The following is a 140302-nucleotide window of genomic DNA, read 5'->3' on the forward strand; positions in this document are numbered from 1 at the left end:
CATGGCACAGTGCTCTGAGCCTAGCGTATGGGCTAACTCTAGTCTACAGTTCAGAATGTAAAAAAAGTATTCCCTGCACTCAATACAAAAGTGTTCATGCAGACATTCAAATCAAATATCACTGGGTTCACAAATAAATTCAGTTCTCCCACAAGAATCTCACTTGCTGCCATAACAGAAACATCCAGGCAACCAAAACCTTGTGCGGTCAAGCAACTCGCAGTGATGCTGAAGCTGATGTCTGTGGAACACTGTTCAGGTGACACCCTCCTTTGGTTGAATCCTAAATTGAAAACGTTTGCCTTACCTATTTACCAGAAAGTGGGAATGAGTAGGTCCTTAGATGCACATCTAAATAAAGGTATAAAGTGTACTTCTCCAAAGCTGTGACTAGACTCCTTCCCTATCAGCCCTTTTTACTCTGTGGCTTTGCTAGATCAGGAGAGCAGACAAGTAGGCAGTAAATCCAGTCTACTAACTTTAAACAGAACTGATCATCTGAATATGACAAGCCTTTAAAAACTCAAATATGGTTATCAAAATTTGGACTTCTGCATATAAATATCCACAGAAAGCTTTGATGTTTAGATCAAGATAAATTTTCTTACATTGCACTCCATAAATAAGAAACTCATCAGTTAGCTATAATCACTGCCTGCCAAGATTGCCCTCACAGTGCCAGAAAATATCCAGCCTCTCTGCCTATTTACGGTCTTTGGCAAATAGAGATCATTACAGGTACATTTAGTCAGATGATGAATTCGAACCAGTTATAAATAAAACTGAAAATTGATAAATCCTATTTAGTAACTTTGATAAATGGATTTCAGACATTTTCTCCTGAGATTTTTATTTTTTAATCATGGAATCTTATAGCCATATTCGGATCATGTCACAGTAAATTCAAGTATTCATCTGCAACATCATATGTTAAAAATAAAGCCAAATAAAAACTGAAACAACAGTTTTGTAAAGTAAATACAAACCCTAAATCTTGTAGAATAGCTCCACAAAAACTTTGCAAGTGTGTTTATGTTGCTAATGTTGGTAATCAGTATTGGATCTCGATCACTATACCCCTATAACCCCCTGCTTGAGGAGGATGATGAGGTTAGTGTACTTTGTTGCGCTTTTCTGGTTAACCTTTGACTTGTCCTGCGCTCTGTGAATAGGATTCACCTGAAAAAATATAGTGTCTAGCATAAGTAGACCTCAGCATCTGAGATAAAAGTATAGATTTTCTGTCTAGTTATGGAGATAAATAGGTCTCCTAGGGTACAAATCACCTCCATCTAAAGTAGAAATCTAAAACAGGCCAGATGAACTGTGTCCAAAAAAGTCTGTTTCTTCCCACACCTTACAGATAATCCAGGGTAACTTAAAAAGACACAGATGTCAATACCATGAAAGTTCATCTTACATGAGATGAATCTCCTGTCAAAGGTGTAAACCTGCTTGCATTCAAGCCCAAAGGGACTTCAGAATTGTCCTCCTCCCGTAGAAAGACCCAAGTTCATTCAAATTATTGTCACTGGAACATCCCTGGCAATAAAAGATTCCACTAACAGACTTGTTCACCTGCACATGCAGCAAGTCTCGAGCAAGGAGTGACCTTTCCCATGCACTGAAACCTTCTCAGTTCTAGGTTTCATGTGAAATAGTTATACCCTGCCCTATACCTGGCATCTCTTACTGGGTTTTTCAAATACCCAGTGGCCTGTGCTGACAAACATCTGGAAATCTGGTAAATCACCACCTACAGCAGCAGGGCAAATAAATTACTATGACAATGACTATTAATCACCTAAAACAGTAAAATTAGGTCAGCAGTAAACATAAGATAAAGCCATACACCTGTAGTATGCCATACAGGAGATAAAAATACATGTACCTTGACAAGCTGTTTTTTAGAATTCTTTTTTGAATGTCTGGGGTTTTTTTCTATGGTAAGGCATCCAAGTGCCCAGGCAACAAATTTTACGCACAAAATTCTATGCAATATGATAAATGGTGTTTCTGTAAGCAAGTGAACACACATCCTTATACAGGAATTAAATAAAATCTAAAACAAGAATGAGTGTGTAAGTTTATGAATAAGTGAAAGTACACAAAGTAAGGCATATGTAAACTTATCTTGTGTTATATGAATCATTCCTGACATACGACTATAACGGTAGCGTTCATTAGAAAGGGGAACAGCAAAAACTTCTAAGAAATGAAGTAGGAATGCTTCCTAACGTTCAGTGGTTTGGCATTCTTTGTTAAGAAGGTGAAGAAAGCATAAACAGAGCCTGCATGCATTTCATGAGTCACTTCAGAAATTAAAAGTTTTGCACATGAAGCTATGTCACTTGGAAAAGAAGATACGATATTTATGTGATGGGCATGAAACTACTGGATACATTTCTTGTTGTTAGTTGTGGGCTCTGCTTTATAAATTCTTGTCTTTCAAAGGATGAAATTTCAGAGAAACAAGTAATATTTGATACCTAAAGGTTTACATTTTGTGCTGGAGTATAGATACATTATATAGAAAGGAAGTTGCCATTGGAGTTTTAGGGACTCAGGAAATAAGAGAGAGTGTGTGTGTGTGTGTGGTATAGCCATGTATGTATTCTTGGATCATAAATTAATTTACAAATCCACTGATCCTCCAGCTGATGTTGTTTTATCTTTCCTGAAAATCATTCATAGATATGTTTAGTATTCTGAGAAGTGCCCATATGGCACGCAGTCATCTAGTGGCCTACTGCAAACACTGCCATGAGCTGGGGCGGAGAGGGGAGGGACATATCCATAGGCATGTACACACTTAAAACAATCTCATTCAAACCTCCAACAGCAGACTGATCTACATCTTTATAGTGAAAGTCCCAGAAGAAATGGACTGTTATTTGCAATCAGCCTCCTCATCCCCAACTAACTTCCCTCAGGTTGAGGGGTTTTACAGGTACTGGTCTGTCTCATCTCCTCCAGCTAGATCTTCCATTTTCATCTCATCAGCATTGCTTTGGCAGCAAACTTTCTAGCCAGATGGGTGCTATTTTGCACACTGAAAAGAACTGGAAAAATATGAACTGGTCTTTCAGCCTCTCAGATAAATTTGCTACTTTGAGATCCCCTAAGACATGAAAGTATCTTTCCAAAATGGTTTCTTTCATTGAGAAACATTTTTTAATTTTATTTTTTTTCAGTTTTGGAACATTGGAAACATGACTGATTATTCATAGCAATTTATCTCTTTGTGAGCATCGAATACACAGCAACATAGTTGTTTGATGTTTTAAATGATTAGAAGGGAATATTTCCCTCCTAAGTTTCACTTTGTGCTCAGTTGTCAACTACTACATGGAGCTAAAGTGACAAGGAGAAATGTTTTGACTGATACCAAATCTTCCTTGCTCTACTCTGCCGCCTGTTCTTCCTGCAGGATAGGAGAATATAGGGAAAGGGAGTACAAGCTGAAAGACTGAAGTTATACGGTGGCTACACTTTGCTGAAGTGTTGGGATATTAGGTGTTTTTCTTAGCAAACTCAGACTCAAGAATTCTGCAGTAACATCATACTTCCAGTTTTCACTCAGGGAAGCTTGCAACCCCTCCCAGTTGCACCCAAACACACTTGAAAACATGATCCTAAGATGCAGAACACATGAAGGAACAGGAAAACCAGTTTTACCACTTCTAAATCAATGTGCTGGTATTCTGCTTCTGTCTTCAGCTCTTTGCACTTGGAGACACCACATAGAGTTAGTGAAGAATCCTGCAACGTAGTGCAATTTTATGATGACCATAAGCTTCGTGGAAACATTTCTGTTTGAAAAGACTTTCACTCAATAATGAGCAGCATTCCCCCTAGTTTCCTTCCAGCTCATCTCTCCACTGTGAGAACTGATCACTGAGGCTTGTGGCCCCAGAGTACCACTTCCCTCCCACTAGGGCTGCCTTGGGACCAAACTGTCCCAAATTAAAGCGGGACTTTTAGGATGCCTTAGCAAACACTTCAGCAGCTCTGGAGGGCAGGAGAACCTTGATTGCAGAGGGCTTTCACATTACCCTCTATGCAGAGATGCATGGAGTTTTTTCTGAAGCAGGACTTTCTCTGGCTCCTGGGCTTTGCACTTGATAGCAGAGATGTGCCCTGAGGGACTTTCCAACCACCCCTGTGTGCCAGAGACTCCCTGGGAGTCCAAACACCTACCCACAGTCTGCCAGCTGCTGGGAGCAGCCCTCGATTAGCCCAGACCTCCAACAGCATCGCACTTGCCGAATCTCACCTCCAGCTTCACTTTGCAGGGGGGGCAATCGTGTGTGCCTGTGTTAGCCATGCTTGGGCTGATGAGGTAACTTGGACATATAACGGATCATTCACAGAACCAAGACCTACGAGGATACAGATATAGTCTGCTGCATTGTCACACTGTTAACCATATTGTTAGATATAATGCTACTTCCCTGTTCGTGTGTTTGTTATTGAGTCAGGCTCTGGTTTGGGGTATTTTTCTTTGTTTTTCTCCAGTTCCGGAAATGTAGGAGGAAGAGATGGTCCAGATCCTACAGTTAACAGACACAAGTGTAATCTTATTTAACCCAACAACAGGACTGGTCACCTGAGGAAGTGCTCCTCACCTGGAAAAAACCACAGGGTATCCAGTCCTCAGTGCTACAATGTCCTTTAAAAACAGAGCATGCTGTTACAAATGCAGCTGTATCTTTTTCTCGGTGTGGGATTGTGTTGCTCTCTTTGAAACAAGACAGATACATCCCTTCATTCCTCCCTCTGATGGAGAAGAAATCAGTTGAGGCTGTGACTCAAAGTAAAACTGTTGGCCCCACATTGAAGGCCACAGCTTCTCCTTTGAAGGCTATGTTAGATGTGACTTAATAACATTATTTTTAGGCACATTATTACTAATTGGTTTTTCAAGACAACCTGATGCTGGTAACACAGACCCTCGAGGCTTGATTATTCTAATTGTCCCATTGCCACTTACAGAAAGTTGTGAGTAGGAGCCCTAGGGCTCCTCATGGCACTGAAACACCCTCATATATAGCCTTCCCTGCAGCCACTTTCAGGGTGTCAGCCTGGAGAATGGTAGACTCCATTTTTTCTTTTTTTAAAAAAGCTAAATAGAAGTATAGTTATAGTGATATTGGCTATAGTGAGGTCTTTCCTAATGAGTTTCTGCTTTCAGCTACAACTTACTTTTAAGTGTGACACTGTTCCACGTAAAGTCCTTTCTCAGAGGTGAAACCTCACGTGAAACCAGCCCTCTCCACTTGTTTTATTTATGTGTTGCTTTTTTTTATTTACTTATTCATACATTTCTTGAATGGAGAGTGCTTATAATTGATGAGAATTTCTATTTACTCTTATTCAGTAAATGAGTTATGAATTAAATTATTAATTGTTGTTACTATTGTTGCTGCTGCTACTGTTATTAATAAACCTTATTGACATTTATTAATAAATCTTACTGACATTTAAAGAGAAAATGCAATTGTGTAATCATGCTTACAATATGTTTAGCAGATTTATATTTATATTCAGTTTTCCTAGGAACATACAAGAGCACAGAAGACATCCAAACATGTAATTTTTCACTCAACATCTCTCTCTCTGTATCATAAAGATACTTATTACCATATTACCAGGCAATCTTTTTTCTTTTTTTAATCCCATATCTCTGTAGTAACAACCAGTGTTGTCATTAAGGGGATTCTGGGAAGGAAATATTCACCACTGAAAAAAGCACAAAATCCCATGTACTTTACAGAAAGAAAGATCATTGATTGAAGACTGACTTCTTCAGAAATTTCTGAGCTTGTGCGTAGCTTGTAAAAATTCCCCACCCACATTATTCTCTTTGAAGCACACTCTCTCAGAGCTGCTCCTTCCATTTCTTGCCATAAAACTGTCAGCTGAGTGTTTCATGTTGTGATACAGCCCTCTTTGTTACAGGAAATCAACCTAAGTAGTTTTCCTGTGAGTATAAAAGAAGCAGATAAAATCCATTAACCCTTTCAATACATGATATATTTACACACTTGTAGTCTTGCAGGTCTTTCAACAAAGATAAACAGTCTCAATGGGAAACAGCAATGATTGTGGCCAGGGTTTTTTTCTTTAAGAATCTTTTTTCTACTCATTGGGTATTCTTTTTTTTTTATTTATCCACAAAAGATATTTATGACTGTTTTAATGAGTGTCCCTTCTTTACAACGTTGCTGTTTCTAACAGCCACAAAATAATTTTTTTCATACTCAACATTAGCATGCTCTCTCAGCCTAGAAAATAAACATCTGTTTTTCTTCTTGATTTGACGGCCTAATATGTGGCTGAAACAGAGCAGTACCCTGAGCTCTGAATTTTCAACATGTGGTAGATATTTCTGATTTAGTTCTTGCTGAAACCTCTTGCTGGATTGTTAGAGATCTGCAGACCTGCAAGAGGTTAGGATCTTTGAATAAGGCTATACAAATTCATAATCATTATCTAGATCTCCCTAGACATCCAGACAAAGAGAAAGTCTGGAACTGTAATAAGGATATCTTGCACTGTGGAATTCTTAATAATTCTTAATGTCCTGCAGATGATGGTTTATCAAAACACCCACACACTTAAAAATATCCTAATATTTTTACATGAATAAAATTTACTTTGCAGTCCAAACTGGACAAGACAGCACAGAGGCCCTCAGCTTAAAGCATAATGAGGTGATCAGAAATCTTAAACTCAAGATCCAAAACCAAAATGTATACCATTAACTCCAACTATCAGAATTTTTTGTTTACTACCTATGAATTCTGCATTCTTCTCCAAGAAATCCTGTATCTGTGCTATATTCTACAGTGAGCTGAACTCTGCTGTCAGAACCACTGAATAATATCAGGTTGGAAGGAACTTCATGCTACACGACCACATTATCGCACTGCATCTGACTATACTGGAAAGCAACTAAACAAAATCATTGAACAGGTACATAGATGCAGCTGAGAAAGGAACAGCGTGAGAATCATCTTCAAAAATAAAATAGGTCATATTTGAGGGAAAGGATTTTTGACCTTCAAGTGATGCTCACAAATAGCAGCAGACAGCCCCTAATTCATATAAAATATTGCCAACTCTTGTCTTGTGAGGAAACATGAGGCTCGCCTAGCCTTTTTTTTGCTTTGTACTCAGTCTTACATTCTCATAAATTCTGAACTGCCACTTCTCACTGTTCTACTTCCCACTCTCTTACTGAGGATATGCCTCCATGTACCTTTGGTATGTAGTTGTAATTTTTCAATAAGTTCAAACAGTTAACGGTTATTGTCAAAGTCAGCTGACCCTTAGTCCAATTTCACATTTAAAACTATTTATCTTGGGAAAGGCAGGAATAAAAGAACACACAATTTCTTTTACAGCACCAACCTGGCTTATGCCAAAAAAAAAAAAAAAAATGTTTATCACACTCAGAAATATAATAGAACTTCAGAAATAATAAATTCCACAGACTGGCAGTTTTTTTCAGCCTATAAAAATGTTACTCTGATTCTCAAAAATTTAATTCTGATTTTTCAGAAGGAAGTAAAAGCTGAAGAATTTTATATCTGCTCTGTGCTTGGGGCACTTCTGTGTGTATGATCTACACATTTTTCTGTGCAGCTTATATAAAAATCATACAAGTGCTGCTCTGACTATTCAGGGTACTTATAATAAGGAATACAGTAGTTCTCAAATGCCATGTAAGAAAGGTGTATACATATAACTTGCAGGTAGAAGGAGGTTCCATAACACTGTAGGCACTCAGAGTTTTCTCCATGACTCTGATTTCTTTTCCCATTCTCCGTGAAAGTGCAAGTGCAACAGTTGGGTTAGGATGGGAGAAAAATTTCTCTTTTAGTTATAGGTCTAAGCTTATCTCTGGCTCCCACCTAAGACATCTACAGGATGTTTTAGCTTAGTGAGGGACCTAAGCGATTTGTGAAAATTGTTTCTCCAAGCAGGAGTCATGTTAGTCTCTTCAGCCTATGCCTACCAAGACTGAGGGGAAAAAAAGTAGAAACATAAAACTTTCCTGCATAAGGTTACACATGTATTTCTGTAGTCCAGTTTAAACATAGACTAAACACACTTCTATGGTGATTAACTTCCTCAGTCAGATTTTCAATGGCTACCTTTTTCTAATGTAATTGCAGACTATAATACATAGCTGAACAGGAAAGCTCCAAGAAGTTCTTAAGAAGCCATGAGGAGATACACGTGAATTCAATTTTTCTGAACTCTGCTACGAAAGCATCTTTTATTATTTTATCATTTAGTGACTGCACCCATCCCCCCACTCCCTTTTCCTCCTGCCAAACCCAGCAGAGATTTCTCTTCTACTTGTCATATACTTCCCTTAACTGGAACCTCCTAAGAAAGAGAGTCTGAAGGTTTATGGATGCCATGCTGGCAAGGAGCATTGCCAGCCGACATACATACACCTTCGTTCCTCAGCATCTCCTCCCCATGGCAGAGACCCAGGGGGCTGCCCCTGGCCCCTGCCCCTGGCAAGGCCCTGAGGGGAGCACAGGGGCTGCACTATAAAGCACCTCTGCATGTCCAGGGCTGCTCTCCATCAAGTGGTGGCTCTGCGTACCAGGAGTGCTGCCTGGCACCACTTGTGGTGTGAGGAACTAGTCTGTCTGAGGAAACAGAAGATGCCTACAGGAGATTTCCACAAACCAGAACCATGGGCAGAATCCATCTGAGCAAAAGGGTAGCAAAAATCCAACCAGCTGCTGTTCATACACAGAAATCACATATGAATGTAATGAGCAAAAAATGTTGCATTCCCCCATGATGTTGGTGAGATTTGAGAATTACAGAAGCGCACTGGATGGAAGAGTATGGGCATCAGACTACCTTGTTCTCTGGCCCCGTGGTTTGCAGCAATATTCATATTCGCTCTGGTTTTCCATATTTGAAAGGATGACAACAGTTTTTACCATGAACAAAGTAATGGGAAGGGGCTTCCAGTACATCTAAATTATTTCCAATTCATATTTTATTGCCTTCCTTCCTAGAATCAAAGTGGACAAAACATGGATGCTAAACATAATAAAAAATAAAGGACTATCTCAAGACTGCTAGAAATTAAAATTACTGAAAGTCTGGGAATAAAAGGTATCAGTTCTCCTCCAAGAATAAAAGGCTATAATAAAGAAAATATCCAGAAACTATCAGAGCTCCAACTGTAAATTGAGAACACTGTTAGAAGAAATGCCATTAGGATACAAACCTAAACATTATTCTTTGATTTCTGGATACAACTCAAAACACTTAGAGATTACACACAGTCTTTTGGCATTATTAAACATACTTTTAATTACACCTGAATTCTATTCAGCCACACTTAGACTTATCCAGGATTCATTAAAATGTGTATTTTATAAACATAGCCCATTCTGCCGTGTAAAGATAATCTCAAGCGCGGTTCACAGTAACATCCATTCCTTTTTTGTATTAGATCCTTCCTTACTAGTTCCAGTTATCATTGCTTTACAGGACCGAGCCTTTTCCCTTCCTTAAAGAAGTAGAAGGAACCTGTTTTCCCTAAGATGTGGCTTTTAAAGCAGCTTTCTCCGTCACTGCTGTCTCCTTCCAGGGCCTTGAGCACATGGGCTCTGGAGTTCATGTTCAAAGCCTGATCTCCCGCTTCTTCACTGGAACAGCCTCCAAGCTGCACTCGAATGTCTGTGCATCTTACTGCTCTGGCACATCCTCCTGGATTTCTCACTGTCAGTTTTGACACGAGTGGAGGAGGACCACAAGCAGCTCATCTGCTTTTCCTGAGCCTCCCCACCTCCTGGGGTACTGGCTTTAGCCCTGGGTCCTCAGGTAACACCACAAGTTCCACTGGAAAGTAGGTCCCCCAGATCATCTTCCTTGCATGGCAGCTTTAGAAAGCAGCATCCCCATTGCATGGACAGGAGAGACTGTAAAGAAAGGGAAGGCACTCTTCATCAGTGTTTAAAGCTGCATCTAGGACTTACGGGCTTTGAATCAGAAAAGGAAGAAAGATCTGAGCAATCGCATTCTGTCTCCTCTATGGCTCACCGGTAGGATTTCAGTATCACAGAAGTGATAGGCACTTAAAGAGTAACTTGGGCAGAATTTGGGTGCCCACAAGAAAAGATTGTTTTCCTGTAAAAGCAACTCAGTTGTCATTAAGACCCAGGACTGCACAGGTTGAAATGCCAGAGGCTGCTGCTACAAAGGGATAGCAGAGAACAAGGCGAGTCGGTTTGAAAAAGCTTCAAACATCCACCTCAAATTATATTTTAGACACTTCACTAGTAAGTGTGACAAGAACTGATAAATCATATAGAGTAATTTTTGGCTAATTGAAATGTTACCTTTTAAAGAACTTTTGTTCAAAAATATCTTGTCTAATCAATGTCACAATTTCCATAAAAGTATTAAAAGTGTACTCGAGATAAAAATTTACAGTCAGCTTTTATGGCAAAGATTAATTTTAGCAACTTTGGAATTTTCAACTCAAAAACCTCACTAGAGAAATAAAATAATTTCTTTTCAAAAAGGAGGAGAAAATGAGTCTGGAAAGTCTGAAGAAATCTGCAGTTAATTAAAAGAGAAGTTCGCTGCCTCTAGATTGTTATTACCTTTTCTAGTGACCCGTACTTTAAACCCCTGCAGTTACTCATGAACAAGCTCTATTTGAAGATGGTGCTTCTGTCATTAAACAGTTTTAATTAAATCTGGCATTTCCACCTTTTTCATTGTTTATTTTCTAATAGAGCTCAAATGGCAATCTGCTTCTGTCTCTGATAGATGTCATTAGGAGTCTTAACCACTATCTCAAGTGAAATTAGTATTGAGAGTTATGGTTCTGACCAGTGTCATACTACGCTGAAACACTCCTTGATTTCCACAAGTTTTGGACAAGAGCCTATTGCTTGTATGAATGTATTGCCCTCTGTTGGTCACGCATATCTCATAGAGTATCACAGAAGACAGGAAACCTAACCATCTTTACCACGTCTGTTAGGAAATTTACGTTTCTGTGTATGCTGGACAACCAGAAAGCCTCCAGGAATTTAAAAATATATGCCATACTTTTAGAGACTAATTTTTTCTTAATGACCCAAACAGTCCTTTTTGACATTCTTGCAAGTCATTATTGCTTTGCATCTCTTGGTGTAGCCCCTGAAATCATATTCACACACTTAAAAATACAAAGGGCATTTATGCTTCTCCCAGGAAATTATGCTACAGTTCTGAGCCATGATCAAGTGCAGAACCACAGTGATAACTGCTGTAAGGTGCAAAAAAGAGTTTAGGGAGTGAAACTCAAGAGGAGCAGGAAGAGAGCATGGGACAGCCTCAGCAGTGCCCTGGACCACGGCAATGCCACCAGACCACCTCATGGCACCCCTCAGTCTGGGCATTTGAAGCTGATTGCCTGCCTGCCTTCAAACACAAATGCACACACGTAATCCTTATCAGGCTACCCCTAATTAGGCATCAATGCATAATTGACAGTTTTCCTGTTAAATTACTCATGTATATTGTTCTTGGCAACATTAGGTTTTTATTTGCTCTTTATCAAAAATTTTTTATTGATCAATGTGTTAACTGGTGTTTCATGCATTTGACATAATCCCTTACAAACCAGGTCATTTTGTGAGTGGCAAAATGAAAAAAATCTGGTTGCCTATGGACTCATAATTGAGTTCCCATGTGGACTTTGTAATATTTAATGAGTTGAACTTCAGTTACTGTCTTTTCCACAAATGGGAATTTTAATAAGGTGTTTCCTGATCTGCTCACTTGTTTTCACAAAAATCGTAAGAGCTTCATATACTTGAGATATCACTCTGTCATCGTGGGTTCAAATTAACCTATGGTTTCAAGTCATTAGAGAGAAGATCAACAGATACATACACAAACATACACATGCCAAGAGTGATTCTATAAATCTCATCTTCTTAGGAATACAGGTTTCCAATTTACACTGAAATCAAGTAAAAATGCAAGTTAAAAAAAGAATTTGAGGTAAAAATTAAGATTTTTGTGTTGGAGACAATCCCAGGGTCTAATCTCACTGAAATGGAGCCTCCCTCTTCTTCCTCATAAAAGCTGACCCCAAGTTTTGGCCCTACATCAAGTACCAAGTAAGAGAAGACATTAGGGGAGAAGACAAAGTATCTCAGTGTTTTTTCTTTTTCCTGGGTAAAGGCCCAAGAGAAACCCAGTCTCCTTCCAACCCACAGGCATAGGAATAAAACAGAAAGGTGACTGCCATAACATCCCCACCCATCCAGAAGCATGAGCATTAGAGCACAGCCAGGCTTACTGCCCTCTTCTCCTCGAGCAGCGTGGGCAGTGGCAATGTCCCCAGAGCGGGGGACCTTGGAGATAAAATTAATTGTGTTTCTCAGAGCTGCTTCACCTGGGATGTGTCAGAGAAACATCACTGCTCCAGCCACAGCTTCAAACTTTTCTCTATAACCACGAGAGCCAAAATACATCTTATTGTTAATGATGTGTGAGGGTCTGATGTAATCATATAAGTGCAGATCTGTGGACAAGCACCCAAAACTTATGTGGGCTCAACGGGGAAAATTAAGACGTTTCTAATTACACATCTAAAACAAAGAGAAGAACAGTGTGTGTAAGATAGAATTTTATAGGATTTTTTTATTTCCTTATGTTTCGTTGGTTGGCACACAGAACAACTGTCTTTCAGCCCTCTTAATGAGTTCTGAAAATATTTTTTTTTAAACATCACTGAACTTCCAGAGCACGAGGCAAAAGAAATTATGTTATTCTTAGTGAAAAGGTAGTATTTTGAGAGCATACAACCGTCAATGTCTGAGGAATATCAGGAGGTAGCAGCCACACCTTTCCTCGCTGGAAAATCACATAAACTGGATTTTTCTGAGAATATGTTCAGAACCTAAGAACTGTATAAATTTATATCTCCTGCTCCTTTAGACCAACCAATCTTTCCAGTCAACTGCAGTGGTCTTTCAAGAATGTTAAAAATGCCATAAACAGTCTTCCACAATCCACTGTTTTGCAGTCTTCCAAAAACACCCTAACTTGTCTAGAGCTTGTCCCTAGTTTTAGAGGTTTGCAACAGTTACAGCTACAGGTGTCTGCACATTTCTTGAGAACAGGGAGAATTTTATTCATCTCTGATTATTTTTTTCTGCCTGGATCTCCCAGGGTTAATTATAACATGAAAAGTCTGTGCAGAACAGCTCTGGATGAAAAAGTAATACAGAGAAAAGTAAGAAACAGCTCACCACAGTGAACTCCCTCTCCAGTTAGATCTCTGAAGATACTGGCATGAACTCTCTCTCACACGACATACCCTAACTTGTTTAAGTGTACTGTCACTACTAAACAATCATTTGCATTTATTATTATTACTCAGTTCAAAGGCTGATGCCAAGCTGTCTGAAGGAAGGAAAGTACATAGTGCATTTTTAAAAAATCCTCAGTTTAATTGGAGTTTTCTGTTTTCCTTGGGTTTCTCTTTTTTTTTTCTTTTCTCTTTTTTTTTAAGCTCTGTTCTAAGAAAAGGAAGGCAGGGGATTTACTAAAGGCAAGGCAAGTCGGTTAGTTATGAGTCACCTTCATGACTTATAAAGGGTCTCCAGTTGTTTGGAGCAGGCTTTCTTCACCTAACTTGTGCTGCAGGGATATCAGGCGATCAGCCAGACCAACAGACCTCTGTGGCAACTGCTCCTGCCTCAGTTGCTTTTTTCATTTTTTGTTTGCCTTATTTCTCTCTCTCTCTCTCTCACTCTCCCTCTCTCTCTTTAGAAGAAAAAAAAAAAAACACAGCCCAAGCTCAGTGATCATGGTTAACCTGTGAGATGGAACAAAGGAAGTCTGTGGCCTTCTTGCTGCATTGGTTTTGCTTGCATCTCTGTGTAAAGAAACTGCCTCATAGCAGGTAGGTTTTTCAGTTTGGTTCTTTGGCTTTTTTGTTTATTTTTGCGTGTGCTCTATTTTTTTAAATGAGAAGCTTGTATGTTACAGGAGATGGGATCAGGCCAAGGGAAGGGGCCATAGGGCAGGGTTTAGAAACCTCAAGAGTCAGAGAGGCTAAACTTCAAACATTTGCACACATGCAGAAATACTCAGGTAGGTATCCCTACGGAAATATGCCTTCAGCCATCCAGAATCCCTGCGGAAATATGCCTTCAGCCATCCAGAATCACACACAGACTACCAGTCTCAAGTGAATACAAACCCAGTCCCCTTGCTGTCTTTGCACTGACTTTTGTAGGTGACCTCATATAACTGATGGGACAGCACACATGAGAAAGTTGTCTGTAGACAACTAAGAGGACACAGGGGATGCACGCTGATTTTTAGCTCCTGCATCCCTCCTTTTTTTCTTTTGAGATTAATACTTTAGAAGATCATGCAATATGGAATATAATTTCTACAGTGTTTCAGTTATCTATCTGAAAAAGGTTTATGACTAATCTGCAGTTCTTCTCTTGCTTACAGCTTGCCAGAGACATTTTGAGGTGGGGAAAAGTAACTGCACAGACTAGCTTGACTTATTTAATTTTGGCCATACAAGTAGTTTGGGACATGGGACAAGTTCTAGTCCTCATTTCATAAATAAGCAACAGAGAAATGCCTTCTTTAAAGTATACCCATTAGACTTGCATCATTTAGTTATGGTTTCTTTTAATTCATTTTAAAATGAAGATGCTTAAAATGCCCATGTAAAAACTTCATATAACTTCCTTGAAATGCATACCCACACTGACAAAACAGGAGCTCCATGCTCAACATTAATACCTGTCTGGTGAAAACTCTAAGGTTTAATTTGGTCATAAAAATTTGCTCTGAACTCAAATTTGGCAGCCAATATCTAAGATTAATCATTTCTTTTATTAGCTTTTTAATATGGCGATTTTTAATTTACAAAGAAACAAGCAAAATAGCTAGAACATAGTATTAAAGAAAAAAATCCAGCTACTTGATCCACGAAGTGAAATATAGGCACATTTTATTTTAGAGGGAAGTTTTCAGCAGAGAAAGGCCTCTTTTATCCACATACACATCTTTGGAGCTCTTCCAGTGTCTTAAGTAAGAGACTTGAATTCAATATTTTTCTAAGTGTTTTAAAAAGAATAGCTTTACTTTCTGAGAAATTAGAGGACAATAGAAGACTTAAAATCCTCATGAAAATGTAAACAGGGTACCTGAAAATGGATGTCTGGTGTACTGTTTATGTGTAACGACCTTTTGTAGATGATTAAAAGCATTATAGAATGTGCTAATTGTATTAACCCTAATTCTTTTTCAGTCAAAATTAGATTTCTGCTATTCAAGGGTAAAAACACCTCTGAAACTGGTACATTTCATTTTGGTCTTATTTTTTACGAAAAAGATTTTTTCATGACTGCAAAAGACACATTCAAAAGCTACTCTCATATACTACACCAAATTTTAGTTTTGACAAATAAAAGGAAACAGGCATCTCCAGAGGGCACTTTGCAACATTCCGAGAAAGGTATAAAATAGGTGAAGCATGTTACTCTTTGGCCAGTGTCCACTTCTCTATCTCTCTGGTGAATGTTAAGGGAGTATATGCAGATAGACAGCATAGACTAAAGACCTAATATTTCTATAGATGCAGTTGGGTGATGTGAGTCCCAGCTCATGTCCCCCGCAAAGCTATTCACACAATTGTCTTGCTGGCACATCTCTTTCAAGACCCCAAAGCCCCTTGAATTTTTTTCCCCCCAGAATCAGGTAATGTGATGTTATGCTTGTGAGCTCTGTCTTGTTTATATGCAGGTAAATGGAAATAAAAGACTGGGGCTCACTAAGTCTGTTTCAAAGGCTGTTGCGGTCAGTGTGGGTCTCTATTCTTTAACTTCAAAGAATAACTCTTTGGGTCCATCACAATCCGATTCTTCCAACATGATTGTGAGTGTACCTACTCATGTGCATGAGTACTGCAGATTTCTGGCCTTGGTGAGCAGCCTTTTCTCCCTTGCACCCTCCTACTGAAAAGGGGTTTTGTAACAGAGGTGATTGTACAGCCTTAAGCACCTTCAGATGAGGTTCCCCAAATGGCAAAGTTCTACTTTTTTTTTTTTTGCTGTTTGGAGAACACCTTTTATCTTTTCTAAATTGGTTACCAAATTTTTGCAGAGCCAGAATGACTTTCCTAACCTGCATGTGGCTTTCACAAAAAATTTATATTGGGAAGTATATCAAAGCTGGCATGTCCTCTTGCTACCAATCCAAAGACAAAAGGTTGAGTTTTACCCCAAATTTATCACAAAGGATCCCCTCTAGTTGACCAATAGGTAAATAAGAATTTGGTCATTTGGACTGGAGAGGCAAAACTGGCTAATAATCACATAACTAGACTAACATGCTGGATGCTTCTAGTCCATCAGTGGAGCAGCGTAAGTCCACTCAGACCCTTGAGGTACCATACAATGATGTACAAATATACAGGTGGTGAAATGAGCACTTGTCAGATTTAAACAAAACAGTTTGAACTGTACTTGTGGTACTCCTTCTGAAGGGAAACTGAATATAGACTATGATATGGATGAACTGATTAACCACTGATATTTCATTGACCAAAGTAAATCCTAGGTTAGGGAACAATGAGCTACCTACACTTGAGCTGACTTTTTAAGTGCCTCAATCACTCATAGATTATTTTTTTTAAATATATGAGATACAAAAATAGCTATGAGTATGATGTCCATTCTCACACATTTTGGAAGACAGATTGCAAAGTAAAATTACTGTTGTCTGTAAAATCACTAGTCAATATTTATTTTTCTGTAATGCCGTAGGTCTCAGTAAGGTCTCAATCAGTTGCATTAATATTGCAACAGAAATTAAGATAAACATTTTCACAACATACTGAGGTAATTACTAAGAGAAGAAATTAAATATATGTGCATATGTGTATACAAGAGCAGAGAAAATCTTGTCAATGTTTACTAATTTTACTTCTATTGTTTATAGTTCAAACTAGGTCATCCAGCCTCTCACTCTAACCCAACTGCCTCACAGGCTCTTCAGAAAGCACTAGGAGATTTCTTGAAGCTGTCACAGCAGAAGTTAACCTTTAGGAGGTATTTGAAACAGGAGAAAGGAACTGTGGAGAAAAAAATGTTTGTCTGAAGGAAAGTGGTCTGTAAAACAGTATGAGGAGAAGTAGAATAGAATAGAACATTTCAGTTGGAAGGGAGCAAAAATGATCATGTAGTCCAACTGCCTGACAACTTCAGGGCTGACCAAAAGTTACAGGATGTTATTAAGGGCATTGTCCAAATGCTTCTTAAACACTGACAGGCTTGGGGCATTGACCACCTCTCCAGGAAGCCTCTTCCAAGTAGATGAAGTACCATAAGAAACATGGTTTGGTGGAATAGATCACTTCTGTATAGTAATGACAGAAAAGACAGTGGTAAGAATTGAATGTGAATGGAGAATAACTGAAGCACAGATGACACTGGAGGAAAAATTATTTGTTGCAGTTTATATGTCTTAAGTTAAATGTTGCTACTAAGAAATCCAGAGGGACATCTCAGAGGAATAGGCAAAGTCTATATGATTAAATGAAGGCTAAAAATATGGAGACAGGTCTGTGGCCACAGAGGCAGGAGGAGAACCGAGAAAGAACGGTCACAAAAAGGCAAGGTGGGACAACATTTTCAGGTATGTTTGACTGTCAAACAGGGATAAAATGATCAAAGGGTAGAAAATCTAGCCTAAGATATCAATTCTGATATGGACAGCTTCTGTGAAGGCAATAGCAATGAATGCAGATATGAAGTTTGAAAACTGAATTAAAACACACACCTATCTGAGGTCACTACAGCAGACGAAGGAAGAGAAGAGCAGATGAGTGGATGAGACCTGATGACCAGAGATCAGCAGATAAGATAGGAAGAATAAATGTGTTATTCTGACCTTAGTGACTGAAGGAAGAGAGTGCTGGAAAGAGGAAGAAGGAAATCACACCAGACCTTATGAGCTTTCTCTTTTTTAACATTGCAAGGGAAATAATAGGGGATTTTATTTTATTATATTTAAGCACGAGTAGATGGTCATCATTTCCACTGATGGCGAGGCCACATTTTTAGAGCTCTGTGAGAAGACAGGCAGCAATATATGTATTTGTTCATGTAATGGAAATCTGACAGCTGTACAAAAGGCTGTTACAAAGGTTCAGCAAGAGGAAACACGTGTCATTTCTCACCACTTCCTGATAAAGCATGATTCTTTTTTTTTTTTTGCCTTTAGCACACAGAAGCAAAACAGTTTGCAGCATTGGAGATGTTATGCAGCTTTTAAACCCAAAATTAAAATGCTAGGGTGCCAGCCTAGGCAAAACTATTCCATTACATAAATTCAAGATCATGAGAGTAGAAGAGCACCAGACAAAGGCTTGTCTGTGGTTATAGCTACCAGCTTACCCACTTAAGCTTAGAAGGGCTGGTTCTGGAGTAAAGCTGCAGAGAGAAAATGCTGCCTGAAGTCTCTTGTTTCCCTCACTGCTCAACAGTAATGTTGGAAGTAGGCATGGGCAAGCACAGCACTCATTCAGCTTCTTTAGAGAAACAATTATTAGATCTATTCAAGTGATCAATTTCAAAACCACCCCTTCTCCAAGACTGAATGCAGGAGAAGGCAGACTGGAGAGGAAAGTGCCATCAACCACAAATGACTGCTGCAAACCACAGATAAAAATATTCTCTATTTCAGCAAAACCCATAGGAATCTCTGGCAAACCCTAAAAATATGTGAAAGAATTACAGTTTGGGAAGCATGGTGTAAAGAATAGCAACCTGGAATACATTTAAGAGAATGCAAATTTACAAACACGTTCTACAAATACTCTTGGGGCAACAGACTTGGAGGTGACAGAAGATTCTTGTAGCAAATCTCTTGGCCTACAGCCTTGTATGATCTTTATCCAAAGCTTAATGAAGCCAAATTTAGTGTTTCCATAAAAGAAACAGATGTTTTGCATCATAAAGATGTATGCCCACTGGGTGACAGCAAGTGAATAAGGAGCCAGGGACTTAGAGACATTAGAAGTACAATAATTGAATCAGAGAATAATTTAGATTGGAAGGGATCTCTGAAGGTCATCAAATCCAAATCTCTGCTCAAAGCAGGTTCAATCCACAATAAATTCAGATAAGACAATAGTCTTTTATTGACAGAATTTGTTTGCTTTCTTAAAAAAAAAAAAAAAAAAGAAAGAAAATTAATACCTTAACTTGCATCTCTCATCCTCCTCCCCTGACCTGCACCCCTCACCCTCCACACACATACCACATATGCACACACACAACAATTAGGAGTACTGATGTATAGGTTTAGAAACTGTTCACTTCATTGCCCACAAATGCAAATGTTACACCACAGGTCTCAGTGTCTGGCTTTAGTAGGAGTTTAGCCTGAGCACTCAACAGAGCTCTGAATCATCATTTTAAATTGAGGTTTGGAAATTTCTAAACCACTTTTTTTCTGCCTACCAAAATTTTATATTCATCTTGGAATTTTTGTTTGCCACTTACATATCACAACCATATACTTGGCTGGTTTCATTTAGAGTGGCACAAAGTGAAAGGTAATTTCCCTAAAATCTCTAAATTAGATCACAGTCTTACTATGACATTTTAACTTCCTCTTAAAACATGTGTTAGTAAGAGTAGGGAAGTTATAAAAGTACATAAGTTTCTTTAAATTTACATACAAAAAAGATCTCCAAAATCACGTCTTATATATAATGTCTCCTTTCCCATACTGTTTTTCTTGCTACTTTTTTCTTAAACAACAGTAAATGGGTTTTTTGAAAGTGGTTACTGGGAGACCAAACAGAAAGCAAACAAGATTCAACCATTTCAGAACTCTGCCCAGGAGCCGATACTTTATTTTAGAAGGATGGAGAAAGGAAAATGTATTTCAATCAAGACATACTTAGCAGAGAACTAACTGGGCATTATTTAGGCCTTTTTACACCTCCTTGGAATGACTGTCTCAACTATTGCATCTTTATTGCTGATGTAAGTAACTGAAAATTATAAAAAAATTTCAGATAATTGGATATATAATGAAGATTCTCTAACCTTTCTTCTACTGAGTGCATTTCTGCTTCATTATGCAATTTCTTTGCAGATTTTTGAAATACTTTGTAGAATTACTGATTTCTAAAACTGTGTTTTCCATGTTAGTTTTCAGGAGAAAGCTCATAACAGGCTGAAAGAAGTTAAAAAAAAAAAAAAAAAAATGAAAAATGTTCAACTTTGTTCAAAAAAATTCAGCACTTACTAATTTTATGGTCAAAGCATCAGTGACTGGTTAATATTAAGAAGCAATTAACAAACTACGTACTGTTCAACACAGACAATTATAATCATTAATCTCATTCTAGCCTACAGGAACGAGGGTGTAGGAGCCCTGTAGACCAGCAACTAAATCTGTCCAACAGGTTTTCTCTCTGCTAAGCGCTCATTTATTCCAGAATCCAAACGAATATTTGTTGCTTAATCACAAGCACCACATATTGACGAAACTATGATTATTTCTTAGCTCTGTTTCTTACATGCTGTTAAACAGTCAGCTCTCCTGATAGACATTTTGTCTTATTTAAGTAAAAATAAAACCCAAGTCATTTTTGCTTTTGTTTACATTGGGTTCTTAACATTTCGAGGAACCTGACTGATATTACAAGTCTTCATTAACTGACACCTAAAGGGTTACAAAATTAGGCAAGATCATGCTACAATCTATATTCCTTCTGCTCAATGCAAGTAAAGCAGCACAAAAAAATGCAATAAGCAGAATGATGGAAGTCCTTCAGACGTGAAGAATTGTGAAGGTACTCTGTTTCTCTTATAAAAGTAACTAAAACAATTGCAGGTTTGACTGTTTTTAAATGTACAGCAGGTAGTTCTTGTGTATTTAACTAACTACAATCCTTTTTCCTCTCATGTCTGTCCTTTCTCTGACATAATTTTTTTATATGCATTTCTTTTTTTTTTTTTTTAGGTATACCAAGGGGAAAACCCAGTGGTTTCAGTTCTTTATGTCTCATACTCCAGTCTCTGGAGTTCTTCTGTAGGCTGTATGTTGTTAATGCTAATCGTGATAGGGGTTTTTACCTCTGACTGACTCCTACATATTAGCATTAACACTGTATCATGCCTCTTACCAGAATTCACATGGAACAAACTACTGCTGTGGGAGGAGAACAGAAATTGTGAATCAGTCAGTGCTATGCTGGGAAAACCTCCATTCTACGTGTAAAAAGACTAGTTGTTCTGCATACAGGGACACTTGCTAGAATGTTTGCTACGTTTAGAGTCACTGGAAAAAGCAGGAAAAAAAGCAGCTTTGTGTATCAGTAAGTCCTTACTAGGATGTAGAACATGTAACATTGAGCGCAACACCCTGGTTTTTTGTTTTATTGTTTTTCAGCTCTTCTGGCTTTACTTCCCACAGAAGTATTTCTTCATTTTATTTAGGAAAGAAAAATGATGAATTAAACTTTTGGCATGTGCAACTGTGCATTTTATTCATTTCTATAAATTTTTATTATATGTAGGAGAAAAACTGACAGAAAATGTTTCTCTGAGATTTTATTGTCAGCTCATTAAGACAAATGTGTCAATGTGTCATTAGGAGAAAATGAAAAAATATTTATTTTACTTTAGATTACCAGTGCATTCCAAACTTTCCAAATAAGTCTCAGAAAATTGCAGAGAAATAGGGAAGTATTGTCATATTCATTTTATGGAAGGTCAAAATAGATATTGAATACTCACAGTCACAAAACTGAGTGACAGATCCAGACTTTAAAAATCTCTCTCTTATGCTCTCATTAAATCTCCTTAATGAATAGTTTAGTTATGAAACATTAATTTGATGGGGGAGCAGAAGACGAAACAAAAAACCTCAAGGTACTCACCATTAATTAAGAAATAAGGTTAATATTTGTGCTATATAAATATGTATACCCTTTTCTGTTCGCAGTGTTTTGACTGTGAACCCCCAGCATGAAGTATGATTACAGAGCACCTCAAGACCGCAGACACTTATGAATCAATGTTCTCACATATAAAACAGTCTCACATATGAACAGTCTCACTGAATGTAATTTTTCCACTCAGACAGAACAGCTACAGGGTGTATATGTTTTACAAATTAGGCTGTAAGTTCAGTGCCTCCCCTGGAGATGCATACAGCCAGGGGCCACTACCACCAAGAAGCAAAAGCCAGCTTCATCCCTTCCAAAATCAGAGCTATAGCTCCGAGGGGGATTCTCAATGTGGTGAAGCACATTTTGTTAAAAAAAAGCTTATTCCTATTCATTTTGCAGGAAAAATAGCTTTGAAAGTGGGTAGGAAACTGTGGTGAAAGAGAGGAGGAGAATCAATAGAAATTCTCATTTCTTGGAACTAGGGTGAAACAGTGACTTCCTTGCTTCACCCTACCTTTCCACTCCCCATCCTGGACTTCCCATTTCTATCCTAAGTAGACACATGCGAATAGAAGGTATATTAAGGGAGAAACTGGTCTTGCCACTCACCATTCAGATTCACAGTAATGCTTTAAAAATCAAATGTATGTTCCTTTACATTTTCTCTCTTTAAAAATGTAACTTGAGTAACCTGCAAACTTAAGAAATAGAAAGCAAATATAAATATGGTCATTAGACCATTTATGTGTATTTTTTTCTGCATAGCTGATTCCCCAGGAAAGCAGGTGTACTAGGTTGCAGATATTATATTAGCAGATATTTTAAAAATAGGTTTTATTTTTACTCTGAAAAAATGTTAATGCTGTCCATGACTGGGGTTAAATCTTGTGAAAGACCACAGCATGACAGCATTACCATTTTCAGATGGTTGGTGTTCTTCAAGAAATATCCACTGCCAACTCTTCATATCGAATGCCTCTGTGATATTGAGTTCCTGCATCTGGATTCCTTAAAAAACTAATAAAATAAATGTAGCTGCACTAGCAAGTTCACTGGCTTCAAATATAACAAGTATTGAGATAAGCAGAGTGGTATAGCATTAGATAAGTTACCAAACAGCAGTAAGAGATTACTTCTTGACAGAGGTTATAGTGGAAAGGGAAGCTCATTCTGGCTGCTGTCACAAAAGGACTTGATGTCTACTAATGACTGAGCGTTTTCATCACTTGCATGTGTTCAATTTCCCAGGGAAGAGCTTCACTTCCTTGGTAAAAAAAAAAAACCAACTCTCTCTTGAGATTTAATTCCTCCTGTTATGAAGGAAGTCAAACTACATCATAACTGACTTTCTATCTCCAAAATCCATGATAACATGAATTACAGAATATTACTCTGGAAAAAAATACCTGTTGGTCAGATAACATGTATACAAAACTGGAACTGACTCAGCTCAACCTTTCTACTGCCACCTCTTAGGATCAAGACACCATGTAGCTTGGTACAGAGATTCCTTTTTGGACAAAATCAATAAATAAAAAAGGGAAGGCTAAAGAGTCCTAAACTCAGAGCAAAAATTCTGCAATTTAGAAAAGTTTCAACTCTCTTTCAAACAAGAGGTAGAAGGAGGAACAACTTGAATGTGAGAAGCCATGGAGCTACTACTGAGATGTGCAACAAGGAAGAAGGCTTCAGCTCCTGTCTCTTCCTCTGTTACCATAGAATGGTTTGGGTTGGATGGGGCCTTAAAGCTCATCTAGCTCCAACCCTCCTGCCATAAGCAGGGACACCTTCCGCTAGACCAGGTTGTTCAAAGCCCCGTCCAACCTGGCCTTGAACTCTGCCAGGGAGGGGGCAGCCACAGCTTCTCTGGGCAACATGTTCCAGTGTCTCACCACCTTCACCATAAAAAAAAAAAAAAAGTCTTCCTTATTTATTCCTTATCAGAATCTGGCCAGTGTCTTCTGCTCATGTGTGTTAGCCTAAATCACCCTACCCTCCCCTTTCTCCATCATCTGTATTTTGCAGTACGGCGTCTTCCTAGATTCTTCCTTACCTTTAGCTGTCTCTGCATTTCTTTCATTGAACAGATACAGTAAAAACTGCCTCTTTACACTGAAGAGCAATTTAATAAAGAGGAGAAATGGCCAAGGAGGGGACTAGGTTTAATTCTGCAGTCTCTTTTGTCCACCTGCCCTCCCCTAATCCCTGTAGTTTCTGGGATCTGTAGCATTCAGTATAGAGAAATAACTCTACTTTCCACTGTCTTTTTGAAGTGACCTACAGTGGTCTCTTTTGGCTTCCAGTGGAGAAGATTGGGCCAGGCCCCATGGTAGGCAGGACAGTGCACACACATGTAGAATCACACGCAGACAGAGCTTTACCATACCCATGGCTTTAAGTTTGGTATACAGCTGTAGTTCCAGGTGTATGTCAGAGCAGAGCCCCAAATAGCCAGCCAGGCTGGTACCACCCTGCAGTTCAGCAATTCTTAAGCCAAAAAGAGAAAGGAAGCATTACTCTAGCTAGCTGCTGTAACATTCTTCTAGGTAGACAATTTCAGCATTTTATATGCCACCAATTAATGATAAAGTACAGAAACAACCCTGAGCTCAGGGACCTGATCTCCCTGTTGCTGTGGCTGCTGTGAGCACTGTTTCTGTTTGTTCTCATGCTCATCTAGGAAATCTTCAGGACTTTTTTTCTAGTAGTGTCATCACTTCATACAGATTGGGTGGGGAATACTCGAAGTACCTTATGATCCATCCCTCCCAAAAAAATCCCACAGATGTCTCCCCCTGCAAGTGTAGCTCCAAATCCCTCTCTAGCAGAAGAGGGAATTGAATCTACATCTCCTACTTCAAAAAGTGCTGTGACCACCATATTGGTGGTAAGAAAGAAGTGGACTCTACGTTCTATAACCCAGCTCTCTTAACTGCTACTGTCCTTTGTGAGAATCCTGATAACTTTTCAAAAACATCCCCCAGCCCCATCACTCCCAAAGGAAGACCTGCCTTCTGGAGCCCACGTAAGACAAGATGTGAGCTAGAACCAAGTGCTGCAGAAGTTTGAGCTTCCACCTTTTTACACAAAGACCTCCACAGACACAGGGAGGAAGTTGAATCTCATGTAAACTTCAGCTGGCAGCCCTCAACAGCATTTTGAGTAACATAGTTCTGCACTTGCAGAAGTCCCTTCCATGGGGATTCACACGTGTCCCCACAGCTCCTGTCCCAGCAGTAAGGCAGCACCTCTCCTCTTGTGGCCGCTGCTCCCACCTACCGGCGGCAGCTCTGGGGGCTCCCCAGGCCCTGTGGCAAATTCCCCTGCCCGTCCCACACCTGCTTGGCTTTGACCCAATAAAGGTCAGGAAAGGGAAATACCCTCTCCAGACTTTTCAGCCCAGCTATAAACCTTTCAGTTTCTTACACTGTAAAACACAGGTTCCCTCCCCCTCCAAAAAAAACCCAGAAAAGCTCTGAAACATGAAATTCCACCTAAGGTTAAAAAATTTCCTAAGGGGAAGCAGCATTCTCACCTGCCTCTGCAGGTGGTGGAATCCAGGAGGAATTCTCAACTGGATTCCCAAAATACAGAGCAGACATCAGGAGACTCTGTGGGTTGGTGATGTAACTGGCTTAAGATTCAAAACACACCACCTAAATCAGACCCCACTGGCATAATTTCACTATGGTCTTGCGTTAATCAGAGATGGCAGACACCTCCAAAAAAGAACACAAACAAAAACCCCAGCAAATTTTGTGTCCCTCAAGACAGGAACCAATGCCTGCTTCTTCAGTAGCATCAGAGCAACAGGTTCAAAGCCAAAGGATACCCTGGAAGGTTAGGTTTAAAAGAAACACAAATATTTGAAGTTCTGTACAAAGATCATTTATAGTCTTAAGAAAACATATAGAACGTGTGTGTGTACTCTTAAGGTAAACCTTGAATCAGGAATCTTATTTAAAACAATAAGCATCTGATACCATCATTAAGTCCTCTGCAACATTAATCACAAGGAAAAAAACAGTTTTTCAAGTACTCTGAGAAGGCATGGGCTATACTTTAAAGATGTGTTGTATTACACAGGAAACTAAATCAGAGGTCATAGACTGTCAGCATACTGACAGACTTCAAACATCACTGTATGCCAGTAACTCTGAATAGCTAAAGATTGCACCAAGCACAGAAATGCATGGGAACAAACACATTTTAACACATACCTTAAGCAGATTTCTGCAGTTTCACCAAAAACTACTTTTACCACTTGCATGTCATCTTCTGTGCTCAACACACTCAGCATTTATTTATTGTTTAGTTGGATTAAGCTAGGTAAGATTTCCTTACTTAAATGTACTTTACTGAACTGCTACCCTGCTCTTACAAAACCATAGTAGCAATTATTAGAAAGCAAGTGACACAGTTAATGGTAAAGACAGTAACTGGGATAAAATTCAAAGAAAATATTTGTACTTCAAATAGTAATAAAAATCTCTTCTGGCATAACGAGAACAGCTCCAATGAGCTAGGGATGAAAATACAAACGTCAGAAAACATCATCTAACAAAAACCCTTTGTGAAATTTAATCGAATTCACCATATTTAAGTATCAAAGCATGAAAATGCTTAATAATTCTTATTACACTGGGGATGAAAGTAATAGACTACACTCCTGGTACTATTCTGGAAAACAATCTTTAACTGCACTTGTACAGCAGAAGATACTTAAACTCAAAGAACTTCTCCGCTTTTACATTCTGCTACTTTTGTATTAGTAAAGCAATGGCAATTACACAGTTGTCTACTGAATGCAGTCTTTTGAACCAGAAACACACAGAGTATATAGTTTCAATTCTGACGGGAAATCAAAATTGGTAAAATAATATTTGGTAACTTTTTAAGGGCTTCTGAAAGGGCATCTTTTTCCTTTTTTCATTTTTTAAGATTCTATTTGTCTCAACTTTCTATTGCAGCAGGCAAAGCACTCAGTGGAATTTCATCAGGAAGTTCCAGCAAGAAACACACACATCAGGTCATAAATTAGAAGCACTTCCTTCACAGAAGACCTAACAAGGGGTCTTGAAATTATATCACAATAAAGAGGATGGCCTTTTCAGCTGCCAGTTCAACTACAGTCTGTAGGCCACGCTGCATTAATCACAGAGGACAACACAGGGACACATACAATTGCTGTCAAGATAAGGACAAGGGTAACTTGCAAGATGAATTAGCGCAAATAAAACAAAAAAAAGGGGAGAAAGTAATGTTTTAAGTGAAATTTTTAAAGTGGACTGAAATGGCTGATAATGGCTTGATATCTATCTGTGATTTAGGTCCACAGAATTCAAATTAATTACCAAAGACATTTCTATATGAAGCAAGTAAGTCATGTAAAAATACACATTTTATTATGTACATTTAGTGGTTAAAGTTAATTTGATACAGTTTTTCCTTCTTCTGTTCCATCTTTTGCCTCATGACATTCTGCTGCTGCTTCCAAATATTTTTCTTCAGTGACCTGCAGAAATGTATCAATTTTGTTATATTTTTTAAAATTATTTCATTCTCCTTTACCCTGGAAATCCTCCCCTCATACTGTCACTGCAACAAGAAAGGATAGCCTACAAAGGCAATTATTGTCTCCAAAATGAAACAACCTGAATGACAAGCATCTTCAAACTGATTTCAGAGAAAGTGTCATGGGCTCTGAGCACATCCTTGGCTAACAAGTTTCAGTAGACATACAGCACATTTTCTCTCTCTTGCCACACAAATAGTAAAGTCTTTGATCTGAAGGCTCCAAAACATCTGCTGTTTAATTCTTATGAAGATTTCCTACGTTAAAGCATGCCTTGATAGTGAGTCTCTGGTTATATACAGCTTATGTTATTTTATAGTTCCATTTATCATAAAAACTTGCCTTTTGCATTTATTCAGTCATTGTAAAGCCTGTCTTGGATAAATAAGTACATTTCAACTTTGAAACACTGGTTGTTGAACAGAAAAATGTTTGCAAGAAACTTATTTTCCATGTAGGTTTTAAACAGGCAAAAAAATACTCAAACTAGTGCATTTATGCAGTTTAGTGACATAGCATTTGCTTTCACCTCCAGTAACTTTCACCTAGGTTCGCTCAGTGGTATTAGATTTTATCACTGCATTTACTTATAGAAATATGTTTGCATGTGTTCTCTCAAACCTGTGGCAGAAAACTTATTACCTAAAATCTAGGTAAGTGTAAAAACATTATTCCAATTTTACTTTTCTTATTTCATGTTCATGATTAAAACAGGAAAAAATAATTTTAAATTTTACATACATGTGATACCAATATTAATTCTGGAGATTAATTTGAAAAATACTAATTGTGGTGGTGCAATTCTTACCCCCCCCCCACCCCTCTTTGTTGGGCTGCTTGGTGTTAGGTGCGATTCCACCCACAACCCCCCAGCTATACACCAGTCTGTGGAGATAAGGACTGACAATGTTAACGAGCCTGGCTCCTGCCCCTCCCGATTGCTCGGAAATGGTTAAAATGGCCCATCAACTCCTAAGGGCCTGGCACACCTGTGCCTGGGATGTGGTCAAATGGGAACAATAACAGAGTTGCACATTCATCAAATTCTTTTGTAACTGCTGGAAGACACCAGAAGGTATTTGACAAAAGTCAATTATCTTGGACCCTATAAATGGCAACCACCAGGGAGACCCTTTGAGCTCTCCTGGATCGAAGAGGGCCTGTGACCAGCATCTCCCCTGAACTGGGACGCCTCTCAGGTACCAAACCCTTAAGGTGTCTTCTGCTCCAGACGGAAGGCCAGGGCGAAGTCCCCTGCTCGAGTCTCAGTTATCGCCCGTTGAGGAATGCCAAGGCATTGGGAGTATTTGCTCTAAACTCGAGAGGGAAATTTTCTTTGAGCTAGCTTCTCTTTACTCTGTGTGTGTGTGGGTACGTACCCTTGTTTCTGTGTGTGTATGTCCGTTCTGTGTTCATTCTACTGAATCCAAACACCTTTGTTTCTGTATGTTTGTCCATTTTGTTATGTGCATGCATGTGTATGTATATATATAGGTACCGTTAAGTAAGTTAGTGTGAATCTTGTCATTTTAGAATCTGAATAAGTCGCTTTTCTTTCTTTTAGTATTTCTGAATTATTTTATAATCATAAATTGCTGTTAGTTATTAATAAACCTAGATTTCTTACTAAATATTACCGTGTCAATACTTTCATCTGCGACACTAATATAGTTTAAAGTTAACAACACCTTAGAGAGATTATTACAAAAAGCATGTGGGATTCTCAGAAGCAGACAGCTTCAGAGCCACAAATGGAAAGTCTGATATAATCTGCTCCAGGGTTGGTTTTTTTTTTTAATAGTACAAATTATATCAGTTGAATAGTATTTTTTTAAAACAGTACAGTGCATTTTAATAACCAGAAACTTCAGTACTAGCACACCCTCTGCTACACAGCTGTTAGATTTCCTGTGCCTCCAATTTTTCACCTGTGAACATTTCCATTCCTAAAGATAAGTTCCTGAATATATTACCTATATCATTCAAATTCTACTCTATCACAGCATATCTTTATATTTGGTAAGATGTACTTCACCACTGAAACTTACCAGCCTCTTTGATCTTTCCAGCAGTTTGTCCCACACGATGTGGTAAGCCTGCATTAAATGTCATTAAATTATGTTAGTGGAGGGTGGTGGTGGGGGAAATCTTATCATAGAATAGATTCTGATAAATGTATAGAAATGCTGGCACAAAACCATAGCAATCCCTAATTTAGATGTTACATCTTATAATTTCAGTGTCCAATTTGCCCACATGGGGGACTTGAATAAATGTCTGCTGATCACACACATTCATTGTGTGGAATCATTGAGGGGGTAATGGGCAAAAACGGGAATTAAAATCTTATGAGGAGGAAGGGAACACAGAGATGAAGTGAGGAACCCAGTGCCCACTTGTCTCTTGAAAACTTCCCCAACTGAGAGAATAGCACATGTGCTAGACCACAGGTCAAAATCATGTAAGTCAACAGGAATGGGAAGAAAGACTCCTGCCTCTACCTACAGTGGTGCGTGTTTAATAACAAAAAAAGTCCTAGCACTAATGAGTCTTAAGTTTTACTTTAGTGTCCTAAAAGACTTTAAAATGGTATCCTTTATCTTGAGAATAAATTCAAAGTTCTGCTCTTTCCTGAATCTGAATAAACACTGTCAGCAGCCTCTATTTCAGAAGATTAGCATGCACAACTAAGGCAAGGCGAATGAAATATCCATGCAGAAACTGAACAACTGAAACAACACTTTCAGTACTGGAAAATAACATCAAGCGCCCTCTGATGCAAACTTTTCTAGATGACTTCACATCCACAATAGTTCCAGGAAAACTAACCCCAAATAGCCAACATAGTTATCACCATGGGCCTTCCCCTTCTGCTACTGTTCCCACCTCTGAATTTCATTTGGCTACCAGCACAGCATATAATAAAGATCAGAAAGTAAGACAAATGCCCTAAGTTAAAGAAGGAAAACATGTACATGATGGATTAGTTACCTTCAGATGCACTGGCAGGGACACACCCTGGAACCTCCTTATCAATTCAGATTGGTTAGTCTGAAGATTATGGGCTGCCGTTATCTCATACTGGAAACAGAAACTTGTTCTTGGAATATGAGGGCCTTCACTAACATCTACAAAGTCACCAAACCTGACGGGAGAAAAAAAAACCCCTATGTCAAATGTATTTGGAGAGAAGTGCAAGCCTTTTTTTTTTATTTTTGATTAGCAAATTCCTATCCACAGAACAGATGAAAGAAAATCCACACAAATCCCAAACCAAATCTAAACAAATCCCCAGTTCAGCATTTCTAGGTGTCCTGAAGCAAAAGTACAAGTCACAAAGTTTCCTAAAATTAACTTATGAAATTTAAACCGCAAGTCTAGACAGAGGATCCTAGGTTTAACAAATCTTTGAAGCCATCTTGGCTTTAAAAGTGGGATAACTCTGTCGTTCACCAGAAGAAGATTTGTCTCCAACAGCACGTATTTTCCACAGTACAGTGTTTAAAACCTGCACAGGTATTTCCCTTTCAGGTCTGGGAAAACTGCAAATCAATTAAGAAAAGTGCGAGACAGAAAAAAAAGTACAGCAAAAGAATACTCGGAACAAATGTCTCCCAGAAATCAATAGGTAAGCCTGTTTTCCCTCTTACTGAGCAAACTGGAGAGTGTGAGGAAGGAGAGAACAGACACAGCATTGTTTTAAAATTCCAAGAACCATCACTTGCAAAGCCATCTGTTCCTTTAGAGAGATGCGGACTCCAAAATCAAATGCAGCAAAATTTAGACATCTAGAAAACTGAATATCCTACACCAGCCTAAGCTAGTCTCAAATTCTTCTCTATGGCTGAGATACAACACAAGCTTCCTGCTTCCAGACTAAGAACTTTTATATCTTAACACTCTATCCCAGGAGCCATTCTCATCTCCACCACTACAAGGCAGCAGCTTGCCAGTTAGGAAGATCTTGACAACTTTGGAAAAAAAATCCACTATACAATGCTAACTCCTGTTTGCAGACAAGTATTTGGTTTGTATTTTGTTTAACCTGTCAAACTCCAGAGAATTATTTAGATTTTATGTAAAAGCATTTAAAGCAGTAAGACTTCTCTGGCACTTACCACCTTTAACATAACAAGAAATAAAAATGTAGTGAGATCCACCAAGTGCTAAGTATCACAAAACAATGGTTGTATTTAAAAAAAAAAAAAACAAAAACAACATCTTAAGAAAGACTACAGACAGCAATGAATACAAGTGATTTTTAAATTGAAAACTATCACAGGTTACTCCACACCTGTGGAAAGTACTTGCAATATAATCAAATCTTTCAGTGAATCATTACAAAATGAGAGTTCAGATTTGCTCACCTATGTAACGTTACAATTCCTTCTGCATTCTGAGAAGCTTTTCGTTCTATCATCTCCATTTTGTATCTGAACAAGACAAAAAAAGAAGATTAAAAAAATCCTCACCTTTAACACCTAGTTCTTATAAGAATACTTAAGAGATAGATTTAAGGAGCATTCTTAAAAATCATGCTCATATTTATGTGAGCTTTGAAACAGGTTTGAATTCTTAATTTTATATGACATGTTTCATAAAGCTTGTCATGCAGACCTGTTAGTCTAACCTCAGTTCCCAGAAAAATTATGGAGAAGATTATACTGAATACTACAGAAAGGCACTCAAAAAACAATGCAATCATTGGGCACAGTCAACACGTGTTCACAAAGGGAAAGACCTGCTTAACTAATTCCATATTCTTCTATAAGGTCACCCGCCTAGTTGATGAAGGGAAGGAGGTGAATGTAGTTTTTCTGGACTTTAGTAAGGCTTTTGATACTGTGCCTCATGGCATCCTTCTGGACAAGTTGTCCAGCTGTGGGGTAAGTAGGTTCATGGTGCACTGGGTGAAGAACTGGCAGAAGGGCAGAGCAAAAAGGGTTGTAGTGAATGGGGCTACATCTGGCTGGCAGCCAGTCACCAGTGGTGCTCCTCAGGGCCCCATTCTAAGGCCAGTTCTGTTCAATACATTTATCAACGATCTGGATGCAGGAGTTGAATGTACCATTAGCAAGTTTGCTGATGATATCAAACTGGGAAGTGTTGTTGACTTGTAGGACAAGAAGCCTTGCAGAGGGACCTAGATAGATTGGAGCACTGAACAATCATCAATGGCATGAAATTTAACAAGTTCAAATGCCAATTCTACACCTGCGAGGGATTAACGCTGGGCACAAGTATAAACTGGGAGAGGAGTGGCTGGAGAGCAGCCCTGCAGAAAGGGATCTGGGAGAGCTGGTCGACAGCAGGGCTCAGTATGAGTCAGTAGTGTGTGCCCTGACAGCTCAGAGGGCAAAACACATCCTGGGGTGCATCAAACACTGCAAAACCAACCCGTCAGGAGAGATTATTATCCCACTGTATTCAGCACTGGTGCAGCCTCACTTTGAGTCCTCTGTGCAGTTCTGGGCGCCACAATTTAAGACGGATGTGAAGGTTCTTGAATGCATCCAGCGGAGGGCAACAAAGCTGGTGAAAGGGCTGGAAGCCATGTCCTGTGAGGAGTGGCTGAGGACTTTGGGCTTGTCTAGTTTCGAGAAAAGGAGGCTGAGGGGTGACCTCATTGCTCTCTACAGCTTCCTGAGGAAGGGAAGGGGAGAGGGAGGTGCTGAGCTCTTCTCCCTGGGATCCAGGGATAGGATGTGTGGGAATGGTTCAAAGCTGCACCAGGGGAGGTTCAGACTGACATTAGGAAACATTCCTTTACCAAGAGGGTGCTCAAACACTGGAACAGGCTTCCTGGAGAGGTGGTCGATGCCCCAAGCCTGTCAGTGTTTAAGACACATTTGGACAATGCCCTTAATAACACACCTTAACTTTTGGTCAGCCCTGTTGGATTAGATGATCATTGTAGGTCCCTTGCTACTATAATATTCTATTCTAGTCTATTCTATTCTACGTATATGTTATAGGAGGGCCATGCTCTCTCAGCGGAAAAATAAAATGAACCTACTACTTCAAATAAAAATAAGAGTTTTTCAAGTCACAGGTAAGACTAGAAGACGCTATCAGATCACCTAAACTGATTTTATGCAATCTGTGGTCCTCAACAGCTGGCCATCTGCAAGACAGCCAAGTGTTCTCTGCTCTTTCTACAGACACACAGACTAAAGCTATTATCAAAAGTCAGCTCCCACCTGCTGTCAATGCTTGCCAGCCAACATAGCAAAGAGATGTTAGTCTGTACGTCACATTAATATCATCATCATTAAGCTAAAAAACTAATTATTTTTGCAACTTCAGTTTTAACATAATTTCATTTTGGTTCACAAAATGATAAATTATTTATTATTTGCCCCCAACCTCTCTCCAACTGCTAAAAAGCTGTGGACCAGAGAATTTTTTTCCCCTAAAACATTGCTTAAGTGTTTTTTCAGTGAAGAAGGCTAGAGTGTTCTGAACAAGCTTTCTTTCATAGCACAGGCCACAGTATTTTATCCATTTTTGCTCTGCAGAGCTAAAAAGCTGTATTTCATCAAAACTTCATTTGAAGATACCAAGATATGAAAAATCTACATTCCTCTGAACATGAAAGCTTTTCAGCAAAGGCTGAGAGTAACTAGCACTCCAAGTCTAACCACCAGAGCTTCAATTTAAAAGCAGTGAAATCTTAAAGCTCACTATTAAACTAAGAAGTCCACAGCCTTTCCATTTGCCACAAAACTACATCCCGTAAAGTGTTGGCCTCTGGAGAGAACATTAAAAATAATATAAGGTTGTGTGACAAAGAGAATGGAGGCAGGCTCATTCGAAGTAGCGGGAGAACTACCTTCTTACCTCATCTGTCACATCTTATTTTAGATTTACAAAACCAAACAGAGATCTAAATAAATTCCTGATTGCCTTTCTAAAAGAAAGGCAAATTTCGGCACTTACCTGTTATGCTGAAACATTTCATGTGCTACTTTTGCTTCAACATGCAGTGTTTCAAATGGCAAGTCTTTATGAATTAGCTTTGTGGCATCCCTCGTAAGAGAACGGAAGTTGTCCTAAAAAACAGTCGATACATACAAAAGTGTCACCACTGTTTCACAGCTGTAGTGAATAGACAAAGCATAGGAAACACTACATATTAGCCAAAACAACAAGGATCATCTACTATAAACCCAAAATATAAGAATATTGCTGCAGGAACGTAACTCTTACTATGTATCAGCAAGAGATTGCTACAGATCATCACTGTTTAAATGGACTGATTCACTGCCCAGTCAAATCAACAGGCATGTTTCCACCAGAAACAACATGTTAATTGGAGTTAAACTTCTCAGGTTTTCCCTACATGATATATACACAGTCTTGCTACTGTGTATTTTTTTTCCCAGAATCGTGACTCCACTTATACATGACCTCTATTGTGATGGAATCAAAGGGAAAAAAAGTACTGATTAATAAATAGAAATTGATCACCTTGGTCCAGAAATCAAAGCTCTGCATACTCAGACTTGTTGATAAATAAGAAATTTTTATTATGAGAAATTACATTTATAATGTCACATAGAAAATATTTCCTACTAAGTTATTTCAACCACAAGATCATATCGAAGAAAAAACCTGCATTGTACCAATACTGCTTTGTTAGCCATACACACCTCTGCTGGTATTTGGGCATGAGAACAAGAATAGGCACCAGATGATTAAAACAATTGTAATCAGACCAGCTACCAAATGAGGTTTTACGTTATTAGATTTACTGAAGAGAACGAAATACAAGCAAGCTATTAAGGAGAGCTTCAGCTGAACATGCTCATAGTTCTTTTGCAACAATAAACTGATTATGCTGTAAACCACTAAGTGAAAATCTGCATATTACACACATTTTTATTTTCAGAGGGCTCTACTCACACAAAAACTGTGGTTTCATCCACATTACCAGGCAAGAGCAGGTGAGTAGGAGCAGATCTGTATAGTAACAAAGATGGTACCAAGGTCCCAACAGCCACATCAACGCTCTTTAATTGTATTTCAGACTAGAACTTACTCTAGTCCCACAGACCTAAAACCTGTAAGCATCTGGAGGACAGCTCAAGGTTTAGTTGCATCTGAAAGGAACACAGTCTGTGTGCTCTGAGAGCACTCTGCAGTGACAGCCAGTATGTGGTAAATACAGAGATTAGTTTCCAAAGACTACTCCTAACCTAAAAAACCACTAGTGTAGATATACCCAACAAAAAGAAAAAAAACTCACTGACCCCTCTCCCTCATTAAAAAAGAACCACTGGACAAGGATACAAGCTCTACAACTTTCCAGGCAAGAAGTTATTGTGCTTACGTTTGTTGGTGTCCAGTCATTCAGTCTATTGTCCAAAATTACATCATAACAAAAAGCTCCAGAGATCACTGCAATTCCAATTGCAAAGAGAAGAATATTCACGTTTGTAACAAAATATGTATTTCATTGTCATAATATATTCTTGTATCAAAATGAATGAGAAAAACAAATGATCTCAAGAAATCCATAAAATATAAGTTTTCAGCTGTGATTATACAAATGGAAGATCAAACCTGTATCATTTTCATTTAATTTCAATGAATAAGTAATTTGAAATGAGTTTTAATGTAATGTCAGTATAATACAACCCCATTAAAGAGAAAAAAAAAATTAGTGCTTCCAAACACTGCATCTAACATTGAAAGAAAAACACTTTGAAAACATTTCACATTTTCCCTGTGTATGCATTGTACACTAAAAGTAAACTTGCACTATTAAGCTAAAGAGGAATTTATTGCTTAGAGAAATCAGACAATCTTAGAGCTGAACTAAAATGTTTATCCGTGACACAAGCATGGCACAAATTTATTATAAAGACAACACAAATTTCTGTGATAGTCATCAGAACACTCTTTGTGTATATTTATTCAATTATTGCCATCTTAGAAAACAAGCTTATGAACTCAGTAAGCTCACACTATTTCTATACATACAGTATAAAGATACAGCTCAGTATTTGCAAGAATACTCCAAATCCTGGTGGAACTGAAATATCCACTCTACACATACCAATCAAGACAAATGCTGGAATTGCTAAAAAGTGAATCAAGCGTAGGAGGACTCCACATAACCGGCAATCAACCTTCTTGTATATCAAATGCATAATCACGCAGGCTTTGTTATTTAAATAAGCTCCCCTCACATATTTTCTCACTTTTGGAAATCTTAGATCAGGTCACAGATGAGCAAAAGTTGTTACTAACCCTGTTTGTACTTCAATAATCTTCCACCTTAATGTATACATCATAACTTTTAGTAACTCAAGTGCTCACAAGGTTATGTAGTTACTAGAGCAAATTTCACAGAAACACATCACATCTTCTAAATACCTTACTCATGTAACTTCACAATAAAAAGCTTATGTCCATAAGTTACTAACTTAACCCGTGAAATCCTAAGTGGTCTGAAAAGCAGTTATCACACAGACCAATCTTCTGTACTTTGATAACAAAATTGCTTTCAGTGCAATTACTATAAATTAAAGGCAACAACAACAGCACATAAAACACATATCAATGCTAAGTACCTTCACTTACTGAAAAAGGAGCCTCTGCTTTTTTTGGTAACACTATTAGACACTCACTTAAGAAGCAGGAAAAGACAAGACAACCAATATAAAACACTTATATCACCTGGCACTTCTGGAGATTTAATCAGATTCACTGAGTACTCATCTTTGAATGCCCGCTTTAACACACATGCCATGATCATGGCACAGGAACGCCAATAGGCCTGTAAAGAGAATTTCAGAACACAGATGTATCACCTAGAAGCGAACAACCCATACCAGATGATTATCAGCTATTTATTCCAAAAGAATACCAACATCCAACTGAGTAATACAAACCTAGCTGTCAACCCAATCATTACTTTCTTTAGTATTTAATCTTCTATTTGGAGATGATTCTCCATATAAAATCAATTAAAAAAAAAAAATCAAAACTGCACTTGAAATGCAAGCCAGATGTTTCCCTAGAGATATTTAAATCTGAAATCATAGATTAATACAACAATATCAGTTGAAAGGGACGCCCACACATCACCTAGCCCACATGCTGATCCAGCTAATGATAATCATGATGCGTCAACCACCTATTAAAAATATCTGAACTTCCACGACCACAAAGTTCAAGAAAGATGGACACAGAACTGCAAGGGGCAAACAGAATCAAGTGGTCATAATCAGGGTCACCTACAATGGGACAAGATACAGATTTACCTTGTTTACTTCCTCTGGATCTTCATCTTTGAAAGTAAGGAACTGAATTTCACATGATTTGGTCAAGGGTTTGTACATATCCCAGACTTCACCATCCACAAGAGCTAGAACAGATTTCTTGCAATGCCACTCACTTAAGTCTAAAGAAAGTAAAACAAGTAGTACACAGTTATTAGCCATATTTCTCAGAGTCAGCAGTTTAGACCCCTACATTTGTAACAACAAACTGCAAGTTTCATTTTTGTAAATGACTTGGAAGGACGAGCTGTTTACAGAGACTCCAACAATTAGCTCAGTTTCTGCTGATGTATTTTAGTACAAATGTATTTTAAACTTACCAAACACAAATATTCTGAATGCATGCCTGTGGCATTGGTCATTAAAATGTCAATAACACTAACTTTTCAAATTGAGATAATAAGTACTTCAACTGGCAGCACGATTTTCAACATCAGTAGCGCAACGTTAGTTTAAGAGTCCATTCACTTACGCATGGCACAATTGTACGGAGTAGACAAGGCTTTGTTCATTACAAACACGGTGCCGGGGTGCGATTTCCCAGTGTATTTTACTTCAATTTTCTCAATTCGTGGATAAAGAGACAACTGCCTCTCTTTCTCTTTGTTGAAGAGTTCATTACGCATCAGAATCACTTCATCTGATGTCAGTCGAGAAACTGTTGGTGTGGACATGAACCCTGGTAAAAGGAAAGATCTAAAATAAGCAATAAGGAGTTTTTAAAGCCTCTTTATAAGAGGTTCGTTTCTAAAGAAAAGGAGACATGCCACCGCACTGCTAATCCCTGTGCCCGTCTCAATACGCATCAGGTGAGCGCTTCAGCAGCTCCTACAGCCCGTCCGCTCTCGGTCCCCGCAGCGCCTGCAGGAAGTCACAGCCGAGCACTCCGAGCCAACGGAGGCTTAAGGAGGTGCTCTGGCTGCAGAAGCCCTTCCCTCAGACAGGCCAACCGCCCCCGACACACCGCAGACCTCCCCGGCCCGCCTCGGCCCTGCGCGGGGAAAGGGGTCGGCAGCGCCTCCCGCCCACGGCAGCCGCGCCCGCAGCGGCCTCCTCAGCCCGGCGGGCCGGGCACCCGAGCCGGGCCGAGCCGAGCCGCCCCGCCCCGCACGGCACGGCCAGGCCCGGCCGCCCCAGGCCGGGCCTCTCAAAGCCCCGGCGCAGGACGAGCCCGAAGCCGGCCCGGCGCACACCCAGCGCCTCGCCGCGCCCGGCCCGCCGCCACTCACGGCGCCGCTCCCGCCCGCCCCGCAGGCAACGGGCAGCCCAGCGCGCCGCCATGCTCCGGCCGCGTCCCGCCGCCCCGCTCCGGCCCCGTCCCTCCTTCCCCTGGCTCCGCCGGAAACAGCGGCGGTGGCAGCGCGGTTCCGCCCCGCGCTCGGCCCGCGGCCGCCGGGCGGCGCCGGGGGATCAGGACCGGGGCTCGAGGCGCGGGGCGGGGGTCGGTCCCTCCTCCCATCCCGCAGCCGCCCGCGCTCTCTCCAGAGGCCCCGGGAGGTCTGTATTAGTTCCAGAACGCTGAGGGCGTGGGGCGTGGCCCCCTCCCTCCCTTTGCCTCTGCAGTGCTACCCTGGGCAGTAATGTCATCCTCGAAACCAGCATCTTTTGGATGGCCCTAAGGTATATGTTCAGCCTCCCGGTAGTGAGGATCACAAATATGCCGTACGGGGGCTACAACATTCACATTAACGGCCCGGTGGCTGTTGGAAAAGGGTCTTTGGTGCTCAGCTCCCTGCTGTAGCAGAGCCGTGGCTGGGCCGCACCACACACAGGCTGCCAAGTTTCCCTGTAACTCCAGCTCCCCACCACCAGCTCCCCTTCGCCGTCACTGACCCCCTGTATTGGGTTTGCATGGCAAGGTTTTGGTAGTGGGGGAGCTGCAGGGGTGGCTTCTGTGAGGAGATGCCAGAAGCTTCCCCCATGTCCGACAGAGCCAGTGCCAGCCAGCTCCAAGATGGACCCACCGCTGGCCAAGGCCACATCAGTGACGGTGGTAGAACCTCTGTGATAACATACTCAAGAAGGGGGAAAAGAAAATTGTGCTACAGCCAGAGACAGGAGTGAGAATATGTGAGAGAAACAGCTCCACAGACACCAAGGTCAGTGAAGAAGGAGGGGAGGAGGTGCTCCAGGTGCCAGAGCAGAGATTCCCCTGCAGCCCATGGTGCAGCCCATGGTGAGGCAGCTGTGCCCTGCACCCATGGAGGTCCACGGTGGAGCAGATACCCCCCTGCAGCCTGTGGGGGACCCCATGTCAGAGCAGGTGGATGCGTCTGAAAGAGGCTGTGACCCCGTGGGAAGCCCACGCTGGAGCAGGCTCCTGGCAGGACCTGTGGACCTGTGGAGAGAGAGGAGCCCACACTGGAGCAGGTTTTCTGGCAGGACTTGATACAAGGAAATGATCACCTACTTTGCAACTTATTTACTTATAGCAACTTATAATGATTTCTGAATATTGCTTAATAATCCTGCTTGTCCTGACTGTTCTGTGGAAGCTTACCAAGGACTATTGTGTTCATCAAAACAAAGCAGTTTTCTGTGTACCAAGAATTACTATGTTCGGCAAAAATAAGAGACATGTCCTTGGAAAGCAGATGTGTTCTAGCAAGTTTATGGATAGATAGCCATATATGGGCACTAGAAATTAATAGACTGGTGCTTTTAGATAAGATAGAGGTGCTAAACCAGTGGGAACCACTCTTTATTCAAGAAATTGGCTAAGAGAATCTGCGCATGCTCCAAGGAAAAGTACAAGGTGAGAAAGACTGTGAGCCTTCCTCCAAAAGACCCCCGAAGACGCCCACCCGGAGGCAATGCACAGGTGCAAAGATAACATAAACTGCTGACACCAGCCTTTTGAACTAACCCAGCCTTACTCATGCATATGGATATTTGTATTATGTAATCCAATGAATATGTATAACCACATTCTATAAGTTTTTGGTAAAATGTGCTGTGGGGGTGCAAGCTTTGTGGAGAAATCCCCTTGCACCCCAGCGCTGGAGTAAACATACCTGCTTTATAACTCTCTCTGAGTTGTAGAGTCTGTTTTCCGCAAGTGTCCTGGTTTAACCAGGATAGGGTTAAGTTTCCCCAGCAGTGGGGGGGAGCTCTAGCCGGGTTATTCAGATACCATGCGGACATCACATCCTGGCAGGTCACATTTTTCCTGGCGCGGGAGCGCGGTGCACTCGTGGTTTTGTACATCGTGCCTAAAACTGCTGTATTTGGTAGCTATTTTGCTCTGTTCATTGCTATCACTATTACTGTTATTGTTATTGTTGTTGTTTGTTGTGTTGCTATTGCATTATTGTATTAAACCTTTCCTTATTTCAGTCTTGGGGCTTTGTATTTCACTCCCTTTGTTGGGGAGGGGCAGCGGCCGCGTGGTCTCAGACCCCGGCAGGGGCTAAACCACCACAGCAAGTCAGACTAGTGACCCCATGGGGGACCCATGCTGGAGCAGTCTGTTCTTGAAGGACTGCACCCCGTGGCAGGAACCCACGCTGGAGCAGTTCTTGAAGAGCTGCAGCCTGTGGGAAGGATTCACGTGGGAGAAGTTCATGGAGGACTGTCTCCAGTGTGGAGCAGGGGAAGAGTGTGAGGAGTCCTCCCCTGAGGAGGAAGGAGCAGCAGAAACAACGTGTGATGAACTGACCACAACGCCCATTCCCCGTCCCCCTGTGCTGCTGGTGGGGAGGAGATAGAGAAATCAGGAGTGAAGTTGAGCCTGGGAAGAGGGGAGGGGTGGGGGAAGGGTTTTTCAGATTTAATTTCTCATTACCCTGCTCTGATTTGATCGGTAATAAATTAAGCTAATTTCCCCAAGTCGAATCTGTTTTGCCCGTGATGGAAGTAGACACTTTGGAAGGGAGAGCCACCCTGCAGGAAGACCTGGATAGGCTGGAAGGGTGGGCTAATAAGAACCTTATGAAGTTCAGCAAGGACAAGTGAAAGGTTTTGCGCCTGGGAAAACATAATCCAGGAGGGCAGCACTGGCTGGGATCTACCTGACTGGAGAACAGGTCTGTGGAAAGGGACCTGGGGATCCTGGTGGACAACAAGCTCAATATGAATGAACAGTGTGCTCCTGCAGCAAAGCAAGCCCACAGGGTACTGGATTGCATCAACAAGGGCATCACCAGCAGAGATAAAGAAGTCATTACCTCACTCTACTCAGTGCTTCAGGCCACACCTGGAATACTGTGTTTGATTTTGGTCCCTGCTATACAGAAAAGATGTGGACAGACTGGAGAGGGTCCAGGAGAGGGCCACAAATATGGTCAGGGGACTGGGAAGCCTGGCACATGAGGGAAGGCTGAGAGAATTGGGTTTGTTCAGCCTTGAGAAAAGAATGCTTAGGGGAGACCTTATCACCATGTTCTAGTATTTAAAGGGTGGCTGCAAAGAAGATGGAGACTCTCTTTCTACAAGGAGCCACATGGAAAAGACGAGGGGTAATGAGTACAAGTTACACCTGGGGAGATTCCGATAGGACACAAGAGAAAAAATTTTCACAATGAGAACAATCAGCCACTGGAATAATCTCCCTGGGGAAGTGGTGGATTCCCCAACATCGGACACTGTTAAGATTCAGCTGGGCCACCTTGTCTAGACTGTGCTTTTGCCAAGAAAGGTTGGACCAGGTGATCCTTGAGGTGCCTTCTGTCATGGTTTGAGCCCAGAGGGAAACAGAGCGTGATGCAGCTGTTCACTCACCCCTTGCACCCCAGCGCTGGGAAGGAGAAAAAGAATCAAAAGGCTTAGAAATTGAGGTAAGGACAGAGAGGGGTGGCTCACCCATTATGGTCACAGGCAAAAGAGACTTGTTAGGGGAAGGAAAAGAACATCACTTTAATTGAAACACTAACAAAACCAACACTTAACAGACAGAGTGGGACAGTGAGAAATGTTATGACATCTTAAAACACTTCCCCTCACCCCTCCTTTCTTCCCTGGCTCACTTTGTTCCCAATATCTTTACCTCCTCCCCACAGTGACGCGGGGGCAGAGAATGGGGGGGTTTCAGTCAGTCCACTGCTCCTTCCTCCTGGGGGGTGGGGAGCACTCTTCTGCATTTTCTCCCCCTGCTTCACGTGGCTCCCCTCTCACAGGAGACAGTCCTCCATGAACTTTCTTTGGCATGAGTTCTTCCCACAGGCTGCAGCTGTTCCCAAGCTGCACCAGCGTGGGTCACCCCCCACGTGTTGCAGTCCTCCCAGCTCCAAACTACAACAGTGGGGGCTGCTTCTCCTCTCAGAGTCCTGGCCTCCTTTAAGCACAGTCACCTGCTCTGTTGTGGGGTCCTCCACAGTATTTCTACTCCACCGTAGACCTCCATGGGTGGCAGCGGGGGTGGCCCTGCTGTCTCACCATTGGATACAGGGGGGCTCTCTGCTCTGGTGCACCTCCCCCCCTTCCTCCTCCTTCCTTCCACAGACCTTGGTGTTCACATAGGTGTCCTTCTCATAACTCCTCTTAACAAGTCCTTAACCCCATCTCAGGTTCCCCTTCTTAAATAAGTTATCGCAGAGGTGCAGCCACTGTTGCTAACTGGCTCTGCCTTGGCCAGAGGCGGGTCCAACTTGGAGCTGAGGGAGCTTTGAGAAGCTTCTCACAGGGGGTCACCACTGTAGCCCCCTCCCCCACTACCAAACTTATCACACATTCCCACCTGGTATTCTGTGATTCATCCCAGTCCCCAGTTGGCAAAGATATAACAGTCATCCGGAATACCAATGTCAAACAGTTACACTGAATTAGTGCCATTAAGAGCTAAAGGATGTAATTAAACTCAGCATCAAAAAAATAAATGTGTTAATGCTGGCAAGGGCCAGTAACAGACAGAGAATTTTCCATTGTGGAAACATGTCTGCAGAGCAGCGGGACAGTTGGGTCCTCTTCGTTTGGTACTTGGCACTGGCTTTCCTGCTCACCTGGGCTCTCATCCAGTAAACCAGGTGTGCGAGTACAGTAGCTACTCGTGCCCTTCATTACATTATTTGATAGACTAAGAATTCCAGCAAGTCAATCATCCTGCTTCCTCATTTTTTAAAATGAGTTAAATACAAGTTATTTTTTAGTGCAGCAGGTTTACTGTAGCCTACATACTTGTGTGTCTAAAACAGTTTATAGCCTTGAGGTGAAACGTCCTGAGGAAACACAAAGATGCTATTAATATTTATGTCATTATAGCTCAACTACACCATTTCTTCTATTAACTTTTTATTCTATGGCTTGAGGAATTGTACGCGGTCAACGATCACATCACATAATCGCTTTGGTTTAAAAAATAAAAAATCCCAAAGAAAACAAAGTTCACAATGAAAGGTATAAAAAGAGCATTTTTACTCTATGAGGAGATAAATTCGAAATGTTCAGAGAATGAAAGACAGAAACAAACCATATTCTGTCATTTTGAGGAAGTCTTGAATAACAAGAATAAAATCCTCTTTGATGCTGCACACTTTATTATCTTTCTGTTTTAAATTGCTACTTTCTAATCTCTAAGTCTTCTTTTGTATGAGTATTTGAAACTTTTTATTCAGCTTAATCATCAGAAAAATTGTGGTAGAATATCTGGTCCCTCCTTCTACTTGTTTGGTGTCGCCCTGGAAGGACAATGCAGATAAAAAGCCACCTGGGACTTGTAACACACTAAAGACTACAGGAGGAGCATGGCTGTAGCCCTCTGTTTTTTGGTAATCCTCGATCAACAGAGTGACAGTGCAAAGCTTTACCCCCCACACTGGAAATCAAAAGATATCCAAAGCTGCTGGAAATTTCACCCAGTGTTCAGCTGACATCTCTACAGCCCCTGGACAAAAGCAGGAAAGAGATACAACATTCGCATAGATTTGGGTTTAATTTAAAAATTCAGACTTCAAGCTTACTTTTGATTCATGCTGGCACAACTGGCTCACAACTGTAATATAATTTATCTGTTTACTACAGTATATTTACTTGAGGCTTCTGTGAGAGAGTAAAAACCCCTGGGTCTACTCAAACCCCATGAACTGAGCCAAGTGCCAGCTGGGGGTTACTCTCAGCTGCCAAACACGGCCCTGTCAGCAGCCTGGGGGGAACGTACAGGCCTGCTTTAATCCCCCAGCTATTGATCCCTCAATGCCAAAGGACAAAAGCCTTCCAACTGAGAACTCTGGGAAGGGTTTGGCTGAAATCCAGTGGCTTAAAAGCAGCATGTTACAACACCGAGCATGTCTGTGGTACAGAGAAGAGATGGGTAACAAAACTGTACAAAAATAATTACAAGGTATCAGTCTTCATAAAGCCCTTTGACTTTCAGGAAAACTGTGGATGTTATTTTATCATGGGCAGAAAATGAGAGGTTGCTCCATGAGGCAACAGGAACCCCATAATTGCTCCTACGCCATAATATGTGACCCAACAGTAATTCTTAAGTGACAAACCGTGACGGCTTATCACCCTCATGGTCCCAAAGCCAGCTCTGAGCTCATTTACAGATTGCTTCAAAAGCAAAACTGGCACAAAAATTCCTGCCCCTCCCTTTGCCATTCTTGGCTGTTTCTCACCGATTACCCTCTAGGTAGACAACTCTAGCAGTGCTGTACAAGGCGCTGAGCACAAGATCACTGAAGTGATACAAATTGCAGGATCAGTATTGCTGAAAGATTATGTTTTATTCACATTATTTCAGTGAGTTGTCTTACAGTACAGCTTTGTATACTTGTTTCTGTTCACAAATGAAGCGGTAGCAGTAATCCATGGCCAGAGGCAGCAGTTGCCTTCAAGACAACACAGTGTGTAACTACATCCTAAGAGCCGTATTCTTCATGCCACCATGGAGTAGCAAAACATTTTAAACACTGTGGTAAAATAATTCTGACTCTACCACCACCAGCGTTGTGGCTAACGCATTGCTGACTGTTACTCAGGTTGAATCAGGAAGCATCCTACAATGCCATCCAATTTGGTGATCTTTTTTAGAAATGTACCTTTGACTGCTACTGAGCTGTCTACTCAGTGGCAGTAATCTCATAAATTCAGTTGAAAAAAAAATTGCATTAATACTGTACTTTGCAAGTCAAAGATAAAATTATACAAGACATTCCAGAAAATTGAGCTGGGGGATTCACAGAAAAAAGCTACTGAGATCAAGTAATTTCTATTACTGTTATCTTGTTCTACTCTCACATTTTGTGGCTTTCCTGGTTCAAATGTGGCTGACACGTTAGATACGAGATATTTTAACAGTCTAATAGAGATATAGTGTTCTATCACAGCACTCCAGCCCATTTCATTATAGAAAGGCAACTAATCTATGGCATACTCTGTCTTTAAAGAGCCATCAACAACAGGTTGGTAAAAAAAAAGAGTATCTGAATTTAATTTTTTTTGCTTCTTTTCTCAAAACTATACTTGTTCACAGTTTTCAGATTCAAAGTACTAAACAAACAGATAACTTGCCAGCTAAATCAGATTTATTTCCCCAGACAGGAGCTAAAACAATTACCACGAAGCAGCAAAACAAAATAACAAGATGCCAAAGAAGCAGAAAGGAGACAAGGTCTACTGTAACTAGGGACTGGATAGCCATTAAAGCAATACCCCAGAACATTATAAAAACTAGGTGTCATGATATTAAAAATTGCAAAAGAAAAAAATTATCCCTTAAATTGTAGATATCAGCCTCTCCACATGGCTGCTGATAACTCTTCACACTAAAGAGCAGGCTTTCAAGCTGACAGATTCAATGTACTCAGGCTGGTAGTATGGGCACAACAAAAAATACATAGCACATCAATCAATGAGTTTCAGAAAAAAGATTTGCAACACAGAACATGACATATGTATTCTGGGGATTAAACTAGTTAATTAAACGGAATCTGGTTTAGCAGTTTTGCAAAATAGATTTCTATCAATTTGTCCCATTGTCATGCCCAGAATCACAACAGAACAGTCACTCTACAGCTATGTGCTCCCATCTTCAGCACTTACTAGAACAAACAATTCAGTGTGCTTGGAAAAAAGATGTGTACAGAGATTTAACCCACAGGCTATGGCACCAAGTCCCAAATGGCATCTCTGACCATCTCAAACATAACATTTCTCTTTTTAGAAATATGAAGAAATCTGTTTCTTCTTCTTTGAATATGGAAAAATATTCAAAGATGTCTTCTTGATCAAAACCTAAACAATGCAAATTCCAATAACAATCAGCCTTCCAACTCTCCATATAAATAAATATATGGGCATGCTTATGCACAGGAGTGCTTTTTTCCTATGTCTTTTACTTTCTCCCTCGGTGGCTCCAGATTCTAAATCCTCTCCCCTGCTCCTCTCAACTAGGCAGTTATCAGCAACCTTGCCGGGTTACCTGCTGTTATAGGTCAGCTAAGAGACATTAAAAAGTTTAACGAACAATTAACTTCGGAAACCACAGCAAGAAGAGGGAAAAGTAGTGCAGAACTGTAATCTTTGATGCTTTCACTGACATTTCACTCTGCAAACAAGAGATGAGCTACTCACAGATCATCACACATCCATAGTACCTGCTTATCAACAGAATAAAAAATATTTACTTGCTTACATGAAACTAGGGTTACACTACTTGGTCTACTTAAATTCAATGAGTAAACTTGAGATATATCAGGTCTATGCCTGAATGGGATATACTAGGGAAGCATTGCCTTTCATTAAACTTTTTTTTTTTTAATGGTGGTGCAAGGATGAATATTCATTAGCTCTCCCATGACTGTCTTCTAATTTGGTATGTGTAAGCCGTGACAGATGAGTGAATTAACATCCTACTCTTCTAAGTGCTAATTAAACAGCCAGTTCTCTTCTTGTAGCGCACTACTTTTCCCGCTATCCTACGCATGTTTTTGAGAAGAGGACTTGTAATCATCTTCCCCTCTTACCTATCTGTAATTTACATCGCAACACCTTTGTAACCAAATTTAGCAGTTCTAATTTGTTGTACTGGTTTTTTTTATTATTATACCTCAAAGTTATTCTAGGAATCAGCATGAAAGGGACAGAAAATAAATCAGGGGCGATTTGGTTTTGTTCCCCCTGCAAAATAAAACCTAATTGGAGTGGAGAAATCACCAAAAGGAGTATTTTCTTAATATAGGTTAATTTCTCTGTATTCATTTTTATCATCTTATAGCTAAGAAAAATTAAACATTCCCAAACTGAAGAGCCAGAGTTTCAGCTTATAGTGTTTCACAGAATTTTAACAAATTATTTTTCAAAACTGTTTTTTCACAGAGCTCTTTAACAGAGTGATGGTACCATAATAAAGAGGTAAACTTGTATTGTTAGAACAGATTATCATCGGCACTCCACATTTGCAATAAAAAGTTTCATTAAAAGGAGAAAGAATTCCACTGCAATTTAAGGATGTATATTTATCTAAAATATCATCTAATGAAATGGTGGTAATCTTTGGTTTATGAATTACTGAGATCATTAAGAAGCATCCAAGTCTTGAAATCATGTTGCATTCCACACAATTCTTAAAGGCCTTTCTATTCCAAGAACTTGACTAGAATAGTTACTACAAAACAAGATAGATATTCTTGACCAGCATTCTGTGTGCAGATGTTAATTATAGACTATTTATATTATTCTAAAAAGGAGTTTCTATGGAAAGCTCTCCAAGAATAACTGTTAAACTGAGCATCTCAAACAAATTCTTCCATGTTGGGCTCTATGTGCTCTTTAATGAAAATATTTTTACTACATTTAACTTAAAAAGATTAAAAATAAGGATAGCAGTCTTGTGCTCTTCTAACAAAGTACTTAACAGTATTTTTAAGAACACCATTGTTCAGCAAAGTACATACAGAATAAGTATATGTCATAAATGAACTATATGCACTACAACCACTTTTCCAGTAATTCTGTAAATGCATTCAGAATGCCCACATTTAATTGCTGGTGTTTTCTGGAGTTGTATAAAGCAAGCAGAGAAACTGTGATCTAGTTGTTGCTGAAATAAAAGAGGGGAATGTAAAGAAACTGTGAAAATACCATGAAACCGTACTAGAAAATGTCAGAGAAATGTCGGGGAGGCAACCCTGTACACTGTGTATTTGCTTCACTCGCAGAAGAAGCAAAACAGTGAACAGGAAAAAAAAGGAACTTTACTCTGACCTCATGCTTATATAAACCCTATGCATTTAAGTGGATTTGCTGTGGTGTAAGAGTCACGTTAATGAAATCCAAATTAAACCCTGTATGTGAGCCTATGTATTTGGGCAGTTAGAACCGAATGTTTACTGTGGTGGAAAGGCTCTGTACAAGCCCATCGACTAATGGGATACCTTTGCCTTGCAATTAATCTCTTCATTCCCCTCATTGATTCATTGTCATTACATCAGCTTTAGTAGTCACCCTACGAGCTAACCCTTAATTTAATTCTGTAGTGCTGTTTCTTAACGTTCTCCACCTCTGTACCTTTTCCACCAGGCTCCTCCCATATATTTAAATTTTATATCAACACGGTGTTTCTATCACCGTGTGGCTTTAAACAGTAAGGCAGTCCTACTGAAATCAGTGAAACTTTGTGTATGCTTAAAGTTATGATGTGCTGGGCCACACAAAATAAAGAACTTCTCTGTTGTCTATGCAGTAGTTTTGATTTTATTAAAAGCATGTGTCACCATTATACTGTAAGATATACTGGATATACTGGACATATATATGTGCATATATTTTGCAGAAATATTTCTTGCATTCTATATACATTTTTGCCTGTGAAAAACTAGGAAGATTTTGATATGAAGAGCATCATGGCATCCTACTTCTTTGGTCTCCGTTAAAACAGCTGCTAGAGATTTTATTTATAAATAATCTTTCCTCATTTTGCTCCAGTCTAACACAATATAGCCAACATTGCTGTTCTGATTATCAAAGAAATGCTTATGATACTTTTCTTGTTATAGAACCGTATTACATCTGTGGCAATGTATTTTTAAGATGTCATTAGAAACTACTCAGATGCACTATTAACTGTCACGATGAGTAATTTTCCTCGATTCAAAAATTTAAAGGGCCACTACACCTCCTGTATATTTCATCAAGAATCTCCCAGGCTGCTGTAAACCAGTAACAAGAAAGGCCCCGAAGGTGCCGGCGTGGTCCACCTTCGGCTGGTTAACGTGCCCGACGGCGGGTGGCATTCGCCCAGCCCAGCCGCACAGGCACAAGGGGTCACACGGGGACTTCGTCCAAAGCCTGAAGCTTAAAAAACCCCGCGCCCCATCGGCACATCGCGCTCCCTTCATCCGGAACATCGGAACTGTTGTTTCATGATTTCAGCCCATACGCCAGCTTCCCCGCCGGTCTGACTTCGGGAAGTGCACCAGCAGGGACTCTCTGGTCTTCTCTGAGAAGCTGGAGCCTCTCGTCATGAAAAGTTTATTCCGTTGCAACAAACGTCCTTGAGCTGACGAAGGTCTCGGAGTTTCAAAAGGAGTAGATACATGGGAGGGAAGAGCCACTGGCTACGACACGGTGCAGCCCCGGGTTGCGCGGGGGCATGGCGCTGGCGGGGCCGGGGCGAGCGGCGCTGCTGCCCGCCCCGAGCAGCCCCCGGGCAGCCCCCGGCAGGGCGGGCGCCGGGCCAGGGCGCGGCCCCGCAGCCGGCCGCGGCTCCCGGAGCCAGCGCCAGGCGGGGCGGCGCCTCCTCGGACGCGTTAGAAGTTCTGGGGCGGCTCCGCCGGCGCGGAGGCAGAGCCCGGCGGGTGCGGGCGTTGCGCCCCAGCTGCCGCACCTGCCCCCAGCTGCCTCCCAGGGCGCCCCGGCCCGCCAGGCCCCGCCCCGCCCCGCTCCGCTCCCCCGGGCCGGGCTGAGGCGAGGCTGGGCCGGGCCGCCCCTCACGCCCCGCCGGCGTCGCCCGGCGGTTATTAACCGCTGCCGCCGGGGGGGAGCGGCCGTTGCCGCGAAGATGGCGAGCTGCAGCCTCCGCCTGCTGCTCCTCGGTTCCTTGGGGGTCCTGAGCTGTAAGTGGCCGCGTCCCTTCCCCGCGGAGCCGGCGTGGGGCCGTCGCGTCCCGCTCCCTCCGGCGGCGCCCCCAGGCGCACGGTCCCCCCCGAAGCCCGCGTGTGCCGGGGAGGGCGGGAGGCTCGGCCCCGGCCGCCGCCCTGCCCGTCCCGTCCCGGGGAGCCTGCGGGCAGGGCGAGGGTGAGGGCGTTGGCGGTGGGGCGGTGCCCGCCCTCCCTCCGTCCCTCGGCCCCGGAGCCAGCGGAGCCGAGTCCCGGATCCAACAGCGGAGGAAGAGCGGGGGCCCCTCCGCGGGGGGCGGGGGGTGCGCGCTCCCTGTGTCCGTGCCCCTCTCGCTGCCACGCAGCTGTCACCTGGTGAAGCCGGGCGCGTTTCAGCGCAAGCCGGTGGTTCTCCGCAGTGATGCAAACTTTGGGATGCGGGCTGCGTAGTTCGCTGTTTCTGCGGGCCTTTGCGAGAGGAATGAGCGAGTGACGGGAGCGTGTTTGCTGTTGCCAGCACTGGATGTTGCAGCTCCAGAACAGACTCTGTTTCTAATATCGTTGTGGTCCTATTGTCTAACTCCTTAAAAACAAAAGGGGGGATGTTAAAATGAGTTGACAAAAGCTGCCCCACCCAGAAAGCACATAGAAATAAGAAAAAGATTGTGGGGCCACATACCGGTGAAGAAGCAGTGAATTAATATACAGTGTTAACAGTGCCAGTCGTGTGCTAAGGCTGTCGCTTTCAGATCATGTCTTACTGTGCTCCTGTTGTATGCTTCTTGTGTCTTGCTGGTATTTTAGGGAAAGAGGCTGTATGTGTTTTGAAGAGAATTATGTAGCACAGTCTTGCCAGGAAGCGCCCACCTGGGACCTGCCAGAGATGGGGTCTCAGTCCCTTGTGGATGTGGGACATGCGTGGTGCTGATGTTTTGTAGTTTACTTCTCATTCCTCCTCACCTAACTGAAACTTGTCTGTGTGGAAACTCCTTTTTTGCAGAGGAGGGATCTGCCCTGTAGAGGAGAGACTTGGCAGTGATGCATGTCTGTTAGGTCTTTGGTTTGGTGGCAGGTTTTTTTTCCTCTCTGTTTCTATGAGACCTTATGGAAATTTTGCATTGTTAGATGAGCAGCTAGCGCAGGCTTTCTCTTTCATACAGGAAATAATAATAAAAATTATTTTCTTCCATCTTTTTTATTTCGTTTGCTGTTATTGGCATGGGTATATCTGAGCAGATGAGGCTGCTGTGGTTTTCTTGGTGACAGGTTTCAGTGTGTTCAGGCTGCTCAGCCTTCTGGTTTAGTTGTGTCTGTTGGCAGTGCTGGCTTTGACCAGTGAGGAAATGATAGAGGGTGGTTTGGAAGCAGTACAGTGGATCAAAGTCTGGTGCCTACATTGTTGTCAGACTTGTGTTTTTTGGGGTTTTTTTTCCTCTTCCTGTCCCAATTACCAAGAAATGCCAGGTGGGGAGAAAGTTTACTAGCATGGTGCTAATAAGAAGTTGTGGCATGAAGAAAGTGAGTGTTGGTGGGTGTGCAAATGCTGATTGTGTGAGCCAGAGGAAGTCCAGGCAATCAGGAGTCTGCTGCTGCTCCTGTGGCTGGAGTATGTTCACATGAACAATAAGGCTGAGTAATACTGGCATCCATGTCAGACGTACGGGCTGAGCGGTCTCTTATGTGGGACCCACATGCTCTGGAGACAGTGGGGAATGGGCAGAAACTACTGAGGAAAAGAAGTAGTGGTTGATAACTGAAGTGCTTGAGCATTATATTGTGGAACAGGTATAGAGAGCTTGCTTGGTAGCTCAGCTGCAGAAATGACAAGCTGTATAAGTTTGTCACAGGATGTCAGCATAGCCAAGAGCAGTGCCGAAGTAGATGAGATTTGGATTGCTTTTCAGTGAGAACCTACTAAGAAGTATTAATGACCTGCAGAAATAGTGATTAGTCTGAGTTAAATCTTCTTTCACCTTTAATTTAGGGGAAAGTAAAAGAGTTGGAGGTCTTCAATCATATCCCCTGTCAGCATGAGCTTCTGAAACTGATGTTCTCTGGAAAGTTTTAAAAGGTGTCAACAGAGTAAGACTTGTGAGCTCTGTTAGCAGGGCAGGTAGAAGATTTACAGACATGATTGTTATTAATCATAATGGCTACTCTGGAGGAGATAGTACATACTGATAAACTGGCCTTTTTGTGAAACTTATAGGTGTGATTTTTCTTTCATTAATGTGCATTTGAAATAAAACTTAAGCTGGTGATGCTGGAAGCAAATCCAGTACAATGTGTCTGTGTGAGGGCAATGCAGAGGCAATAAATAATAGTACTCTTATATAAACATTTGATGGAGCTTAATGGGGTAGTTTGAGCAATAAATAAGGTGAGGGCTTGTTTGTCTGTTTGTTTTTGGCTTTAAAACAAACAGTCCTTAGTGCTCAGGAATCTTTCATCTAGATACAGAGGTTCTAGCTTTGTGTCTTCCTCCCCACCCCCAACAAGAAATCATAAAGCATGACTGCATTGACTGTAGGAATTGACAGTGGAAGTCTTTAAACTATGCTTTCCTGATTATATGTGATGTACAACTGATGTACTCAGAGTTGAGAATATTGTCAACCTGCAGTCTTCTGTTGAACTCTGTTTGCTGCATTAACTTGGTAAGGACTTACTCTGATTTCTAAATCAGAGTCCGTATCAGGTGCGATGGGATTTCTTAAATTTGTAGGACTACATACTTTTCTAGTAATATCTGTACAACATAATATTATAAACCAGACTACCTATTTTTTCGAGAGGAGTTGGGGAAAGAGACAGCAAAGGAAGGTTCCTTCTCTTGCTGTTGAGAAGCAGTATTTCTTTGTTGTAGACTGCTAGTGATCTACAAACCTGCACTGACCCTTACGCACCATAGCATAGGCTGTGAGATGAGAGTAAGCTTCTTAAATACAAACAAGCAAATGAAAATTAACTACAGAAAAGCAATACTTGTTTCTAATGGTCAGTCTAACTTTTTTCATTTATGACTGTGGTGACACTGCACAAGATACCTGAATGCTTCTAAAATGGATAAAATTTGAGGATTTAGTTGGAAGACCTTCCTGTCTTTAAAAGAGAGACACGCTTCTCTCTAGCTTCTGTTAGAACCTTCACAATTTCACCCTCTTGGTTGGATCCTCAGGGTGCAGAAGAAACTTTGGCTCTGAGTTATTGGCATGTCTCTCAGAAATCATGGCCTTTGCTGCATTTGAGCAAGTCACGCTATTTCCTTTAAACCTTGCCATGCCACTTGGAAGGGGCTCTCTTTTTCTGAGGCCTCAGCCAGAAGCAGTGCTGTTCTGTGGTAAGGGCTTTGTCTCTTTCCTCTCTCTCCCCAGCAGAGAGAGCTGGTCCTTGGCTGGCCCTGCAGTATCCTTAGTTCAAGTTACTGGCCCTACAGCCTGCTATTGGATGTGCAAAAGAAAAAATGAGGGTGACTGTCTTCCCTCACTGCATACAGGAGGCAGGAAATGTACCTGGAAATGTCACATCAAGACAATCGCAATTCCTCTTGTTTTCTCGTGTTTAAGGTGGGTGTATGCAAGTGAAAGACTTGGGTTTGCTGTTGCTTGGCCTTTGAGGTCCTGTTTTCTCAACTTTAACATTGCAACGATTCTTTGTTAATGTCGTAGGACATGTATTTCTGGTAATTGTGAGTACTGTAGGGCATCTGGCATTAATAATGAGAGCTAAAATTACCACTGTGATTAGCAGATCTAATTGAGCCTGGATGAGGTCTTCTCATTGGCTATTTAACTGAATTACACAAAGATATTTTTGTGACTGTTTCCTGTATTATACCTATATTTCCTGCTGCCAAAACAGTCTGCTGTAACACAGTGGCTGCCAGGTTCTGCTGCAGAAACTGGCTGATGACATCATGAATGATTAGGTAAGAACTTGCAAGTAGTTGAACTTTGACTTTACCTTTTCTCTTTAGGTGACTGACTTAACAAAAGATATGGGATCATCTTTCATGACCTTGTCTGCATCCACTGACTAACCCCAAATGTTATTGGGGGTGTGTGCTGACTTGTGTTTTTTTAAGAAGTGAGCTAAAAATGCTAGAGAAGGCTTTTACCCTTCCTCAAAGGATGCCCCAAGTGCTTTAGCTTCTTCTCAAGTGCTGGTGGTCATAAGAGAAGTCCTCTTCTTAAGTATGGGAGAATCTTCTTGTACAACTGGTTATTAAAAAAAAAATCCATTTTTCTCATAATTTCACATGAGTAAATAATAGTGATATTTCTTCACTGAAGATGGACAGTGACATGCATGTGAATCTTCTGCAGTAGCAGTAAGCAAGCTTCCCTTGTTGGGGGGGTGAGGGCGTGTGTAGGTTTGGGTTGTCCGTGCTTTTGGAGGGGCAAGAACAACTATTAATTTAGATCTGAAATTCTGATTTAAAAGGCCACATATGGTGTGATCTACTTTGAGTCCATCATCACTCAAAATGTCATCTTTCTGCTGGAGCAATTCTGAAGACAGTCTGTTTGTCATTGGTTCCCTGCAGCTGGTGATCCCTTTTAGGAATACTTTTTTCAAAGTAAGGCTTAGTGTCATACTTTTACACTGGAGTCACCTCTAGCATTGGTAAGAAAATGCTTATGTAAAGCAAGACTACTAAGAGATGTTCACACAGTCAGAAATACTGACATTGCAATATAAATATCTTGTATATCAAAACAATTGAAGCACAAGGTAGACATTTGTATTTGTCATTGCAGACTATTTGCCAGGGCCATATGGAATGGCTAAATTAAGGTTCCCTTGAAGTTATACAGAGATATTAAACAAAAAAAAATGCTTAAAATGGTGTCCCTGTGGATGTGTACAATAAACTATCTTACTGCTGTTTTTTCTTGTTTGGCTGGGTTTTTTTTCCCTCCACTGTGATAACTTTGTGGCACTGTTGCATCTATGTGGGGAAAATAGATGGTTTATAAGTTCTTACTTTCTAGTTTAGTGGCTAACTTACAATGGGGTAATCACTTTAATGGAAATGTTATGTGGAAGCTGAAAGGCAATTCATTTACCAGTAGTTCTATTCTGGTTAGCTCACCTTTGTCCCCCTCCAAATTTTGTAAAGCTAGCTTTGTTACAGTTTTACTTTCTGGCATGTCTTTTCCCATCCTGAGTACTTTTCAAAGAACTACCAGTTTTAACAAAACATTTCTGCAGAAAAGCCTGTCACATCTCCCACAAAGCGTTGTACGTGATTATGCTGTAATTCCGCTGCAGGAAGCTTAAAGCAAATATTATGATGTCTTGTAGTCAAGACAAATTATTTGTTTCCTTCATCTAAAGACCTTTTTTGGGGGGAAATGAATATGTATTTCAAAGAATGAGACAGCAAACAAGGCTGGAGGAGCATTTGGATGACTGCCAGTGCTTGTGCTCACCTGTATTTCCAAAGCCACTTTTTTTCTGGAGGGCTCCAATGAGTTATGTCACCTCTATGCTCACAGTATATCATTGAGCACTCAAGCGCTTATATAAAATTCCTTAAACCAGACAGAAGGTGAACTTGGCAGCTGAACATCTGGTCCTGTTCACTTGTCGGTTTCTAACATATGCTGGGAGGTGAAGGAGCTTTTGGAGAACAAAGAAGGGGAAAATAGCCATTTCTGAACAACAGCAAGTAATACAACAGCAGTAGTTGTTGAAGCGCTAGTAAGTCTGTAACCCCTCTGGTTAGTAGGAAGTAAAGCAGGCATCCACTTTCTCTCAGATTATTTGTAGGGGAAGACATGATGGAAAAATCTGGTAATAAGCCTTTTTGAATGCTTGCTTTTTACAATTCAAAACTTAGCAGTTTTCAGCAAGAGATGGGAAGATCAAACTTACATTGAAGTAGCCACAATTTGATCCTGGATGTTTAAAATGGTAAGAAATGGTCAGACTTGAGCTGGAAAGAACAGACCCTATAGGTTTGCAGTTTCAATAGATATATTTACATTGCTTTTGTTTGGATTAACTTCTTAAGGGTTGACCATGCTCTCAAGCCTGTCCAAACCGCTGGATCAGACTCAAAGGGAAACAAAACATTATTGTCTGGATGAAAGGTGATGTATTATAGGGTTGTTTTCGTACCAGATAATGTTAACAATAGGGACTATATTTGCTGTTCACAATCTGTTAGCATAGTACTCGGAGGTAATGTTGGAACATGCATTCTTGAGAAGTTACTTTTGCTCAAATTAATAAAGAAACCAAAATGATTATGTATTGTATGTCATACTGCAGAAGGTGCCCAGTATTAATTGGGAGAAATTCTTGGGGGTGGTATGCTAAGGACTTGTGGCTAGAGCTGGGTTAGAGTTGGAGAAGTGTTTGTACTTGGCATACTTGTAAACATATGAGGAAACAATATGCATAAAACCAGAGTTTGAATACATATTATGTGAGTTAGATAGCAGCTTACTTCTTGAATGTATAGACAGTACTTATCTCTGGGATGCCTTGGTTCATAACTGAAGCCTTCTAGCAGCTGTACTAGCAAAAAAGGAGTAAAAGTGCATCATCAGGAATATCTGTAGAATTCATAGGTGTCTTTAGGTGCATGTTATGGCTAGCTTTTGTGCTCCAGTAATATTTCTGTTTCTATAAAATGGTCTTTAAAATTGATTCTTTGCCCTTTGACTATTGGGCCACCTGAACTGATTTTCTACCCCTCCTCTAGTCTTTAAGCTAGTCATCCACAAAGGTGAGAACTTCTCTTGTAAACTCCTGGCTTGTTGTCTGTAGCTCTTGTTTTATGTATCCTTGTGACAGAAGGACTGGGATTTCGAGGAGTGTGACACGACTTTGATGCAGCTTTGACACTGTTCAGACTGGTGGTAGTGATCACTTTTGACACCGGGATTGAAGCAAGCCGTCCCATGTATTTAATAACAAAGGGCTATACCTCTGTGTTTGGGGAGGCTGCTTCCCTGGCTAAATACAGAAAAATCTGAGAGGGCACAGCAACTTGGGATGAGAAGTGTGGGCTTTGGTGTGCCAAGACCTGTGGAAGGCTGCTGGCTCGCAGCCCCTGCAACTCTGGCTTGAAGCGTGACTCAGTGGTATTGGCTGGGGTGTTCTGAGCTACAGAGCTCTGCTGGGTCCAGTTGGCTGGTGTTAAGGTGTTGAGCTGGCTTGAGAGCCTGAACATTTTTAAAGTGTAAATTGCGACAAAGTCGGGCCCAGCTGAGCTTAGCTGACCCATGCTATATGAAAGGTGTGTGCATTAACTCTTTAAGTTGTGCAAGTTAATTCTAAACAGAAATATGTGCTTTCTGTAATAAATGTGAGGTGCATGAAGACTCTTTAAATGTTGCTGCTGAATTAAACAAATTTTAATGTGATGTCTTGCTAATTAAGTTATTGTATGTCAAGATTTGGAAAAGTGTAAATTTTTAGTAACTTCCAACAGATAAATGTGTATATTTGATTGCTTGAAACTGGGAAGATTATAACTAATCAGTAACTTATACTTTACATAAACAACTCAAGCTTGTTTCAGATGTTTGCAACTCCTAACTGTAGGAATAATTAAATAGGGGATTATTACCGAAGTAGTGTCTGCCTTTGATATTCCACTACGGGTATTTGCTTAGCACTGTTCAGAAACAAAAATATGTGATAAATGTTGCTGCATTGGGTTCTTTTGTTGTGTGTTGTTGGTTTGTTGGGTTTTTTGTGACTCTGTTCATCCACCCTGCTTTCCTTTAAAGAACAGGTTTCTCCTTGGAAGGAGGGAAAGGGATGTGTCTCTATTTTTTTTTTTTTTTTCCCCCCCTCCTCTACTGTCCACATAAAGTCCAATTAAAAGATCATTAATAGCAACATTTAGATGTTGGAAGAGTTTGTGCAGAAACGGTCTTTAGCCTCTGAGAAGACTTAGTAGCTTTCCATTTAAATGTCAGTAAATATTTTTATGAGAAAGGTAAATGTTTTATTTTTGTCAGTATTTGAGTCTTCTTTGTATCTTGCAATGAATGGGGCTGTTCCCTTCTGTTCACCAACGTAATGGTCCTCCCTGGTGTAATGTGATTCACTGACACACAAGAATGTCATAATCATTTGAGAGGCTCCTGAAAGGAAAATCAATATTTCAATATTGGAATAGAGAAGTACAGCATCTGAAAATGTAAAAGATGAAGGGATGGGACAGCCAGGCAGTAGTAAGGGCTTATAAGATTTTTAAGATGATGCTGTTGTAGTACTGGAGTGACTAGTAAAGCAAACAAATTCAGACACTCCAAATTTACTGGCAACATCAAGGTTGGTGCCTGGGAGAGGAGGTACGAGAGAAGGAAGCAGATGCATCCATAGTGGAAGTATGCTTAGACATCAAGAAGCGACCCTTTGGGCTGCATTCTTGCCATACAGTCTAAGAGGTCTTCACATAATTCCATTTGTAAGTTAATTGCTTTAATTTTTTTTTCCATTTTCTAAATAAGACCTACGTCCTGGACATCATCTAGTGCTGTATCACTAATCAAGTGATACAGAAGTCTTCAGAAATGTTTTAGGCATGAAAAGTAAATGTGATTCTTCTCTTTCTACATGTTCAGTTTAAGTGTTGTTTAAGTGATGGCTCAGGGGTACTCTCAGAAGTTAATGTACTTACAGCACTTGTCTGAGCCTTTCGATAATGTTCTAGGGGATAAAAGTATCTGGGGAAGCTGTTTATCAACAGGAAATCAGCACCATATGTAGAGAGACTTAACTAAAAAATTCAGCTCTGCTTTTCCCCTGTCACTGCATACTCTGTTTCTTATTTCATTTATGTTCCAGTTGTATCTCTAGCTGAGTCCTCAAGACTGTAACAATCCACACACAGTTGCTGTCACTTTCTAGCTGTGTTCCAGTTCTTAGCCACCTCTTTTAGGGAGAAGGGAGGGAAAACAGTGCTACAAAGGCCCAGTTGCCAAAGAGTGCGATGGCTTTCTAACATAAATAGCTGTTGGGAGAATGCACTGATTTTTTGAGAGAAGGAAGTGATGTGTCTCTAAGTATTTAAACTTATTTGAAGTTTATTCAAAGCTTTTGAAAGCTGTATAAACAGAAGTGGCCGTCCCCCTCCTCTTTCTCTTATATGTACAGACTTTCAGGTGCAGAACATCTTTCCTGAGTTAAAGCAAACTTAATGTCTTCTACAGAATGTCAAAGCTGTGCAGAAGTTTTTTCTCTTTTTAAGATAGTCTTCAGTCTAACAAAAAAGTCACAGAAAACTCATATTTTCTTATGAAAATCATAGAATAATCTAGGTTGGGAAAAAACCTTGAAGATCATCTAGTCCAACCATTAACCTAACACTGACCGTTCTCAAAAATGTCATAGAACTTTAAGACAGATACTTTGTCTTCTAGTAAAATAATAGAACCTAAAAGAATATCTGTGTGACAAAATCTACTAAACCCAAAAGATTGTTTTACACTTCACTTTGGAAAGCTGGCAATAAGTCAGTATTTAGGATCAGCCTAGCATTTGATAAACTCTGAACACAACTGGTTTTAACTTCATCTGATTTGGGGGGGGGGGGGGGGGCAAAGTTGTACCTGTATCTTATTGGCATCTTTAACAATTGATTGTATGCATCAGTGTATGCTCCCCCTGCCCCTAAAGCAAAAGCGCAGCTTTGCAGTTAGAACAGGGTGGGCAAGGAACGGAGCTGCTGTTTGTTACTGAAGCGGTGCTGTACCTGTGGACTCAGCAGAAGTTACATGTTACAAGCAGTTAAGAAAATATTGGGATGAGGTAAGGAGGAATTTGCCCTTCTTTCGAAGGTGAATTAGCTCATATTGCATGAATACAAAGAGAAGGAGAGGGACAAATCATAGCTAGAGATAATATCAGTTGAACTAAGAGTGTAGCTTGTGTGTCCAATACGTACATAAAGAAGTTGACTGGAGTACTAGTAACCTTATTTACAGGCATACTATTTAAAATATGTCCAATATATCTATATGTCCAATATAGATACATTAGTAGCTTAAACACTTTCAGTTTTGGGGTGGGACTAATCATGTGAAAACTAGAAAAATTATTTACCGCATCATGTTGCTGTTAAGGCTGCAGTCCTGCACCTATATGCTGCATTTGAATCCCATATAACTTTATGGACCCATGCTGAAATCTTGTACTGAAAATACGGTATGAAATCTGATTATTTTAGACTGTCAGCTGTGGTGACTAAAGGGTAGACAGTCCATGTTCTTTAGCTGCCTCTGCCTTTGGATGGGAATAGTGTGCTGGGTGGACAGATAACATCCAAGGAAGCTCCTATGGCTAGATGTGGCAAGGACCTTAGTTAAGAAATCAGACTGTGTAAGTAGAAGATATGTGTAGACTTGGCTACGAAGAGTTGCATATCTCTAAGCTCTGAAGTGGATGCTCTTTCACAGGAAAGAGTAAGAACCTGTTCCTTATCTGCCCTAAAACAATACCTGGCACTCATAAACATAAACAATAACTTTATGGGTTTATTTTACAAATGTGCTTTCAGCAGGACTGTTGAACTTTTACTTATTTGGTGATAAGTTCCTCTTCTAGAAGAGAAATGCTGGTAGCAATTTATTATTCAACAAGCCATATTGTTGTCCTTCTTGATTTCTTCACCACTCATTGCTGATGCCTGCTCTGTACCAGGCTCATTGCAGGCAGGTCAGCTCTGCAACAACAGGGGATTGCCTGTTCTTTGGTCGTCTTTCTCAAAAAGAGATCCTTAAACTGAAATTAGTTGACCTGAGTTGAAGGAGCACAAGCACCTTCAAAGTGGTATTTAGTCTTATTTCTAAAGGAAACTTCAGTTTAAGCAATAATAGTGTCACACAAGTTTCTAGAGTATCAGTATCTCATGAGCAGTCGGTTACAAACAGAATACTGGCAGAAGCAGGCAAAGGAGATGGCAAAACAGTAGTTTACAGCGTATATGCCTATCTGAGAGTCATGGTTTCATGAAATGGGTTGATCTAGTGACTCTAACAAGTATTCTAGAAATTTAGCACGTTTATTTTGATGATATTGAATCTTGTGTGCTGCAGAGTATTCCAGATACAGACATGCTAACCACCAGACTTTTAACCACAAAGTTGTCCTTGAGAAGGTAGTGACCCAGTGGGCCAAATCCTTAATCAGATATGGTTTATTCTAAACAAACAAACAAAATCTAATGGCTTAAAAAAAAAATTTCCAGCTCTACATGTTCCTGCTACTATTTCTGACTCTGAACTGTGACTAGTTTGGCTATTTAATTCTGACAAGATTATTTGTCTTCCATACAAATCATTCTGTCTCCTGGATTATTTTTTTTGTTGCAGTTTTACAGCATTGCAGAATTGTTGATGTAATTTTTCTTTCATTTTTGCAGGTGTGAAACAGCTGGTACTTTCTTAGTTTAAGTACCTGCAGACAAGATCATCAAATCCTATTACATGAAGCAGCAAAGCCGTCAATTGTGAATGCTAGCTCACATACTGAGCTTTCCCTTCTTCTGACGCAAAGCAGCAGAGTGTTTCATTAGTGAACCTTACCCAAATATTCTGAGGGTGTGGCTCCTAACACATCTCTTCTGTTGAAAAGCTGTAATGAGCACCAAGTTAACATTTATGCTTGATTTAAAAATAAATAAACAAAGCACAGAGTTACCCTATTATGTTTATTCCTGTTCCGTGTTCAGATTTCTAATCTGAATACCCATACCTTGTTTTGCTTGTGTAGCTTTTAATGTGATGAAGACTGTAGTGGTTTTGTTTTGTTTTTTTACCCTCTTCATCCCCTTTAAGGAAAACTTGGCAGCTATTATACTGTGACCTATTGTTCCTAGCTCTACCTTCCGGAGGATTTCTTCTAATCACCCTTCTCCTTTAAGTGTGCAAAACATCTTCTGTTTGTTCTAGCTCCCCTCCATACATATCAGCCTTAACTGAAGGAGTGGCTTCAGTCTTGTTCAAATGTGGTGGAAGATGCTTCTTTTAAAATTTGATATTTAAAGAACTAAATTGTCTATTAAAGGCCTGTAGAATTAAGGCTAAAGATATGCATTTGCACTGTAAACTATGATGTTGATTGAATGTAATAGTCATCAAACATGACCATTGGATGCTTCTGGCAGGAGGAGACTATTGAGCAAACTTGTCAGTGTAAGAAATAATGTGTGAGTGGAAATGGATGTGCTAATTTGGCAATTCCATTTGGATTATTAGGAAGGGTCCACCATATTCTTTTGGCCAGGAGAGAAGTGGTCATGTTCCCAGCTCATATTAACAAAGAATCTGGTCTGTAGTCTGGAGGAAAAAAGTTAAAGAGCTAAGTTCAGTGCTGTTTATCACTAATAGGATGCAGTCCTAAAATCCATGGTTCGAGTAAAATTTGCTGAAGTGAAAACACCACCACCATCCCCAGCTGTTGGAAACATCTCCTCAGAAAGCCCAAATTCACAAAGCATTGCACAAGGCTCTTGCTGAGTATTTGTATTTAAAGAACTTCCTAGGGTTTTTGAAAAGACACTGGCTCAGTTTTTTTAATAGACGTGCTAGCTAGAATGAAGTCATGGTATGTCCCAAAGTCATGAAAAATTGAATGAGAGAAAGCGTCTGGAAAGCCCTCTTTAAAAACTCACCACAAGGAGTTATTCTTGCATCTGTTGCGTTTTAGTATAGAAGTATATTCTAGGTCAATAGCTGCTTCAGGGAGAGCAACTTTTTTTTTAAATGAATGTTTTTCAGATGTATCATCCCCTTCAGTGGGGGACATAAGGTGACAATGCTGACTTGGCTTTGATTATTACACATTGCTGAAAATGAGACATTTGGGCATAGTCGGTGAAATTAGCTATCCTACCTGCTACTTCGGATCTGTTTGCAATGCACCATTATGGTTAGTTAGCTACTTCTATACCTTTAGAAGCCAGAGCTTAATACATATTCATACGTACTCATCCTCTGCAGTGAAAGCACTATGTAGAAATGCTTAGATAATCAAAAAGGGTTTGAGAAGACCTACTGGGGGAAAAACTGCTATAAACTTGAGAAGGGACTGAGGATGCACAGGAAATTTGGTTCCAGTTTACATGAGTAAGACTGACTATGGGAAGAGACATTTCTTCACTATAGCAATGTATTTACTTACAGCGATTTAAAATTGTAGAGTCTTGATGTTCTTCCTAGCATCTGGAAACATGATCCTACAGAGAGGGAGCTTGAATGACTTCACTGGTTCTGAATGAGCAGGGACTCCAGTTTCATGTAGTGTCTACTGGAATTGTAACTAATGTGGTTAGCACAGTTGGAAAGTAAACTAAATTTGTGTTCAGGGGTTTTAGATAAGTAATGTCTGTATTTGTAGGTGTATAAATGATGCAACTTCTTGAAAGTGTTTATCCTTTTCAAATTGCTTGGCAATTCTGGCAGAAGTCACTTAAAAGTTGTAGGAGATTTCAAAGATCTTTTTCTCAAGATTTTATCAGAGATTTTATCTCAAATTACGGGCGAGAATGGTTGTGTGGGTCTTGGAGGGGGGTTGTTTATTTCTTCCAGTTTCCCAACTCTGTTGTGTTTCAGGGCAGATCTTACAGTTGATGTAGATTAGTACTACTGACTTCAGAGGAACATGCCAGTTTGCACTGGGTACCTAGCTTTGTTTTGTAAATTTAATAATAGTTCTGCAACAGTGTCTCTAGGTATTTGCACAGGCAAGTGTTTTGCTGAATAGTTACACCTCGTAATTCAACTGGTGGAGATGTGTTTCTTCAGATCACTGCGGTAGTGTGTGATACGAGGTGGGTGGGACAGCAGTAGCAGGGAGTTTCTACTCCCGTGGCCTGTTCTCATGGTCTTTTGAAGGATGATGGTACTAGATACAAGTCATCAGCATCCTGATGCATTTTAAAACAAGCAAGAGCTGAAGCAGCTCTAGGCTTGTTCTGCAGTTACAAGCTGTCTTTGAGCTGCTGCTGAGTTGCCATGGAAACCAGTGTTGAGCAGGACTGGGAGAGGGCTGGAAAATAGGCTTTTTTGTGAGAGCCTGACTAGTTTAAAACCCCATCCCCCGTTTTCAGAAGCTCCCTCTGAATTGCCATGGAGACAAAAAGAGTAGTGGAGTTTTGAGTCTTGTAAAAGTGCGAGCTATAAATATTTATTTGGTTAATAGCATATGCTTTCTGGATTGTCACTCTGTTGGAATAAACTCCACGCTAGATTGAACCTTTGCGAGCCATGAATTCAAACTGTTCCTCTCTTCTGTGTGAGCAGAAAAAGAGAAGGTAAAAAAAAACCCCAAACTTCAAAGGGAATTGAATGTTACATTTTTATTGGTAATTATATAAAAATTAATTGGAAATTTATTTTCTTCTCAGAATTTCTCACACCATCTCATGTAGTAATCTTTCAGTGTTGTGAGTGCTGAAAGCACTTAGAAGGCTGTTCAGTTTATCTGGAGTTGTTGTGCTTTGGTGTTCAGTTTCTTCAGAAAGGCTGACCTAAATCTCCTCCTTTCTTGTCCCATGCCACTTGATTTTTATTCCCTACTTTCTCCTCTACAAGCACTCCAGTTTTGTGTTTCCAGAGCCAACCGTCCTTGGGGCTCTGCTCTGAAATGAATCATTAACATGATCTTAAACTCTTAGGACCGTTACTGATAACTTTAGATAATTTGCTCTGAAACTTCAGTCTCTTACTACTTTCAGGATTTTTTTTTTTTTTGCTTAACTTGAAAGTTGAGAGTAAAAGCACCATCAGCTGGTGTGCTAGCCTTCCAGATTGCACTAAACAGCGCACACAAAGCGGAGGCTTAACTCATTCTTAGGTTGTCATTATAAATGAAGACATCTTTGCTAGTCTGCTCTGTAGTTGAGGCATTTAACATAAGAACTTCTTTCCCCTGTGAGACTGAGAGCTCCTCAGATCATCCAATACCAGCTTTTAATACAGGTAGAAATCCTACTATTAGTCACTTTCTGGCAAAGCTTCTCTTCCCCTGTTTAAATAACTCCTGGCTGGATGAAAATGCAGTTCTGCATTCTGTTCCTCATGTGATTTCCATTACGAAGGCAGAGTTACTGAAGCTGATTAAAACCTACTTTCTGTAACAGATGAGTGTGAAAGATTGTTTTTATTTTTATGCTACATCTAAATAAAAGCACTTTTTTTGTATTAGGTTCTAGACCTCTGGATATGTAATAAGTAGTAAATCCATATACCGTTGCTGTTTGCTTTCCAACTGTTTTCAAATTCCTAGCCGCCTTTTTTTAGGGGGGAGAAGGGAGGGAAAATGGTGCTACAAAGGTTTTGCCCAGTTGCCAAAGAGTGCAGTGGCTTTCAAACAGACCTACCATCTGGATGCTGGCCTTGTTATCAGCTTCAAATTTATAGCTCTGCTCAGGAGAGCAAACGGAGTGGAGGATTACTCCATTGTGCATGGCTCTGAGCCTGGGCTGGAAGAGGGGGAAAATGCCTTTGGGTTTTGGGGAAATTCTTTTGGTTTTGCTGGGGGTGGGGGGAAGGTCAATTTTTTGTATCAGACTCAGCTGTAGAGATGGAATTCTAATTTTGTAATAGCTGCTCTTCCAAACGAGAAGCCAAACCAAATACTGGATTTAGCTCTTTTCTTCCCACTGCCCCTGCTCTTCCCTTGCTCCAAAAACCTAGTCCATTTTTCCATGAATAAAAAAATTTGTCAGGAGAGGGCTTGTATAAAACAAGGGGAGAGGAAGTGAGCAGATATCTATCCGCACAAATTGCGGTTCATTACAAGGCTTTTCATGAGGTTTTTATTAAATCTCCTTACGGAAAAGGCACTGCTTACAACACAGAAGGTAAGGTCTGTTACTCTGCCAGTGAGCTTTTTTCCCTGCATCCCTCTATTCTTTGAACCTGATGAGTATCTAAAAGCCTGCTGCTTCTGCTGTATCTGTCATTCCCAAGAGTCAAGACCAAGATACTGCAGCTCTTGTACTGTCTAAGGATTGAAAATAACTAGCCGTATTTTTTTCCTGATGCTTGAAACACTACCAGCACAGATACACTAGGACAACTTCTTCGTAGTGTCAGGAAACCAGAACTGCATCTGCTTGTATCGAGGAATCGTTTTCCTTATAGTTGTAAGGACTGAAGACTTAACTTCTTCGTTAAAAGCACTTTCTTCAAGCTGCTAGAAAAACTTCTCATCTGCCACTGATACAGAGATAGCACATGTGTACATAGTGTGGAATCCCTACATTTTTTCCTTGATTAAAAACATCTGCAAGGTCTGTGTCCTAATTAACCAGTAAGAGTGTTGAAAATCTTGCCATGTATTTCACAGCATGTTAAACTACTCTCAAGACCTGTATGCGTTACCACCAGGTCTCAGAGTTGCAGCAGCTCTGGGGTCTGAATGACTAAAACTTGCTGTGTTTAAGTCTAGCAGTTTCCAAAACACAACAGAAGCACTGCTGACAGCTATCACATAAGTGAAGGGGTGGCTGAGAAGCTCTTTAAGCTCCTTTTGTGTTTTAGACCCCTTTAGCTGGTCTGCCAGAAAATGTGCCTTCTCTCTTAGGTTACCATCCTTTATGCAGTCACACCATGCCTATTAAAATACAAACTTGCTCTCCTCGTATGGGCTTATTATTCCCACCCTGCAGGCCCCCTGTTCAGACTACTCCCTTATTTGTTTTCTGTGGCTGAAGATATGCAGGCTTGGTTTTTTGTGATTCGGATAAACTCTGCCCAGAGTAAATCCTGTTCTATTATTATTCTTTAAGACTCAAGATAACTGAAGTTGAGCTTCTTTCTCCTTTTTTTTTCCCATGACATGGGATAATTTCTTCTAGCACTTGTTCAACGTTTGAAGTGTTAATGCCATGTTTGGTATGTTTACTTAAGCTGGGTTTACTCCAGTTATTTCAGGCTACATTTTGGTGCCTAAATCGTCAATTTCAGAGATCAGTTAAGAACTCTGACCAACACAGGAGACTCCTGCAGAGGCTATGAATACTCCCAATCTCTCTCCAGCATGTTTGATAGAGGTTAGCATTCACCAAGCAGAACTGGTGGGAGACAAAGGCTGTTTAAACACTGACTGACAGCAATGTGGCTGGGAAGAGTGGTGGGTCTGAGCCCTGGCTGGTGGCTGTTAACTGTCAGAGTTAACATAGTCTAGCCTGCCAGTGCCACCATGAGCAGGGTTGATAGCCTTTTGGTTGTAGCAACTGTCTCTTAGACTACAAAGAATGGGAGTTAGGCTTTTATTTTTTTTTTTTTTTAGGTGATTCACAACTAATTCTGTCCAAAGGCAGATAGCTTCTCCTCCCCCTCCCCCATTTATGGACTATGTAATCTATGGACTACTTCTCTTAAGAAAAAATATGGCAACAGGAGAACCAAAATAGACATGAGTGTTTAAATGATGTGACTGTGGCAAAATTCTAGGTATCATTTGAGTACATCATGGTAGGTAGTTACATAGCTGAGAAGTCTGCATCAGCATCTAAGCATGTTGCTGATGGTTTATCCTAAGGTGGTCACGTGTCTGAAGGATGCTAACACCAAACAGATGTCTGGTTTCCTATTCTCTTCGGGGATTTCAGTAAGAGAGTTGGCTTCGTTACTGCTTTATTCTTGGGACATCGGACTTCCTAAACTTACTGTATCCTCTCACATCCTTTGTTAAGCTTTGCTCTAGACCACCTGCCATTTAGAACTTGGCAAAACAAATACCACAAGACTGCTTTTTCTCTTTACTTTGTTTTGATTGTGTTCTCATGTAACTTCCTCCAGGCACACTGTTTCCTTTGATTTGGTTTGACTAATATGCTCTTCCTTAATGACTCCTCCAGCTAGTAGTATCAGTTTACAGCTGTGTGAGTGATTATCAAATGGAAAGTGTGTATTTTTGGGCTTTGCTTCTAAACAAGTGAACTTACTGACACATACAAGTAGGGTTTTTTTCAGTCTGTATAAAAGTGTTTGATGAACAAGAAGTTTACTGGTACAGTAATAAGTCATCTTTTTCACTATTGCTTTTTATATGGTGAATTAAAACCCAAAGATTAAATCTGGGATTCTAAATAATTGGTGGAGGCATTTCTATAAGGATATTTTAAGGAAGACATGCTTTAGCTTTGAAGAGCTCTTCTGTCTTTCTGCTTGTTCAGAATATATAATGGTTTTAATCCGGTTACCTATCTCTGTACCACATTAAGTCACCATTCAGACTGTACTGCATCTTGAAGAGGGTCATGTATATGTGTAGTTTGTGTGTGTGAGGAGAAGGGCTGTGTTTATGTTGAACTTCTTTTTTTCTGACGTATCTTGAACTTACCGCATAATAGGTTCTTCATGTATTCTATAAATCCCTTGATACAAGGAGAAATATGGAGACTTTGTGCAATTGCAAGCTCCCAATAAGAAGTATGTAATTTCCTGATAACTTCCATAATGAGAAGTACCATGATCCTGCCCCAGAAGTCATACAACCTGTTTTCTTATTCTGACTTCTAGCTTATGAATACCTAGACTGTGACAGTGAGCTGTGTGACATGTGTTAAAAAGAAGGAGAGATCTATGGGTCCATGAAACAGTGTAATGTAATAAAGTGGCGAACTGCATGTATTTGGTTTGGGTCCAGACAGAGAAGGTTGATGTGCCAGTAATTTATAAATGGCTTTACCCACACGCCAGAGACCTAGAAATGCTTCCTAAGTGTTAGCAAGCATTAGCTGCTCTCAGAGCCTCAACAAAATGTTCCTCCCCGTCCTGAACACATGAAGGAAAATGTTATTTCAATAAAGATGATTTTTTTTTTTTTAAATCTATTGGCATATAGATGGGTGACAGGGTGTTTATTGTTCTAGAAACAACATAGTTTGGTGAAAGTCAAAAGCTGATTTTCTTTCCACAAATCTAAGTAGGGCTTAATGGGTTAAAAGGAAAATTACTTAATGATTTCGGGCTTTATTCTAGACCAAGTTGGAACAAAAACAAGGAGATGGGCTCTGTGTGGACATGCAAGAGAAACGGTTACTTTGGGAGGTGCTGGAGAAGTGGTTGTCTCCTCTGGCTTCAGCAGGGTGTGTGTGGGGTCATTTGGGGTTTTTTATTTCTTTTTTTAAAGTCCAACAGGAAAGTTTCCTTTCTTGATAAGGTGGAAAAAATTTCCAAGCGCTATTTGTAATGCAAATATTTTTTGCTATTTCAGTGTTCTAAGGGGACATAAATGGCATTGCTGGAATTGTCGTCATCTTATTTTTGTATTAAAAACTTCTGCTTTAACTATTTTGGGGTAACACAAAGGTGGTGATAAAATTAAAACATATTAAGGACAGGATAGTTACACAAAAATTTGGATCTTTTGGTGATGTGCACATATGAAAATTCACTTTACGTTGCCAAGTGTGAAGCTGTATTCTCTTAGAAATAAGAAATGTTGGACGTACTATCTCCTTCCCCTCTTCCAAATGTGAGAGATCTAGAAAGCAGCAACTCTGAAGAGTAATACAGGGGTACCAGGTGTGGGTGCCCCGCGCTGGCAGGGGGCTGCAGTTGGGCGGCTGTGAGGGGAGGACACGGTTCCAGCCGGCTCCAGCCGACCCACCGCAGGGCACGGCTGAGCCCCACAGACACGATGGCGGCGCCTCGGGGAAAGCCTGGGTAAGGAAGGGCAAAACGCTGCCCCACAGCCAGAGGTGAGGGGAAAAGTGTGAGAAACAGCCCTGAGAGCCCCGAGGGGAGAGTGAGAGGATCCCCTGCTGCCCGTGGAGAAACCACAGTGGAGCAGGTATTGCCCTGCAGCCCGTGGAGGACCATGCTGGAGCAGATATCCACAGTGCAGCCTGTGGAGGATCGCACACCAGAGCAAGTGGATATGCTTTGAAGGAAGCTGAAGTGTGTGGAGGATCCGTGCTGGAGCAGGCTTCTGGCAGTAACTGCAGTCCATGGAGAGGAGCCCACACTGGAGCAGGGGAGAAGTGTGTGGAGGAAGGAGCAGCAGAGAGGAGCTGCTATGGACTGACCACAGCCATCATTCCCCACAACCTTACTCTGTTTTAAATTTGCAATAAACTAATTTTGCCGAAGCTGAGTCTGTTTTGCCTGTGATGGTAATTGCTAAGTGATCTCCCTTTCTCTTGACCCATGGGCTTTTTAATTTTATTTTCTCCCCTGTCATGTTGAAGAGGGAAAGTGAGAGAGTGGCTGGGTGGGCATCTGGCAGCTGGCCCAGGGCAACCCGCCACAACAGGATACAGTGAACGAGTAACAACTTCTGCTACAGTGCTGGGACTCAAATATCAACTCTGTTGCTTCATGACTCGCAGAGGCAATGGTTATAGATACAGCTAGAACCTCAATCTGTATTTTTAAAGGATGCTGGAAAAAAAAACTATAAAATTATGAGGGAATAGGCTGTAGGAACAGTTTGGATGGAGAATTCCCTCTGTAGTGCCAGACTTGAACAATAAGGAATGATCTTTAATTAAGAAAACCATGATGGTGTGTGGGACCAGTACTGTAATATCTTCATTAATGGACATAGTGGGATTGAGTGCACCCTCAGAAAGTTTGCAGATGACACCAAGCTGAGTGGTGCATTTGACATGCCCAAGGGACAGGATGTCATCCAGAGGGACCTGGACAAGCTCCAGAAGTGGGCCTACAGGAACCTCATGAGGTTCAACAAGGGCAACTGCAAGGTCGTGCACCTAGGCTGGGGCAGCCCCCAGTGTCAATACAGGCTGCAGGATGAAGAGACTGAGAGCAGCCCTGCAGAGAAGGACTTGGCAGTACTGGTGGATGAAAAGCTGGACATGAGTCGACAATGTGCTCTCGCAGCCCAGAAAGCCAACTGTGTCCTAGGCTGCATCAAAAACAGTGTGGCCAGCAGGTTGAGAGAGGTGATTCTCCTCCTCTAGTCTGCTCTTGTGAGACTCCACCTGGAGTACTGTGTGGAACTCTGGGCTCCTCAGCACAGGAAAGACATGGACCTGTTGAGGAGGGTCCAGAGGAAGGCCACAGAAATGGTCAGAGAGATGGAACACCTTTCTTATGAGAAAAGGCTGAGAGAGTGGGGGTTGTTCAGCCTGGAGAAGAGAGGGCTCTGGGGAGACCTTATTGCAGCCCTTCAGTACTTAAAGGGGACTTATAAGAAAGACAGGAACAAACTTTTTAGTAGGGCCTGTTGCAGTAGGACAGGGGATAATGGTTGTAAACTAAAAGAGGGTGGATTTAGTCTAGATACTAGGAAGAAATTTTTTACAATGAGGGTGATGAAACACTGGAACAGGTTGCCCAGAGAGGTGGTAGATGCCCCATCCCTGGAAACATTCAAGGTCAGGCTGGATGGGGCTCTGAGCAACCTGATCTAGCTGAAGATGTCTCTGCTTATTGCAGGGAGGGGTGTGTGGAGGTTTGAACTCAGCCGGCAGCCAGACCCCACGTGGCCGGCCGTTCACCTCCCCCTCCCCCCAAAATAGGGGAGGGACGAAAGAAGAGAATTCGTGGGTTGAATAAAAAAGAAAGAATTTACTAAATATAACAAGAGAATAACAGTAACAATAGTGAGTTCAAAAAGAAAACGGGTAAGATGCAGCAGTGGCTTACCGAGCACGACGACCGCACCCCCCCAGCAACAATACCGCCCGACGAGCAGACGGCGCCCGTGCCAACCCCCAGCGAAAAGCCAAGAGAGAGCAAGCGAGAGAGCCCGCCCACCTGGGCATGACATCACATGGTATGAAATACTCCAATGGAAATTAACTCTATCCTGGTCGAAACCAGGACAGGGTGGAATATATGACCTTTAAAGGTCCCTTCCAACTCAAACCATTCTATGATTCAGTGATGGTACCTTCATACAAAGAAAACAATATGCTCACTCAGAGCTGTGAGAACCCATAGCTGAAAGCCCAAATGGACTCGCTCAAGTGAGAAATGAGGCACATGCTTCAGTAGAAGTAATCAGCTGTCAAAACGGTAACAAGCAAAAGATTCTTGGTCTGCTCATGTCTTGATCAAGACTGGATACCTGTCTGCTAGGTTGTATGCAACTCTTTTCCTGGGCAGGGGAAATGGAAATTAATTATTTGGGGGTGAAGAAGGAGGGGTGTGTGCATGAGCGGTAAATAGCAAGATTAGACTAAAAGGAGTAAAGCAAGACTAGTTTCTATCAGTCAGAACATTATGCTCTTAAACAAGCCATGTTTCTCAGTATTGTTGATGGGGACAGGGGCTCAATTCTTGTTCATACCCTCTGTAGCAATTGTTCAGTTGTCTGATGCGGATGGAGGAAATGGACTGTGCTGCATTAGGAGTGTGCATGCTGTCTTCAAGACTGGTCCAAAACCCAAGGGAACTTGAGATGCTTTTGGAAAAAAAAGTTAATGTAAACCCATGTACAGAACTGTGTTTAGCTGTTCTTAAGCACTTAGTAGACTTGTAGCCTGCCATGGAGTATATGGAGAATAACTGTGACTGACTCTTGGGCCTTGCAGGAATGCTTCTGAATCGTGAGGGAACAAGGTGGAGTCCTTTCCTGGGAGGAGAGCAGCTCTTAAGGGAGGATTTGTAGTCAGGTGCAGTGAGGCAGGAAGTGGCTGGGTGGGGGTTGACGTAGGGGTAGTAGTTATTTCACTTGTTCTCTCTGGAATTTTGATATTCCTGATACAAGAGATATCCAAGAATATATGGGGGGTTTTCCCTCTTTGATATAAAACTATAGAAATGTTGACTAATGTTTTCCTTATCATTTCAACAAGAATTTGAGGTAACTGCTGATTACCACACACATATTTTTATGCAATGGAAGCTGTATATGGTATTCTTCAGTAAACATGCCTGCCTTGTAACAGGAATACAATGGAAAATACACTTACGGATTAATACAAGTCTCCCCAGTTAGAAATAGACTGAGACATTACCCCAGTATAAAACAATGCCTACTGTTTATATAGAACTTCTCACATGTAAATATTATCATGCTACTGTAAAAGAGAAATATCACTGTTTTTTACAGGTGCCAGGGCCTGGAGAGGAAAAGATTAATTGTTCAAGGCCACCTACATGGCCAGCCCTGGTCTAGGTCTTAGTCCCATGCTGTCTCTAGTAGACAGAGCTAATCTGTCCAGTGTAAGGAGTCTCAAAAATATTGCTTGTAGCTGTTGAAGCACATACGAAATTGTGATTGTTTATTGCTGAATTATCTTTATTTTTTTTCTGTCCCCTTGCAGATCATAACGTGTCTGGAATTTCCATTGAAACGGATAACAAAAACGTAAAAGCAGAGGAGTTTAAGGGTACAGTATGGGCACTGCTGTGATTATTTTCAATATATACACAATGCATGCAAGCTATGTATACAGAAGTTGTGCAGCTGTTAAGATTGTCTTCCTCTTTCCTGAGGGGTCCTGATGCTACTCTTTCCATTGACTCTTTGTGTAATCTTGGTCTTGTCCCCATTTTCTCTTAGTTGATGTGGGATTGGACTAAACGCTCCACAGATGTCCTTTTCAGCCTCATCTATTCTGTGATTGTCTGACTTGTTTGTCAGTCCTGGTAGCTCACTCTCTAACTTCTGCATGGTTTCCCTCCACCAAAAATGATGAGAACTGATAGAAAGGAGAAGCATTAATTATCTTACAAGATAGACAAGTGAGGCACTAGAGAGAGAACAACTGTAAGTCAGCTAATTGTCGGTAACTGTAATTCAATGGCTTTTTTTAATTGTCAGCAACTATAATGGCTATTTATGTATTTATATATGTATGTCGTATGTAAAATGACAATTGGCTTCCAGTAATGTGCTAGAGAAGTTAAGGAGGCAGGGAGGAAAACCTGATGTTTGCTGGATAGATGAGAAAGGGATCCTAGTAGTGTGCATGTGAGGTTTGTGGGTTATGTGAGGTATTTTTTGTTTGGTTGGTTGGTTTTTGCATTTGGTTGGAATGGAGAGAGATGGGCATTTAGGAAGTGAAAGAACTATTTGAGCTTTAGGCTTTATTCATCTGTTTGAGCTAATACTCAAATGAGGTCTCTCAAACTGTTGGCTGGGCTCCTGTCAAATATTCTTGTCACTTTTGGGGAAGAAAAACTTAATACATTTAGAGCTCAGGACAGGCAAGAAGAGAGAGAAACAATTCAGGTAATATTAAAGCTTGATTAGGTTCTGTCTTTTTATGATATATGGCTTGCATTTTGTTCTTTTGTTATTTGTATGATAGAGTGAGATCAGTTTAGCATGGCTCAGATGCCATGCCGAGTTCTTTTTGTGTAGCCACACCAAGGGAGTGGCAGGGGCTGATAGATGTAGCTATTCAACTGAATGCAGCTGTCTGAAATATATTTTTCTTTTCTCCTCTAACTCTTGTTACTGTAGAGGAAGGTGGTTGGTCACTGGAACAGACTCCCCAGGAAGGTGGTCATGGCACCAAGCCTGTCAGAGTTCAGGGAGTGTCTGGATGATGCTTTTAGTCATATGGTTTAGTTTTAGATAGTCCTGCAAGGAGCAGGGAGTTGGATTTGATGATTCTTATGGGTCCCTTTCAACTTCAGATATTCTATGATTCATTCTATAACCAAATAATAGCCTCCAGACCAGATGAAATCCAAATTAAACACTGTCCAGACCTCTCCAAGATCCCAGAAGGTTCTTCCAGGCCTGGCAGAGGCTGTGTTGATGCACAGCATCCTGTGGGCCTACCTTAATGCAAGTCAAGTAGACCTGTTCTGGAAAATCTCTCTCGCTGACTCCATTAGTATGAGAAGAAGTGGGAGAGGAACTATAACTAAGGAGGGCTTTATTATGTTTTCTCTGTTCTGCATGCGCTCCCTTTCTCTGGATAATATTAGTGGGAGGGCATCAATGCTAGCTTTTCCTGAAATGAAAAAATGTAGCATGCAAGAAAGGGGCAGCTCATTCAAGATGGAGGTGACTTGTTCAGCTGAGAACGCTTCAGCTGAGCTGTCTCTGTCAACTAGTATAGACCAGCTCATGAGACCAGCCAACTGTCACAAGGTCAGTAGCAAAAGCAAGCTGAGCTTGAATGATGGTTTTTCTTTGTTAGAAGGATACAAAAACAAAATGGAAAGGAAACTTTAGCAAATCTTAAGAATCAGGAAGCCTCCACCCATACACTCAACCTGAAGTCAGGAACCTCAGGCTTCCTGAGTGTACAGCATGTTTTTCGAAGCGGCCAGTGTGTGTGTAACATGTTTCTGGCAAAGAATGCCCTCCTGCTGCAATTTTTCTTTCAAGTCTGGACATTTTTTTTCCCTGTGAGAGATCACCAAGGCTACCAGTCTGGCCTCTTGGAAGCTTTCGGTTTCTCTACAGAACAGACCTGGGAAGTCAGACTCTAAAGGATGAGTGAGTAGGCCTGTCGGTAGCTCTTAATTGCCCTCCAGCCTAGTTTGCTGAGATTGGAAACGAGGGTGCCACTTAATGCAGATTGACTGCATGTTTGAGCAGTGGATGTTTGTTCCTGAAAGCTACAGTCATTGCCAAAACTATAAAGGCTTTTGATCCTTGATACTCTGGCCTATATTGGAAGATGAGGAGTCTAAAGGTGGCAAGACCAATGTTGTATTTGTTTCTTCTATGGAAGTTTCTGGGAGATACTAAATTTTACTTTATTAATAGATTTGGAGCCAGTCAGATGCATGGTTGGATTCTTGCATCTGATGTTGTTTCTCAACAATTCTTATTAATACGTTGATTTAAGAGTTATTTACCGGGGAAAAAAATACATATATTTCAGCATGCTGTTCCACAGAGAATGGAAGTACAGAGACACTGAGTTTGTGTCAGTAACTCACCTATACAGTTTGTCATGTCTTCTCTCCCTCTTTAGTTCCCCCATAATAACTATAGGCTTGACCATAGACCAGAATTACTATGATGCAACTACATGTTAGTGATGACATATGCTGATGCCCAGCTGTGAGGGAGGAAAAAAATAACAGTAGAGCTGTTTCTCATTAGGAGCACTAATTTTGATTTGTTTCCTACCCATATACCCTATATATATATATGGGTATATATATATAGCAATAATCAGTAACTTGAAACCTCAGACTCTCTGTGAAATTTGGTTGGTGATGCTTACTACACATAAGTCAGGGAAACTTGAGTGGACAGACAAAAAGATGAACAATTGTATGAACCTTTTCTTGAATTCAAGAAAAATAAGAGGTAACTGCCAAGGAATGTTGGGAGCAGCCTCTGCCACCAGCAGCTCTGGGGGCCTGGGGGTTCCTCCCAACGCACCTGGAAGCCTTAGGGGTCTTTGTCCCAGGCCAATGGACACAGCTGCTGCTTTCCCATTTGCAGGTTCAACCAGTAGCAAGGCTGCGTGTGTGTCTTAGGGATGCATGCGTGTGTGCACACACCCACACATACACACACTCGTGACACTGGCACTGCCAGCTACACAGACTGCCACAGACAAAGCATTGCCTTCAACAGCCCCCACACAGACCACTGCCTGGGGTCATATAAATCATTATAAGTACAGACAGCTGAGCCTCCTTCCTCCTCTCTGGCTGGTGGAGATTGAAGTTCGGTGGTGAAAGCCCTCACAGAACACTCTCTAGATGCACAAACACATGCATGTTCTTGCATCCCCTGCACAGTCCCTCTGCCCATCCGCTACCCCTGCCCTACTCACCAGCTCACCCAGCTTGTGAATTACACACAGACCTCCAGGTACACCAGGTCTAGAGAAGACACTGTGCGCACATCACACACCCCCTCTGCCAGAAGCCAGCACCACAAGCCCAGGGGTGTCTACACCCCCAGTATGAACCCAGTTGCTGGCCCTAAATTTACTCAAGCCACTGCTCTCTGCCCTGATAACTAGCACTCCAGGCATGTGTGCTTTGAGACTCACCAACACACACTCCCAACATCTCTGGCCCCTCCAACTACTGATGCAGAGACCCTCACTTGCTCCAGTTGCCCACACCACCGTCCCATCAGTTTGTTTGGAGACTGATAGTCTTTGTCACCATCTCTGTTAGTCCCTGTCTGTCATGCTTGTGTCTCTGTGTTTTTGTTTGTTGCTGCCCCCTTTACTTGTTATCACTTTTGCATTGAAAAGGTCCTTGATTGGGAAACCTTAATGAAGCAGACTCACCTTCCACATACCCTTACAATAACCAATGTGAAATTGTAACTAAATACGTAAGTTACTTAAGAGAATATTTAACGACCTTACTGGTATGTTTTCCATCTGCATTGTTATACATTTAAACAGTTAAACTACTGATACTGAATTCAGAATGGTAACTCACAAAATACTGTTGATAACAGTGTCAGAGTCCTTTTTTAATGGTGGTATGCTCACTGACAAAAATATTTAAACCTAAAATGAGGGTAGTAATACAGAATCTCTGCCCATCCAACATGGAAATATCTAGTCCCCAACATCTGAAGTTTGATCCAAGACCACTGAAGTATGGGAAAATTACTAGTTTCTGTTTCCCCATTGTGTTTGAGTAAATCTGGAGAGGGTCTGATGGCATCACACTGAGAAGTAGATTTGGCCCTTGCTGACTGCTCAAGTTCTTTTGAAGGGGGAACATTAATTTCATGGAGCTGAATGCGCAACACACACAGTGCTAAAGTCTCTAATTTTCCCTTTTGTGTTAATTTTTTTTTCCCCCTTCTAGAGGCTATTCTTAGTTGCAAGCACAAATTTTCAAAAGGAATGAGCTTAAGAATAGAATGGAAGAAAATCCAGTCTCAAGGAGTCTCATTTGTCTACTACAATGGTGAATTTACAGGTACAGTACTACAGACTTGGACTGATAGTTTAACATGTCATTCTCTAGCAGAGACATCGACTCTTTCTTGTGGAATAACATTAGGAAAATGACTGAAAGAGAATGCTTTTGACTCTGCATACTGAACAGCTGTCCTTTTGAGGAAAAGAATTCTTCCCCATGAGGAAAAAAAAAGCATTTCTTAATAAAATCATCAATAATTAGTTATCTTTTAAATTAAATATAATAAAACTCAAGACTAAGAAAAAATGGCACTGCACATTCCTTGACATTTTTCAAAAATGCGTTTACATGCAGATATAAACTCCCCAAAACTACTGCAAGCTCTTCCCTGCTATCCTACAAAGAGGTTTCTGAAGCTTCCTGTAGAGCTGGAGGCTTAGATATGAATAATGCAGCAATTTTTATATACATAAAATATAAACTCAGCTGTATATTTTAAATTATTCGTATTCTTTTCAGAAGTGGAATTTCTGTTTATTTGTTCTGACAAGGACTTACCTCAGCTTTATGTGTATGGGTCTTTGGTACCTTGTACACAATAAATGAAGGTTGAGGAGTAAAATAAAAGCACAGCAATTTTGTTAGTTTGTAGAGCTTGCAAGTTGTGCTCATCTTGTTAATGAACTTGGTTTTGTTTGCATATATTTCATTTAGAGAAACACTGGAATTCATGGTTCTGTGTGTGCATGTAAATTTAATTTCATAACAAGCTGTAGAATGAAAAACCCCTCATTGTAAGAAGTCTGATGGCCATACCTTTGCTAAATGCATCAAGTTTTTCTTGCAAAGTTAAAATGTCAAATACTTTGCTGTGGTCTCGCTCACAATTCTTTTTGTAAGGTAATTAAGTTACTGATTGCCATCCCTGTAGTGGAAAATTATGTCTTTTTTGTCACCTGACTACTGCTATACATGTTTTCTTGAAATATCTGAAGAAAAAAAGCATTCCATCTTCCAGCTAGAAATGTATGACAGATGTAGGTTTTTCAAACTGAGGGGTTTTTAAACTAAATGGACAAGTTGTGGAAGGTTCTTACTGTCTTGGGAGGGGGGTTACATTTTGCTCCTTGGTGATAGATAACTAATACTGAACAAATGAGCAGTACTTCATACATTGTACGTGATTTCAGAACAAGCCAATGAGATGTAGACATTTGCTATAAGCGAAGAGCAGAAACCTCTCTGTCTGTTCTCCCTTAAAGGTGATCTTCGAGGCCGAGCAGAGATGCTGAATACAGGAATCCGTATTAGAAATGTGACCAGAAAGGATTCTGGGACCTACCGCTGTGAAATCAGTGCAAAGAGTGAAGAGGGGCAACACCTGGGAGAGGCTACTATTACTCTCACAGTACTGGGTACAAACTTTATTACTTGGACTTCTGTAAAAAAACTGAATGATGGCAAGGGGTGTTCAAAGTAGGGTTGTCCATATGGTGTGTGACTGATGGGTTTTTGGGTCTTCTTTGGGGTAGGTTTATAAACACATGTGCACATGTACATTCTACAACGTACTTTAGAAAAGAGCTTCTCAAAATGCACACTTGTGTTAGAAAGGAATATAACTAGGGTTTTGTTGATATAAATGTGGGTTTCAGTTCTCAAAACTTAGCAAATATGCTGATTTATGTGATGGTGAAACTTCCATTTCTACTAAAACTGAAGTCACTCAGTGTCCAAGAATCTGGATAAGCTGATCATGGTGTTTGGCACTGGAAAGTCAGCATCTGTCAACACTTATCAAATATTCCTAAGCAGCAGTTCATTCCAATATGTTACAGTCTCCTCCTGTTTTTGGAAGGAGAAACTGCTGCAGTGTCTGTGCAGTGCCAGCCAGCGAGCTAGCAACCTGTGCAGTTTATTTACAGGAGAGATGGTGTTGTCTTGGGGGGTGCTTGATCTTTGCGGTTTTTTGTTTGTTTTCTTTCCCAGCTGGGGAGAGGAGGGAAAAGTGAATACTGAGCACATTCTCCTTACGTTGTTGCTGGTGTTTTTCCCAGTCAATGAATAGTAGAGGCTGGTAGTTTTCTTCTTTTTTCCATATAGGGAGAAAATATTTGCTTTTGTAGTTTCTATATTGGTTTTTTCTATACAAAAATAATTGATCTTTTAAAATTAGAAATAAAGGCTCAAAGTTCTACATAAAGGATGATAAATTCATGAACTTCTGATTAGCTCAAACAATGAGATAACCTCATTTATTACTTTTCTTCCACTCTCTCAACAGCTTTCCTGTTTTAAGTGTGGCTTCTTAATTTGAAGTTGAAATCTTAGACCCCAAAGGAGAGAGAGTGTGTGTGTTGCTCACAAACCTTTTTGAAAGCTGATGTGAATTAGTTAGTATTTGACTTGGTTTTCTTTATTTTTGCATTTTATTTTAAAATCAGCCAAGAAAAAGCTGTGAATACGTGTTAAGGTGTCACTTGTGCTTTTAATGTTCCATGCATGCCTTTTCATCCTTCATTTTCATCTACCTATCTTCAAGTTACCAAAAAAAAAAGTTCCTTTTCTGTTCACATAATAAAAATCGGAAAGGGGACGTTCATCTTCATGGCAGACAGAACAATCAGTTCTCCTGAAAATGTTTTTAATTTAAAATGAAATTTAGTAGCCAGTTGGTTTTGGTCTTCAACCTGGGATTTACACAATGGCTGTGATGATGTCCAGTCTTGGTAATTCTTTCTGACATAATTTTTCAAAAACCAGTTGACAAATTTTAATAGAAAAAATATTTTTCCTCTTTCTCACTTCTGTTTTTAAATACTGGGGCAGGGAAGTGGGGAATTCCTGGACTACAGATTCCCTGAATTATCCCTCCTCTGACTGTGAGCAAGAGTCCCCAAACAAGAAACGAGGTGAAACAAACTCTCAGGGGTTGGATGAGGGTGTATAGATTGGAGACAGGATGACACAGCACGTTGTGGAGGAGGCTGGGAGCAAACCTCTCCTCCATTTTTAGAGACTCATAAATTTTACTGTGCTCTCCAGTAGCAGGACTCTCTCTGCCTTCAACCTCTTATCCAACACCTCATTTCATTAACGTGGTAGTTTCTAAGCATGTACACAAGTGCTCACCCCCTCACCAGTGACTGTCAAACTGTTGTCACATAGACAATACTGATAAGACTGTGTAACAAGTGCAATTTCATTGTCCAGTTGCTCCGACTACTCCAGTATGTGAGGTACCCAGCTCCGCAATGACGGGAACAGTAGTGGAACTGAGCTGTAAGGAGACTGAGGGGTCTCCTCCGTCTGAGTACCAGTGGTACAAGAATGGTGTTGCCTTACTGGAAAAGACAGGAACAGGCAGTGCTAGAGCAGCAAACATAACTTACACCATGAATAAAAAATCTGGCACTCTGGTAAGTGTAATAACCAACTCTGTCATAACCAGCTGTCAAGAAGACCAAATTTACTGTTTAGTACAACGATGCACAGGGGTCTTAATCCAAAAATGCGCAAGGTCTTTGTCAGAGATCAATGTCATGCTGAAATAAGTGCTAACAAATGTAAAAGGTGATTTCTGCCTCACTCCACATCTATGGCTTGTCATTAGTCTGAGACAGACAAATTGGGTGAGTTGCAAGACTGCATTAATGATAAATGAGCAGAATCTAGAAAATATGTGAGAAATTTCACCTTGTCAGCTAACTAGTGCCAGGTGAGAATGATCTCTCAGTATGTCAACAGAGTTATATTTCATAGTACCTTAAAATCTGAAAAACCAACTTCACACACTTCGGTGGGAGTGCAGCACTAAGGGGGGTCCAGGATCTGTGCAATCCAGTGGCATTTACAATTTTTCAGTCCAGTACCTGTGAAGTCAGTGGGAATGAGTGGGGACTGTAAGTAAGCTTAGTGGTTTTTTGTTTTAGTTGTAGTTCGGAGTATTTTTTTGGGAGGGTGGAGGAGTGGTGTTCCTCTCAGAACTGACTGTCTCTTTCTCATCCCTCCCTCATTAGCTGATCCTTCTAAAAAAATTGATAAATACTAAAATGCATTGTCAGCTGCGACTTTTCAGAAGTAAAGAGTTGTTCTAGGAACATGCTACTCTTGGGCATGGTCAAATGTGGAAATTGAAATGTGACTAAGCCTTCAGAGGTGCTGTGGGTCTTTCAGCACACTGGAAATGGGTGGACTACTCAAAACTACTAATCACTTCTGAAAATTTATTTTTAAAGTATGGCGTATATTAAAGGGAAAAAAGTTAACAAGTCTAATGATTTTAAAAAATAAATACAGAGAAACACTGAAATCGACATAAGGTCAGTCTCTGTCCGTCTACTGCTCCTCATTTTAATTTTTACAGTAATAGTATTTGATAAGTAGTGCAGTTTAGCATTTCTCCATTGGAAGAAGAGAGAAAATGCCATTTCTGGTCGGGAGGGTTGAGGGAAACAACCCGCAAGTTTTCTGTGGGAAATATTTTTTGTAGTATGTGATTTTTTTTTTTTAGTTTGTTGTTTTTTGGTAAAATGAACAAAATGTTCTGATTTCAGGGATTCTGAAATTAGAACATGTCTAAGAAAATGCTTTTTTTTTTTTTTTGAGAAAGTACTCATCCACTGAAAAATAATGTCCTTGTAGATACATTCCATCTAGCTAAAATGTCAGCCTAAAAGACCATCTTAGACCAGAAGCTGAAGTTAAGGACCAGGGAATGTGACTAGGGAACTGAATTATGAAGTTGAACTGTAGTAGAATTTCTCACTTCCTTTCAGTTTTTTTTTTGTTTAAAAAAACAACCAAATGAAAAAACCCTGTTGACATGTCAAAATTTCTATCCCACAGGAAATTCTGAATTTTTTGCATTCTCATAATGGTTTTGGACTCTGTCTTAACAGCTATTTAACACGGTTACAAAGAATGACACTGGAGAGTATTTCTGTGAAGCCTCCAATGGGGTTGGATTATCTCAGAAATGCTCAGTGAAGCGAATGCAAGTAGGTATGTGTCAAAGAAAAAAAGGGTGGGAAACAGTCTTGCCATAGGAATGATTTTATTGCATGATGCAACTGAAAAGCTAAGATGAATTATATCTTTTTGTTTGATTATAGCATTTTAGGGGAGCAATAATAATAATATATAAGTTCTTTATACATAGTTGCTGTGGCTACTTAAAGCATTCCTTTCTTACAGCACAACCATATCTCACTGCATTCCACAGAAAAGCAGCTAGTTTAGTACCTTAAAATTATTGCAGAAGGCAGCCTTTTAAGTTGCTGAACACTGAACTTTACAGAACAGCAGTATCCATGTGAAAGCCTAAATATTTCAGAATTCTTTTGTGGGAGGTGTACAGGATAATGTGCCTGTCCACTGGGTTATTTTCTTTATGAAAAGCTTCCCTTTTGAGATGCATTCATGTGAGATCTGAATATAGCAGATCAGAAGTTTGACTGAATGAGTCATTCATACCTGCCAGAGAAACACTGTATCTTAAAAAGAAAAAAAATTTTTAAAAAATCCTGCTGCCTGTTTTTCTACTTGCACAGTGTAAGTGAAGTGTAACATTGGTTAGCTAGTAAAGAATTTAGCAAAGGCTGGAAGGGGAGATTCTGTAATAACCCAAAATGTATGAATGTTTTTGAAAAATATAAAACTAGATCTTGCAGATGTGATAGGAAAGCAGATGGTAACAAATTCTAACAAATACTGCACAGAAATTAATATCCAAGTATTCCGTAAAGCAATTGTCTGGTGCTTTCTTGGAACTTAACTGAAAATCACTGTATCATGGCTTTTAATGCATTCCTGGTTGATTATGAGCAAGTGTTCCACAAGCTACCAAGATAGAACCCCTCTGTTGTGGAAATATTCACCGAAGTCCTAAATTGCTGTCAACTAATGCACAGAAACTGATAGGTCTGGGGGTAAAATTCTCGACCATATATTTATGTATGCTTAAAGTCAGGATCCAGATAAGTAATTGGATGTATAACAGAAACCTATGAAAACGTTTCTGCTGTTGATGTTTTTGTTTTTCCTAATATAGATGATTGTGGGAAGGTCTTAGTCATTATGTCAGGAAATGGGCATGGGTTCAAATAAAATAAAAATAAAAAACCCCTTCAAAATAAATATGGCTAGATGTTTCAGTAGCCCAGTGTAGAGTTTAAGTTAAGGCATTGGGGCTAAAATATTTGTTGGGCTTTATTGTGTTGAATTTTAAAAGCCTTACTCTTTAAAAATAAAAAAGCATTGAATTTTAAATAACTTGCCTGAAGAGTTCTGATGTTGGCATCAGCTGTTTCAGTTATTTTAGGCAAACTAACTAGATCAAAACGCTTGCTTTAAGACTTTTAAAGATTTCAAGATATTTTCCCTTGGAGACTTGAATAGTAATACTTACTGGGAATAGGTATAATGAGGAGTGTGTATCCCTCGACCCCTCTTATTCTTTCCCTCCTTTTGACCCAAACTAAGCAGTTCAGGTGTATCAGGCACTCTTGTTACTGTGGCTGTGATGCAGTAGTGCTTTTGGACTTCTTATCTACATCTGAGTGTTGCTAATTAACTTATGCAGCTTGTGACAAAGACCACCTATAGATACAAAAGGTGCCTGTAGTAATTAGGGGAAAACAGCCAATGGAAATTTTTACAACTCCCAACACTGGACTTATGTTTTATGATTACAGATGACCTTAATGTAAGTGGTATCATCGCTGCTGTAGTATTTGTGGCTCTGGTAATGGCATTGTGTGGCCTTGGAGTATTTTATGCCCAAAAAAAGGGCTACTTTACAAGTAAGTGAAATAAAATCACTCCTTCCTTGTGTCAAAAAGTCTGTACTTCTGTCCTCCTTTCAGTGGGGCTCTAACTCCATGGTACTAAAGCTAAAGAGCTTTACAACAGCAACTTTTTTGGTGTAGACATTTTTATTCTGCCAACTTCTACTGCAAACGATACCTTAAAAATGGCATGGAGAAGTTTGCAGTTGCATAAGGCTACCAAACAGCAACCTGGGGAAAGCAACGAGCTGAACCCTGGTTCCTGGAGCCTGTCCGCTCTAGTTTTGAGCGGGAATGGTAAAGAAAGGCAACAAAATCCGTGCCTGTTCACTTTTAGTCTGAAAGGTCCGAGCGACTGAGTTCTGATGAAGGGAAAACTAACTGGCTCCCTCTTCTGGTCCTGGAGAAAGTTTGCTTCTAGAGGTTGCTGCAAAAAGCTCGACACCCTCTCCGTAGTCTTTCCATTAGTGCCGTTAGAGTTCAGCACAGCAAGAAGGGATGCCAGATATCGGGGTCTGGGAAGGTCTGCTGCCTCAAAGTAACAGTTAACAGAGCTGCTGTTAAGAGTTCATGCTCACTTCGAAGTTCGTTTACCTTTGAAAGCAACATAATCTTTTTTCTGTTAAACTCACTACGCTAAAAAGAGACATTTGATCCAGAAACTCCTTCTAGAAACTAAAGAGCTGAATAAGCTATGAATAACTATTTCAAAGAACTTTAAATCAGCTGAGGAAACTGTTCTTGTGCTAATTCTTTTTTTTTTTTTTTTTTTTTTTTTTTTTCCAGAGGAAAGCTCTTCCCAGTAAGTATCTTGATGCAAGCAGAACACAAATCGCTGCAAACTTTATTTACATTTCTGCTGATTTAGTAACTGTGATGATTGATTAAGGCCTTTCTTACATGATCCTTGTACAGTGACTTTTTTGAACACTGAAATAAACCTGATCCTACACACCAGCTGGTTCCCTTATTAGAACCAGTGTGCTGGTCAGAAAATGAATTAAGCATTATTACTGTCATAAATGTGCAGAGATGCGTCTTTTTACATAGTTATGGTTTACACCCCTAACTCAGTTACAGGCATGCATTTGTTTCCTCTTCAAACTAGACAAAACATGATCAGAACCAAATTGAACTGTCCTCATATCCATGTCTACAGATTATTTCAGGAAACGTTTTGTAAAAATATAACTGGTGGAAACTTCAGTGTTCAGAAAGGGTGTCTGGTCTACTCCTTTGATATGAATGCATTTCATGCACTTAAATGTCTTAGTAGCAAGTCAGAATTCCTCAAGCTATTTTAGTGCTCCCACACAAGGCTAAAATTGTATGCTTCAATGGAGGCTGGCCTCCAATTTTTTTTTCTTTTAAAAGTTTATTGTTGCACTTTAGATAATAGCAGGTTAAAAAAAATAGTAATGTACTAAAGAGAAATATAAATATTACTTTAAAATACTGTGTGATTTATACTGGCCATGAACTAGACAAAAAGCATAACTGGAAGACTTGAAAAAACAAGCTAGGGAAGGTAGTTTGACAGTGCTTCATGAGATAATGACAGCTATCTAAAAGCATTCAATGAATGTGTTATTGTAACTTTTTTCTAAGAGGGGGGGAAAAAACTCTAAGGATTGCTGGAAATCTGGAAGAATGCATTCATAAATAATGTTCTCAAAGGGTTAATGCTAACACCAGAAAAGTGACTTATTTAACCTATGTTCCTTTCCTGTTCTGTTAACAGAAAGAAGACCAACTATCAATCTACAAGTGAAAAGGCAAGTATTTTGCATTCAATAGTGTGTTTTAAAAGTTTTAGATGTCTTCAGAATTCCTTAGATATTTGATGATTTTGCACACATACACCCCCACACACACACCTGCCAACCCATACATGCCACCAATACCTGGAGATACCTTCTGTTTGCTTTTATAGCTTCCTTACTCACTTGTAAGTGCCATACAACTACAGTACCTTGCTCCATACTTTACTTTTTACCACACTAACCAGATTTTTACCCAGTTGTCTTTTACCTACCTCTTCCTACCTTTCCCTGTTCTATTAGCTTTCATTTTTTTTCTTCCCCATTTTCATGATTATTTTCTATCAGAAAGAGGCAACACCCTTACACTGTTTGGTAGTATCATCTCTGTACTGTCCACTTAATAATGCCATTTCTTGTGAAGAATTCCACTCTGCCTTGCTTGTACGTATTAGTTAACCAAGGAAACTAACTGAGACACAGTCCAGGGCAGCAGTGAGAGGAAGGGCCTTAATTTCTCAGAGTAATGTGGGTCAAAATGCTTGACTAAATATGGAAGATAAACTTACTAGTTTTTTCCCCCTTCCTCACTGGGAGGGCTCAAGAGCTTTAACTGCACGTCCATTGTTCAGATGGGTGCAAAAAGAATGGAGCGCCAGCTAAAGCTTCAACTAGAAGCAACGTAATTTCACTATGTATAGTGCTACATTAGTAGCCTTAAAAGCTCACTGAATGCCACTCATTTCTTTAATCAAAACAGAATGTACTAAATAGCATAAGCTTATTCCTTCACCTAGTATGTATAAAAGAAACATCCAGAGGCCAACTACCTGATTGCTCTGAGTTGGAAGGAACAAACTTTGAAGTGGTATCTGTTTATCAGTATTAATGCACTTAACCAGATGCTCAGAGCTGTTTGCTTGTAAACATTAACCAACAGTGCTTCAGGCATGCTTCTTTTCAATCTTGATGCTTTAGTTTCTTCTGAAATGTACACTAAATGTCAATCTGGTTAAAATCTTTGAACTGTTACTTATGTAACCTTGTCTGCTTCATTTAGGATTTCAAGCATACCAAGTCCTTTGTTATTTAGAAGATTTCTGCCTCTGTGAGGGACATCAAATGACTACTTGTTATACAAAAGTATCAAAGGGATCTTTTGACCTCTACTCTGTAAATACTGTTTCCATGTGCTCCATGCTGAAGATAGAAACTGCCAATGTTTCAATCTAGTCAACCTAACTGTGATGGCTTTTTAAAAAAACAAAACCCAAAAAAACTTCACTTAAAAATAGAACTAAATTGAATGTACAAGTCAATTTGTGTGAAGCCTTCTCATTTTGTTCATGTATATATGCAATAATACAGGATTCACTCTTACAGCTTGGAACAATCTATTCAAGTAACTTTCATAGATGACCTTCATCACTACTTGTACTACTTACATTGTTGTCAAGGGCTCAAACTCTCCTGCAATTCTGACTTACTGGTACCTTGACATTGTATTAGATTTGCCAAAGCCATCTATAAGTGCGTAAGTAGTCACACAGACTTAAACTCACTATCCTGACAGAATAAAGCTTCCTGTAATTGAGGGTCAAGCAGTGGTTTATTGTCTAATATAAAATTCCTCCAGCTTCTCTTCCACAAGGAAGTATATCTCTCTCTGTAGACTGCATATGTAATTTAATTCTGAAGAAAAATCATGCCAGTACAACTCAAGTTGTAGTATCCGGACCCTAACTGTTAAGTGTCACAAATAAATAGTTCCTCAGAACCTGAAGTGTTTGTCTCAATAGTCCAGTTACTGAAATTTAAATCTCACAGCCTCATTAACAGGTTCCAGTTGCTTCTATAAGAGTAACACTTCCATCACTTGTGTGTTTATTGATCAAGTGTAAAATTAGTATATTTGTGCCTCTGCTTTTGGCTGTACAGGTCTATTACTACCCTAGAGCTTTGATACAGATTTAGGGTTCATGGGGTTTTTTTTCTGTAGAAGCTTTTTGGATGTAACAGACTCAAAACCACGTAGTTCCTTGGTGTATCATTATTGGTGTTACAACTTCTCAGCACTAAGATGTAGCTTGGCAAAGGAGTTTTGCAGCTGACATTGAGAAACACTGATCAGATGCCTCAGTCACTTAAAGAGTTGATGATCATAGCTATCTCTGCTCACCATACAGTTAAGAACTTATTCACACTTCTGAAGTCAAACTGAAATGCTACATTTATTAAGTTACAACTGGTTCCATGTTCAGCAACTCCACTGGTGTACACTGCTGTTTGGTGTACAACCTGCAGGTATCACTTTGGAGTCTCCTCAAAGTTGGGCTCTACAGGAAGAAGGGGAGAGAGAAAAAAAGCTCCATTAATCTCTTTTTATACCAGCCTCAAACGCCGCAATTCATCTGTTATTCAAAGAAAACTGAACATTAAGTTGGCAAGCTAAAGCAAGCTCTTGTATGTTACAGTCTGTATCACCACTTACTTTGTTTGGACCAGGGTATGATTGGATGTGGGCAGCACTAAAGAATAAACTATACCAAAGACAGGTCTCTTCCATCTTGGAGGAGTTGTGCGTAAGGTTTAGACAGACGTTGCTAAAAGCTGTTTTGGCAGAATGTTACCAAAGTGCACATGTGGCGCAGGGGAGAAGGCAACAGAGAAACTGAAGAAGTCAACCAGAATGTTACTGGATGTGACACTAGTATTTCCAACGTAGCTCTGATATAAGAACAAGTACCCAAGCTCTTCTTTCCTCTTGATTAGCATCTTCTAGTTGATGAACAGAATGGATTGCACAATTTCAGCTCTACTCCGCAAAAGATATTCTTCACATACAAACACTGAGGAAGGAGTTCTTGGTGTCAAAGGTACAAACTCAGAAGGGTTAGGACTTTTGACAGGTGGGCTACTAATGCCTGTTCTTGCTAAGAGTCTGAGAGGTAAGACTCAGCTTATAGTAGGCTGCACTAACAAAAAAAAAAGTTTCTACCCATCTAGCCACTTAGCTTTGAAAACTTACTGAAATTAGATTAAGTATAGGCAACAGTGGTAAAAGAACATGGTCTCCCCCCCCACACACACACGCTTTGTTCTGTTCCTATGGTCACACAAATTAAACTTTAATAGGTATTGTTTCACATATTACATAGAAATAAAACTGAATATAAAGAAACCACATCCCTAAAACTGGGGGGGGAGGGAGGGGAAGAAACACCATAGATCCTACTTTACAGACGCTCTGTTTTATTTGCATCAGTAATAATCTGACACCAAGTTGCTCCTTAATCCATCTGAAATACCACCCAAATATTTTTAGGTGCGTTCCTAGCCTAAATTAGAATTTCCAGTTAGCCTGATCAGAATTACGAGTCACAGACTATAGTGGCTTGACCTTGACTGGCTGCCAGATGGACACCCAGCCTCGAGCTCTCTCGCTCTTTCGCTCGCTCCCTCCCTCCACAGAAAGGTTGAGAATAGACACAGCGTTTTTCACCCTTTGTAAAATGCATTGTCACAGAGGCACCACCAGCATTGCTGACTGGTTCAGCTGTGTCCTGCAGTGGGTCCATTGTGGAGCCAGATGGAACTGGCTCTGTCTGATGTGTGGACACCCCCGGCCTCTCCTGATAGAGGCCACTCCTGCAGCCCCCCACTACCAAAACCTCACCACATAAACCAAATACACTGGTACATTCAAAAGACTGCTGAATGCCAGCTACCAGCTGCTTACAGATTATAAGAAAGACAGCTTACCTCCTGCAAAACCTGACTTTAGTAAACCTGCTTGTGAGCAACAAAGACTTAAGAGCTGTACTTAGAAAAGCAAGCAAAAGAAATGAAAAAGTATAGAAATGAGCCTGTCTAAGAAAATTAAGTTGCCTTTATGTCTTAAGGCAGACAGAGGCTGTGCAGTTTCTTTGCATTCTTGACAAACCAGTCCTCACAAGCATTCTTGTCATAATCAATCTGGGTAATATGAAAACATCCTAACACAAACTTAGAGCAGTTAAACAAAAGTTATATCCAAATAACTGAAGAAAAAGGTTTAATATAATTTAGTCACAAAGTAATCATAAGTAACAAAGTTAAGTTCCATGTTTGTTTTCTGAAATCACTGATTTTCCACACAGGCTTACAAAATTTACAAACTGCAGTTTGGATGACATTGACAACTGTTTTTCAAATTATAGTCCGCTGACCCCTTTGGAAGGATGAGAAAAAAAAATATAATAGGCCAGGGTTACTTTTATATTTGGGCTATTTCTTTAGGGTCTGTGAAGGGTAATTAAGATAGCCTGATCTGATTGCAAGCTTTGTTAAGCATCAGGGTAAGTCTACATCTTTACTGGAAAAGGCAAGTAATCAAAAAAAGAAGTCAGGTGAATTCAGATGTGAACTGTGCAAAAGCAAGGAGATTCACTGAGGGCATCTTACATGAAATTAATGGTCCAAATGAAAACTAAATGGGAATTAAGAAAACCAATCAGTGAACAAGTCCTTACTTTCAATTAGAAATTTAGTAAGATTGTTTACTCACCCTCAAATTTAAATTCTGGAAACTTGGTTAGATCTCCCTCACCATATGCCCGTTGAAGTCTAGCAAGGGATTCATCCAGGTCTTTCTGAAATTCAGCACCTGCATCAACAGGTCCTCCAGTTTGCCTAAAAAACATGAGACGTTCTGATTAACAGTTCAGTTCTGAAATTTCATGTGGAAGTTCTACATTCGCATGGCCATTTATGAATTAAAAATCCTTTTGACAACAACTAAAGCAAACCATTTAAAATATTTCCAAAGTTGAGATATGACACACCTCAGGGCCTACATACACATAAACAAGGTTCTCAAGGTGAAGTACAGGCTTTCTACTATCATTGATGAAAATCCAAGCTACAGAGGTAGCCTTCTGAGACATAAAACTATGCTGACTATCCAGGCTTTCAGGGCTCTTAGTTTCACTTGTTCTAGGTGCGATTTTCTAACAAAATTGGGATTTGTACCTCTGCTATTTCTGAATTAGTGACCTTGGTTAGTAAAGCTTAATTGTTCTTGCAAAAATAACATGTTTTGAACACTAAACAAGAAAAAAAAAAACAAGAGATGGGGCACCTTATGTTCATGTAGATTCAGACAGGAATTTCTTGGGATACAAATAGAAAATAATTAAAACAGTAACTCCTTAGATTACCAATGTTCAGTTGTACCAACACAGGTGTCACTTATGACTGGTAAAGTCACCAAAAATATGCCTCCCTACACAGGCTAGCTTGTAGGTGTGGAAACACACATCTTCCTCCACTAGAACTAAGTTGTTCTTACTTCCTTCCCAAGAATAAATTATGCAGCATTACTACAGTTTTAGTTTCCTGTTAAATAGTTCATTCAAACATTACAAGAATCTAAGATTCCATTTGAATTTAAATCAGCCTCACAGTGCCATTAATTCTCAATTGCTTTTGGAGGCTATTTCCATTCAGGTTCTGGAAACAAGACTGAAGAATAACCATTTTTCTCAGACAAAAAAAAGGTGCTTTTATTTTTTTTTTTCTACTTACAGAGCACACAGATGGGTAAAAATTAACATACTGGTATGTTCACATAGTGTGCAAAAAACCTTAATTGAGTGCCTAACTCCCCAAGAAGAATAACATCAGCCTTATTGTTAAGGGGAAAAAAATAGACATTTTCTATCAGCTATGCAAGAACAAACCTTCTCACTTGTGACGTTATCAGTAAGCGTTGCAGGAAAACATACCTTAAATGCTTAGAGACCAACCTACAAAGCTAGCATATTTTAGCATTTGTCAAAATCAGAATTCTTCCCTCTTTTGCTATCAGCCTTAAGATAATTTCCTTTACTTACTTGCTCTTTGTGTTGTATTCTCTGATCTTGTCCAAGAAGAGCTTCTGAACTGGATCGAGTTCTTTTGCCTTATTGAAGACAATAGCAGAAAGCCCTATGTTTCTGCGCAAGTGAACGGAAACAGCAGAGCGGAAAATGGAAGAAAGTCGCAGAATCTGATGCAGAATCATGATGACACTAACGTTTTAGCTAAAAAAAAAAAAAAAAAAAAGTCAAAACGGAATCGCAGAATTAGGTAGCTCTTTCAGCAATGTAAATGCGTAGAAAAGCAAAAAATTTAGATCAGGGATGAACCTTAAACCAGAAAAAATACTTAAAACGAGCATGCAGTCCGGGGCCAGAACTCGAGCACCACGACACCCCGCACGCCGCTACCGTTCCGTTCAACCGCGCAGCGCGACCGAGACAACAGGGAAATTCAGGTTTTGATTTGTTTACAAAAAGAAGTAACAATTTCAACCCAGCCAAAGCCAGCAGCAGCACCGGCCCTACTGTTCCCCCCGTCTGTCTCCACCTCACCCGGCCCGGGAACCCCCCGCAGGCAGCGGGGCCGGGAGGTGACGTTAGCCCCGCGGCCCGGATGCCCCAAACATAAACCGAGGTAGGAGGAGCCGCCCCCCGGCACCCACCGGCGCCGCGGGAGGAAGGGTACAGGGGCTTCCCGGGGCCGCCCCGGCCCAGCACCGGTCACCTTGGGAGCCGCCGCTACCGCCGCCACCGCCGCCAGCGCTCCAGGTCCGCCCCGCCCCCCGCGCAATGCACGCCGGGAAAGCTGCCCCGTCCGCGCGGCCTGGTGGCGCCACAGCGCTAAACCCCGCGGCCGCGCACACGGGACCCCCGCGAGTGGGGGAGGGGTGGCGGCGGCACCCGCCCCACCGCACGGCCCCGCTCAGCTGCCCACCGCGGGGAGAGGGAGCACGGAAGAGCCTGGCACCGACCGCCGCCGCCGGAAGCAGGCGATACGCTTCCGGGTGTGCGTGGGGCGGGTGACAGGGATCGGAGTGACAGGTGTCCCCAGCTCCGCCCCCGCCCGCCGATTGGCGCCGCGCGGGGGCCGCCGGGAGCTGTAGTTCCCGCCCCTGCGCGGGGGGTGGCGGTGTTGGCGCACCCTCCCCGCGCGGGCCCGCGCTGCCCAATCCCGAGCGCGCGACGGCCCCCTCAGGGCGGCGGCGGCGGGACCCGCTGGAGCTGCGAGGGCCGCGACCGGCGGGAGGTGTCGTGCGGCCGCTCCCCTCGGGGCCGGCACGGCGGGCGGCGGCGGCGGTGGCAGCAGCGGGTGAGCGCGGCGTGGCCTGGCGGCCCGGCCCGTGTTTTGTTTCCGTTTCTCCCCGGCGCCGCGAGTCTCATTTCCGTTTCGGGTTCAAACAACGACGAGGCGCCGCGGGGAGGAGGAGGGGGGGAAGCGGGCGGGGTGGCGGGGGGAGAACCGGGGCCTGCGGGGAGGAGCGGCCTCGCCCAGCCGCGGATCTGCGCCGGCCTGGCTGCGGCGCCGCCCGCCCGCGGGAGGGCCGGTGGCGGCGGCCTCGCGGCCGGAGGAGCGGGCTGGGGCGCCGCGTCCCCAGGGGCCTCGGCGCCGCCGGGTCAGGCCGCGGGCGGGAAATGGAGCCGGCGGCGGGGCGCGGGGAAGGGCCCCCGGGCAGCGCGGCGGAGCGGGCGGGCGGGCGGGGGCGGGTGAAGCCCTTCCCGCCGCAGGTCCTACGGCCCGGAGCGCGGTCCGCGAGTCTTCTCTGGGGCGTAAGAACTTCCCTCCACTTGTAAAAACTTACTTATCTTGGGTGAAAACGTAAGAGGGTATTTGGCACCTTACTGCGTTTGCTTCCTGGTGTTCCGCCAGGTACGTGCTGCACGTCCACTTCTCCCAGTTCGGATTTATTTTCTAACGTCTGACTGTTGATAAGGAAGAAAACCACTTGAAATCTGGCGTGACTCCACCCCGTTTGGTGGTCCGCTGTCTTTGTCTTAAATCCGAACTGGCTGATAACTTGTAAAAGCTGATCTGGAAGGGATAGGTTGTCTGCTTTGTTACCTAGTTTGTGTTGGTATTTACAATTCGAATAATAATAGGGATGGATAGTACCGAATGCTCCACGAACACCGGAGCTTCTCGGGAGCACAAGTATCTCCAGTGATTGGGTTTCAGTATCAGTTGATAATGCATGTGGGCTCCAGCAGTTGCCCCCACTTCACAATTACCTGGTAGGATAACAAACGCTAATTCTACTAGTGGAGTTTGTGCCTGTATCATGATGGGCTTGTTACTTGCTTAATTCCTTGTGTTCTAGAGAAAAGAAAAGATAGATCTTAACAGAACAGTGGGACTTCTCACCTGACTGCAAAAAGTGAAACTGTAAAAAATACTGGAGTAGCACTGGGCTGTTGTGCAGGGGCAAAACAGGCTCTGTTGACAAGTGCCTTCTCTTGCTTAAGTTAGTGGAGGTCTGTGTCGGGCATTACGGTCAGATTCCTTCTTGGATAACAGGTAAGTCTTAGGGCTTTTTAGGTTGAAGGGAAATTAAAAACTAACAGATCAGTTGGCCATACCTTCCACAAATCAAGCACAGTTTTATATGTTCCTCCGAACAAATGCATCCTGTAGCAACAAATTTCTCCAGACTTTGTGTGAAGTGTTTATATCATCGGGAATCTCTCTATTTCAGTATAGGAAACACTGAATAATTTTTCCCCATTAGGTTTCTCTGAACTGTTAATGACTTTTACAAGTTTTCATAATGTTACTCTTTCTCTTTCCACCTGTCATCTCCTTTCTTGCCATCCTTCATTCTGTGCCTGTGCTCCCCCCTCCCACCTCCCCAGGGTAACCAGAAACGTGGAGCCTGGAAGAGGCAACCACAAACTGTCTTTGAAGAGTGAGTGAACAGTTACTAGTCCAGCTGCCAATTTGGAGTCCAATCCATAGGGACTTCAAAATGTCTTACCTACTTCTACACAGCAACTATGCTGTTCTAATGTTTATTCACTGTGCATCACTTTGTATTTACCAATATTGAGTATTTTCTGCCAGAAATAATTCAAAATGGTGAGTCCCTGCAGGTCTGTGCAGTTCTCAATAAATAACTTACGAGTACGTCAAGGAACAGAAATCTCCTCACAAAACTCCTTTCGTCACAGAAAAAATGATAACTTACTCTTGTTGTTTTGGGTTTTTAATCTGATTGCTAATACAGGAAAGAATTTCCCCCCTTTTTCATGATACCAGTTAGCTTCTTTGGGAGTATTCAGTGAGGGACTTTGCTCAAACCTTAGTTTCGAAAAATCTTCTAACAGTCAACCAGATCACCTGTAACCATGCAGGTGTCAGTTCTTTCAGATACTTAATTAAGCTTCTCTGCATTCTTCAGAAATGGTGTTTCATTCTTCCCCATTTATCATGAAGATGATATACGAGATTAAGCGATACAGGAATTGGACTTCCAGGGCCCTGTCAGTGGGCACTACCACTGCAGTTCAGTGGACCCTACCCTGGCAGTTCGGGGATTTTCACAGAGCCAGGTCTGTGAGCAGAAAAGATCCTGGTTTTGCTTCTAGTGGTGAGATACTTAATGAGGTGCCCTTTGCTTCCTGTCTAGCTGTGGTAGCTTCTTACAGATTGATATCACATGCAGGACTTGATTTCTTCAAAACTAGTTTTAGATAATAGTTTTTGAAGGAGATAATAAGATGAGTAGTTTGAATTTCTTTACACATTTTCTCTAACAACTGTACAACTTAGTTGGCTATTATTCCTTTTGAGAAATGTTAAAGTTTAATGAGTTCCCTTATTAAGTTGTCTTTAATAAATTGTTCTAGTAGCAGTTGGGTTTGCAATAGAGTAGTCCCTGGGAAAGAATGATTCCAGGATGGAAACCTTGCTAATCTCTTCTGTTGTGGATATTTACATAGTAGCATGTTTGCTTTTTCTACTGCGACTTTTTTTTCCTCTGTACTCCTACTTCCTACTCCTTTTCCTATGAGTTGGTTGTGTTATTTATTGTAAACTGTTAATATAATTTGGCCCAGTTCTTTATCTTGTGTATTTCATACTTACGATATATGGGATGGTTAGTGAAACATGATAATATTATACAAATTATGTATTTACAGATCAAATGCTGTAATTCTTTCTTACCCATTACGTTCCAGCAGACTCCAGTATTCTACAGGGTGTGAAAATCTGCAGTGTCAATGAGAATATCATCACAGGATAGCTTTCCTTTTAATTGCTAACATACTGCATTGGTTTGGGACTTAACGAGATGTGTTCGTTATGCATCCCGTGAGAGGGATGCATGGAAAGATGGGACTGTCAATAAATGCTTTATTGTTGAGTTTATTTACTTATGAGGAAATCATGGATCTTCTGTCTAGCTTCCTGTTGCAGCATTTTATGTAAAATGCTGCTTAAATTCATAAGCAGCATCTTGCAGCCATGCTAGGAAAGTGATATGTAGCTTAATCTAGATGGCAAAAATACACATAACTTTCAAAGAATTTTCAGAAGTTCTCTGTAACCAGCCAGTAAAAGCTGTAGCTGGCCCATAACAAAAACATTTGGTAAATTTGGATGCCTCCAAGAAAATCAGGCTTTGGACTCAGTGCTAATGTCCATTTGTGGTCCTGGATTTGCACCTAGAACGTTTGTTTGAGGAACAAGTATTGTCATGTCATCTATTTTGTGAAACCTGTAGTAGATTTTGGCTTTATTTTTTAGGTGAATTCTTGTCTTTAAAAAGCTATCTTGGTATTTGTTTTAAAAAATGTTTGATAGGACACAGCCCATCATCTAGTTTTGTTGTTCTGTGACTTACAAACAAAAAATTCTTTTCTGTTCATAGCTCTGTTCTTAAGACATTTTAGCCATGACTAAGAGGGAGGCAGAGGAGCTGATAGAAATAGAAATTGATGGAACTGAGAAACAGGAATGCACTGAAGAAAGGTATGTACCGTCTTTGCTTTTTGGGGTCCTTAGGCTGCAATTGATTTATTTATTTGTTTTCTTTAATTGGTTTCAGATTTGTGGCTGCACACACTAAGTTTGGTTATTCAGATTCATTATTGGGTATTGTGTAATGCTTCTGAGATGGCCATGAATGGTTAGGAAATAAGTGTTTTCTAGCTAGGCAAAAGAAGTAACTTTAAACTGGTGGATGTAACTCGCTCAATATGATCTCTGTAATCCTGCTGTTGATTGTTTCCACAGTTTTTCAGCTTTCTTGCTGGATACAAAGTTCATGGTTTTGCTTGTGCTCTCTTCAGTTTTTCTGTTTCTTATCTAAATAAACAGTGGCTTTCTTCAAGTGGAGCTGTAGCTACTATAGGAAAACCAGTATAGTGCTATCATGTTCTTCAGTCTTAATTCCCAAACCATTTTGTTTATCTCTTGCTGCGTTCTTAGTAGTCCTCTTCGCCTAATTTCATGTCTGTAGGAATATATCTACACGTACATGCTGCAAACCTCTCAGCTTCGATGTATCCTTCTGTACTTGAGATGAACCTTTCAGTTTCTTCAGTCCCTTGCTTTACTGTTACACAGGGTCGTTTGTTTTCAACAGGGCAGAAATGATGTTCTGTATCGATTGACTATATTGTTGCTAGGGCCATTGAAACCATAGATACTGAAGTCTGATACCTCAGCCTGTTTTTTTCTTCCTAATGCTTCCCTCCTAAGTTTTACAACTGTTTTTGAAAGTACAGAGAGACAATTAATGTTTTGGATAGAAATAGCTGAGGCTGCTGGGTGACCTGCTTTTTAAGAACCTGTTTTGGAGAACTGATTCGAAGCCACTTACTAGTTTCTTCTTATTCTGAGCTCCTTGTATATTTTACTACTTCCAAACTATGTCTGTATACTTTCTGATTTCCTTCTAACTGTAGAGACACCAACTGTCTGAGGTCATTGTTAAGACAGGTGTCTCGTAACATTGAGGTTTCTGAATGGCTACACTGATACTGTCATCATTTTAGTGCAGGACAGCCCTGACACATGACTAATGTTTCCTTCAAGGCTCCATGTTTCTGTAGTTCCTTCCGATTGTTTCTTGTATGCATTAAGTCCTTGTGCTGACTGGTGAAAAGATATGGACAATTAATTCCTCTGTATGAGAGTGGACATTTTTTCCTTCTTTTTTCCCTATCTGTTAAGTTTCTGTGTGTGTTTTTAACTTGAATATCCTTTAAATGCAGTCTAGGCAAGGTAAATAGGATTAGTTTACTCTATATGCAAGCTAATAATGTGTAACATACTAATCATGACTTAGTCTCTTGAAAACGGTGATCTGAAAATAATCTTGGTATTTGACTTAGCTTTTTAATGGCAACAGGGCGAAAGAAGAGTTGCACAACTGTAACATCAATAGGACCAAATTTAGTAATTCACTCTACTCAAGCTAAGGGGTTTTCTGCATGGCATTAAGATTTCAGAGTCAGTATTACCTCTTCTGTAGTTTACTTCTAACTTTTTTTTCCTATGCCTATGTATGAACATGTAGGTAATGATTTGTTGTATTAATTTGGTATTTAAGCATTGTTGAGCAAACCTACACCACAGCAGAATTTGTGAGTCAAGCTATAGACATCAATGAACCGATTGGAAATCTTAAGAAGTTGCTGGAACCCAGACTGCAGTGTTCCTTGGATGCACATGAAATTTGCCTGCAAGATATCCAGGTAAATTGAAAGGCTGTGAAAGATTTAACCTCTTAATGGAGAAGCATTTTACATACTTCGTCACTTTCTTCTATTGTTCATAGAATTCATGCTTCATTTGATACATTAATTACAATTAAGAGTTTAATTTTATGTCTGGTTTGTTATCATCAGACCATTTAATATGTACACACTATTTCAGTGTGAATAAAATCAAAATACTTTTGGGGTTCCTGAGGTGAGGGTAAGAAAGCAAAAAATTGCCACCTTGCAAGTGAAAGAAGAATGAGGGCAACGACAATGCTATCTTCTCTTGAGGTAGCCCACGTAATTTGTTGCTGCCTGTACTTCCGTGAGCCTAATCTTGTTTTGAATCTGAATAAAGCAAGAGGGTTTTTATACTATTCAGTTGCATAGATAGTAAAACATTACTTAAGAAACCCACACGCACACTATTTTTACAGGCATGGCCACATGTTAGACAATGTAACTGTTTCACATGTGTTCAGCTGCATGTTTTACTTATAGTTGTAATCAGACATCTGCGGCTTCTCCAGAAACAACAGGGAGAATACTGCTTTAAAGACTGGAATTTTTATGAATGTGTTAAAAACTGAGAAAAGGAACTGTAGATACTTTTCACAAAGTGAAGGTAATTCCAGGTATTGCATTGCATTTTTTTAGGTTAAAAAATGTAAGTGAAACTACCTGTAAGTGAAACTACCTTAAACAGAGCAGAGTGGCGAGTTTCAAATTCCAGTCGAATTCTTTGTCTTGTACTATGTCTGCATAGTACTAAAAATATTTACATGCTTCTTCAGAAAATTTGCTGCAGACACTAAGTGTTTCTAAAGTTTAAAGGAGCATTGTTTCTTATAACTGTGACTAATACATATTTTTAATCTTTTTTTGCTTTTATCAAGCTGGACCCAGATCGAAGCCTTTTTGATCAAGGAGTAAAAACAGATGGAACAGTGCAACTCAGTGTGCAAGTAATATCTAGGCAAGGTAAGTAGTTATGTTCATCTGTTGTACAGACAAATTAATATTGTAGAAGTGCTTGTGAGCAAATCTAATCCCCTACTATTTCTAGCTGTAAAATTGAGAAAATCACTGAATGGTCACATAGCTTCAGAATGTCTCTTTCATTGTGTACTGTGGTTATAAGTAGTAGTAATTAAAATAAATGTCATGGACTGATGCTATTTGAAATGTTTGTCTATAGTAACTTCATATCAATTTTTGAGGTAAAAAAAACCCAAAAAACCCCAGACAAACTTGGGTCAAATAATGACAGTTACAGCATGAGACTTTTGTTAAGGGTGAGTAGTTGCTCATACCAAGCCAAGTATCTAAGCAGGCGAAAGATTTTTGTCTAGGTAGGTGACAATTTCATCTTTGTGAGGTGAGTGAACTTGTGTGCTTCATGAATGATTTGATTATGAGAGTATATGTAGCTAACCGAAAATTGGTATGAAAAGCTAGGATCACTGTCTATTGTCTGTTTTCTTTGGATGAGGAGTCAGAGTAAACCGTTGTGACAGAGGAGCATTAACCAGGTGGGTAGGGATTTGTTGATGCATAGTTTTTATTCATATTATCAGGTATGACAGGATTTTCCTGTGTTGAATCCTCAGGAATTAGTAGCTTCATTGTTTTGCTTTTTGTCTTATTCTTCTCCTTTACCCCCTCCATATGTTTTGAGTGGAAGGACTGCCACCACTCACTGAAGACAGTGTTCATGTTGGGCTCTGGGAACAGCTACAGATGTTTGTTGCCATATTTTCAAACAAACAGTGACAACAAGTTCCTACTGGAGTGTACGGTATCTTTGATTATCTGTTTTGAGTTATGTCAGCAAAGCAGATTAGCAAAATTTGGGGACCATGTTTTGTTTTCTTGTGGCTTGAGTGTATATTAGACAGAAGAAAGCCTTTCTGTTTTGTATTGTCAGTCTTACTTAATACTGTTAATTTGCAGTTGATGCTGAATGTCAGGTGACTAGTACTAGGTTGAATTGTGTTCCCTGTATGTAGTGGGGATTGAGCTACCTTTCTGGTTTTAAAAATAGCGTAGAAATATCCTTCAGGGAGCTAGAATAACTACTCTTAATTCATGCCCAGTAACTTGTAGTATGCAATGCTCAGACTTCCATTTTCAAAAGGATGCAAGTGATAAATATCTTCACTATTATCTTCCATTTTCTTTCTTTAGGTTTTTTTTTCTTTAATCTAAAACTGAGGTGCATGACTATATAGCACAAGGAGCATTTTTTTTCCCCCCTGCTCTCTCTGTTTCTCTCTCCTTAAAAGAAACACCTGAGTATTAAGCATTTTTGTATAACTTCAGCACAATCCTCAGTGTTGTTTTTCAGGCCATGATACTTGACACTTAACTGTCTGAAGGCAAGTAAAATATGGCAAGACAGAATATCAGAAAACAAACAGCAGGGATATAAATAATAAAAGGAAGATATTTGGATCACTAACAGGGAAATGGACTTGTTACTCTGACTGCAGTGCCCCTTTGAGACAGAGGGGGAAAAAACAGGTTCTTACGGCATCCGCATATTTTTCTTGTATGGATGAGGTATTGAAAGATTCTCGATGTACTTATTTTTATTTTTCCCCAACTTGTATAATATATAGAATTCAGCTAGCAGTAATAAGTGATGCTAATCCTTGTGATGGATTTGACTTTCTTAAGAGAAAAGCTGTTATGTCAGTTCAAGTGTTCTGTCAAATTTTGATTAGCCATCTGTAAATTCAGAAGAATAAACACCAGCTGAAATATAGTCCATTGTAGTTCTTTTATAGCAGTTCATGTAAAGATATCTTAATGTAAGTTACAGCAGATAAAATATTGGTCCTGTTTATTCTTTTTACTAGAAAGACCATTCTGTCACTCCACCTTGCGTTAACGCTTTTCTTCTGTTTTGAAGAATGGAGATGTATATGGTTTTCCTGTCATTGTGAGAACAGCAATTTTGGGTGCAGCCCTGTTCTGTATTGCTCTGAACTAAGACTCTTGCAAGTTTGTGGAGATCTGAGTAACTGTGTTGCATGGTATGTCAAAAAAACTTGAAAAAACTTTAATTTTTAAGACCTCCATAGCAAATATTTTGGTCTCTTTTTTTTGTTTTTAATCCAGACACAAGTTATATCTGATCAAGGCTTTTCCTGCCTGTCTGACTGTAGATAATACCAGATTAACATTTGCCATCCTTAAACTCTTAAGGTTGATAGGTGTTTTTTTGCTTGAGATATGATAAAATGAATTCTGACCCTATCTTTAGTTGCTAACTTTCCTTTTTGGTTGTTTCTTTTTTTTGGGGGGGGGGCGGTGGTGGAGCTGTTTGGTTTTTTTTTTTAAAGAAAAGAAACAGGTAGTGGGGGAGAGAAGATAAACTTTTCAGGTTGTAAACTCCAGTGCTAGGTGTATGGCATAGACAAATATTTTGGGGGAAACTTCAGAGGTGGAAGATCTGGCTGGCAGCCTGTCCCCTGAAGGAATCTTTTTGTGCTTTTTCTACTTCCTTAATCAACAGAGTAGAGGCAAGCTTGACTGGAGGTACTTGCCACACTTTTTTCATATGAACTGTGGGAGACAGAGATACGAGATTGAAAGGGCTAGAATGAGAACAGTGATCTCTGACAGTCATTGGTTAGGAGGCAGAAAATGTAGTTTTGCTTCTATTTTTTGTTGTTTGCAAAGTATATGGACTTTAGGGAGTCCAGTTAACCTGCCATTGAGGTCGTTGACATACCATGTACACAAACCAGTCAAAGCTGTGTTTGTGAATGAAAGTGTAGCTGCTGTTTGTGGTGAGCTCGGTTTTCTCTGTTAATGCACACCCAGAGCACACCTGCAAGCTTAACATTTTTCCAAATAGATGCTGTTCCACCTACTTTTTAAATGCTTGACTGACATAAGAAGTTAATGTTTAACTGTTTTGAAAATTTCTGAGCATGTGTATGTAGCGGTACTATAGATACTTACACAGTTTTTGAGACTAAGTGGTGGTCAAGCACAAAAGGTTTTTTTGGATTTAGGTAGCTGAAGTCCAAATCCTGTTTTAAGTGTGTAACTCCTCATTTGACTGTGGTTTCTAAACTGTTTTTTGCAATAACTAGGTTTTTATTATTTTAGTATGTAAAGGAATGATTCATAAATGTAATGAAACATAATGATTCAGATTGAAAGTGCAGTTTGACTAATGTCCTGTCTCTGGCTGTGGTTAATACTAGACATTTCAAGGAGAGAAAAAAAAAAGCCACATTGCTTGTTAGGTCAGTCTTAACCCTAGTACATTCTCCAGCTTCAGACAATTAGTAGTGAAGGGGCTTGTACTGGCAGCATCTGGACACGTCCTTGAATTTTTGTACTTTTGTACCAGTTGATACTGCTGTGGTGTGTGAGACTGATACACTGTGTTCCACAACTTATGTGCTGTCCAAGGAAGACAGAACATCTGTTTTCTTGTGCACTAGGTAAAGGGAGAGATGTGAGAAGAGATGCAGACAAACCCAGTAAATTAATGTTGATCTAATGTTGCAGTATGTTAGGTGGCAGACTGTTCACAGTATTTTTACTTATAAGCTGATTCCTCTACAGAGACTCATGACTTTGATCTCCCTGTTTGCATTATGGATAACACAGTAGACTCACAGTTCTTTTGACATATAGTTATTTGACAGACAGTGAATTATTTTGTTGAGCAATAGTGAACTGTTCTCTCTAGAAGCTTTTTTCTTTTTTTTTTTTAAGATCAAAACCAGAATCTTAACCCTTAGTGTTTTTCCTTACCCATTTCTATCTGACTTTAAAACAAGCCTAGATAAAGCACTTACTCTCCTAAGTAAGGTACTTGTTTGCTTTTTCTTCATGTTTGATTCTTCATCTAGTCAGCCACTTACTGATTGTCTACATCTATTTCACTTCCTTAATTTCATATTGCTGCATGTTGCACTTATGGTCTTTGTAGTGTTCCTTTTCTCATATTTTTCTCAAGCTGAATTTCTTTTAAAGTTTAGAGGAATATTTTTCTGAAAAAGACTTGGTTTGTTCTTACTTGTACTACAGGTAAGTATTCCATTTGTTTTCCCTTATAAACTGTGAATATTTTACTTTTTAAGACAGTCACCTACAGAACCTACCATCTTACATTGAGATTTAATATAGATTAGATGGGAGGGACGTAAAGTAATACCTTATGGCACAAGATACTGAAGTTATTCTGGCCATGTGATGTCCTGTGAATCCTACTTTCAACTGCCTGACCCTAGCCAAGGTTTTCCAAGTCATAGAAAATGGAATTTTTTTTTAATGTGCAGTTTTGTTTGATAAAAATCTCTTAAAGAAGTGTGGTTGTTATTTTTATCCATTATTATTATTATAATGGAAATTATGGGTCTCAAAAATTGAAAGAATTTTTTCTGTTTAGTGTATTATAATGACAAGGAAAATCTTCTATACAATATCAGAAATTTGGTGAGGCACCAGTTGGACAAAATACGTTCTCAGAAGGTGGTGATACAAAGCATTAGTAGCATTAGTGAATGTGGTCTTTATTGCCGCAGAACAGGTACAGATGGTCCAGCTCCATGATCTAGTATCTTAAATGACAGACGTAAAGCCAAAACATGAATAGCTGATGAAGCTTAAAACATGTTTCCTTTAACTTGTGTTGAACACATTGCCTCTTGCAAGGTACTGAAAGAAAATGTTAAATTCCTCTGTGTAGACCCCAGAAACATCTGGGCAATACTGTAAAGGCTGAAAGAAGTGCCTCTTGATTGGGGGAAAGAGGTGGATGCTCGTTCTGTTTTTTGGGGTTTGCTTTTTTTTTTTACTTTGATTCAATATATTTCTTACAGACCGAAATACTTGTTATGCCCACATGGTGAACATTCTGTTCAAGATATGTGAAATCTGAATAGAACAGGAAGCTGTAATACTGAGGGGGGCAAGGAGGGACAGCTTTGTATTTGCCTTACTGAAGTATATTCTGTATAATAGAATATGTCATTCTAATTTAGGACACTTGCAGAAATTTGATGATGCTGTTGTGTCATGCTTCTTTCCTAAGCATGCTAACACCTAGTAATCAGAAAGCTTTAAAACAATGTTTTTGCTGTATTTGCATTGCTGTCTTTAAGTTTTCTGTTTGTTCTTTTTGTACCTAGGGATAGAGCCCAAATTAAACATCCTTGAAATTGTGAAGCCTGTGGAGACTGTGGAGGTAGTGATTGATCCAGATGCTCATCATGCAGAGGCTGAAGCTCACCTTGTTGAGGAAGCTCAAGTGATAACCTTGGATGGAACAAAACATATTACAACAATTTCAGACGAAACCTCCGAACAAGTGACACGATGGGCTGCAGCGCTGGAAGGCTACCGAAAGGAGCAGGAGCGCCTTGGAATACCCTATGGTAATAATACTCTGGGTGTGCATGTGTGTGCATGTGTGTGTTCAGGTGAGGGCTGGGTTCTTCTGTTTGTTTGGGGGATTGGTGTATTTTCATAAATGATAATTTATTTTGGTTATATAATTAAAGTGCTCCAATACATCAGAGAAGGCTTCTTATGGTATGGGTAAGTACAGTGCAAATATCTGCATAAGAGAAGCCTAAAGAGAAGTAGGATCAAAGCTTGTAATAGTTTTATTAAAATAGTGCTTTTTGCTCTATAACCTTATTGCATTTTTTAGAAAGCAGTTTTCTTCTTCTTCCCCTCCTTAATAATGTGTATGTTAATGATAAAGCTCTTTTTCATGTGTGTCTGAATATGAACTAGAATCAGTACTTGGTGGGGGTTGCCTCTAAAGATTCTGAAACAAATTGTTCACAGATTGTAGGATGCTGACTATAGTATTAAATCAGATTTTGCATGGAAAGCCATACTTCAACATACTGGAAAAAGATGATTCAGAACTGAATATAAGTATTCTTGTTGGTCATCATCTCTTTTGAATTAATGTTGTTACTTAGCAGACTGCTAATTTAATGTTAGCTTAGAAAAAGCATCTTTGAATGTCTGTTTAGGATTGAACTGAAACTGTGGGTTTGAAACCTACATTACATTCAGAAAATTATCCAAGTTGCTTGTGACTTGCAGATACATACTGTGAAGTCATATTCAGCACATGAAGCTGTAGTATCTAAGCAGACCTGCAAAATTGGAATATATTTGGCAAGTGGGATATTTGGAAGTGTTTAAGAGTTCCATTTGGAATTGTTTAAGAGTTCCAGTGAAATCGCACATCTTTGCAGATTGCCAGTATTTTGAACATATTTTTGATAACTAAAGCAGTGGCTTTTTCATGCTTTTTTGTTGTTCTCATTGCCAAACACCTCCAAAATAGTTTTCATCATGCTATGTCTGTTGATTATCAGGGATTTGATGCAGAATGTTTGAAAAAAAAATCTTGAGACGTTAACAGGAGCAGACTGATATTTTTCACCCTGCTCTCCCATTAATATAAAAAGAAAATTACTTAAAATGTTAATGATGCAGTCAGGAGTTTCTGAGAATAAAGAATGTTCTTAAGGTTCTTACGCAGTCCCCCAAAAAGCCCCCCCCCCCCCCATTTATAAATATACATATTAAAAAATAAAGAGGTGAGTTTCCTTCAGAGTTGTGAGACTTGGTTCTGTAAAATTCTGTGACATTATTCCTTGAATCTTTTCAAAAGACAGGATATGTTGGTATTAAAAGTCAAGTCCAGCCAGTAAATAATCATCCAGAAGGGTAGAGGTTCTGTATCTTCATCCTTACAGGTTTCTCTGTTTTGCTGCAAATGGAAAAATAGCTTTTAGCAGGTCTTTAAAATGTTGTGGGTTTCTCTTTGTTTTATGGGTTTTGGTGGGTTATACTAGAGATCACAGATTCTTAGCTGTTAAAGGTATTTCTTCTAATAGAATCCAAAAATTTGGTACCATGGCAGGGAAGGAAGGAAGGAAAATGTTAATTGGTATGAGAAATAGAACCAGAAGAGGGAGCAGCAGAAAGCTTGGAAACCATGGAACTGGTTAGAGAAAGTAATGATTCATGTTACTTTGAAGATTGTGTTCTGTCAATGAGAGCAAATTAGCAGCTTTTTAATGAAAATTAACTGCTGATAACGTTTTAAAGACCAAAACCCCTTTTGGTGTGGCTTTTCCCAAACAATTACATTGCATAGTTTTAGGTAGCATCACTGAAAAATGATGCAGTGTTACTGTTCTTTATTAAGCAAAGTGGAATTTGTGGCTCTTAAATGAAGTTTATAGATTTAGAAAGCTTTGTTTTCTTTTTAATTCTTAAAATAAAAACTTCTCAAGGTGACATCTGTTTGGGGTATAATTCAAAAATACATAATTGTTCTGCTCCTGGTTTTTGCCCTTCAGACAGTTAAAGTAAATATTCCTGCTTTAGTTTCCATTTCCAGTTCATACTTGTTGACATGTTTTAATATATTGCATATATTAAGCTTTGAAGTTTTTATATTGAAGTTTTGAAGATGATGCTTAGATTTACCCATTCCATTTCTAGCTTGTTCACACTATTGCTGTTTGAAACAACAGACTTTTTATGTTAAAATGTCTCAAGTCAACAAAGCATGTATTGCACTTGTCTTGAGTTGATTATTTATTACCGTTTCTATGTGTTCCTCTGCTGTGTGAATTGTCTGTACTTCTGTGTGTTTGGCACTGGCATTTAAATGATGTGTGTGTTGTGTTCTGGTGAAGTGTCAGATAGGCATCCCAACACTTGATGCTGTGGCTTGTTTGATTCAAATACAGGCATGCATTGGGTCCTACTGTACCAAATGTTCGTTTAATGGTTTATTTAATGTGGTCTTTCTAAATGTGGTGTATTACACTTACTGTTTTATATTTTTATATATATTGTGCATGTTTATTAGCCCACCCATGTGGTGGGTTGACCCCAGCTGACAGGTGAGCCTCCACCCAGTCACTTGCTCACTTCCCCTCCAGAGGCATGAGGAAAAGAATCAAAAGGGACAAAGCCAGTTTAAACAAAAAAAAAAAAATCATGGGTCAATATAAAGACAATTTAATAAGCTGTCCTGGCTCTGTCCCCTCCCAGTTTCTTGTGCACCCCCAGCCTACTCGCTGGGGTGGACGAGTGGGAAACAGAGAAGGCCTTGTTGGAATCCAGTACTCTCTGACCAGTCTCTTTTAGATACTCCATGCGTGGAGGGTGTAATGTTTAATATCAAATTTACTTGAAGATGGTTGATGTTACATGGGATTTCTGATTTAGCAGAGTAATACAAATTATACTAAAAACACAGTACAGAGGTAAGTTACACATAGAAAAATACAGCAGTTGCAATACACTGTTCAGTCACAGTACCAATGTGACTCCCACAACTGGTCTCTATATAATATGCTCACCATCACGACATTGGGTGTCCCCAGTTGCCAGGAAGGAATACGTGGGTTGAAACCAGCCCAAGCCTATTGCTCTCTTTGATATTCTTTTGCTAGGCGTCTGGTTTGTGTACTCTGTGTTGGGCTGAGCAGCATATTCACTCCTCCCATGCTGGTCTGTCTGACTCAGGGAGACATTTACACCAGTTGATCCACTTAGCTGTTGATAGGCCTTTGTCTAAAACAAAGGCCACCCTCCACCTCCTTTTTGTTGAGCTAAAGTCAGCTGCTCTGCATTATTCTGAGCTGCTTAGGCACTTCACCCTTGCCCATCTCCTCAGCCTTCTTCCATTGTCATGTTCCACCCCTCAGGCTTTAGTCAGTCACACCTTGACTCTGTGCAAGCACAGCTCAGCAGTAACTAAAACATGCGTGCTACCAACACTGTTTTGGTCACCAACCTAAAACACAGGACCACATGGGCTGCTATAAAGAATATTAACTCCATCCCAGCCAAACCCAGTATGACGATGATTTTAAATAGTTTAGAAACTGGGATAATGTGAATGTATTGAGAATGTAGTATTTAGTCATAATCACATGCTGATCAACATATTTGAGGAAGAGCATTGTGGTGTGAGACTACTCTTTTTTTGGAACTACAGACCTATGGAAAAAGAAAAGTAATTATTTTCTGTGTTTGAGAAATGTCAGGTGTAGTTCTGATGTAAAAGGTTTTGCTAAAGAAAATCCTTCTTTTGCTCTTTCCATCTCCCCACCAAGCAACACCACTCCATCAGCATTTTAAGGAGTCAGCTTTCCATCCAGTCAGATTTGGTCATGGTAACTACACTTCTCAGTGCTGTGTATTTTCTTTCATGGAAGTTATTGTATAGTTGAAAACATACTATCATTGGACTTTAACTGAATAGCAGCACTGACTGGCCTGGAAGCAGGCCCTTTTTTAAAAATAAATAGATAAGAACCACCCCCCTAAATAAAGTTTCTTAAAAGGCCTTCAGAAATGGTCATACAAAAAAGTGAACTCTAGGTTACACTCGTTTGAAAGCTCTGGATCAGAAGCCACTTGTATTTCATTCTTATTGTCAGTTACAGTAAGGACTAGCTCTGTATCCTCAGCAAGCAGCAGCCTTGCAGTATATAATGGGATGATTTGCAGTTTTGTCTCTCTTTTCCCAGACCCGGTGCAGTGGTCGACAGACCAGGTGCTCCACTGGGTGGTGTGGGTGATGAAGGAGTTCAGCATGACTGACATTGACCTCAATGCCCTCAGCATTCCTGGGCGGGAGCTCTGCAACCTCAGTCAGGAAGACTTCTTCCAGCGTGTCCCGAGGGGAGAAATCCTCTGGAGCCATTTGGAGCTTCTTCGAAAGTGTATGGGAGATTTTACTTTTACTTATTCCCTGTCCCCGCTTCTTTCTTTATTTTTTTTTTCTTTAAAGCTGAAGCCAATTGTGAACAGTTGTTTATCCTCTGTTTGATATTGGCAGTAAAAATGAGGGCATTAATACAAGATAACAGGAGGTATTAGTGAGAATGTCTGCTGTTATGAAACATGTCTGCATACTAAACACTGCATGTCTTTCATCAAACTTGATAACTAATAGGGAGGAATAGTGACTGATGAGTCCTCCTTTGTTTTAATAAAGATTTTTAGTTTGTGCATCTCCTGATTTTGACAGTTTTATAATTAAATATTGATTGTGAGTTATTTAATGTACATCTCTCTCATATAGAAGTGAAGATTATTAAGCACAGGCAATTAAATCCTTAGATTGTACACAACCAATAAGTGATGAGTTTTATGTATGTAATACAATAATGTATATGTGCATTTCAGATTTACCGTGCTTGGCAGAATAAAAACTATTTCCATTTACGTGGTATAGCTAGAGGTGTTAGGGGATGGAGAATGCATAAGATACTTGAAATTCACCATGTACATCCTTATTTCTAAAAATTGAATGACAGATATTAAGTGTCTCTATTCATAAGACCATGAGCTATGCATGTCTCTTGAAAACTGATACCAAATTTTCACTTTTTTCCTCCTTGAAGCATGAAAGTTTTTGATCTTTGGGTGACTTGAAATTTGTGGGTTAAATAAAAACTCGCTTTTTCTTTTCTCCTAATTTGCAGATGTGTTGGCTAGCCAAGAACACTCTGGAGAAATAGCAACTGTTACTATTGATCAGCGTAAGTACTTCTGTCAGCAGTTAATTCACACAATTAACTGTTTGCAGGTTTAGCACTGTACTTTGGTTCAGTGCTATACTAGTACAACATTTAGAAAATCACTTGAGAGAGGGTAGTTTTCCTTGATGAGGGGAAGAGGGCATATTTTAAACTTCAAAGCAGAATGTTGGATTTCTTGATATTTTGTTACTGGCTAAAAGGTGGTGTATGATCTGAACTCTGAAAGTTTCTAACTCTCACTTTGGATGGTAGGTTTTCCACTGTCTTGAAATAAGCTGCCTAGGATACATATTTGAGGTCTTGAGTTGTTCTGTTTTTTTAGGTTATATATTGCATTAATGAATAGATACATTAAAATGTTATGATTTCAAAAGAGTGTTTCAAAAAGCTGAACAGGAGTGTGGAAGACAGGATTTACTTAGAAACCAGTACTAGGAAAAATACATTGAAATAACTTTCCGCTTATTTGAAACTCATTCTTGCAGCTGAAGCAGTGTCTTCAATTATTAACATAAATCAATTTTCAGAAGACTTGTAAGCAGCTTATATGTTAAATAGATAGACCATGTATTGCATCCTCTTATACCATTGCAATAGAAGGGTATTTAATTGCTGTTTGAATAGCAGCTGTGGTGGGTTGTACAGTGACTATAGAGAAAAGTGCATTAGGGCAGACCATATGGGAACAGCATAAAGATGAAAACAAAGGCATGAGAGGGTTTTTTTTTTTAATGGAAACATGTAATACACATGATAGTAAACTAAAGCTGATGTTTCATGTGTAATGCGGCATCTCTACTACAAGTCTGAAACCACAGTTTCTGCTGTAAGAAGTAAAAAGTCTTTGCATTATTCTTAGCATTGTGACTTATACAGTGTGTCTTTTTAGCAAAGGAAAAAAAAATAGCTCCTAGATGTTATGATAATACAGGTAATAAATAATATATGCCTATTTCTGTGCCAGCAATTTATAATTGATGTTCTGCAATGTTCTCTGCTTTACAGCTGTGCAGATTATTCCAGCATCTGTACAGCCTGCTACCCCAACCACCATTAAAGTAATAAACAGCAGCGCAAAGGCAGCTAAAGTACAGAGAGCTCCAAGGATCTCTGGGGAAGATAGAAGCTCCCCTGGGAACAGAACGGGTATTGTCTCCATTATTTTTAAATGCAAATGAAGGAAACAGTTACTCATTAATTTGAATTACAGTTTTGTAGAATGTGTCTTTGTCACTCTAAATGTGAGGTTTTAGAAGTCCATGTGGTATGCAGGGGACCATAGCTACAAAATACTTCACAAGCACAGGCAGCCCTGGCAGGTTGGTTAGCTCACAGAGGCACTGTGTTAATGTGGTGCTGCAGCTTTTGAGTCCTGCGGTAAATAAAAGGAATAAAATTGTTTCTCTTCCTGTGACTTAACAGTCTGCCCTCTCAAACCATAGCATTTATTCATGCTTTTAACTTCTTTCCACTTTTCATTTCCAGATGGGGGAGAAAATAAACTGTATGTTGTAGAATCCTAGCTTAGCTACTACTTTCTCTACTTGTTGCCCTCTTCCTCTCCGCTCCCCGCCCCACCCCCAAGTTTCATGACTTTAGAATTTGGCAAGTTTCAGATTTCTTGTTTTGTTAAATGAATGCACCTTCTAGAAAACTGCACAGTAAATCTGCAGTTTATTTTTGGAGCTACTGTTATTTGTACATACTCTTTTGAGTATTAATAATTCCTCTTAATTTCTTTATCTTATTTTTTTGTTGCTGTCATTTTTTGCTTTGCTTCTCTCCACTGTTGTGAATTTTTCTGTTAAATCCTTTCCTCTCCTTCCCCTTGAATTTTTACTTGTTTTAAACTCTCCATAAAAGTCTATTATAATGCTATTCGGGATTCTTAGGCCAAGATGTTACCAGCTGACATCAGTGGGGAATACTCTGTGTTTCTCTCTTTAGACATGAGGTCTGCTATCTGTATCTCATTGAAAATTTAGGAATTTAACTGCAGATACTTGAGTTAAAAAGAAATCTTAATAATTGGACATGAAAGATGTAATATTGATGTAAGCTGAAGTTTGATTTTTCTTTTCTAATATTTCATGAAATTGGAGACTAAACTATTTTTTATAAAAACAGCTTCTGTTGCATATACATATGTGTGTGTTTATATGCCTGAAGAGGAATAAGCAGCTCTTGCTAAACCTGTTCTATTTTACTGGATAGATGTGTGTCTAAATGACTGTGCGTAGTGTTACTTAATTTTTGTATGTTCTAGGGACAGATTTATGAGAAATCTTGTTTATTTTTTTCTGTATTCATCAGTTTCTTTTTTTAATAGATTAATACTGATGACTTTGCAAGAAAATGTTTGAAAAATAATAATTAGAAGAAATTAAGTGCAGATTTTCCTTCCATCATATATTCTATGTTGGTCTGCTTTAATATGTTAGTTGGAAATTTTTAACTGTGAGGGGAACATAAAAAGCACTAATTGAAATGTATCTTGTTATTCCTATTTCAACAGGAAACAATGGCCAGATCCAGTTGTGGCAGTTTTTATTAGAACTTCTCACTGACAAAGATGCTCGGGACTGTATTTCTTGGGTTGGTGATGAAGGAGAGTTTAAATTGAATCAACCTGAACTGGTTGCGCAAAAATGGGGACAGCGCAAAAACAAACCCACGATGAACTATGAGAAGCTTAGTCGGGCTTTGAGGTAAGATTAACTTTAGGAACTGATCAGGTATGAAGTGATTTGCTTCCACTTGGCTAGTTTATTTTTAACTATGATAATGCAAGACTTGCAGCTTTTTTAGTAAAGGGATAAACAGATCCTCTGAAGCTACTCCTTCCCAGATCTTACTAGTTTTAGGGGCAAGGTATTTGTTGGGGTTTTTTCTTTTTTGTGTGTGTGTGTGGGGTGGTTTTTTTTCTTCTTCCTGTTTTTGTTTTTTTTTTTTTTTCTTGGGGTTTTTTTTCTTTTTTTTTTTTTTAAGAAGCTAATACAATAACTTCTTGAAAATATATTTTCTTTTTTCAAGATTATTAAACACTGACATGGTAGTTAATTTGGGTAGCACACTTTGAGAAATATTTCTTTTTGATGTATCTTCAGCATTTATGTTTTCAGTAGTATGCCAAACAATATTGATTATTGGTGAAAGATACAGAAATGTGTGAAGACTCTGAATTATTGACTTATTTTTATATTTTACAGTTTATTTGTTTGTGTTCCTCTTGCTCTTGTTATGCTATGAAGTGGATACATTCCTGTAATTACATAATTGGTAGTAGTTTTCTGTATGTAACAATTTTTTCTGTATGTAAAAAAAAACTTCTTCTAAGTTCAGATATTCATTGGTACATTCCATTCTTCTTAAAGTAGGGATGTTAAATTGAAAAATGCAGTTGACAGGTAAGTTTCAATAGTTGCTGAGATTCCAACATAGTGAAATTTTATCATCTGAAGAAATGGAAACATTTCAGGCTGTCTTCATTCCATCGTGATTTTGTAGTTTGACATTGGTAAAAGGGAGGGGGAAGAATGCAAGTACCTGAATTTTAGACTTTTTTTCCCTGATTATTTTGGCCCCTGGAATAATCTGAATATTTATCCAAGTTCTCTGAAATCATTAAGACTGAACTTCTTATTTCTTACTCTGATACGGTTAAATCTATTTCTCTTGATTAGTTTTCAAGAAAGGTATTTACTGCCTAATACTGCAAATTATTGAAGCAGTTTTAGGAACTCTTTTTATATGAGTGAAGTTGCATATTGGTTGAAGTCTGAAATCTAAGATTTACTTTTTAGCATTTCCACTGTTGGCTACTTTTTTTTTTTTTAAATGGAAGTAAACTCATCTAGCATTTTAAAAAAACCCCATCAACTTATATTTAAAAATACCGCTATGAGAAATGATGGTAAAGTTGCCATATTCTGGCTTTCTTTAGTCTTTTAGGGAGGATTTAAATAACATCAATATGTGTAATGCTGAATTTTCACTTTCACTGGGGGAGATCAAAGTCTAAAAGACCAGGAATGGTGCAGAGTCAGTAAAGAATGACTGCTCATTTACATGAACAGGAGGCGTCAGAAGAAACTGCCAGGCACCAGATACACAGCTTAACTATTCCCTTTTGTTTGTCCTGTAACTTCTTTAGGCACAGTATTGTGCACGCCAGAATTATTTTATGAGCTTGAGAGGAAAGTGGACAAATTAATGAAAAAGAAATATTTTGAAGGATATTAGGTATGGAAAGATGCAACTTCTGGAAGTTCCTGAGCCCCCCAGATCATTGGAAGCAAGGAGAAGAGCACTGATACATGCTTAACTCTACTTCCATGCTTTTCCTTAGGCATCCTCTTTTGGTCTGTTGGAGTCTATATCCTGTTCTAGATAGATCTTTAGTCTGGTCTTGTGTGGCTGTTCTTGCATTATTTATACATTAAATTAGAATGTTACTTTTTTTGTAGGATCACAGAATCCCTTGGGTGGGAAGGGCATCAGGAGGTCTCTGGTCAAACTTTTTGCCCAAAGCAGGGCCTTTCCAGTAGACCTGCCCCTCAGCCTGTATTGTTGCAATACCATTCCCATATTTCCAAGCTGGTTCTGTGAATCTATATGTTTGTGTACTGAAGGTATATGTGAAAACTTTCTGGAACATAAAAATGATGTAAATGATGCTAATGTGTTTTGGGTTTTGTCAACAAACTCCGAAGAAGATCTCAAAGGCAGCTGAAGAACTTTAGAATAATGTTCTTATCACTGGGATATTAAACAGATGTCTGCACAGTAATTTGCATAAATCACTATTAGAGAAGTTTTGCATTTATATTTTATTCACAGAATTACAGAAATCACATTCCTCAAAATGTTACCATTTTGGCAGCTGCATCAATATTGACATGTTTTCTAAGACTTGAATGTCTGAAGGGATATTTAATGCTTCTTGCTACTCCCATGATAAACACTGTTGCCAAGCTAAAGTTTTATTAAATGGTGGTACGTTTTGTTTACTAATGTACTGAAATTACTGTGTCAATTGTTTGTTAATAAAGAAAATGATGTTGATATTATTGAGAAATGTGCTAGCTCTTCTGTCCAGCTGTAGGAAAACCAAGCAGTATAGAAGCGAGGGCAAGGTGAAAAAATAGAAGAGCAGCTTTTTTCTATATATGCCAGCATTTTTTCTATATAGTCTCATTCTATATAGTCTCATCTTTGCTTTGGTCCTGTTGCTTAGATCCTGACCCTCAAAAGTAAGAAATTAAAAGGCTTTTTTTCAGAATTTGAGGTGTCTGAAGAAATTTGATTGGATTTGATCTCTTTTGAGATCTTTTGATTGTAATTGATCTCTTTTCCACTAGGGCTGGGAGGCAGAAATTAGTCTTTCAATTGACTTGATTTTGCTCATGAACAAGAATCATCTTTGCTTTACAAGCATGTCACTCAAGAGGATTGCGTTGTAGAGTCAAGAAATCTGGGCTCATTTGTGCTACATTTGGGCGATGATTTTGAGGAAATTAAATTGTGTGATTATTTTTTTGTTGTTGTTCGTTGGTTTTGGTTTTGATTTTTTCCAAATTTATCTCATGCTTGTTAGGCTCATCAAGTCCAAGTTATGTCCCAGCCACTTGGGGTTTTTTAATGAGAAATGTGACGTGTTCTATTAATGCCTTCAGTGAGACAAGAACAGCAACAAAACTGTAAAATTCTAATTTCTGTTTTATTGGTATCACCTAAAGTTTCATAATGCCTCTGAAGTATAGTGGGTCATATAGACTTTGTTATCTTTACTGCATTTCTGCGCAGTCTGATAATTTTTTTGTGACACAATGTAAAAAGTATTCATAGTTAGTCACATTTAGTTGTAAATAAAGGCAAAAAATGTCGTTTTGCCAGCATATGAACTATAAAAAAAAAACCAAAGATGCTTTTATAGTTTTACTTCCTTCTTTGAAAACAATAGGGAGAGAATGGCTTCTTTAGTGTCATAGAAACTACAATGCTAATTCTCAAACTGTTTCCAACATGAATTTTTTCCTCAGAAAAGCAGAGACGAGTAGAGAAAGCAAAGGACAATAATGAGGGGGGAAGCAATATTTTCTTATTTAGGCAAAGCACTATATAAAACTTATTCCACCTTAAGCTGTTTTTAAACTGCTCCGAGACCTTCATTTCTGAACTGGTGCTTCTGACTGCCTATAAAATAATTACTGTGTTTTGTTTCTCCTTAACATATTAAGGTGCAGGGACAATTTTCGACCCTCTTCCCTTTTCTCATATAAGAAAATGCCTAAGCAGTGTCTTGGTATATGAAATTATATGAGAATCTTCATGAGAAAAAGATTAATATTTTGGCCTCCAAGTGACCTTAAATAAATAACCAATGCATATGGAAGTTGCAGATGCTGAAAATTTATATTGATTTTTTTTTTGCTTTTTACAGGTATTACTATGATGGAGACATGATCTGCAAAGTGCAAGGCAAGAGGTTTGTGTACAAATTTGTCTGCGACTTGAAAACTCTCATTGGATACAGCGCAGCAGAGTTGAATCGGTTGGTCACAGAATGTGAGCAGAAGAAACTAGCCAAGATGCAGCTCCATGGCATTGCACAGCCAGTTACAGCAGTGGCACTAGCTACCGCATCCCTGCAAACAGAGAAAGATAATTAAGCACTGGGACCTGAAAGTGGGAGCCTGAGGCCTTTCCTATATAACCAGAGCAATTGCTGCTCTTACCTTTAGCAGAATTGGAAACTACTTTTGCTTCTTGACAGTACAATATAGAGCATGATTTTCTGTAAAGAACTGGGACTCGCATAAATTTGGATCTTTTAACAGCATATATTTCAATATAAGTTAAGGGATCACCACAACTTCTGCAACTTTGAATCAGGGCCTCTGTGGTATGCAATCTGAAATTGGTGAGAAAGGTTGAACTGGTCAGTGCTCTGTCTCCACAGCTGTACAAAGTAATTTTTGCAGCGCTTTTAACAAAAATGAAGTACCTACTGCAAGCAGGCTGATCAGTTGTCTGAACTCAGTCTTGTCCAGTCTTTTGTTCTCTGCTGAACTACCAAATGATGCTTTCAAAGCTAAACATGTTCATTATTCTCATTTAATCAAGCAGAGCTGAAAGGCACATTAAACGTGGCAAAGCATCAGGTTCTTAAAATAGCTTCTGTGTTTATAAGCGAAGGAAACTAAGACTAGACCGAACTGAAGATCAGTGCTGAAGAAGGAGATCCAGGTTTAGATCTGGCTTAGGTGAAAAGCCAATTATGAGTATTTCATTGTAATGTGTAGATAATATGCATATATGAGGGCAAGTACCTGTTTTGAAAGACACTGTTAACGCTAACCATTTAGCAAAAAGTGAAGACAAACTTCTTCCCCCACTACCACCCCCATCAGGTGATTTGAAAACTTGAAAAAATAGCCCTCACCCAAAGAGTAGTTTGTTTTGGTGGGGAGTTTTAATGCGCTATTCTATAAGGTGCTTATACCTACACGGTAGTCAACCTTAGTAACTGAAGACTTCAGTTAATCACAGTCAGTAGTCCCTGTTTAGAAACAAAATGCAAGTTGAAAATAGTTTTACAGAGAACTGAAGTTTGATTTCCAAATTATTGTACAGTCTGACATATATTAAAATAGAAAGATGTATTTTTTATTTAAAATTAATTCTTTCTGAACTTCAAGTGATGTTTTTGAAGCTTCACAAGCCAAATGCACGCTCCAGAGCTGGGTGCAATTTGAAGTCGGGATGGTGAATAGAAATACTTGGAATGTGTCCTGAATTCTGAGCTACAGAGAGTACTTCATGCAAACATATGTGCAGTAAAAAGTAGGCTGCAACTTTTGAGCTTCTGTAATGATGCCTATTAGATTATTTCTTTTGATGGCTGATAATGGGTGTGATTTTGGGTTTGCTTTTGCCCATTCATGTTACTAAAGAGTATGAGTATTATGTCACCATGCATATTTTCCAACTTTTTATGAAAACCCCTTGGTAACACTTGAACTATTAAAATGCAGATTTATAAGGGAAAACCTTTAATTCTGTGGAGGATTGAGCTACTCTTAAGTCTTAAATCGAAATGCTCGTGCAGTGAGGTTCTAAACATAAAATGTGTTTATACTGAGTAGCAAGAGCACTGGGCTGTTGCTCTTGATCTGAAGAGGAAGGGTCATACTTGCAGGCAGAGGACAAAGAACACAGAAGACTCATGTATATTTTAAAGATGCTTTGAGGACAAAGCTTTTCGTTTATAGGTGGATGTTCATTGGCAGATAGTTTTTGCTTAAATGGAAATGTTGCATGTAGTTCTAGCCTACTTTTTTCATCATCGCGGTTGTACTTTTTTTTTTTTTTGCCAGATTCTTACAGTAACTCTTGTTTTCATTCTTGAACTCTTAAAGCACTCCATCTACTGAGCGTGCTGGTTTTATTTCTTTCTTTTTTTTTTTTACATCTCAAGCCTTGAGTAAAATATGTAAACGCATCTGTCATGAGAGGTCAACCACCAATCCATTTATTACTGTTACAGTAGTCTGATCCCACCAGCTGGCAGGTGTTTCAGGTGACTTACGCAGATAGACGCAGGGTTGCTTACGAAGAATATGATGAAGCTGATAGTTCGGTGACAGCAACTATGTGTATAACACTGCTCATTACTGGGAAGTCCAATGCAAGTCACTAGTTTTATTTAGCAGAGTTCATGAGAGGCCTTTTTAGTTAAAATACAGTATAAAAAGAAGCTTAAAATATCAGCTTTCTAGATCAAACTGGACAGTGGGAGGATAAACTAACAGCAAAATTGAAATGTTCTATCAATACTTTATCCCCCTGCATGTTTTTGTTACATGATAGGCCCCCTAGGGGAAGTTTCTGATATCACATTTTCTTTGTAAATACATCTGATTATTATTTTGCAGCTTTTCAGTAGGTATGATAGTCCTTTGGGTTCTTTGTTGTGGGATCATCTGCTTTTCCACTATGTTCTAATTAGTAAAGATGGAATCTTTCAAATGGTATAAAATCACTGTCACATTCTCTGTAGTTGAGGGAAAAATCTGTGACTAACTTGATGTCTTCAATAAAATAAAAGATGTAGAATATATTGTCAAAGGTTGTTCTGTGGCTGCCAGAAGGAAAACATAGAAAGAATATTCCCAATTTTTTGTAAAACGGAAGGTTTTTTGCATACTTTTTACTCTAAATAAAAACACTTATACTCTGCTAATAATTATGTATTTCTTTTGTGTTTTGCATTTTTTTGGTAATTTTACATGAAACAATTATTTTCTATTTTTACTCTGATAAAATATTTGTGCATAAAATGTCAATATAGTAAAATAAAAATGTTATACAGCTAATGCCTGTTGACTTTTAATTTTTCAGAAAGTCATTTGTAATGTCATTCAGGTGCAACCAGTTTAAAGATGAATACGTGCACTTTATTCTCATTACTCTTAAGATCACAAGCTCTTTACAGGAAGAAGGCAGATTTACCTTATTTTCTGAAAATGCATCTTTGACTCAATACTTGGTTATGTGGTTTAACTTTTAAATGTAACTCTGTCCTTCATTACAGTGACATCTTTCTTTAACATCTTAATTGTAAATTTCAAAATGGGGCTTTGATAAAAATGATGGAAACTTAATAGTAGGACAAAATGGAACCCTGTAAAATAGTTTGTGCTTTTAGCTGTGTTTAGATTGGAAAGGTTCATGTTGATCTGTAAGCTTTGGACTTTGTTTCATTCTTGCAAATAGGCCCACTTACTTTTAGTGGCCCACTAACAAAATGGTTAGTACTGTCCTTTTTAAAAAGAAGATAAAATTCTGATTATACTGTTATTACCTTATTTTTTAATTGTGTTTAAATAGAAATATCCTCATTATACCTCTGAACTCCTCCATCTGGACTGGCAAATTAAAGACTGAAATATTTTGTCGTCCTTAAACCTCTACCAGATCACTTGATTTCAAAATGTTTGTTTAGCTCAGCAGCAACAGCATGTAATGGATTGAAAATAATGGTTTGGACATTTCAATAATTTGTTGACCTCTTAAAGTACACTTACAAATGTTCAGTATCATATTAATAGAGGATCTTTTATTTGTGTTTATAGTTATTAGTATCTTCATGCTAGTGAGAGTTTGTTTGGGGAATCCCATTCTTGGACTGAAATTTTTGTTGGAACAGTATAGGGAATTACAGACTAACAGCTTGCAACTGTCGATCTGCTGACATAAGGCTCCACTGCCTGATAGCAAAAGGAGGATGATACAAGGTCTGCTGACGTAGGTTTATGGATTTTTTTTTTTTAAAGCAGCATGATGTAAGATCCATGCTCACAGGTCTATGGGGAATACTTTTAGACTGGGGGGGGGTGTTTGTTTTTCAAGATCATACATATTCTTAAAGGTTGTGGTTTTGATATACCTGTATCAGGACTTCTGCAATTTACTTGGTTTAACTGTACAATTTTTTTTTCTTTTGGAAAAGTAATTCTTAATATGGATGATGCTAAACAGAAGATTACTTAATAATTAAAGGAGAGGAATGATTGATTGGTTTTGAGAACTGTAATGCAGGACCCAATACATTAGACATGACTCAATTATATTTTTGCATCATTATTTCAGGATTAGAGCTGACAGCATCTAATCAGGCACCAAACTGAAATTTTATCATCTTGTAACTTTAGAGTATTGACATCTCAGCCATTAATAATTTGAAACTAATGTTAAAAAGTGCTGAGGGGGAAGAAACAAATATTGAATGTCTGTAATTAAAATTGTTCTTTACTCGAACTGGTTTTCTGGAAACCAAAATTAAATGGTGCTAATGGCAGTGGTATCAGAAGATGTATCTAACCCATGAAACAGTTCTCATTTACCTGGAAAAGGAGGAATTGGTTGTTGCATTTGTGGTTCGTGACACACAACATCCAAGTCGGTTCTTTTTGTAGGTGGTGTCACCGTAACTGGCTATGATGGGAAAGAAAGAATCCAAACATAATTTTTTTTATTGATTGTAGTTGTAAGCAACTTGCTTATGCACTTACTCAGTAAAAATAAAGACAGTTTAGAAGAGGAGATAACTCTTCTGTATCAGGAACAGCTGAAATCCTCATCTAAATAGTTGTCTTGTGTTAGCAGAAACAGCTGAAGCTACCTGCAGTGCATTAGTTTATAATTGCCCAACAGTTCTTGACTTATAAAACAACTGCTGGACAGCAGATAGTAATAAAATTTCAATTTATAGTAATTTTCAGGTTGCTGGCACTGAAATGATGGTTCAAAAACAGTAGGAAAAATGCTTGTTTAGTTCAGCACAGCTGAGTGTGAAAACTTGTGGAAACATTTGATTTTGTCTATTGAATAGCTTCAGGTATTTGCTACTAATGATGTAAATGAGCTGGGAGTCTTTAGTATGAAAAAAGCCTATTGCTCATAATAGATCTGTTATCTTGAGACACAACTCTTTCTTACCTTTGCAACTTGCCTTATAGCCTACGTGGAAGAAATTAGCATTTAGGAGCTGCATTTCTAGTGCTACGTGGGCTACGTGTCAGAATTCACTAATGAAAGTAGAATAACACCCATATCAGTAGACCAAAAGAAAATTATATAAATTATATTATAATTGATATGTAATATATATCAATTATTGATTGTAATTGAAGCAAGCATGGATGTCACTAAACAAACAGTTTCTTAGAAATTAGAAGATTTGTTGTTTTTTTGAAATCCCTCCCAGTTAGGGAAAGGTATTTTAGGATGAAAAAGCATTAGCTGTTTCCCCCTTCATCCCAGTAAGCTTAGGTTTTTCAGTGTTCTCGTTTTCAAGGACTCTGCAGGAACTGCTTCATAGGAACTGAGTTAGCAAAAAGCTGCAGCTGTAGAAGACAATGAGAAACCAGTATGTTTAAAAAAAATCTTGTAAGAGTGAAAGCTGCAAACAGCGTGCATGGAAAAATTGAGTTTGGAAGAGTGAGAATGCAAGAGGTGAGATTTAATGAGATTAACTGGGGGGAAGGACACCTGCAGGGTGCAGTTCTTTAAACTTCAGGGTTAGGATAGAAAAGGTATTAATTTTTTTTTTTCCCGTAAAAGCGATGTTTTAGTCCAGAAACTCAAAGCAGCATTATTCCCAAAATGAAGCACGGTCCCTGCTCCCTAAAGCATGCTGGGCTTCGCAGGAACTGCCCCATGCAGGAGAATACCCACCTCAGGACTTTGATTTCCCAACAGAGCTCAGCGAAGGGAGGTTAGAGGCAGCCGCTGGGGATGTGAAACTCACTGTGTAACTGCAGCCTCTCCTGGCTCTTGTCCACTGAAAACAGCTGAGGGAGGCAGAACTGATGGGGAAGCAGTTTGGCTAACAACCATAAATGAATAAGATGACCTGAACGGTACCCAACAAAGAACTAGAAGCTGTAACAGGATCTTGAACTTGTCCTCGGGAATAATTCACCAGGTCTAAAGTGAGCTCTATAAGAATTAAGAGAAAAATAACTCAGCTGAGGAATACTTCCACTGTAGAGGGTTTTTTTTACAGAGAAGTCATCTTTCCTGCTCTATCAACTTTTCAACCTGTTGGCTGGTTACATCTAAAGGGTTGCAAACAATAAATGTTCAGGAGTTCTGTGAAACTGAAGAGCTGAGTAAGTGCAATCATGCTCAAATTGGTGTGCCCCAGAAGGAAAATAAAGCATGATTCAGCCTTTTTGCAATGAACAGTATGCTTTTGTGGACTGGCTGAATTTTACCCAACTGGAGAAGTAGGGAAAAACAGAAGAGAGCTGCGATTCATGGACATGTGTGTGTTGGCATGGAAGGGACTCACTGTTGCTTCTGCAATATTTTGTCAGAAGGAGGATAGTTCTTCAAGGATGACTGATAACCAGCTAGAGTGCAGTACCATACTAATAGCTGATTTATGACACTAAACTGAAAATAGCAATATTAATTTCTGAAAGCTGTTGTAAAAGCTTATAAGACCAGACAGGTGGCAATAGAGATGAGTTTTTCCCTGGACCAGAAGGCAAGCTAGACCAGGCTGGCAGGTACAAAGAGGACAGACGGTCTTTGCCTGGATGTTCTGCCGGGGTAATCAAAGGGGCTTTGGACAGGGCTGGAATAAAACTGGCTTGTGTTGAGGGACTGAACACGTCCTGACAGAAAAGTGCTGTGCAAGTTTATAAATATATACGTATATACTGAGGGGGGTGTCACCCCTAGCTTTGCTTGGTTGCATAGTGTTGTGCCCTTTGGACTTCACTGTGCAGTAAACAAAGCTGAAATGGATGAGTGCTTTTTTAAATTTTTTTTATTTTTAAAAAAGACCTGACTGAAAAGAATAAATTGAGGGAAGAAATAAAAACTTCTTCCTTAGGGGTGTAAAGCTGCTCAGAAATGTCAACTGTGAGGCTGCATGTGTTACTTCATAGGCTGACTATAAATACAGGTAGAGCACTGATGTTGACTGAAGGTGCAGGCAAGCCGGAGGGGAGGCAAATGGAGCCATCACTGAAAAACAAAAATGCAGGGAAGCAAAGAAACTCTTGACTCAGCTGAAGCGGCTCTGAGGAAAACACAGTAGGAGCTGTAGCTGCTGCTTGCTGCCTGGGAGCAGCCTGGTACTGTATGCCAAGGGACTGTCTCCTGTCGTCTCTGTATCTCAGGGAGCCTCTAACTAAACCAGATGGTGTTAAGGTAGTTTTTGATTATATCCTCCGTAGCTGCTGACCGAAGCAGCCGCATTAATTATCCCCTTGGGCCAGGAAGAGTAAACAGATAAACACAGTTTTCCCTCTTTCATTTTCAACAGTGTACACCTAGAAACATCTCTTCTGTCATTATCTGGGTTTCAGTGAATGGTTTTGAAAAACCTGCTCTGATTAAACTTTGGACATCCTCTGCAGAATTATTTTCAATGTCAGATAACAGATCTGTCCAGTGAGCGGTGATCCCAGGGAGCAGATAGGCTTCCAACACACTGTTATATTACAGACTTATTCAATGAAGCATTTTAAATGACCCATTTAAAGACTTTGATCCTGAAGCTTCTACATACCGGGGAACCTTGTGTTTCGTTTTTTAAAACCGTATCTGGACTTGTGATTGTAGCAGAGCTCTTGCTGGAGAGAAGCGTGCTGTAATGCTCTACACTTTTCCTGCAGTTTTCCATTGCTTGAGCTACGGATCACAATTTTCTTTCAACTAGCAGCAGAATTAAAGTTAGGCCAGATGCTGTTCACTGCAGAGAAACTCACAAACCTCATACCAACTTCATCTATTTTCAAAAATAATTTGGGAATTACTGGAGCTATTTACTCCAGTAAGCCCTTTGCTCCTTCCATTTCCTTATATAACCTTGGAAACTCTTCAATGAAATGGAAGAACGAAAGGCATAAATACTCCTTCTTTCCAACAGTGGTCCCAGGGAGAGTGCTAGCTCAGCACCTGTCTTTTTACTGAAGGGCATTGGTGCCAAAACAAGCCCAGGAGTGATGTTCTCCTGGGAAGTTAATCTTTTTCCCATTTCCCAAAAGACATGCTGTGTGTGGACTGGTTTTCACGTGATATTTCCATCATCTCTTAAATTAGCTTGTGTCTAGAAAGTTTTTTTTTTCCTGTGACCTTCAGGGCAATCAGTTTTCTATATGAAAAAGGGGCAATTTCCCTTTTCAAGGCTTACCTTATTGAAAAATGCCTGTCACTTGCTGGAACTACAAAACTTCAGTCACTAAACAAAATCCTAATCAGAAGCCCTTCTGTCACAGTTGTGGTGGTTCATCAAATCAATAATAGATTTGAGAGTAGCAATCATAGGTATCACTGAGTAAGAGCTCATACATCTTCTTTTCCCAAAAGACAAGCTCAGCTGCACCTATGGAGATTTCTGGTTGAAAAAGTTCCATAAACATTAGTCTTCTGCCCCAAGAAAAACCTTTTTCCAATGCTGATCTGAGTCCCTAAGGATTTCTTTACCTGTCTTCCTCTTTGAGGATTTCTCCAACCTCACCTATCACACATTCAGAAATAAAGTATGCATGCTTTCTTGCCAAAGGAAAAACCTTGATATATTTCTGCTCATCTGTATATGCCAGAATTGTGCAGGGTACTTTACAGCAATTGCTGATATCTTTCTGAAAGAAATATAGTCCTGATTTATGGCTGGATCATACAAAACACAGTAGATTCTTGCGTAGTAATGTGTTGCCAGTCAGAAGCAGAAATTATTACAAACATGTGTTGAATCCCTTAGTATTGTGTTGCAACTGCCTCTGCCTTGCCTTTTAACAAGAAGCCTGTAGTCTTAGTGTAACATTAAAATACAATTACTACCACCAGAAGGACCCCCCCCCCAAAAGAATCATATCAGGCAGTCAGCCCATCAGTATGATAATTGTCACTTCCAGGCCCCACGAGAGCTGATACTGAAGCTTCGTTCCTGTAAGACTGAAAAAGAAAACCCCACTGTGCCCAACTCTGCCCTTCAACGAGGCTGACTGCACTGTCGTGCTCCAGTTTTCTCTTGCTCATTTCATGTATGAAGAATTTACAGTTAAAATTAATAATTAAAGTAAAACTTCATTTAGTATTAATCTGGGTAACACTCTTGAAAAGAGAGGTCATTGGTTGCTTTCAGATTATGGAAAGTTATAATTTACCTGGGATTTTTGGACTTCAGAAGATCTGAGGTGTTCTGTGCAACGTGGGGAGAACTCGCTTTTGGGTGGAAAGAAACGTCTTTAAAATAAAGTTCTGCTCCAGTACCAGCTTTTCCCAGCTGATGTCACTCTGACAATGAATTCAAGCACACCAGAGAGAAAAGCAGCACTCTCTAAAATCTAATGATGCTCCTGAACAGGGAGGACACTCATCCTGGGGGCGTAGGAGGGAGATGTGTTAACACGTATGGTGGAGGTGAAGGCTCAGCGTGGGCACCAGCGGTCAGCTGAGCCCCACAGTGTCGCTCGGCTGCTGTGGCCTGGCCAGCAGAAATGGCGGGGGGCATTTCCAGGGTGACGGGACCACTGACCGTGGCCACCTGCCGCCCTCAGGGCTCTGCCCTCACTGGGCCCCTGGCTCGCGGTGCCATGAGGCCTCTGCTGCAGCCTGGCCTCCACTGCGGCAGGGCTGGGCCTGGCTGGAGGACATTGCCCAGAAGCCTGGTAGCCCACATCCTTCCTGCAAGGAATTGGAGGGGCAGCCTGTGATTGCTGCAGGTATTTGGCAGCTCGGTAGGGGAAGTTTCCAGATCTCAGTAGAGTCATCAGGTATACGTATCCCAAGTACACTCTTGTCAGCCAAGAAACACATGAATAATGCTGTCAAGGGTGTGGGGGAAATTAAATCCAGAAAAGAGGTAATGATGAATATTCTCCAAGGCTTTGCATGTGACTTGGTCATATTTCACATCAGAACAAAGCCCAGAAAAAGCTAAGAAGATAACGTGCAAATGCACAAAGGAGCATAAAAAACCTGAAAAGCAAGCGAAAAGGATTTATAAAGTCAAAAGCAAGGATGTAATTATAAATGGGTAGGCTTAGCACATGAGGTAAGCATAACAGAAGATTGCCAAGTAATGACAAGTAGCAGGATGTTAAAAAAGCAGAAACCCCCCCCCTGAACTTCCATAACCGTTTTCAAAACTCCCTCTTATGTTACCAAAATAAGACCATGTCACATGTCAAAGTTCTCTGTTGAAGACAGCCTCTTTTTTCTTCCTGTGAGAAAGTTGCTTGTCTTGGTTAATTGCTTAACTGGGTGCCTACAAAGTGTCAAGGAGGTGGGGCCCACAGTGACAAAGCGCTCTCAGGGCCCCTGGTCTGAATTTGCAGGGATTCTGGCAGAACTATGCTGAAAAGTATGAACCACTCGTCTTTACTGTTTGTTTTTTTTTTTTAATGCTGCTTCACACCATTTTGTCACCAAGTCCAGCAGAGAGCTTCCCATGTGCTGCTGCTGCACCTCAGCCCTTCTGAAGCTGCCTGGTTGGGTTGCAGCTCCCTGGGGTGAATGCACATCCCTCCTCCTCCTCCTCCCCACCACCTGCAGCTGCCGGCTGTGGGCACAGAGCTTTTGCCTTCCTCACTGCGTGCAAAATGTGTCTTCTGGGACAGCAGGTAGTGAATGCAATGAATCAGCTGAAAATGGTTATTTTCAACCCAGGCTTTTTTCCAAGTATATGAAAATTACTCCCGTCCTTTCTAAACAAGCACTTTGGTTGTCTGCTATGACACACCCTGGAGATGGTTTGTCATGGTTTCTGAGCTTTGAGCTGAATTACAGTGAGGATGGTTAGTGGAAGTAAGACTAAAATCCCAACCCTTCTTTCTTCCCTAGGGGGAAAGTGTCAGGCAGTATCATTCGTACCAGCAAAACTACTGCAGACATGAGTGCTGTCCCTCTCGTCACATGCGATACGGTGGTGCATCAACAACACTCTCCTCTCGATTATATTGATCTGTTCTCTGACATTTTCAGTGGTGTGCTTGAAACACTTCAACTGAAGTAATGCGGGGAGGAGGTGGGGGGAAGCTGTGAAGCTACAGGGTCTGCAAGCCTCCTGTGTTACAAAACTCTGCTCTGATGTATTTGCTGGAGGGGCACTCAGGTTTCCCTGTGACAGTGGGTGTTGCTGCAGTTTTCTCCCTGCTAACCTTGGGTTGTTCTCTCAGTCTCTTGCTAGTAAAATCCTGGGTGTATGTGCCTGACAAGATGGATGGGGATACATGTTCTCTTAAGTTCATATACAAATTACAGAGAAATTAATAGAAGATTGCATTATCAATAATTTGAATGAAAAAATTAGAATGTCATCTTTAAAATTCCTACTCGCTTGTGGTTAATTCCAGCTTCCTAATGAGCTATTTCTAAAGATTTATGATCTTTTTACTTCTGACTTCAAAAGCAGGGCCTTTTTTTATTAAAAAATCAGTTCCATTATGCTATTACACAACTTGATGTTTTAGCACCGAGGCACAGGAAGCTGTGGGAGAAGAAGGGGGACTACTCTGGGGCTGCAGCTTGCACAGCAGAAGAGGCACCCTGGCCTGGCTGGTCAGCAGCTCCGCTGGTTGCACCTCTTTTCCTGAGTGAGGTGAGGCCTTTGCAAAGTGCACAGGTACAGTCCTTCAACCTCCAGCAGCGTTTTTTGGCGGGGGGGGGGGGGGGGAAGGCAGAGAAGAAAGTGCTGCTGACTCCCTGCTCTGCCCTTCTGCAGCCAAGGAGGTGAGCAGAAGCACAGGCACCTCTGGGTTTTTCAGGGAGCATCCCCATACCTCATTTCTCCCCATCTCTAGGTCGCGGACCAGCCAGATGACAGAGGGGACCACTGGTTCAAGTGGGGAATCTTTTGGGTGGCCAGCATTGTCACCACTCAGATTTTATGCTCTCGCTGGGTTGGATAAATGATGTGTCCTGGCTACAGCCTGTGGGCTGCATGCTCATGAGGTGTCAGGATCCAACCTGGAGTCACAGCTGGAAAGCGATACCGGAGACCGATCAGATCTAGCAACAGTGCATGGCAGAGGCTTTGCGAAATATGATTTTATTAAAAATGCATTGCTTTGCAGGAAGGTAAGCCAGATCAGTAAACTCAAACAGGTTAAAAATGATGAGTTTTGATGTTTGGGCAGATATAGTAAAAAAATATACATTTACATGTATGAAAACATATATAGCAGTTATATATGACATAATATGTGATTGTATATACCTAATATTTGCATAGAATAGATAAATTATTTAAAATAACCCTTACAGTAGTTTTGTTAGGGTTATTTTTCAGCTGGATCAGTTCTACAATCCTGCCAATGATGTGTCCCTGTGAGCTGTAATGGACTCAGTGGAGAAGACTGCATGGGGATAGAAACATACATGTGCATATGACAAGGGCCAGGCCCTGCTCAGCTTGGGTTTGCCACTGGCAGCAATGTCCCTGGGACCAGCGCCCAAGAGGTGGCACAGGGCTGATGCTGTGAAGCACTCTCAGGTCTTAACCTGATCCCTAAAACTTTCCTTTCCTTTGTCAGTTTACTGGAAGTGCGATTTGTAGAGAGAAATGAAGTATCAGCCAACACTGTCGTTATGTGTCATTAGCATGCATGATATACAACTGCCCCTATCTCCTGAACACCAGCAGCTGCTAAAAGTACACTTGGACTCCAATAACTGGCCTAGTGAAGTTGCTAGACAATTGGAGGGGATCCTTCTCACCTCTAGTTTCATGAGAAGTGGTAGGCAGCTTGTGTTGGTGTGTTGGCACCAAGTCCTGCTCATGTTCTCTTAGAGGGTACCGTGCTGTCACATGTACAGCGACTAGAAGGAGAAAACGTCCTTCTCCCCTCAGATGCTTTTTCTGGTTTGGGTTTTTTTCATTTTAAACCCAGGCTAATTTTTGTTGTTATGAAATGTCACTGTGATGATGCCAGAGCCTATAATTCAGTAGCCAGTGGCAGCCACTTCTGGCATTCAGAGTCAGAGCAGGAGGCTGGGTTAGTGGATGCCTAGAGAGAAGTTAAAATGGGATAGCTATTTGCAGAGATTGATTCACTGAAGTGCCTCAGTAAGCAGTAATTTAGAGACACAGGAGTCTCACATTTTGTAACCATTATGGTTTAAGGAGATAGAAGGTCCTCCCCTTCCTTCAACCACCATATTAGTCTTCTATTCTGTTAAAACTATGATATTTTTCACTTTCAGTGACTTCCTACTGGTGTCTGCAATCACGCTGAACCCCAAGACATGGATTTTCAAGAATCCTCTCTCTCAAGGCAAGCAAAGCCAGCAAATTCAAACAGATGACTGCGTGCATTACTTACGCTGCTGATTTCTGTTCGGCTTGTGTCAGCAGGTTGCTCCAGGCTCCAATGTCAAGCAACACCAACAGACTGAGGCCATGCGTGAAGGCAGCATGGTGCAGAAAAACTGATACTCATACAAGTTCTCACAGCATCTGTAGGTTTGATCTGATTGTGTCAAGGTGAAGCTTATTCCCCTTCAACTCTGACTGGGTAGAGGCAGCCCCTAAACCAGCAAAGTAGTGTGAAATGCTGCCTTCCTGCTCACAGGGAGCTAATGGATCCTTGTGATACCTTCTGGGTTCAGGTGGTTTTTTGCATGTGGTAACATTCAGGCATAAATCACTGCCCTACTCAACCCTAAAAAAGGAGGTAACATCCAGTCAAGGTTATTCTGTTTTCCTACAAGTCTGTTATTTCTCACAAATTTGATGCATGGATGAAAGTCAGCAAGCCCCACAAAGCCTTTCTGAGCCTTCCAAGACCATTGTCTGCATATGCTAAAAAGGGAAACCCAAATATTTTGTCTTAGCAACCTGCTGCCATATGTATTTGTAAGGGCTGCTCAGCAAAATCTTTGCTTCTAACACCTCTTAACAGACATTGGGATAGCCTGATCCCTTCATCTTTTCTCTTGAGAGTAGAAAGAAGCTAATATTCTACACACATGAGCTGTCTGTGTAATACTTACTATGCTGTGATACCTGCTTTGAAATTTGTTTATATTATTGAAAAGAAAGAGACAATGCTGAAAACGTTGAAAAGACTTTGTAAATCATGCAAAAGCAGGACAATAAACACAGGTTGCCAGAGACGTTACTTCTAAAAGCATTTCCTCTGACTGAAGTAAGAGAGCCCTGCAATGCTCTGAGGCAGCAGCCTGGAAATGTGTGCCTGGGGATCATTTCTGTAGGCTGAAAACAGAGTAGGTTTTCAGGCAGTGCCAAGACAAATGGATGAAGCGACCCTCAGCCCAAGGAGGGACCCTGCATCTGCGTGACACGGCTGCCCTTGGGCCACTTTTTTGTCTGTGAAAGCTGTGTCCTGCCATAAGGAATTTTTCACACATATCTCCCAGCCTCACTGGAAGGCACGTGAACATATGGAAGATGTCAGGAGTGCTTTTTCATATCTATCTTTCATTATGAGCATTGAGGAGACAAAAGCAGTAATTTTGTAAATAAAGGGTTACCATCAGGAATCTCTTGACCAAAGCAATTAACAGATGACTTTTAGCTTGTACTGGTTATTTCTTTTCTCTCTTTTCCTCACTCTGATGTGAAATGTGACAGCTACACAGGTGACCCTGATGTAGTGCACAAATGAGCCTTAGCTTGAACTTTGAATTACCATTTAAATCCCTGCTGGCACTATGCATGGGATTTGTCCAAAGATATTAGTGAGTTGTTAGTGAAAATAGCAGTCTCCAGTGGGTGTTTGTTTGATTAATAAAACTGCAATGCAGTTTGTTACAATTGCTGGTTTCCGGTCAGAAGAGGCCCACTCAGGATTGGAAAATCAATGTTGCACTGTGACAGGTCAAGGACTGCCATGTGCTGCTAAACCTTACAAAAGGGAATTAGTGTCTGATGCTAATACATCCACTTGTCTCCCCATGTTCATGACCTCGAAAGTCCCCTGCAGTTATTAAGATACAGTGCAATTTTTTCTTAAGTGTGTATTTTAAATTCAAGTGGGTATTATGGGCTTCCTGTGAAATGGATGGATTCCACATACATGCTTCTCTGTGGAAACATCTGAGCTGTAAAAGGTCCGTTAAATAAACCTCATTATACATCTGTCTGGTTGAATTTATTCAGGACTTTAGAGAGCAAAAGACATCCTATACCTCATTTTTCTGTGTTAGAGGATAAAAAGACATGACCAAAAAGGAAAGAAGAAACTTTTCCATGTCAGCATCAATGTCAGTGGAGCTCTCTGTCAGATTTAGGTGTTTGCTAACCTGAGTCTCTGAAGAGAATACATGTGTTTGGGCCTGTCTGTCTTTCCCACGGACACATCTGTGGGTCAGACTGGTTTTTTGTTTTCCAAAAATGAAAATATTTTGCCTGAAAAGCCTTCATCCAGACTTCTCAATGGAGATAAAGACATCTCTCACCCACGTGAGTCATTGCCAGAGAGAGGAAGCTATCTTGGGCCCACCTCTCCTGTCCTTCAACCCACACCGCAGCAGCCAGGGTGGAAAGGACATTGCTGATGCAAAACACAGAGGAAGTTCAAAGCCCTCATAGCATGAGCAACACTGAATTTTGTTGTCCAGAGGACAAGAGGAAAATCCTGGTCTTTGCAGTAGCACTGTACAGTGGGACCTGGGCTGCAGCTCTTCCGCTGCTCATGGTTTTGCCCATGCCAAAAGCTGTGCCTGCTGCGCTTGTATGTGGGATTTTCTAAGCGTATTTGGTCTAAGCAGAAAGAGCAGGCAATACAAATACTGCAGCCATAGACACCCCATGCTGGAGCAGGAGAAGAGTGTGCAGAGAAAGGAGCAGCAGTGGGGAGCCATTATGGACTGACCACAACCCCCATTCCCCATCCCCCTGTACTGCTTGGGGTGGGGAGCAGGGAGGAGGCAGAGGAGTTGGGGATGGAGTGAAGTTGAGCCTGGGAAGAAAAGGGGTAAGGGGAGGGTGTTTAATTTTTGTCTTTATTTCTCACCATCCAACTGTATTTTAATTGGCAATAAACTAAATTAATGCTTGCCTATGAGAGTAATTGGTAAGTGATCCCCTGTATTTATCTTGTTCCCTGAGATTTTTCATCTTATTTTTTTCGCCTGGCCTGTTGAGGAAGGGGAGTGAGAGAGTAGCTGGGTGGGGGCATCTAGTAGCCAGCCAAGGTCAACCCACTACAGTCCTCTCCTTTTTTTTTTTTTTTTTGGTGATGTTATCAGTTCTTTGGAGAGTCAACAAGTTTGGCAGTGCTGCTGGCAGCAGCTTGCCAGGAAGGAGCACATGCAGGCCTTTAAGGGACAGGAGGATTGCTGCTCCTTTTCACCCAGCCCATAAAATGCTATTCTCTGCCTGAGAGGGCACACAGTTTCTGGTTGAAACAGCTGCCAGCGGCAGTCGCAGCTCTGTGTCTCTATTTTTTCACACGCGATCCCTGGAAGTATGTTGTCTCTCTTAAGCAGTTTAGTGAAAAGGCCACTTGCAGGTGCTCCCTGCTTGCCTAAGAGATTTATTAGCCCTCTGCAGGTCTTCCCTCACACCATCTCATAGTGAGTCATCCTGACGCTGCGATCAGTGAAAGCTCTCATGCACTGCAGCCCACATGTTTTCCTTGACCTGCTGCCTTTCTTTAGTCAGAGAATTACCCACTGCTCCTGGGGCAACAGCCTGAGCTTACTGCTACTCAATTTCTTTTTTTAAAAACTAAACCCAAACCACGTTAAGGGGGTCTATTTGATTGAGGGTACTGTGCTGTACCCCATACAGATGAGAATCACAGGATGACAGGTTGTATTGGGTTTGCCTGGCAAGGTTTTGGTAGTGGGGGAGTACAGGGGTGGCTTCTGTGAGAAACTGCCAGAAGCTTCCCCCATGTCCAACAGAGCCAATGCCAGCCAGCTCCAAGATGGAGCTCCACCACTGGCCAAGGCTGAGACCATCAGCAATGGTGGTAAAACCTCTGAGATAACATATTTAATAATGGAAAGACAGCCTACTGCACAATAACAGCAGCAGAGAGAGGAGTGAGACTGTGCAAGAGAAGCAACTCTGAGGACACCAAGGTCAGTGAAGAAGGAGGGAAGGAGATGCTCCAGGTGCCAGAGCAGAGATTCCCCTGCAGCCCATGGTGCAGCCCATGGTGAGGCAGCTGTGCCCTGCACCCGTGGAGGTCCACGGTGGAGCAGATGCCCACCTGCAGCCTGTGGGGGACCCCACGTCAGAGCAGGTGGATGCGTCTGAAAGAGGCTGTGACCCCGTGGGAAGCCCACGCTGGAGCAGGCTCCTGGCAGGACCTGTGGCTCCGTGGAAAGAGAGGAGCCCACACTGGAGCAGGTTTTCTGGCAGGACTTGTGACCATGTCGGTGACCCACACTGGAGCAGTCTGTTCCTGAAGGACTGCACCCCGTGGCAGGGACCCACCTGGAGCAGTTCGTGAAGAGCTGCAGCCTGTGGGGAGGACTCACATGGGAGAAGTTCATGGAGGACTGTCTCCTGTGGGAGAGACCTTATGCTGGAGCAGGGGAAGAGTGTGAGGAGTCCTCCTCCTGAAGAGGAAGGAGCAGCAGAAACAATGAGTGATGAACTGACAGCAACTGCCATTCCCTGTCCTCCTGTGCTGCTGGTGGGGAGGAGGTGGAGAAATTGGGAGTGAAGTTGAGCCCAGGTAGAAAGGAGGGGTGGGGGGGAAGGGATTTTAAGATTTTGTTTTTATTTTTCATTAACTTACTCTGTACTGGTTGGTAATAAATTAATTTTCCCCAAGTCAAGTCTGTTTTGCCCATGATGGTAATGGCTGAGTGTTCTCTCCCTGTCCTTACCTCAACCCACGAGCCTTTCATTGTATTTTCTCTCCCCTGTCCAGTTGAGAAGGGGGAGTGATAGAGCAGCTTTAGTGGGCACCTGGTGTCCAGCCAGGGTCAGCCCACCACACAGGCACACCATCAACCACCCTGCCTGCCATGGGTGGTCCTTCAGAGAAGACTCAAGAGAGGGAAACCACCCTTGTCTTGTGGAAAGGAAATTCCCCTTGACGTTTGTTTGTAGGCAGAAGTTCCTGTAGGCTCCCTGTTAAGGATGGCTCAGATGGCATGATGCTGCCCAGGTGTTGCTAGTGCACGCAGGTACCCAGCCTGCCAGCTGCAACACAGACAGTAACATTCACCTGACCCCAGATCTCCCCTTAGTGCATGATTCATGAATACTAATCTACTGTGTCAGTACTTTCTGTTATGGGCAGCCTGGGGACTGCCCTCCAAACCGAGTAGCCTGCCTTTTCATTCTAAGCTGGCTATCACGGTCTCAGGTGCAACAAAGTTGTGACCACCAGAGCCCACGGGAGCCTGCAGACCCCATCTGTCCAGGGATGTGAGTTTGGGTGAGCCATGCCCACAGAGGCTGCCGTTAAGGCATCCATGAGGCAGCCCAAGGCAGAGCCTACAAGGCTACAGACTGCTCTGGGGGCTCTTCTTTCAAAAAAGCATAGGAGCTACCAAGAGGTTTTTAACTAGTCATAGCAAACCATGGTCCTTGCACGAGCAGTAATGGCAGAGCTGCACCTCTCCACACAGGACATGACACTGTCATCCGCCTCCTCCGTTCCTGCCCCAGATGTGGAGGGTTTTTAGAACACTAGTTACCAACTGCTGATAAAGCAATTCATAGGGAGTGTTATGAAATGTGGTGAGAGAAAAGGCATGCACATGTTGCCTGATTCCCCTGTACGATTGTAGCAGGGGCTCTGGCTCCCCGTGAGCTGGAGCTGTAACTGCACACGAAGCTGCCTGCCCACCAGAGAAGCTCACACCTCCAGGGCCAGGCAAAAGGGGTGGCTGGGTGCGGGTCTGAAGTGGAGAGGCTGTACAGCACTGACACCCTGCTAAATTCCCTGATGTGTATCCTCACAGCAAAGGCTCTTCCAGGCAAGGCAAGCAGAGGCACTGGGGCTCTCTGGAGACAGGGTGTAAGACTAAATTAGCTTTTTTGTTCCTTTGCTTCCTTTTTTTTTTTTGGCACACACTTAATTGCTCTTCATTTCAGCTTTACACAAATGATAGTTTTCACTTTTTTTTCAGCATTTTATTTTAGCATCATAAAAGCCACAAAGACAAATAAATTAAACCCCAGGGAAGGCCAGGCTCTCCCTGTAAGCGGGGAGGAGTGCCCAGCAGGGAGGGAGGTGAGAAGAAAGTGCAGGACAAAGGAGAGGGGAGAACATCCCAGATTAGCATCTTCCTCCCAGGAAAGCTCACAGGAAATTCACTGTGTTACTTCATAAGATTTGGTTACAGAATTTTGAAATGAGTTTCTCGGTAATGATGAAGTAGTCTTTTTTTTTTTTATTTTTTCCAGAGAGAGATTGAGAGAGGATTTCAGCTAGTCAAGCCGATTTTGATGCCCACCTCTGACTAGCTCAGTGGTGTCTGAGCCCACAGCTCCAGCATCCTTGACAATGGACCATCTAATGTCTTCCTGTGGAGACAAGAAAGGGAGAGCAGTCTGAGAGACTAGTGAGGAATTTGTAATCTGCAGACTTCTTGAGCCGGCTCCTCCTTCCCTGAGGCTTCCAGTCTCCCCATCTCCTCTCAGGGCCAGAAAACCTCCCCTGACAAGTCCACTGGGTAAAGCCCCAAAGAAAAGATATCTCCTGGATGTTGCCTGGTAACAGCAGGTGTAGCATCCCACTGCCTTTAGCACCAGCAAAAAGACCTGCGGCTATCAAAAGAGTGAGTTATCTACTTCATGTTCTTTTTTGTAAAGCTGCCTGAGTCCTGATGGCTACAAATCTTGTTTAGAGCATGGGGGTCCATACAGTACCTTAATGATAGTGTAAAAAAAGAAACCCCACATTCAAAGGCCCTTTAGTGTGAGAAGGCACTTGGTAGGAAGAGAGCAAGTACACACAAACACAGGTATGAATCAAAAGTGAGAGTATAGGTGGCCACATCACACAGGTGGATGTTCAACAGGAGGGATGCAAGCAGAGAAACAGCATCTGTTCTGTCACATCCCTAATGGCTACTTGAAGACAGGTTTGTTAATCTCTGGTCTAAACTGTAGCATCACAAAACCCATCTGCAATGGCTGAGTTCAGCAGCTGGTCCCCAATCTTCAGTGCTACTGAGTGGTGAAAGCTTGCCTGCACACTCCCAGAGATCTTCACCTTGCACCTGTCCACCTCAGCGCTGACAGGGATCAGCCCTGCTTGATACTGTGTGGCGGCCAGGTGAGCCAGGACACAGCATCTGACTCCTCCTCCTCCCCAGCTCTCTCTCAGCAGCCCTGGTGATGCCTGTCTTAGTTGCTGCATGAACAGACCGAGACAGCGCAGCATGGGCCAGATCTGCATAGAGGGGAAAAGCAAACCGTTAGCTCTGCAATGTCCGAGGCATTGCACCCCTGTGGCAGTGTGACGTATGCTCCTCTACTTCCCACACTGCTTGCTTTAAATTTGATCAGTGAAGGGAACACTGACCATGCATACCCCTAACCTCTCCTGGTCAGAGTTTACTCCATGTCAGCACTGCGGTGTTATTCTTCTGTTTCAGTACCCACTCCTGCTCCAGAATTGCCATCATTTGAATTTTCATATTAATTTTCTAATGCACAGAGAGCAGCAAAATGACCCTGACAATGCTCTCTGCTGTCAGTCCATCTGAAATATTACCCCCAGTGCTTCTCCAGTGCTAGCTGGCCGCAAAGAGCCCCCGGGGGGAACGGGTTTAACGGTGTAATTAAGCAGCTCCTGAGGTGGCCAGCACTGCCAAAGCTCCCCCGACTGTAAATGCTCTCTATGATTCTCTCATTTTCTGCAGTCACTTGGAAGGGCTTCCCCCCCATTTGTCACATGATAAATGCCCTACTGAATCAGATTAATGGGCCATCTCGGCCGCCCAGCATCTTAACTCTTGACAGTGCCAGCGGGAGATGCCATTTAAGGTGAGCATGTGAGCCCAGGTACCAGTGGCAGCCCTTCCTCCTCACTCTCCTCACGTTCCCCGGCTCTTTATTTGGGCTGTTAGAGGGTACATCCTTGCCTAGTCTCATTGGTATTTACTTATGGACCTATTGTTGATGAACTTTTCTAGTCCCTTTTTGGACCTGATGATTCTGTCTGCCCTCTCGAGCTCCCGAGGCAGTCAGTGCAAGCTGACTGCCTGCGGTGTAAAGATGTTCTTGCTTTCCCCTGTCTGGGAAGGTGCCCTCAAACTCCAGCTGTGCACAAGGTGATGGATAACAGTTACACATCCAGCATCACGACTTTGTAAACCTTGGGTCACACCCCTCCCCCAGCCCAAGGCCTCCCCAGATGATGCTTTCTTTGCTTTCTCCAAGCGGTTAATGAGCTCTTTATATTCTATATGATGGGGAGGTTTGTTGGCTTGTTAGTGTTAGGAAGAGATTATGTAGCTAATGTGTGGGATGTGTAAATGCATTTTTCAGGAAGTTAAAAATAAGATTCTGAAATGCTGATATCTTAAGCTGTGCATATTACCACAGTTGGTTTTTTTGTCTGTCTCCTTACTGAGTTTTCCATAAGTTGTCACATGTGACTATTTCTGGTTTAGTTCCATATTAACGTTGAGTATCAGTGCATTAGTCTGAAACTCTTCCTCTAATGAACTGGGCAGCAGAATGTGGGTGTTTTAAACAGACTATTTTCCAGCTGTGTTTTGATCTGCTCAAATGAAACAAGAACTTCTCCCCATCCCTCTCTCTCCCCCACCCCGTGCATCACACTGTTGGGTGTAGGGTTTGCTTGTGGCTCATTCGAGGACAGGCACTAGCAGGCGAAATAACTTTGTAGTACAAGGCAAAATGCTTGTGGATCATCAGCTAGCTGGGATGTCTTGGGAGCTGCAAATCAATATCTCAGTGGTTTCCTCTCCACTTCTGTTCCTCCCTACAGATCAGGGTTTCCTAGAAAGGAAGAAGACCTGTCCTGGCACTTCCAGCAGTACACAGATAGTCAGCTTGACCCCTCAGTTTTTGTTCTGATTGACCCTTCCTCCTGCCATAACATTTTATACCTATACACCACACCTGCAAAAAGCTGGTACTTCTCTTTCTGCATTTCTAAAATGCAGCTGCTATTTAGTTACAACTGAGTTATTTCTAAGCAAGCCAGAGCCTGTGACGCGCTATGCCTGCAGATAGCTAGCGCAGAGACTGTGCCTGCCTGGGAGAAGTTTCAGATCTCATCTCTTCTGCAGCACTCAGCCCTGAATGGGGGGTGCCATTCGAGTCTGCCTTCCCTGACTCACCCTAGAAGCTCTGTCTCCTTGCCCACAGAGCAAGCGTAGGACGGCTGGCCTCCTCACTCGCACCCCGAACCTTGTGTCCTACCATTTCTCCTCTGGTGTGATAAGCAGCATCCACACACCAGCTGCCTAATTAATCATTTGTAGGCATAGAGGTGAAGGTGGTGTCTTACAGTCAGAATGGAAAAGAGGAAAATGTTGCAGCTTTGCAACAAATGTTTATTGTGTAGTGAAGCTTTCCGAGGGAGTTGTCAAAAGCTTTAAAAATGTCCCCACTGACAGGTATTTTGAGCAAAAGGCTTAAACTGGTGCCTGTAGGAATTC

The 140302-nt window shown here is 40.7% G+C and overlaps 4 protein-coding genes across 10 annotated transcripts; 2 read left to right on the plus strand and 2 right to left on the minus strand.

Moving 5' to 3' along the window:
- Window positions 1-25866: 25866 nt before the first annotated feature.
- MRPL39 (mitochondrial ribosomal protein L39) lies at window positions 25867-39176 on the minus strand. The gene is made up of 10 exons (XM_074813852.1): window positions 39088-39176; window positions 38331-38537; window positions 37841-37980; window positions 37254-37353; window positions 35902-35969; window positions 34509-34621; window positions 31937-32002; window positions 30561-30714; window positions 29618-29665; window positions 25867-27509 (listed from the first exon to the last, which is right to left on the minus strand). Exons 1-10 carry the CDS (start codon window positions 39137-39139, stop codon window positions 27423-27425), a joined length of 1035 nt encoding a protein of 344 aa, XP_074669953.1. The 5' UTR covers window positions 39140-39176; the 3' UTR covers window positions 25867-27422.
- An 11404-nt stretch (window positions 39177-50580) lies between these two features.
- On the plus strand, window positions 50581-88879 carry JAM2 (junctional adhesion molecule 2). The gene is made up of 10 exons (XM_074813885.1): window positions 50581-50850; window positions 74054-74119; window positions 78492-78605; window positions 79811-79963; window positions 81762-81967; window positions 83450-83552; window positions 85244-85351; window positions 86123-86138; window positions 87078-87111; window positions 88157-88879. Exons 1-10 carry the CDS (start codon window positions 50796-50798, stop codon window positions 88187-88189), a joined length of 888 nt encoding a protein of 295 aa, XP_074669986.1. The 5' UTR covers window positions 50581-50795; the 3' UTR covers window positions 88190-88879.
- Window positions 88880-89308: 429 nt separating this feature from the next.
- Window positions 89309-94795, minus strand: ATP5PF (ATP synthase peripheral stalk subunit F6). 4 transcript variants are annotated; one of them, XM_074813915.1, is made up of 4 exons: window positions 94772-94795; window positions 92970-93158; window positions 91643-91767; window positions 89309-89432 (listed from the first exon to the last, which is right to left on the minus strand). In XM_074813915.1, the coding sequence occupies exons 2-4, from the start codon at window positions 93137-93139 to the stop codon at window positions 89404-89406; spliced, it is 324 nt and encodes a 107-aa protein (XP_074670016.1). In that variant the 5' UTR covers window positions 93140-93158; window positions 94772-94795; the 3' UTR covers window positions 89309-89403. The 4 variants fall into 4 exon arrangements, with proteins under 4 accessions (XP_074670016.1, XP_074670011.1, XP_074670008.1 ...); XM_074813910.1 differs by lacking the exon at window positions 94772-94795 and adding an exon at window positions 93871-93990; XM_074813907.1 differs by lacking the exon at window positions 94772-94795 and adding an exon at window positions 93661-93940.
- Window positions 94096-120582, plus strand: GABPA (GA binding protein transcription factor subunit alpha). 4 transcript variants are annotated; one of them, XM_074813863.1, is made up of 10 exons: window positions 94096-94245; window positions 97802-97902; window positions 99488-99632; window positions 100535-100619; window positions 105797-106042; window positions 110189-110383; window positions 111149-111205; window positions 112211-112351; window positions 113721-113913; window positions 117648-120582. In XM_074813863.1, the coding sequence occupies exons 2-10, from the start codon at window positions 97826-97828 to the stop codon at window positions 117874-117876; spliced, it is 1368 nt and encodes a 455-aa protein (XP_074669964.1). In that variant the 5' UTR covers window positions 94096-94245; window positions 97802-97825; the 3' UTR covers window positions 117877-120582. The 4 variants fall into 4 exon arrangements, with proteins under 4 accessions (XP_074669964.1, XP_074669973.1, XP_074669965.1 ...); XM_074813864.1 differs by lacking the exon at window positions 94096-94245 and adding an exon at window positions 94682-94803; XM_074813867.1 differs by lacking the exon at window positions 94096-94245 and adding an exon at window positions 94808-95448.
- The last annotated feature ends 19720 nt before the right edge of the window (window positions 120583-140302 follow it).

This window comes from Strix aluco, chromosome 2 (genome assembly GCF_031877795.1).
Source record: "Strix aluco isolate bStrAlu1 chromosome 2, bStrAlu1.hap1, whole genome shotgun sequence".
Lineage (NCBI taxonomy): Eukaryota > Metazoa > Chordata > Aves > Strigiformes > Strigidae > Strix > Strix aluco.

Bases quoted from the DNA above. Each gene is read 5' to 3' on its own strand.
- GABPA (XM_074813863.1), top strand. From the start codon at position 97,826: ATGACTAAGAGGGAGGCAGAGGAGCTGATAGAAATAGAAATTGATGGA. The intron at 111,206-112,210 runs GTAAGTACTTCT...TCTGCTTTACAG, and splicing joins AACTGTTACTATTGATCAGC to CTGTGCAGATTATTCCAGCA. The intron at 112,352-113,720 runs GTATTGTCTCCA...CTATTTCAACAG, and splicing joins CTCCCCTGGGAACAGAACGG to GAAACAATGGCCAGATCCAG.
- MRPL39 (XM_074813852.1), bottom strand. From the start codon at position 39,139: ATGGCGGCGCGCTGGGCTGCCCGTTGCCTGCGGGGCGGGCGGGAGCGG. The intron at 38,538-39,087 runs GTGAGTGGCGGC...TCCTTTTACCAG, and splicing joins GGGCGGGCGGGAGCGGCGCC to GGTTCATGTCCACACCAACA. The intron at 27,510-29,617 runs GTAAGTTTCAGT...ACATTTCTGCAG, and splicing joins TGGAAAGATCAAAGAGGCTG to GTCACTGAAGAAAAATATTT.
- JAM2 (XM_074813885.1), top strand. From the start codon at position 50,796: ATGGCGAGCTGCAGCCTCCGCCTGCTGCTCCTCGGTTCCTTGGGGGTC. The intron at 79,964-81,761 runs GTACAAACTTTA...TTCATTGTCCAG, and splicing joins TATTACTCTCACAGTACTGG to TTGCTCCGACTACTCCAGTA. The intron at 87,112-88,156 runs GCAAGTATTTTG...TGCTTCATTTAG, and splicing joins ATCAATCTACAAGTGAAAAG to GATTTCAAGCATACCAAGTC.
- ATP5PF (XM_074813915.1), bottom strand. From the start codon at position 93,139: ATGATTCTGCATCAGATTCTGCGACTTTCTTCCATTTTCCGCTCTGCT. The intron at 91,768-92,969 runs GTAAGTAAAGGA...CATGTTTTTTAG, and splicing joins GAATACAACACAAAGAGCAA to GCAAACTGGAGGACCTGTTG. The intron at 89,433-91,642 runs GTGAGTAAACAA...TTCTTCCTGTAG, and splicing joins TCCAGAATTTAAATTTGAGG to AGCCCAACTTTGAGGAGACT.